Below are 104,127 nucleotides of genomic sequence, written 5' to 3' on the forward strand. Positions count from 1 at the left end.
ATACAAACGAGTCGCGAGGCTTGAATAATCGTACCTCCTTTTCCCAAATTGTCCATTTTGCTTTACAAGCTGAGGGACAATTGGAGAGAATTTACTGTATATGGAAATATGGAAATATCTCAGAAGTATGGGTGATACGAAAAATGTTTTAACACGTTGAACGCCACGTCACCCATATCTGGGTGACGGCTATGTTTTCGCAGTCTTATACTAACAAATTATATGTATATTTAAATTTGTTTTTAAAATATAATGTTTTATTAGTTACGATGGAATTAAGTTAAAACATTGTAAACATAATTGGGGTGACTCTAGACACTCAGGACAATACGTTATAATGTTTTGTAAATCCTTTTTTGCTTCGTGGCGCCGGAAAAAGCTCTACCGATTCATGCTGGGCGTTTAACGTGTTGAAACGAATGTTATAGGGTATCCATGATCAGATTTGATGCAAATTTATATATGCTATTCAACAAAACTATTTGTTTTTACTTTTTTAAGTTTTATCGTGTATAGTGTTCCATAATTATGTTAACAGCCGAAAATGGGGGGAAAACCAATGAGAAGCGAACGCGCGAACTGCGACATGGTCGAGCCAGCGAGCGGAACCCTGCTTCGCTCCGCGGTGCGACGGAAGGAGGGGGCTACGCACAGGCTCCGTGCCGTGTTCGAAGCAATGAACAAGCCACGGAGTGTGAATTTTCCGAATTTCATTTACTTTGTAGCGTTTTTTTAAACGAAAAACGCTAAGTAGTTTAACCGTGACAGCCGTTTTAATGTACTGGTATGCATGAGAAGAATTCATTATAAATTGGTCGCTAATTTATTGTCAAATTGTTGTTAATTAATTCTTAATTAGTTATCATTTAATTTTCATCAGCTGTAAATGTATTGTTATTGGTGATAAATTGCTGTTAAAACATCGTTATTTAGCTATTGTATTCAATAGTTACATTTTCATTCATTTTCTGTAGAACATGAATTTTATTATTTAGTCTATGTATAAGTAATAAGACTACATACAGTCGGTCAAATTAATATTTGGACACCTTTTGAAACGGAATAATTTGATTAGAACTTGATTAAACGGACTTGAATTTGCTTAGATGACCTAACAAAATGTAAAAAAACCAGCCGCAAGGCTCGAATAATCGTATCTCCTCTTCCCAAATTGTCCATTCTTGTTTCCAAGCTGAGCGTTAATTAAGAAGAATTTACTGTACTCTCCAAATTCGAGCCAACATCATATTCTGAGAGTAGCTCTTCAATAGCGTATCCAACTGCGATATTCGCCGACAATCACTCTCAAGACAGTGTCCATTTGCGAGAAGTGCTCTCGAGAACAACTCGCGACAGTTTTACTCTCAGATGGACACCCGCCTGTACTGTTTAACGAAAAATTAGAGACGCGAAATTATTTACCAAGACATTGTGAATAATGAATTACAATGATGAAATGTGAGAAAGAAGAATCGAAAAGACCGAAAAATATTTATGGATGATTTTTATTCATTTCATATAGTTGTCATTTGCGTTTAATTGATTACGTTATTAAACGTTCGTATTACATATTATGTTATAGCCTTAACTCCAATTACCAACACTGAGTTAATTGTCGAGAAAACATATTTGATTACAGTGAAACTCGTGCTGAACGCAATCTGAAACAAGATAGAAATATTATGTAGAATATAGTAGTAACAAATAGATTGTGGATCTTAATGCAAAATAAAAATTTTTTGCAACAATTCCATGGTAGTCAAGTGGAAATGTTTATCTTTCTTTAAATTCTAATCTCTACCGGTTTAAATTTCTGCAATTCAAATTTATTACATCTGTGTAACAAAATTTGTGTAATTAACAATGAATGCACAATTGATAGAAAAATTGAGTTTATCTTGATGTATGATGTAAAAGTTGAACATTAAGAAGGAACAGAGAACAAACTGTTGTTCTCCAAGCTTGCAGTTGTGAGCTGCAGAGGGTTCTGTTATATTTATTCATTTCGTTATGTTAGTTAAGTATGTTAACATTATACTTACACCTACGGGGAAAGGAATAACAAATGAGGCAATGTATTGTATCCATGAAATTATTTCACGAGTTACTACCTCCAACCTCTTCGTGTTAGACAAAATAGGTTTGACAGTTGACCAAATTATTTTGCCGATAGGATTGTCAAGCACTGTATCAATTAAATCTTGAGAGTTTTTAATGCCTGATATCCCCAAAACTTCTGCGGCTATCTTAATCACGCGATTAATTATCACGGTCACTACCAATGGTGGACCTAAGATCCATGGAAAACAACAGTTAACATTAGGACAAATTAATTGTTCTCACAATAAGTCATGAAGTCTAGACAGTTGTTACAGTTTCCTGCATTAATAACATAAAAATTGCTCGTTCAGAAAAATAATATAAATTGCTTCAGAAGAGATTAACATTTTTGTTTTAGAAAGCTATACATACCCGAGTCGTGTTCTTTAGCTACGTCCTTTCCGGAATCTTTCTCGTGAGAGTCATTGCTTGCTAAAAGAACAGAAATTATAAGCGCCACTTTTCAAGGTCACTTTTCGTTCGCACGACTCTCTAGGTCATTTTTTGTTTGCGTAACTTTTAATATAGTTAAATCCAATTAAGTTTTATGATTGTTTTTAATTTTCCATTAAAATTTTTAGTGCGTTCTTATGGAGGAATAAACACACATACTTTCTTAGATAATTGCAACTTGATTTATATTTAATGAATCTATAAAGTCCAATCACTACAATCTTATCAAACGTCGACGGAAATTTTTAATATACTGACTGACATGCAGTAATAAACTGAAAAATATCGGATGAATTGATTCAATGCTTCCAGTAGTTCTAGCGTTAATCCTAACTAACAGATTGCAGGTTTCTATGCAGATTCACATCAGAACAAGGATGCATGATTTGAATAACTCGGAAAAGTCCTATTCAAGCTTTAAATGCATAAAAATATCCACAGCCCAGTGACTATGCTACAAACCAGGTTTATTGGGCTATTACCTGATGTGTCCTCCTTCGCAGGCTTGGTTGAACTCTCCTAAAATGATCAAAATGAATCACCAACTTTCAGAAGCTCTACCATTCAGCGAATCAAAACTATCGCGGTTCACTTTGGAAAAGTCTGCGGTTTCTCGTAATTTCCTGTCGAATTGTTACTTACTGGTATATTGTCTGGTCTGGCCAGAGCCACTGCGCAATAACCCAACAGCAAAAGTATTACGAACTTCATTTTGACGCTTGCAATGTAAACAATGGCCACCCACTAAGCAACGTTCACTTCTCGAGACCTCGCGTTTCTGTATTTTGCAAGCTCGTTTCGGTTTATATAGGTGAACGAACGATGACAGCGATATTCCGTTTATAATAAATGTTATGATAAGTTCGCTTACTAGTATGCAATTACACATGTTCACCACCGCCTCTCCTTGACTCTGACTATAATTTGAATACGTCACGGATATGTGTCATGTTACGCAAATGTTAACGAGCTTCGACACTGGTCCGGGGGTGAAGCGACTGATTATTCGTTGATAAGGGTGATTTCATTTTCTATTCCGTCACACTTCCTTCATTTCTAATCGTCCGAGGACCATTATCGTCGAAAGTTATTCGACAAAAGTCGTAGATGACAGGCTTTTCTAATAGTCCTATTTGAATTTGTGGCCGCACATTTTTTAGTGCGGCGGGCTTGGTCGGTTTAATAACGTATTGATTAATAGTGCAAGCAAGAAACTTTCTTGAGCCTTTGTTTATGATATAGACGAATTAATTGCAAATATGAGAAATATTTGAACTAAGATCATATCAATAAAATCTCTATTCGTTTTAAAGCTTGGAGAAACCATATTTTAAAACTTTGACGGAGGTTTTAAAGTCAGATAATTTATTGACATACCTGAAAAAGTATACAAAACATGTTCTACAATTACTAGCTTCCATTACCACAAAGCCATGCGGAATTCACACGTGGAACGCAAAAAGTTTCAAGTTCACGCGCTATTGGCGGTCATCCGGAATTGTTGTTCAGTAATCGGTTGACTGCATTTAGCGTCGATACTGGTATCTGGAAAACGTAACAACGGTGGTAATTATTACTACAGTGATAACTTTGAATGGTACTATATTAAAATTCCTCTCTTCGAGTCTGATAATTCGCCACACATTTTCATTCTTATTTTAAAATTAAAATAGTTCCTTGTTTGACTGCAACCTTTGTACATCCGCAGCTTATCCAATAATGGTTTTAACATGGTACAAAATTTTCCGAAATTCTGTCAAACTTGTAAAACGTTCGTTCTTTTTAGAACGGTTAAGCTACAGTACTTCGCAGTTTATAGAGGCTTTGTAAGTTCAAAATTATACTTGAACGCTATCTTGAAGACGCAATCAATAATGAATAATATTTTGTTCTAATCAATGGTTTTGAGAAGTTTTTTGGTCTCTTTAGATTCTTTGGGTTTTATGCAATGATAATTACACATCTGTTTTACTATTGTCACAGAGAATCCATACGTGATCAGTCTAAGGTTATGTTAGTTTATCTTGTAATCGAATTAATTCATTCTAGTTCCCCTAATTGAACCACAAGAATCTGCGTCTGAACAAAGATTCGCGGTCACCCTATAATCAAATGGGAAATTTACATTAAAAACATCATCGTAGAATCCATTATCTTCATTCTGGTCTTTCTCTTTCTGCCTCCCGCCCGAGGAGTGCGTGCTGATTACAGAACCTTGAGCCTGTCTACGGGAAATGTTTGCAGAATGTGCACCAGTGGGTTCTTGAGCCGCCTCTACCGGAACACTAGTGTAGATAACTTGTTTTCTAGGTCCCCATAGCCTTTTTCTGTGGAGTCGTTTCGGATGTAGAACTGTCACTTCCTTGGTTAGAACTGGAAAAGGAGCATTCAATTAGAAACTGCAAATTTTCTTTTTGCTAGTAATTGGTTGTCTTACTAGTTGGAATAACGTCGTTGAATTGGCCTGGTAGGGGAGGTATTTTAGGAACTGGTTCGATGGTTACGATTTTGTTGACTGTCTTCACCCTTTCTAGCTGAGATACGACAGGTGCTGGCGGTGCTGGTGGTGCTGGTGGTGCTGGTGGTGCTGGTGGTGCTGGTGCAGCTGCATCTGCTTGTGCAGTTGCAGATGCACTGACGGGTGCTGTGTTTGTTGTATTTGAGTTTCGTACCTGGCAATCATATTCGTAGATTATTGATCGTTGACCTGTTGTTAATCTTTATATATTGAATCTAATTTAGAATTTACAATCAGATAGTAGAATTATTATACAGTAAATTCTCTCCAATTGTCCCTCAGTTTGTAAATACAAATCGACAATTTGGGAAGAGGAAATACGATTTATCAAGCCTCATGGCTCGTTTTCGTAATCGCCGATTGTCAACAACTATGAAAACGAATCGTGAGACTCGAATAATCGTATCTCCTTTTCCCAAATTGTCCATTTTTGTTTACAAGTTGAGAGACAATTAGATGGAATTTACTGTAATTGTAAATACTTTTTTTGTCAAATATGTATATCTAAACTACACTGAAAGCATAATTTATGATCAATTTATGCTATTAATAACATTACAAGTATTTTTTTCTCAAGATACATGATTCAATCTAGACACAGGTCAAACTTAAAAAGGCGAGTTTTCCAGGATTGACGCTCACTTTTTGATGAGATTTGGTGTAGTTATAGAGCTTGTAAAGTTGAGTCCAATGATACTCGGTTTTGAAGGCAGACGGCTTATAGTTTTTGAGATCATGAATGTTAAAGTTGCTAATAAAAAAAGGCCAAAAAGACGCGCTGGATTATGGCGTGAAGCATCGCGCAGCAAGAAGTGTGGGTGCCTCGCGCCATAATCGAGCGCGTCTTTGTTTTTTTATTAACAACTTTAAGAATAATTATCTCAAAAATTATAAACCGTCTGCCCCCAAAAACCGGGTATCATTGGATTCAGATTTACAAGCTCTATCACTGTACCAAATCTCATAAAAAAGTGAGCGTCAACCCTGGGGGGACTTCACCTTTGTTAGACTACTCGTCGCTATTTATAGGGGTGATTAGTGTCCTTACAAAATAATTGCATTTCTTCTAATGCATTTTTTATTTGCTTGTACTAAGCTTGTACTATACGTAGGTTTTAAAAAAATGTGCATGGTGAAAATGCTGACGTGACTCGAAAGTGCCCTGGTGTTGGCATTGTTTCTATAAACTACTTATCGTGTTGCATATTTCTAGCATATTTTACAGTGCAATATATTGATTAGAATGTACAATGTGAGATGAACATACACAATTGAAGAGAGAGATTTAGACGTACACAAAATGAAACTTCACAAATAGATGAGCAATAAAAAAAAACAACATAATTTCGTGTTACCAAAATATATTTCTTTTTCCAAACCTTGTCAATTTCGATTTCCGAACATTTATTCCTTTTTTAAATTACAATAAAATACAAGCGACGCGTGTTAATTATTTCGCTTAACTGTAATAAATAAATCGCAGTGTAAGTTCCATAGCATCATTCACATTCCTTTTTATTTAGGATATATTTATTCTGTCTAGAACGTTCGTTCGCGTGTTTACTTAAATACAAATAAACTGCGAATCTAATGCAAAATAAAAATTGTCCGATTTGAGAAACAGAAATTAAATAAAAATCAACTCTTTTTTCGATAATCTCAGTGAGTCAAACAAAAGAATAAAAATAATAAATAAATACATAAAACCCGCAGTCTGTAATAAATAGATCGCAGTGTGATATAATTTTGATATTCAGCCTCCTAAATCATTTTTAACAATCGTCCAGCTTGACGTCACGAACTCGTCATTTTCTTACCACCTTGACAGCCGGTAGATCCTTCTCCGATGACGTATCTGTCTTTCCAGTCAACTCAGGAGGCTGTCAAAAAAAGTTTAACCTTGAATTTCACGCCGCATGCTTCCGGTTACATTCATTTCTTACGGTATATTCGATCGAGGCGACCCATGCGGAAGACCAAGGCGAAGCGGAGATTCTAATTTGTTTACTGCCGTACTGGATTTTTTGCTATTGTTTGCGGAATAAGGCTGTTTTTGAAGTCATGCGGCAACTTCACAACTAGCACGCTTTACATGACCAATCGCAAAACATGCATTCAAGTGGGACATGCAAACTGTTTTGATTCACATGCGAGAGATATTTTTGTTTAAACTTATCAACGTAAAATGGCTACTACAAATATCCATCGGACACCGGAGTTATCATCACGTAACCATAGTTATAATGGGAAAAATTACTTATCCTCCGTCTGAAGTGTTTCAATATGCGAAACTAATTACGCCAATTTTTAATGGTATATGGAACATGAACGCAGATAAACTACTAAAATGTTTCTAATTATACATGCTTTAAAGATTAAACGAATTATGATTTTACAGTGACACAATTTGTTTACAAAATGATTATCATACATTATCTATATCAAGAATATATATTTATTGAAGTAAACGCACGTGAGTTTGTTAAAAACTTTTTGTTGCTTGTGCTGCTACAAATTCTTTCAACTTAAACCCAACATAATCTTCTCAAGTAATTTGTATTCTAAGTTGTTTAATTTATTCTAAGTCCAATTTCATACAACTGCAGTTACCTAATTTCTCGATTCAAACGAAAGATTTGAAAACGTTATTCAGTATACAATTATAATAACTCTACCTGAAAGAAGCAAAGCTAAATTGTTGTCACTGCATACCGGCACTATCGAAACTGTTTTTTCTGTGGGAAATGTTTTCACTATTTTTCAATTGTTCTGTTTCAGATAATCAAGCTATGTGGTGCACCCTGTATAAAGTGGTTATCAACATGCAGGTGGTTAGGTGTTCACACGCAGAATTCTATTAAGTGTCGACCTGTTGCTGTGATGTAACCTTCTTTCGCGAGATAATTTGAATATTCGTTCGACCACGGTTCGGGTAACTGTTCGCGGGGCCAGTAGATCCTACGTTCGTCGTCGCTTCTGTCTTTACGGATAGGGAACCCGGCGATGCACCTGCGTAGAGACCACCCCTAAGTGGTGGTTCTGCTCCATTTCCGCCCACCGAGCCACCCAATCCGGCTGCAGCCATCGGTCCTCCATCGCTGAATCTCGCTCTTGCGTACAAACCACCCCCTAGACAATTTGTTTCGTATTAAAATCGTTGCCATTCAATCCTTAGCGTTCTGGAATTCGCTAAAGATTCTGCTCCCACTTCTTCAGTTGAATTCCGTCCTCAACTAACTTCATTACACTGTATTTAAATAATTAAAAGTAAATAGTTTGCATTGAATTGCAATATGGCTGCAGTCTTGCAAGACCCGGTTTGAATAGAAAGCTGTAAAAATTATATAAACTTCCAAAATCATTTACTGTTTAGTATTGTATTATATATTCTCGTAGAAAGCATTTGTACATTTCAGTGTGTTAGAATTTTAGTGGGAGATTTTTTTTAGTGGGGAATTTTAATGGAAGTGAATCAAAAATGTTTCGTCTTTAGTTATAGTATTTATTCCTGTCTATGAGCGTGCGCGGGCGCGGCTAGCGTAGTGTGGAGATGTACAGAGTTTTTGGAACTGACCGGACCGACTGGGGTGACTGACTCGACTTGGGTGACTGAACTAACTGCCTTTGCGGAGGTGCCTTTTTTGCCTTGTTTATAGTGTTTGCGAGGACAGTCATAAAAGATGAAATTCTCTTGGAAGGGGAAGAAAGGAAAGACCTGTGCGAGTCGAGGTGTGCGAAGGTTCGGATAATTGTTTTATTGGGAGTGTTTTTAAGGGAGTTTTTGAGGATTAGCGAAGGACGCGAGTTCTGATGCACATTTGGTGTTTATTAGGGCTGTCGTAAAGGAAAAGTTTATGAGAGAGGATTAGGAAGGCAAATGTTTGATTGCTAGCGGCCGCGCTCAGGTAGCGCGGGAGCAGTGGCGAGCGATGCGACGCCACAGAATCATAGTTGCGTAAGTGACATTTTCCTCATTATGAGAAACAAGGAGTGTGTATTGTTTATTATTGTTGTTTACTGACCAAATTTATAGTTAAAAAAATTTATAATAACTTTATAATTTATTTCACTTGTCTCTTTAACATTTTGGCATATACAGATTATATTAGGTCTACTGGAAAGTTCTGTCTGATAATGTCATTGCAAATTTCGATAGGTATGCACATGTTTATTTGAGACATATATTTTTGAAAAATATTGCTCACAAATTGCCATCACGCTAGCAAGAGGTCATAAGTAACGACGGAAATTATATTGTATAATAAATATTACTAAATTTATGAAAAATCTATTTCTTAAACGGATAGAACTTTTCGGTAGACCTAATATATTACTGACTTCCCACTGACATTCCATTGACGTCCCACTGACGTCTGCATTGTGTAAATATAAAGAATAAGAAAATTGGAACTGTCAGTACTAAAAATAGTGAAAATTCTTTCTTGATTCTTGTAATGTGTAAAATAGACGTGGAAAATTGTGAAAAATATACGAATGCTTTCTTTGTTCTTCTATGCAAGTTTGTCGCGAGAGAAAATATGCTAAGTTGTCTTCATCCTTGTCCTAACTGTCTATGTAATTGTTTTGGTTACTGAATGCAAGGTTAGGAAATAGTACTAACTGGCAGTTGGATTATTGCCATCCAAGGATCCGCCCAATCCAGCAGCCGCATTAGCACCCCATGGTGTTCCTGCGCTGGCATGAAGTCCACCCCCTGTTTGCGATCCACTCAGGAGTCCACCTAATCCTGCTTGGGCGTGGAAACCGGCGAAATTCACCCTGATCCCGCCATCGGTGAATTGAATCAATGGTGGCTGAGGTAGCAGTCGAAATTCAATGAATCAGTGAGAGTGAATTAAATGATCTACCAATTTGGTGCATTTTGATTTAGTTCGCAAACATTGCATTACATCTGGAAGTGTTCATGAGAAAAATAGCTCGTCTAAGTAATAAGCTGAACAGGAATTTTTTAAAATTGCATAATTTTTGAAAATTTTAAGAGTGAAGACAGTTCATCTAAACGAGGATTTAAACAAAAGATTTTGACAAGATTAGGGCTAAATAAGAGCTACACAAAAACGAGTTAGTGGGGAGTCGCACATAAAGTTTTATGCCACCGATATATTTTTATATTGCAGCAGTATTTTTATGTTGAAGATAAAACTAGAAAACAATTACAGTAAATTCTCCCCAATTATCCTTCAGCTTGTAAAAAAAAATGAACAATTTGGTAAGAGGAGATACGATTATTCGAGCCACGCGGCTCATTTTCATAGTTACCGATTGTCAACAATTCTAAAAACGAGGTGCAAGGCTCGAATAATCGTATCTTCTCTTCCCAAATTGTCCATATCTTTTACGAATTGAAGAAAAATTTGGGAGAATTTACTGTATTGGACAAAAGTCCCATTTACATGACTTGTTTTATAAAAATCGAAACGAAACAAAGTAATAGTGATCTTAATCTTATAGTCACAGCTTCCTGCAATAAAATCACAAAGACCTGTCTTTCAAAAGCAAATATAAATCACCGTAAAATCACTAAACAAGAATAGTAACTTCGCAGATTTGTGATTTTTCAAGAGAAACATAAAAAAAAATATTAAGTTCAAGAACAAAGCAATGATTGACACAAACACTCGGTTGTTAGTACAGGAGAAAAGCAAGCGAAGACGCAAAATGGCGGCACCCTCGGCGAAAGATTGAAAGAACCGTTTGATAATTCTGCTAAACAATTAAACACGTAATTTATATTTGTCTTATTTTAAAGAACGATCACTATGGCGATGAATACAGTGCGTAAAGTTAATTGTTGGCTAGGTGATAAACATAACGATCAGAATCGACGAGCCAGACGCTTCCGCAATCCTTTCTCCAGCCGCGTTTCCAGATTATCTAACGCTGCTCGTTCTAACTTTTCCTTTCGGCTGTTTCCTCGCGAACCAGTTTATGTGTTCGCTCTGTTTGTCGCTGTATTGATACGGCCGTGAGAATATTCAACAGTTGTATAATTAATATCTATGATGCGAAACGATTAGGCATTCGACGCTGCTCGAGAAAACTCGCGTTTCATCTAGACTAGAATGATGATCACGACTCATGACTTTTCGAAATTTAGATCACGATATTTCGAGTTTCTGAATCTAGATTTTCAAATATTTATCATTTTCTAATCTGTTATTATCAAGAAGATCTTACTATTCTAATTTCGACGATTAATGAGAAGATTTGTGCTTGCACGTTGCAAATATTTGCAATTTAGACAATTTAGACAGATTCTCTATTTTTTATTTTAAGTTGATGGTCTTTTCATCAGGCTCCGTAAACAATCATATTGTATATTTATTTATTGTGTGGCACGTCCGAAGAAACATTCTAAATACAGCAATTTCGCGAATCGATTATTCTCTTCCGCGTCATTGTAGCCCGAAGCGGCGCGCGAAATTTGCAAACTGCTGCTTCATGATTCGACACAAATGAAGAACGATGAACCTTTGCACTGTAAATTATGTCCTTTTCATTTTTGTCACTTGTCTCTTAAAGATATTTCTACCAAAGAGTGACGATTTATTTAGACAACCTTCAATATGTTTAGACAGCCTTCATTTCTTTTATTTACTTTGGCAATGTCTAAATGATATGTACATATATACCATTTACCCGATCTATAGATTGGGCACTGAAATTGTATACAATACCTATTTAATTTCAAAATGTCTCTCATTATTAACCTCACTACTCTCCCCGATTACTTTAGACATCTTTGGTTCATAATTGACACTTTGCCTACCGGAAACCTATTAATATTCTCCTCGATGACTGTGCAACGCGAAGAAAAATCTGACCAATTTTCCTTTTAATAATAATTTCAAAAGAACATGTTCGCAGATCGATTTAATTCTAGATGTTTCCTCGACTAACGATTGAAATATAGAAATTGATTAAGAAATTTCGCTGTCAATTTTAGACATTGGAAGAAGCCATTAAGCAACTGTTAGCAAATATATCGCCAATGGCATTAACATTGTCTATGATAGACAAGAAAAATATCAATTCCATAAGAAAATCCAAAGAGTAGGATCGCAAGATTCAAAGATTTAAGCTCTCAGCAGTATTAGCAAAAAGAAAAAGAATAAAATTCACTTAATTGACTACTAAATTAAAACAGTTCTATATATATAGGTCACAAGTTGGGAGTTGAATCATGTACTGTACTCACCGAAGTGGAGGGCTGTTGGTTGCCGACACCGTTGTTTTGCGGCATCCCGCTGGCGAGAGCTGCCAAACAAAGGCCAAAAACCGTGACTACCTTCCCGCGCAGCATCTTTCTGTCAACTGAGCAGCGCTACCGACTACGGACCGAAGCTATCTCTGGCGTTTTAGTAAAAAGGCCTCGAAGGCATCTTGTACTCACCGATCGGGAAGGGAGAAGGTCTGACTAACCAGGGGGGCTAACACACGGCAGAGTAACACTATACAGCTTACGTTTGCTCAACGCTCGCTAACTATCGACGCCCGTACACTGAGCGCGAAATTATCTATTTGCCGGATTATACTGTAATCGCCTGCAGAAGAACGTTGTACTGTGATTACGGAGTTCAAGGACAAGCTGTGCCGTACGCTGACAAATTATACCGTGAAACATCCGTTTCCCTTATCAGCTTTCCAGGCAAACTGTCCTGCCGGATGCAACAGCTGTAGGTCGAGTGCGGTTGCATCGATTGGATGAACTCTGTTATAGATGCACGAGGCTTCTCAATGAACCGCACGTGGTCGTGAAAAAATTTATACTGCCAACAACCGCAGACAGTTCTACACAAAAGTTCAGGCCTAAACAGTTTTAATCACGGTAAGAGACACAATCGAAGTCTTATGCACCAGTTTCTTTTGTGCATATTGTCACCGAAAGTTAATTAAGCTTTAAATGTTTTATTTGAGAGAAATTGTCGGCGTTTGAAAAGGAAATGCTTTAACGATGAATCCTGGACACATTTGTCAACGTAGTCGTGTAAGAATCAAATTGACCGTCAACTGTAAATAACAAAAGTTTGGATGTAAAGAATTTTAATTCTTACAAAGCACCGTGCCATTAGTTATGCACTAGTTAGTTTCTACCGTGCACATTGTCACCGAAAATCAATTGAACTATGAATGTTCGATTTTCAAAAAATTATCAATGTTTTTACTGTTTTCACTGTTGCAATTTGTTATAAAATGATCGAGCTTAGGCTCATTTTCAAGTCTGAAGCCTTTACTTTCACAAATCATCGTTCATTTTCAGCTGAGATTTACCTGCACGGTATAGCAGGTGCGAATAAGGAGACACGTTTTCCTTGAAGATGCTACGAATTAAAGTTTCTAGAAACAGGAGGAAATTTTTTTCCTGATCGAATCTAGAATTGATTTGGAGATTGAAGTGATATATGGTTTTTCTTTTGGTCGCAGATTTTTGCGATCGACTGTACACACGTCAAGTAATACATAATCATCTTGACAAGAAGTGTTTATCTTCGTATCATTTTTCCATTCTCTCTGTATGAATTTTCCATATCGAACTTGTGTTGCTCCCTGAATTCAGTGCATATGCACATTTTTCAGAATTTGTTGCAGATACGAATTTATAGAATTTAATGCATAGCATAGTATTTAGTATGTCTGAAGAAATTCTGAACGAAATTATTCTATAACAATTTATATTTTCCTGGACACCCATAAGCTAATAATAAAATTTCAATTAGTGCAGTTCTTCGAGTGAATGTACTTTATTTTAAACGATTTACAAAGACAATCAAATTTGTGGTGACCGTGAACAATGCAAAATATACGTAATACAAATTCCAGTCACACTGAAGCTTATTGAGAAGTTAGTGGTTTGGGTTGTTTCAGGAAAGGCAAACAGTCAAATGGTATGTAAGAAAATTCAGGAGGTTCGTTACAAACGCGATTTTATTGCGGAAGAAACGCGAATTCCGCAGAAACTGTTCGCTCCTTGTTCTCATTCAGATGCTGGTCACATCGTACCCATAAAAATTCCGACGTGAATAAAATTTTGTTCTCGATAAAACAGACGCTCGAGAGAGAATTCTTTGACCTGACGAAATGAATCACTTGATTGCTTTTGATTCTTTGAAACGTGTTATTCAACACGGGGATCGGCAACATGATGACGCGATGTCCACTTTTTACCAGCAGTCATATAATTATAATTACTAACTTACAGAGAACTATAAAAGAAACAGGATAAAAACTTCAACGAAACGTCACTCTTCTTCTTCTTCTTCTTATATTAATCACGTTCTAGACAGCAAACAGATTTCAAACAATGTTTAAGCAACCTTTTATTTTATTCAGAATTTCGTAAAATGCAAATTATCTATTTCGCAAAACATAGTTCGAATGAAAATCCATCATAATACGAGATCTGCTCACCATTATTTTATCTAAAATAATTAATAGTACCTCAACAATCGGAGAAAAATGCTCACGTTATTTCTTAGTAAATTCTACAATCAAATAACTCACCTCTTTCGAGATTATCATTCAATCAACTAACTGTTGTAGTCTTCTTGAAAAATTTGTAAGTTACTGTAATTATATTGTATATGTTTGATTTTCTTCACATTTTGTTTAAATACAACACTTTTACAAAATATATAAATTTAATAAAGAATATCAAAGTATATATTCTTCTTAACTAATTAGCTATTTCTCACGAGTATATACGTCACGAAAAAATTGTGTCATGACGGGCATACTTGTTAAAAACAGTTAACTATTGGGTTGGCAACTAAGTAATTGCCGATTTGTTCAACGAAATAAAAAATTCTTTTTTACTTGGAATGAAGTTTAATCTGTAATGTATTTTCCATTTTGTTCGATGACCTTTTGCCATCTCTCTGACAACTTGAAAATTCCACGCTCGTAGAAAATCGGATCCTTTTCGGCCAAAAACTGAGTTAAGTGAGATTTTACAACGTCATCATCATTAAAAGTTTTACCACGAAGGGAGTTGTCCAGGGATCGAAATAAGTGGTAATCCGATGGCGCGAGATCGGGGCTATATGGTGGGTGTAACATCAATTCCCAAGCAATATCCATCAATTTTTGCCGAGTGGACAAAGACGTGTGCGGCCTAGCATTGTCCTGGTGGAAAATGACACCTTTACGATTGATCAATTCTGGTCGCTTTTCCTTGACCGCTGCATTCAATTTGTCCACTTGCTAACATTCACGGATAATAAAAAATAACATAATAATAATAATAATAATAATTTTATAATATAACATTTGCAGATATCATAAAAATGGGAGTGAGAGACATCTATAACTGAAATTGCCAATTAGTTGCCAACCCAATAGTTAAAATTACCAAGCATCTCCATGCAGTAAAGAGTATCAAGAACTTTATTCTCCTTCAGTAGCCAAAGCTGACATGGTTGCGATTAAGCCATAACTTGCAAACAAGAGAACACATCAAACAGACATGTGACTCAGCGTCCGCAAACAATGTACAATAGACACAACGTGCATAATGGTGGCTTGGCACGATAACGTCTGTATCGCGAAGCCTAAATCTTTTCGAGTTCCCATAAATCAATCGTAACAAAATAATAGCAAAAAACGTGTCGCAGGAAACGATTAGCTTTTTTCCTTCCAAGTGACGTGGTGAAATGGAAAAAACCATAGAAGATTAAACACGCGCAATATTCCGGGATCAAAGGTGAATTAACTATCCTTCGACACTTAAGAATTGAGGCTAACAATCTCCTTTCAGTTCGTTTCAGTCGAAATAACAGGTGTCCGGTTGCTTTGACGTAGCAAATGCCCCGAAATGGTACCGTTAATCCGAGGATTCCTTTTCCCGGCTCGATAACATAGCAACCGCATCATTACCATAGAGATCGTCGAACTCCCTAGTAGTTTCATAAACAGCTAATCAAACGGTGGCCGACTTTTTGACGAAGAAGTCGATTCGTACGCGTGTTCATGTTTTTCTCGGAGCCACCGTTCACGAACATGATTCATTCAACCTTGCGCGCTATATTTTACACGCAAGACATTACGATAACCTGGACAATTTGCCGCTTAATTACCTTCTCGGTGGAAATCGGTGTACTCGTGACGCTGAAACGAACAGAAAAATAAGTGACGCGACGTTTTACTGGAGAACATAGCATTATATTCGCGATAAGAGGCATGCGCTACTTTGTCGTTTGATTGATTCTGAGACGAAAAAGAGAAGCTAGGCGTTCTGGATCATTTATCAATTAATTGTGTCGAGAATGTAGCAGATCTGTAACATCTGTAGTCATGGCGCTGATGACTAAAAATATATAGTCAGTCTTTATATTTTTTAATAAGCCTTTTTGAAAATTATACATTTCAAACTCTACTGCATTTGTTTAATTTACTAATCAGTTACAAGACGACGCTGATTTGGTGACAAACATTGGTAATGTTTCTATAGGGTGATCAAAAATGATTGTACAAGCAGGAAATGACGGGTTCGTGAGATCATTTGAAGTAACTTCTTTCTTAGCGGCTTCGTTTATGAGTTATTAACGAAAAACAGTGACCTATGAGAGACGAGATTAACTAGCACAAGGCGGCTGAACCAATGAGCAGAACTAGGCTCCCACCGCTCGTTAGCTGGGCCGGTTCGCGTCAACTGATCTCGCCTCTCATTAGTCACTGTTTTTCGTTACTAACTCATAAATGAAGCCACGGATTGCATTTTCGCTAAGGAAAAGGTTATTTCAAATAACCTCAGGAATCCCTTATTTCTCGCTTGTAGAATAATTTTGGGACGCCCTGTATACTATTTAGATCTCAAGAGATCTTGAAAGCAACGTAATAAATATTTGGTTCGTTTTAATTTTGAGAAATTTACCTGTAGCCATTCGCGATCTAATTACGAGAACTGTACAATAAATTGCATGTACAATAAACAAACTGAAAACTAAAAGAGACAGATATAAATTGAAAGAGATACGCTAGGCAGATAATTCATTCTTTCATTCATAATTCTAATTTTGACTGCCTTAATCATTTTTGTTTTAAATGCACAAAACTCACGGTCTGTTTACAACATACAGAATCCGCTTTAATAAACTTTTTATTTCATTCAAGGTTTAATCCTGAAAAGAGTAACATAATAATGGAAAAATGGATAAGTGTCAAATAATGTTCACACGTTGTTCAACTGTTATCGATGGGTGTTTAATAACTAAATTAACTAAAAATGAAGGTGTATTTGTTTTCCACTGATGTAGATACGAATGTTAAAAATAGGATGTTTACTGAAACGGATGTGCGGTCGAACGGGCATATTGATTACATGTTCACGAATCGCGTTATCTGCGATGACGTAGTTGCGCGCATGGATTCGGAGATCGTTGTTGAAACGAGTTCTTACGGGTTACAATGAGTCAGAATAATGCTATCTTAGTCCCCATCGGCGAGCTTAGTCTGTTTATTACCACAACACAACGATTTCCCCAGTATAACCACATTTAGTTGAAGTTGCAGGCTTTGGACGTTTACTTCCTCCAGGAACAATGACCACTTTTATCGATTGTGTAATGTGATTCACTCTGGAGGATCGATTAATTTGTATTGATTGTCACTTGAATTCTGTATACAGGATGGTCCAGTAATCGTGGTTCATAAATGTGTGTTTAAAATTTTCCATGTCACATGAACGTCCCAATTTGTCTGGTCGAAGCTTATCTTTTCTATTCACGGCGCTCGTAAATTAAGGATACAATTGCCACCTTGGCTACTTTGTCTTTAACCTTGCAATGACACAGTTGATTCTTTGAACTTCGAAATATCGCAGTGTAATATTCGTAATTATTTTACGAAATGCAAGTTAAAATTAGTGTGTGGAAAATTTTGTGCTACGTCAGAGAAAAAGCTTTCAGGTTATAGTGCATGTACTTCATATGTATGCTAATAACAAAACGTCTGACTATGATTTACTATTTCTACTTCATAGAAGCGCAAGTTTTGGATCAAATAGTTTTTGTATCTATTTTCTATCTATTTTCTGTATCTACTGACTCCAATTTTAAACTAAAGATACAAAATCTTTCCATTTAAAGATTCAAACATTACAAATTTATAAAATGTATATAGTACAGTACACGTGCTGTTGAATAAAAGACGGCATTTGTGCTTGATCAAGGCACATATATTCTACTTGTTTCCAATACGAATGAAAAGATATAAATTCTCTTTTTCCTAATTCCTTGAACGAGGACTATGAAAAAAAATCTAAAATTTCAATGTTAGATTTTTCTTCTTCTTGAGAAGATACTGTAGAACGAAAATTTACAAACGTAAAGGCCTATTACAAAATTACAAGGCCTATCTTTTCTACTTCCAGCCGTCGTGACAGCAAAACAGAATTATTCTTATTCAACTTTTTGTTTCCTAGATCTATTAGCATGTCTGCTTATCGCTCACAGTCTCTGATTCTAATCAATAACGTAAACGTTCCGACGAACCGTCCAAGTCTATTTTCTCGGAAAGAAAACAATTACAAATATGATTGCACACCTTTGCCTACTCATTAAAAAAATTCCTCTATTCTAATTCTACCACGACTGCTGGAACATCCTGCACAAAATTCTTAATACTGCTTTCAAATCATATACAATCATCTACAATCTCCTACAAGACGCAATTATTTAAATCAATCTTTTACACTATCTCTCCGTTTCACGACTGAAAAGATATTCTGTTACTTTTCGGTGCAATTTTATTTTGTATCGGACCGTCTTCTTCATTCTGTAGTCCGTTCGTTGCAGTATTCGATGCAATTTTGTTGTATCCGTTGTTCTCGTAGTTAAAGGTGATTTGCTTCTTGTCCTTGGGTGCAATTTTGTTTTGTATAGTTGTGATAGTATTGGTGGGCCTTGATCCATGGTAAGTCCCAAATCCGGCAGTGATTCCGTGCCAAGTGTATGCTGTATCTTCTTCTATATTTTCGTGGACCTCGTAAGTGTGCTGACCATTGTTTGTCCCGCTGCCGTGGCCTCCGTGGATGCCTGAAAATAGTTACTTGTTATTTCCATCTAGAAGATACCCGCAAGGCTTCATAAATATTCTCATGAACCCCGGACAATGACAAAGAAATTAAAAATTCTAAGACAAAGACTTCATAAAACTTTGTTCGACTTGACATCCTTCGATAAACCGCTGTACTATGGATCGTGGTGGTAGATCGTGTGCATTCTTTGTATGTAAATTAAGCTGACTCAATGCGTGGAAAACTACAACAATTCATTCTTGCGTCAACGATGAAATTGTTAAAAGTTATTTCTGATCTCCTTTGACACGTTCCAGATATAAATTGTTCAACGTTCGATTAATTTTTCAATATGACAATGTTTGTGCATATACTTGCGATACTTGTCTGCATAGAATTTGTTGCAAATCTGTTGCACAATTTTTCTGGGATCAGTCATCACGATCTTCTACACGATGTTGTAGCGCTGCTTATAGTACTGATAACTATCCGAGGAGAAAGCGTATTTAAATTCTGCGCTTGCAAATTGCAACATACGCAGAGACTAATCTCAGTGGAAGAATCCGTAATAGATAAAATATCTAGCTGATATAATTTTTACTAAATAGTGAAATGTCAAACAAATGATAGATAAGTAACATAAAATTGTAGATAAGTAATAAATATTATGAAATTTTACAGCTTGCCTTTTGCGGTTTGAAAATTTCTATTGTACAAATCCTCGGTCCAATTATTACAAATGAAACTCAATTATTAAAAGTCGTTTATTCTTTCATACGGTTCCTCTGTTTTGGATTTTTCGCGCGTGACAGAGTATATAGGCAGACAGATGGGATATTTACCATGATTTCCATTACCACCATGCCCACCAAGACCCATGTGCCCTCCATGACCACCGTGACCACCATAACTACCGAATAAACCATGATTACCAACCAGAAGGTTCGACAGCGCGTTCAATCCGAACGGATCTTTATCGTGAAACTTGATGGTCCTTTTAATCTGCTGTTGTTGAAGACGTTGTTGTTGTATCTGCTCCCTCTGCTGTCTCTGTCGTTCCCTCTGCGCTGCCAATCTGTCCCTCCTTTCCTGCCTTATTCGTTGATATTCTTCAGCATTCTGAGCTCTTTGTCCTGATGTCGATTTCACGAGATTTCCGACAGCTTCAAGAGTCGATATTGGAATCTAGACGAGTAATTTAACAAAATTAGGATCGACTTCGCTAACTTCATCAAATGAACATCAAATGAACAAATCATTAATACCTGTAAGACATTGTCAATCGTCTTTGAGTTCTCTGGACTGAACGACTGCGCCGCTACTGCGGTTTGCCTAATCGCTGTGATCGGGATCTAAGCAATCAAACACAATTTGAATTACAATACTGGTAATCGAGGCTACTAGTACATTAATTTTTGCGAGAAGTAGAGCACTGAGAGAGCATAAGGAATGTGGGAATATTAAAATGTTTATCATTTATCAGACGAATAAAATATTAACGAACTTCGGTGAATAGATCTTCAACAAAAAGAATGAACACAGATGGTAAAATAATTTATGACCCGATTGAAAAATGTTTATAAAACCTCCCACTTTTCAACAAACTTGGAGTGCTTGAAATTAAATAAAAGTTCGCTGTTCATAATAAAAATTTCAGTGTTTTGGCTCTATTACAATCCGATTGTTTAACATTCAATATAATCACTGCTATGATTTATGGAATACTCACATTGAAAATATTATCAATAACTTGTCCACCGTCCGAGTCACTCTGCCGTTTTACCCTCATGGTGATCTGCAACAGAACGTGTCTATATTAACACTATGTCGTCCGGTGGCACCACGCTGGTGCCATTCAAAAAACTATCTGTTGTATGCCGGTGGTACCACTTTGGTGCCATTTTAAAAAACTGAAATAACATTTGAACTATTTTTCTTGGGTGTTAAAAGGCGGCAAACTAACTATAGCATTGTGCTTATTTAACTAAGAATTAAGTACGAAAATTCTTGGATGACGTATCTTAATTTTAGGAATTTATGTTATCGCCATCTTCGAAAATTTTTTTAAATTCTAAAATTTCCAAGCTATTATGCCGGCGCCAAATAAAAGAATCATATCTAAGATCTGCGGGCGGCATAGTGTTAATATTTAAATCGCGTTTGTAAGTCGGTCAAATGATCGCGTTTACTGAGACGTGTGAGACCATCTTCGCATAGAACGAGGACGCGATAAATTCGACCCACGCAGTTCAGGAAACCTGGTACATATTATGAATTCGGTGATTCAAGCCGAGACATTCGTTTACGACGATGTGTACGATCGTTCCCGAACAAGTTTACTTACTGCTTTCACTTTTCTACATACATATAAAGAGCGTCGAACAATTTTCTGCGTGCCCCATTAGCCAAAAGGTCAGCGCGCCTTATTACTTCGCGTCATTGCTTCTTTTAAACTGTTTACGTTGTTGTCCCGCGACAATGTTAATATGTTTTGTTGTAATAAGGAACGTTAATAAGTACGTTCTTTTATGATCGACAAATTATTTTTAATTTATTTATGTACAAGAACATCATTTTTTAAACTTTATGTCGTCAGTCACCGGTGACTGATATTGCGCTTAACGTATTAAGGAGTCATACTTAGTTAACAATATAAAAAATTGTGATATGTATGAATTTTGCTATAAGTTGTACAATACATCAACTTTGACACAGGGTAATCGTACAGAAAAATATTTCATTAATCTTACTAGAAACGATTTGTAGAAGTCACATTCTATTCGGATTTTGTCTTGCTGCTTAAACTCTAAGACCTCATAAAATTTCCACTAGTTCTATTAATTAAATATTCCATAGATCAAAACTATTTCAATTAAATTTTGGACCATCATAGCACATCAACGAGCTGTTTTACCCAAATTATGGTGTCTAAAATAGATTATTCCTAATACATGAAACAAAATTTCAACAGCGTTACTTTTAATAAGTTGATAAAATTGTTTGACTCAACTCAAGCTTCATTCTGTAAGAGACGCAGAAATTTGTTTCCATAAATGAGCACAATTTTCAGTCATAAACCATAATAAATTAAGATTAAAAGTTCTTACCCCCTCACAGGCAACAAAGCAAACAGCGCCAACGATGAGAAACGTTCTCCCGAACATGTTCGTTCCTCTTTGACGATCCAAGCACGTTGTAACGAACGATCTTCGTGATCGACAGACTGCACGACGGATCGACGATCCGTGGATCTATAAGGGTGGTTGCAAGATCCCACGCCGAGCATCGACCAATCAGATCTCCGCGGATCTCCTTTTGACCACTGGTCCTTTCTATTTCACGTAATCTTCGTACGCACGAACTTGCTGCCCCTACTTTGTCTTTTCTCACTGACACGTGTTCGTGTCACTCTTTACACCTAGACCGCGTGGGTGGACACAGTGTCGTGCTACGCACAGGTGGGTGTGGAAAAAATGCGATCGCGTAGAACGGTGCATCCGATCGATCTTTATCGGTGCATCCACAGGTGGTCGTTCGAACGAATCAAACTTCTTTACTGTCCATTAAAAATTTAAATAGCACTTTAGCTTCGAAAGAACCTGAATTACATTAAACACTAAACAATCCGACTTAGCAATTGTAATACTTTTTTTTTTATTTCTTCTAACACAAGAGAGTAATTACATTCTGCTGAAAAACTAGATTGAGTTGTTAACAATTTTTAAGAGAGAATGATGCAAAGAGCTCATTGCAAATTTTATTCGATATAACTGCTAGTTTGACTCTGTGCAAACAATTTTTTTTTATAATGCATAGAATCTATTCTAATAATATTGATGAGAATACAATGCTATACGGACGTTATTGCACTCTATTAATTTCTATGCTGTAACAGTAAGATCTTAACAAAGATGCACCAAATTAGCTTACTTAATCTACATTTCCATCAGAAATGCACAAAATTTGCATTCTAGCTCTAAACCATCATTTAGTCTCATTGTCTCCAAATTAGCCTACAAAATTCTAAATTCGCATGAACATTCGACGCACGTCGCTACTGCACTTTCTTCGATGCATCAACAACCAACCCTATTGCAAAATTACAGTAATTTACATCATTAAATCCCGACTCACAAAGCAAGCTAAACCGGTCCCCATCGTTCCAACGAAATAAAGAAAGAAATTGCGCGCTATAATTGAGTCCAATCTGAAAGCAAATGAGCTCGGCTCGATGCAGCTCGCCAGGTGCATTCCCAGGCATACATCAAAGCCTGGAAAGTGGCGATCGGTGACACGATTCAGATCACGGCACTCACCAGACAAGGCACTGGCTCGACGAAAGTTCAAAATTAGTTCACTAGATCCGGCACGTTGTCCTGCGTCCTCCGAGGATCCACGGGACTCGCGAGGATTGCAGCCAGTGATCCACATATAAAGACCCGGGACCGGAGATCCCACGCCGACGGTCGACCAATTGAAAACGGCAACAAGGTGCTTTCTACTTACCGCAATCGGTCTTCTCCGATTCGCGTCTGATCCAGTCGGTCCTCTTTCTCGCTGATTATTCTCGCCCGCAGGTCTTGCCAGCATGTGGGTCGACTTCGGGGCTAAGTTACATAAATATCGGACGATGATCTTCAATGGTGATGTAACCCGGGCGAACCTCTGGCTTTTCTGTGTTTTGCAACGACCTATTTGGGTGGCCTTCGACTGCCGGCTGCCGGTTGTCGGGCGAGTCGGTGCCTCGTGTGTCGATCGCAGTAACTTTAATTCGAATTGTACATTATCAGATATCTAGAAATAATGGAATCGATGGAAGAGATTCAGTCTTTAGCCACGTGATGGAGAAAGTGTCCACAGAATTATCAGGAGCCTCAGTATGCGTTAGGGTTGTCACGCAGGTAGGAGCCAACTTGCTTGCCCAAGTCCTTTTGGAATTGCTGGACGTTGATCTCCGATTGCTGGAAAAGAGACGATCTTTGGAGTCGTTGAAATGCTTTAAGTGGTTGGTCGATTCGCGAAGAATTGATCTGAGGATATAGAGGATTCGACTAACTAAAATCCTATGGCTCTTGTCAAGGTACGACTCTAGCAAGGATCGTTAATTAATCGTCTTAATTTTTTTGGTACGGTTTAGATAGGTCTTCGGAAAAAATAGAATTATTACAGTGTTCTGGAGCTTTGCTCGAACATGGCTGACATAGATCCAAGAAGGTGAGGGTCATTCTAAAATTCTAGCCCATAGATGGAATCCCCTAAGCATTCCTAATCTCGTAACGAAGTAAGTAGATATTAAGAAAAGGACAATGGAGGTAGCATCCTGAAAATTTAATTAAAAGCCTGCAATGTTTCCTAGATCTTTCAAAATTCTAGTCTAGAAGGTCTGAATCTCACAGCTTGACACTTTACCGACCGATAGCCGATTAATCGGCGTTTTGTCTCCAACGCTTACCGCCCGGTATCCGATTAATCGGCTTTTTGTTCCCAACGCTCACCGACCGGTAGACAATTAAAAAAAAGTAAGTGGAACAAATGTTGTCTGTAAATTTTGCAATGTTCCGCTACACAAAGGTGACTGTTTCGAACGGTATTATACTTAAAAAAAATATTAAACGATTTCTTATTTGAAAAATATCGTTATATAGATTATGGTATATTATATAAATATTAAACTGAAAACGATTGTAATAGATAAAATAAATATTGTTTAGCACTAATGTCATGAAAATAAAAGCATTATTAAATTTGATTATTTTATAATGACAGAAAGCGTACCATTTTACCAGAGCATAAGAAAAGTGCATGTACTCCCGCGCGACAGTCTAAGTCGAAACAGAGCCGGTGTCAGGAGAGATCGGTCGGTAAAGTGTTGAAAAGAATAATTGTCTTACGTTTATCGCGTCGCTCCACTCGATATTGAACAGTTTTACCAAACCCAGGACGTTTCTCCTGATTAAGCTCTGTAGACTACTTCTGGTCAGCACGAAGTTCTCTTCCGTGGTGGTTGTAGGTGCTACGGTTGTCGTTTCCGTCGCATTTGTGGAACTGGCGTTCTTCGGAGACGTGGAAGCTGCAGTAGCTGTCAAAGAAGCTCTGGGTACAGATCCTTGAGTGACCGAGTCTGGCGCTATGCTCTTGTTGATCATGTCGCTGATCTGCTGAATGGCTGACTTTGTGTCGTTGAACGTCTAGGGCAATTAGAACAGTGATGAATTATTAATATATCTAAACTTCATTTAACCCCCTGTGCCGAATAATTGATAGACGCTTGTGAGACGAATCCATCGAAGACAATTATTTACAAGATTACTAGTGTGTTGAAGATTTTGTTAACAATCTCGTACAGCACGATGAACATTAACACGATGCAAAATACACAATGCAACGTGACATTTATAGTGTGTCTAACTGGTTTCACTGTTTATTTATTTCCTAGTTATTAGTGCGTATTACGTTATTGCAGCGCAAGGGGTCAATATTAATACGTCGAGCGTCGCGTCGGTTTAATGTGGATAACACTAATCTTTAACCAGTTTTGAAAATTCATTTTCATTGTAATATATTCGAACGAACTGAATTTGACTAGGATGTTTCGTACTTGAAAGGGATCTAATGTCATCTACTATGATAAATTTTAGCTTTCTATTTTCGATTTAATTTTGAATTTTCATGATCGATTGTCGGCGCCGAACGTATTAAGTCAGAATTTTGATTGTAGAACGGACACAATAACAGGTAAAGAAGATACTATTTTTTGGAACTAACTACACAACTTTATGATACTCACTAGAGACTAAACGTTTCTTTAAAATTAGTTTGCTTACTTCGAAGGTGACTCTAGCGAGTGTCCAAAAGAATCCCGGCTTCTGCTTGCGAATCGCTCTAGCAACTCTCTTCGTCTCCTCAGACATTATCTTCCCGTCCAATGAATTATCAATATCTTTCTCACTAGAATCCTCCGACAGCAATCGATCAAGGATTTTCATATTCTCTGCTATCTCCTTCTCCCTCGAACTAAATTTGGAGTCCTCAATGTCCTTCTTCTCCTCATTTTTCGGTGTGAAAATTTGATAATCGTAGTATCCTTCTCTAGACTGATACCTTGCTTCAGGTGTTTTCGCAAGATATCTTGAAGTTTCGATCCGAAATTGGCTTGGATCATCTTGGGATACGTAATGAGCTGCGTATGATGGTGGCCTTTGAATACTTGGTGCACTATATTGATCAGGAAATACTTCTACCGACTGCAATCTAGGATCTATAGGCCGATGAATCGCATAATTTGACCATAGAGTTTGTTGAGGGTCGCTTCGAAGGGGGCTAACGAAGAATAGGAGGAATAATCCGGTTGGCAATGAAGAGATCAATGGTGTCTTCATCTGCAAAGAAATCTGTTTGATTAATCACAGAAACTGGATAGGTAAACAATATATGTTTTAGCTTCGCCAAAAGAAGCACCTGATAGATAGAATCCTTGACATAAAAATGAAACGAAATTATCGAGTTGTATTTATGTTCTATGTTTTAATGTATTTTAAAAATTCGTGTGTGTCTCAAATGTATGAAGATTTGCAGTTTATACATCACTAAACGTATCAATATTACTACGCAAGGTCTGATCTTAGAGCAATCTTAAAAAACACTGTCCTAGTTCCAGTCAAGTTATGAATTCTTTCCTTCTTCTTTCGTTTCAATTTTGTCAACAAAAAAAGTAGACATCGATGACGCACAGTAATTGCACAAATGATTATCACAGAACAGTCGCACAACAATTTAAAACAAGTACTTGCTTTAGAAACCCCAGTTCAGACGTGTCCAAACGGTGCATTCGACACATTCAGAACAAGATAACACCGTGCAAGGAGTTCGAATAACAGTGAGAACCAGAAAAACAAGGAAACGGGTGCTGTCGGGGAGCAGTTTACCACCCGCTCGATAAGGAAGCAGTCAAGCACATGTCTCTTCTTTTCATATTCCCATCACGTCAACAACCGGCGTGTGCAACCACCGATGGTCCGCCAGGAAAATGAGAAAAACGCGACTAACGAGACGATTTGTATTCCTCGGTCGACCTTATTCGATTTAAATGGTACTGATCGTTTAGCCAATGGCCATTCTGCATATGGAACGCGGAAAACCCTGTACACGTCGTCACACCCACGGAATCATGCTCCGTGAATCACGCATGCATCGCGGAACCGCGCGAACACTATAACAAACCCGCTGGCACTGAATTTCAGAAACACCATTTGCCCGTGGAACCTCGTTGCGCTTTCTCTCGTTGCTCTTTCCCTACACTTGTGGAAATATCGATCTGCAAAAGTTAGACTACTACTTTGTTGGTAGTTGCGTTGGAATTGCGGTATAAAGTGGTTCAAACCGCACCAAACTTTGCGAGAGACAGAGCGTGACTGTCAGAGCACCGTAGAATTTCGGTTTTCCAGGTGACACTGGCTGGACAGTTCGCCTTGTGCTCCATTTTCACCTGCATACGACCTCGGGATTATGCGTGATTGGAATTTGATAGCGGTTTGTTTCGACTGTGGCGAAATCGGCGATCGGCGACGATTTTAGGGCCTGGCGCGACGATTGCTGAATAAAAATCGGGTCTACTCGGGTCGGAATTTTTATTCCTGTATTTCTCGCTGATAGCAACCTGACTGATGTACAGTCGTCGATAAGGGCGCAGGAACAATGTATTTAACATTGTAAATGTCCAAAACCTTTTACTGTAAGAATTCTTTAATTCATTGTAATAAGTCGTTATTCTAGCAAAGTTGTAACTAAAGTTCTGAAAAAGCTAACTAAAGGATTGGAAAGCACCTTTCTTTAATTGTATTCAGTCACAAGTAACAAATATGTGAATATGTTCACACAAAATTGTTTTATTAATTCACTTTATTCTGTTCGTGCGTCTTGTGAACTTCTTCTGTAAATTGATGTGTAAATTATTTCTACATATTACATTATTATCATTGAACCAGAAGACATCTATAGCAGTTCAAGATCACTGCTCGCTTAATGATTTACGAATAAACTGTTGCATTCTATTTGCTACATTTCTTAAAATTTTCATTTTCTGTTAAAAAGATTGAATCTTCATCAATAAAGATTATATTCTCTTAGGAATAGGCTCATCAAATCTAGCTGCGATTAGGCTTTCAAAGTCTGAATTCATTTTGAAACTATCACTGAATAATCTAGTCTAATATAGTCTAGTCTAATCTAGTCTAGTCTAGTCTAGTCTAGTCTAGTCTAGTCTAGTCTAATCTAGTCTAGTCTAGTCTAATCTAGTCTAGTCTAGTCTAGTCTCTGATTATGCTAGTCTGATCTCTATCCTCATGTAATAAAGTGAGCGTAACATTCTGGTCAACCTGTAGCCTCGAGGCAATCCGCTTTTTCAGAGTCTCATAGTTAGCCACACTTCTACGACGAAATTGTATAACATCTAACAGAATCAAGCTAGAGCGATGGAAACTTACTTAAATCAAAACCGACAAATTGCAGAATAAATGAAAAATAAGAAGAAAAAATGACGAATATGTTTTGACCTTGAAAACATTTCTCGAAGTTGACCCTCCTTAAGTTAAAGCTCCTTAACACAGATCAACTTCAATAAATATTCTCAAGATCAAAACTGTTTTTCTCACTCTGTCTTCTTATTTTTCCTTTATTCTAGAATGTTTCAGCTTTAATTTAAAAAATACTTTCATTGTTCTACCTATACTCTCGTCCAATCAAGCTGGTTCATCTTTTACTCAATTCTCTGATGAGAGGTAACTTAGCGTTCGGCGTATCCTTTGTAATCAGCAGTCCTCTAATGGGTCAATAATGACCAGTTATAGCCAAATTTGGGTTAACGGTTGGAAGGTTAATTCTACCAAAAGATTCACGACTTCGTTGCAAAATAAACGACCGTAGCTCATTTATAGTTCGACACATTGACCGAGTCAATTGCTACTTCATATGTTCACAGCTTACCGATCTGTCAATTAGGAGCTCAGAAATGAGTTGCACAACCGACGATCATCGCGTAACGCTGCCAAGCGAAGTGAAATCAGAACTGCCCCGAGAACTGATACGCACGGCAATTGCCAGCGTCGATCTTATGAAACGTCCCTGCTACAGAATTACGCGACCATCGGAGCAGATCGTCGATGCACTTTCCAAGTGCAACGAACGCTGCCCTTCCGCGTGCATTGTCGGTGCAATCGAGAGATTATTGCGCCCTCGAGCTCCGGCTACGAATTCGAAAGCAGGATCAGACGGTTTCAACGAACGCAGATGCAAGATTAGATTGCACGGACAATAGAGATACAGTAGAGGCAATAATCTGTTGTTTGCACGGTGGTTCTGATTAGAAACTTTCTACGGAAGTGTCGCGTGTGTTTCCATTAACCGATCACGCGAGAGGAACAATTCGCTGAGGCTTACGTTGCGGCTGCAGCATGACGATTATGCGGTCTATTCTTGATTTCATTGACCCGGCGAATCGACTCTTCCAGGAATTGATTTCTTCCGGATGGAAAAGCGATTAGTTAGGCTCTGAGCTGCGTTTCATTGATTGCCACTGGGCTGTTAATTGCTTGGGTTTTAGCCTGGAAATTTGCAGTCTTTTCTTATCACTAGAATTTAATTTTTATTCTTTCGATTTTATCTCCAGTGTAAGAATTAAAATTGCAACCCTTGTCCCAATGTTATTAATTACTAGAGCGCGGATCTTTATGGAAAAAAACAAAAATTGTCTGCGTCAATTCCGAAACGTAGGAGCCAAGTGCAACAATTTTTCTCTATTAAAAAGTAATTTTAACAAGTAGGAATTACTGCATCAACATCCTCAGTTTCATTTAATCTGTTCACTAGTTTATGTTTCATCTATCCATTTTTTTTGCTATGATTGCATAAAATCCGCTGTGTAATAATTACTTTAGCCTTAAAAATATCAAATCATTACTGGAGCACACTTCTCCAAAAATATATTTCTTTCTAAAGAAGAATCGATTTTCTCTACAAGAATATTTTGTCGACTTTTAAGACTTCCAGGTGGAAATTCTATCCATCAACAAAGTTTGATGTCACCAATTTGTCATTTTCTTAGCGCGGCAACTAATCTTTCGCAAAACAATGACTGAGCTCTCTTGAACAGAATTACAAAATTCTTCTCCTAAATTTTAAGCTTGAATGTACAGTGCTCCGAAGGTCGATGCGGCGCACACAGACGAGTGTTAATTACATGGACCATTTTTCGGTAACGGCACTTTAACGGCACTTGCTTTCGCGGTGGTTTTTCGGCGGTAATTATGAAACCTCGTTACTGAAACTCGGCCAATCGACAGACCGGTCGCAAACGTGTTACCCGGAGTTGAGCAGAGTCGGTACTTAACCACGTTCCCGTGAAAAGCAACACCACGTGGACGACTATACAGCCATCTTTCACTTTCACTCTTGGCCGCGACCACGTGCTTCCTCGAACGTAAACGCCACTTTATGCTACCACATATTGATCATGATCTGCTTCCGTGAACCGGCTTTTTTGATAAAACTTCACAAAATTGTGACGCGTTTAGCATATCTCTCCAGCGAACAATTCCAATTAATTTTGTAGACATTTATAAAACGAAAAAGAAAATTACTGTAATCATGAAGATGAAATGAAGATTAAATATCAATAATTTATAATAGTATAGTATTATATAGTATATATTATATATAGTATTATATATAGTATTATATAGTATATATTATATATAGTATTATATATAGTATTATATAGTATATATATTTAGAATAGTATAATATAGTAACAGTAGTAATTTATAATAGTAGCAGAATTTTAATCGCGTTCAAAAAAATGTTTAGTGTATTAAAAAAATATACTGCAAAAAATTGTCCATTGTTATATCTCAAATTAATGCTTCAAGTAATTCTCAAGTTTCAGAGTGCTAAAATTTTTCAAGAAATAGGATAATTTTTTCAAAGCTTGTAAATACATTTGTTGCAACGATATCACGCTCTATTTCCTCACAAACCTTTCCATCAATTTCATAAAGAGGCGAGCGCAATGCATGCAATGTTAGAAAGACGAAGATGCTTGTGGGTCGAACAGAGATTTCTCTATTGCGAAGAAGCCAAATATTTGACGTGACGATTGTCGCGCTTCTATAATAATTGCTTTTTAGGAACGATCATCTTCGTTACGCAACTTCAGTCGGAATTGCGTACGAAGTAGTAAAAAAAATGTCGCACAGTTTTCAGGCATTTGATTCACTTGAAATTCCATGACGTCCATTTAAAATCGTTTACGTTCGCGATAGACGTTCACGTATGGATATTGCGCAACGCCAGGCGTCCACCTGTTGTGGGTCAGTGATTCTCATCGCGTCTAAAGTCAGTCGAAATTAGAATAATGTGTTATTCGATCCGTTAATAGTGTTCGAGTTTTACCGTTCCACAGTGTTCGAATTTTACCGATTAGTACTCCTCGATATTGATTAGAGTATTGAACTAGTTTTCAAATTTCTACAAAACAGAATCAAAATAGCAACGAAGTTTTTTCTACTCGTTCACTTAGAACATTTTAGATCATTTAGTATATAATAAGAATCTATCATAACTAAAAAATTTTAATTAAAATGGAACTACGAAAGCGTAACAAAAATAAACTCTAATAAATAAACTCTATACAGAGACGAGTAAAAACAAATAATCTAAAATACCAAAGCTGGACTTGATTAATCGATTACCTTAAGTATTTCATTGAACATGAACGATTTCTCATTCTCAAGCAGACAGTCAGTAAACAGCCTAATTTACAATTAAAAATTTGAATAAATTTGAATTAACCGAGTTGCGCGTAATATGAACTTCTGACAACCCTGGAAAGATAACCATATGACAAGGTACGTAAAAGATAACCATACGCTTCAGAGGCGCATGCTTTTCTAAGGCGTCAATTTTATACTAACAATGGATATTTATTTAAGTTAATCTAGTCATTTTAAAGGTTTGGCATTATTGTAAAAATAAAATGCATTTATATTATATTTTTTTATATTTCAAGTAATTTTAAACTTAAATCACTAGACCTCTATGAAAAATTAACAAAAATCAACAGTCTTCGCAGGCGCCTCTGCGACGTAGGTTATCTTTCTCGGGTTAATGGGAATCGTGTGTGTGTATAAATAGAATCGATAAATCGACTACCCGTGTAGGAAAAAGGTGAAATGCGATCAAGTATCAAGGACGTTTCGATCGAACTCGATGCATTTGCAATTACAATTGTACCGGACGCTACGTCGTGCATGAAAAGCAATCGACTGGGAAGAAATGAAACAGTTTTTAAAAATGTGTACGATACTATTGATACTTGGGAATCTCGATGAAAATTTTGAAAAATTAATTGTTCACTAGATTGCAAATACTTTCAGCAATTTGAATTTTAAAAACTTCCAAAATTAATTAAATTATTGCAAAAGTAATTTTTTGAAAACCTCGTTTTCTGAAATTCTGGCTGAAATTGTTTCTCGATGTATAGCATTAATGAGAAACTTTTTAATTAGTTTCAGCATATGAGAGTTTTAGCTTTCATTAGCTTAAACATTTTCCTTACGTTTCACAAATTTGAAATTTCTATAAAAACACAAAATCCTAATTCTACGATATACATATATATATGTATATCGCTGCAAAGATATTGAAAATATATTAAAGAAATGGTACAATGTTAATAGTTTCAACTTCTACGAAAAGAGTTCCACTTCATTCATTTGATTCATTTGATGGTTGCTTCAAACGACTGTAGAAAGGAAATTAAGCCTGCCTGGATCCACCTTTCGGGTGTATCGACCTCAACGGAATGACATACAAGAAATTCTTTCTCTCGACAAGAAAAAGCCATAGGTTCATCTCTGTTTTCGTCACCATTACAGTTGGTATGCCACGAACCCATACGTATAACACGATACTATACTCTCTGACCGTTAACAGCACGACTCGGTTTACAATGTACTCACTTTACTGTGTACTTACTTTTGCTTGTCTTCGCAAACACTCGTTGCGCAGTCCTCGTTGACTTCTAGCACGAAACCTTATGCAATTCTTCCCTATTACTCTGTGCCGGGAAATTGAATCTCGTCCGGAGAGCTACTGGAATTGCCAGGCAATCTCCGGCAAATTATCTGCGTCATATAACGATTTGCCAGATTCTTGAACCTCCAAAAAATTCAGAAACCTGAACTGCAATCAAATCGAATGATTTCTTATCACGCACTAGTATCTTAAACGTCAATCTTGTCAATTTTATAATGAATGAAGGTTGCTGTAATCCACAATACAGTTCCTACAATTCTGAGACCTTATCTGCGATAGAATTGAACAATTCCGTATGATCGTACATTAGACAATTAGTCGACTATATTTGGTAACGTACTACTGCTGTTGTTTAAAATTAAAACATCCAGGATTTTTGTTTCTTTTGAAATGGTAAGATAATGTCTTAAACCGAGAAGCATTAATGACTTTTTCAGTTTTCAATCAATTCTGAACTCGACGATATGAATTATTTATGCTGGATTATTTACCAGAGTTTTTAAGAAGAAGGCAATTGGATTTTGTTGTAACTCATGGACCTCGAAACACGAACTGTCGGCGAACAGGTAAACGCAGTCTCGCGAAGGTGCAGAGGAAAAAAAGGGAACTTGAAGGATGCAATTTGCGGTGTCACTCATACGGTAATGAAGCCGTGCGTTTTTCTAGCAATCAATAAACAGCACGGAATCTATTCATAGATCATTTTGCACCAGTTACTACTTTCAGAAAAGCCTGAGACCTGATTGTCAAATCCAAGTTTCGGCTGCCGATTGTATAATGAGACACGCTAAGCTGTTACACAAGCGACCCGTAACAGATTATGAAACGGTGACCGGTGGTCCTTCGGCTTCTATAAGACTTTTGGATTTCGGTTGGCGATCCTTGAGCTACATCCAGTCGGACGAATGAAAAATTAATTGGAATTTTAACTGATTCTGGCGAGTCTACACTTTAGATTCAATTACGAGAAAGTGAGCAAATTGTGATTATAGGACCGTCAAGCTTATCAGTTCAAAAATGAGTAATTGGTTATTATTCAATGATAAGCGATTGGTTGTGGCTATTAATGAGTCATCGAATATCGGCGAGCTTGTGTGCACTGTAATTAGGTATCATCGGCTCTTGTCTGATGCATTATAATACTGACATCTATTTTTTTCACCGTCAAGAGACATGGCTATTGCGATAACCTGGGGATTCTTTGCTTCACGATCTACTTTGTGTATTCAAGTATCGCGAATTTTTCTATCAATGGGCCAACGATTATCTAACTTAAAAATGTTCAATGGTAGAGTTTCGATTTGCAAATCACTCGATATCCTCGAAATTCGAGTAAGACGTCGAAGACCACTTTCTTCATATTCTACTTTAGGGATCAAATGCAAACATCGACGTCTTCTATTGGCCAAACTATCTAGCAACTTTCTAGCAACTTTATAAATGCTCAGCATTGAACAGCTGACTTAAAAATCACTCGTAACTTGTATTCGACAGCTTCAAAGTCTAAGTAAAATGTCAAAGATCGCACTCTTCAGATTCCACTTCCCGCATAAAATGCATACCCGGACGTCACTGATTGGACAAATAATTCAGCAACCACCTAACGACCGCAAGACATTTCCACGTTGAAAATTTTATTAAAAAATCACTAGTATCTTGCATTCAACGTCTTCAAAGTCTAACTAGAACGTTGAATTCCACTCTCTTCAGGTTCTACTTCAGGCATAAATTAGATAAAACCCACCAATTAGATAAATGATGCAACGATCTAGTGACAACTTCAGAAAAATTCAACGTTAATTGGATTCAAAAGTCACTCGTACCTCGTGTTGAACCGCTCCAAAGTCGCGACAATGATGACCGAGGATTGCTTTCCTCAGGTTCTACCTTGCGGACCAGCCTCTGCACCGCATCAGACGACACACGCGTGCGGAACAAACCAGCAAGAACAAGTGCATCTTGCCGGGCGGCGAAACCGACACTAACGAGATGAGTTTCTCCGCCTCCCGATGCCTCGAATCAGCCTCGAAGGTCGTCCGTTTTTTTTTTTTTACGAAAGACCTTACGCATGGCGAAGACCAAATAAATTTACGAAATATTGGTTTCCCGACACAGCTGCCCCCAAGGATCTCGTTTATGGCCTCTGAATCACCGTCCGCTGGAAAATCCATAGGACGACGTCGATCCCTTTCTTGGCTTTATGACAGATTTACGTGGAAAATTGGGCAATCGTTATGGAACACAAAAGTAGAACAAGGTGCTATCTTGGTGTTTGCTGCGTGTCAACTCCTTCATCCGTTAGTTCGTTTTTTTAGTGAAACTTGTTGCACAGATATTTTTTTGCAGACATTTTATGATGATAGATGGATCTTATGCATTCGCGACATAAATAAATAAAAAGGATATGGAATAATAGAAAGCAGGAATCTTGACTGTTGTAATCAATATGAAAAAAAATCGTTGCATAACAATTATTATTGCGATTCAATGCTTTCAGTTATAAGTGATAGTTATTAAATAATATTTCGTTTTTTGGTGAAACTTGTTGCACAGATATTTTTTTGCAGACATTTTATGATGATAGATGGATCTTATGCATTCGCGACATAAATAAATAAAAGGGATATGGAATAATAGAAAGCAGGAATCTTGACTGTTGTAATCAATATAAAAAAAAATCGTTGCATAGCAATTATTATTGCGATTCAATGCTTTCAGTTATAAGTGATAGTTATTAAATAATATTTCGTTTTTTGGTGAAACTTGTTGCACAGATGTCTATTTTTGCAGACATTTTATGATGATAGATGGATCTTATGCATTCGGGACATAAATAAATAAAAGGGATATGGAATAATAGAAAGCAGGAATCTTGACTGTCGTAATCAATATGAAAAAAAATCGTTGCATAGCAATTATTATTGCGATTCAATGCTCTCAGTTATAAGTAATAGTTATACGCAGGGGCCATAACTATTCAAGCCAATATGAAGAAAATCATCGCGTAACAATTATAATTTTGATACAAATAGTTTTAGTTATAAGTGATCGAAATTCTCTTTCCGTTATCCATAGTCATTACTGATAACGAAAATTTGTTTGAATTAGTAATAGTTGTTATCGTTGAAAAAAACATTATCATTAATTTTATTAATGAGAAAAACTATTTTGTTTAGTGATAACAGTTACAGATGACGGAAATCCTATTTCAATCGCTCATAATATTTTTGGCCAACTGTAATAGATATTTGCAACCAAATACTGAAACAGTGTTTTCTTACATTTCGTAATTAGTAGCTCCATATGAATAATGAGTAATAGACACGATATTATTACTGATTGGTTACTAAATTTAGAAACATTCCATTCTACGTTGAAGTCAAGTTTTTTTTTCCTTTTAAAGTCATAATTACGAACAGGTAATTAGTATTGAAATGTGCAAGGCAATGATAATAATTTATAAATAATTTATTAGAGAAATCAGAAATGGAATAGGATATTACCTACTAAGATACTAATTTCGTTGATTGATATTAATAATAGATTTGCGGAGCACAAAAAACAGCTGTTTTATATTAGTTTATAAAAGTAACAATAAGACATATGTTCTCTGATTTTTAACGAGTGTTACTGTAACATTTGCCGTAAGTAGCATATAAACTGAATAAATAACTCATAAACGTATCTTTACGATATGAATAATCATAAATTAAAAAATAAGTGACCCGTCATTTTGACGGGTTCCGTATATCTAGTGTTAACGGGAACTTCATACTAAACGTAACAGAATTACTTAAATATTTCCATTGAAATTAAAAACTAAAAATGTAAAATATGTAAATGTTAACCAACAGTCTGCATAAAATAAAGTGTAAAAATAACTGTGTTTAAACAGGACAAAATGAACGTAATTAGAGAGGCAGTTCACCACAATCGTACAAGTCATAAGAAATGCATTGCCTGATAAATGGCAAACCGCAGACACGTTTGTGAAGTAGGAAACAGTACCCCAGGCGATTCTGAATCCTTCGAAAGCTCCTGGTGAATCATTATCATCTCGATCTTCAACAGGATAAGATAAAGATGATGCAACGAACACACGTGGATAAAACAGTTGTGAAATTCGATCATTTATGCGATGTTTTTCAGAAAATAAGCTGCCTCGTCTCTATTACAACCATAAAAACCAATAACAAAGATGCAGAACACTTTGCCCTGTGGTGAGAAGAAACGGACGACCTGTCAGAAAACTGGCACACGCTTAGATTCATAATTGCTGCAATTCATCTGATGCATCGATGCCATACGTCATATAGAACTAGGTCAGACGCATTGTTGTCCTCTCATCAATGGTGTCGCGACGTCCGACACAACATCCGACGATTGCATAATCCTCGCATTTGCATTTCTATCACTACCGAGAGGTGCAAAGTTCATCGGATTTTTGCGCCTAGATTCTGAAGAAGATTGAGATGCGTTAATATAGTCGTTATTTTTTTGTGTTCTTGTCGAAACATCGATAACGCCTGATTGAGCAACCGTGCGGACCTGCGACCTCTCTCCTATGACATTGCAAATCGCGGACTTTCTAAATCGTTTAGGGTAAAAAAATAATCGACCGAGATAGGAAAATGATTGATGCCGATAGTCGGGCGAATCGATGGGAGTTGGTTGAAATATCGATCGAAATGACTGGTTTTTAATTGCTGTCTCTACTTTTTGCTCGCTGCAACAACATAGTTGGAACCAGTCGAACAAGAAATTATTGTCAGATTATGGAAATACATGTAAATTTTTTATTCTATTCGTAATAAACAGGTTAATCTATTAATATCTTATTTTTGTATTTCAACTACACAATTTTTACATAAGTTGATAAACTCTGCAGTATATTTATTGTTCTTACAGTACAAGTTTATGAAATACAAGAAAATTTTGTCTATTTTCAGATTTTCGTAAAATAATTGACGAAAGTAAGAATTCGCATAAAATTCCACAGTTTGCGATGGATTCATGTGCACTGACTTTACGAATTGTCTTCTAAAGGCTGTCGAATCTCGAGAGATCTCTGCGGCTTTTCAAATGTTCATTGTAAGCTAGTTGAGTTATTTATCTGTCCTATTTATCTTTTAAATGTCTCCGAAACTGCGACTGCAATGGAACCTGAAATTCGCGTTACGACACACGTGGTGACAGATCTATGCACGTGGACTTTATGCAAGAATGATTGCGTAATCGTGATGTTTCCTCGAGGTATAAATAATACAGAAACTATGTTGCAGGAAGTTCACATCGATGCTTGATCGAGTTCCTCTCCCTTTCCGCGTTTTTCCTTTTAATCGAATGATCAAATATTCCTTTCACCGGACACGGAAGTCTGCTGGAGGTTGATTAAGAGTGATTTCCTCAAGACTTACTATTACACGTGCAAATTAATAATCATAGCCGAGCGTTTTGTGAAAACCATCCCATCAATTTTCTACCATGAAAGTCGTGAAGAACGTTGTAAAGCTACTAATCATCTAGAATACTACAAAACGATCATGTGTAAATTAGACGCATCTACAATTTATAATGCAGCTAGCATAGCTAACGTGAAACCTAAAGTAGAATTCATAGCCAATTAAAATATCATTAACGACACTAGAAATATTTTTCTAGGCCAAATTAGGTTGATATTTCTTAATTAACTGAAAGAACAAAATATACACACGTATTCTGCAGATGTGTGTGTATACAGCTAAATCAGATGCGAAGCAAAATTCATAGACAGTCAATATCATTAAAGGCACCAAAAGTATTGTATTTTTTTTCAAATAATTCACGGTTGGTCAGTTTAGGCGCGGGTCAAAATTAGACTGTTTTTCCTTAATTAACTTAGAGATAAAAAGATCAATGGAAACATGGATAAAGGATCATTCTCGACAGGATTAAAAAAAATTCCGTTCACTTTATTCTACAGTCCAGGTTTTGAAAGTTCGTCCAGAAAAACGCTGTCGCTAATCGCAGGAGCGACAAAAAATTACTACATACAGCACCGTATGGTAATTGCGAGACGTGGCCGACAATTACGGAACATTGAGCAAACCGGACCTGTGATATAATTAGCTGCCAAAGACGCTGTCAAAGACGCTGTCAAAGATGCTGTGTCGAAATGCGTCGTTGCTCAATCGGTCTATGCCACAATATTATGATTCCGCGATCATCGTAAACGCGTCTAATCGATGCATGAAAACTCCGTAACTCATAAACCAGGAAAATCCATCTAGAAAGTACTCACCTTGCGAACAGGATTGTTCGCTAACGAGACAAATTGCATCGTTCGGTTTTTACGAGACTGTAAAAACCACAAGGTGTGTGCGATAATCACTTCAAAAAAATATTAACGCATTTGACGGACATCAGTGGCAGTTTCCATACGGTAGCGAGCACCTGTAAGTTCTTCCTGGATTTATCCGGGACGCTTATCTAGTGTCTTATTAAGAAGTACGTGCTATTATACAAAATATTGCAGGGGATCGCTGCGGGCACGCGACCGCTGAACTATAGCTCTGGCAAGCGCGTAATTTTATGGCAGCGCTGTCGAGGAACGGAGCAATAGTACAGACGGTTTAAGTGAATGGAGAAGCCCATGAAAAGATGCCTGACTGTCATTGCCGTTTAATTGACTTCCAGCCTCGTTAGCCCTAGCATAATTACGGATTGAGATAGTTTAAGAAAGAATCGTGGCTAGGCGAACCGTCATTGCAGTACTGAAAGTCTCTTAAGTCCTTTGACATTGTTACATCAAAAGTCGAAGTCTTTTTGGTGATCTCACATCACTTTACCACGCGTTGAAGTCTCCAAAATGCAATTCTACTGTGCACCGACTGTACTCGAATTTCGGTGCGCTACTTAATTATACAATTAAATTTTCTGGAGTCTAAAATGTTACTCTATCATACATTGAAGTTTCCTGAACACTGTAGTAAAATTTCATCACACACTGAACTCTAATGAACGCAACAGCGTCATAGTTTTTCACATTGTTATCTGTTCTCGAACTAAATTCTTTCTATAAAAAGAAACACTCCTCGCCAACAAATTTCTTAATAAATATCGCTACCTTGAATCTATCCTTCTACAATGCTCTCTATTAGTTAACACATGTCTAAAGCTTCTATGTCCATGGATCTTTGGAATGTCCTCTACGATCTTGATTGATCTCAGTCCGATCGGAGTCCACTTGGTAATCCCTGAATGATTCGTTGAGCTATTTTCCATGCTGGATCGTTGAGCAGCTTCTCTTAATGAGCATTGTCAGAAGGTAGACCCTTGATTGCGAATGCTCCACGGAAGATTGGCTTGAAGACCTCTAGAACTGTCTGTGTTCGGCGGGCTGAGTTCTGAAAATCGTCAAGAAATATCGGTCTTCGATGCTGAATCGGTTTTACGCTATACCGACCCGGCAAATTACCCATAAAAATGCGATACGCAACGTTGCAAATTTAATGAACCGTTCAGAGTACGTGCTAACTAACACGGACGCCTTATCAAGCAAAAGTTGCTGATTAACGTTTTTTACTTTCCTAAAAGATCATACATGGAGTGTAAAGGAAATATTGAACAAATTTGTATTGGCACACTGTTTCCTTTACCGTTGACGTTGCCGTGTATTCTATTGGGTTGGCAATTAAGTAATTGCCGATTTGTTCAATGAAATAAAAGATTTTTTTTTACTTCGAATGAAGTTTAATCTGTAATGTATTTTTCATTTTGTTCGATGACTTTTTGCCATCTCTCTGACAACTTGAAAATTTCACGCTCGTAGAAAGTCTGATCCTTTTCGGCCAAAAACTGAGTTAAGTGAGATTTTACAGCGTCATCATCATTAAAAGTTTTACCACGAAGGGAGTTGTCCAGGGATCGAAATAAGTGGTAATCCGATGACGCGAAATCAGGGCTATATGGTGGGTGTAACATCAATTCCAAAGCAATATCCATCAATTTTTGCCGAGTGGACAAAGACGTGTGCGGCCTAGCATTGTCCTGGTGGAAAATGACACCTTTGCGATTGACCAATTCTGGTCGCTTTTCCATGACCGTTGTATTCAATTTGTCCAGTTATTAACATTCACGGATAATAAAAAATAACATAATAATAATAATAATAATAATAATAATTTTATAATATAACATTTACGGATATCATAAAAATAGGAGTGAGAGACATCTATAACTGAAATCGGCAATTACTTAGTTGCCAACCCAATATATTAGCTAACATTGTTTTAGATAGCAGAACATCTCTGTAACTGTAGGTACCCTAAAAATTTAGATTCGCAAAGAATAATTCTTCTGGTAAGACTACTTAAACTAAGAACAATTTTGAAAGATCTCATTGACAAAATATTTCTGTCGCTGCAATTATTTTATATTTTTATTATATTGAGTGCTGCAATTATTTGAGTGGGTTAGAATCATGGTGACGTAAGTCACATTTTCGAAAATTTTGACTAATGTCTTAAAATGCAATCTATGCACGCGAAAATGTTAACAGGATAAGTGAAATCAATGATAATAGTGCTATAAATTAACTTAGTACTAAATTAGCTCTAAATAAACTCGTTGTTTCTCACAATGAGGAAAATGCGACTTATGTCGCTATGATTCTAGCCTACGCATTGAATGCACCAAAGGTTTCTTCAAACGCGCCAAAATTTCAGTTATCCATTATTAGAAAAATAATTGGTAGTCGTTCCGATCGATAAATATTAATGCGCCACTTCCAAATGACACAGTGCACCTGCTGGGACGGTGTCAGTTGATTAGCATGCGTAGAAACGCTCGAAGATTTTGCAACGGTATCGAGTGAAGGGTAACACGTTTCCACCGATAAATTGATCGATTGTGGAAACGCAAAAAAACTCGCTAACTAATTCTCAAGTAATGTGTCACGGAAACCTCTTTACCTCGTTGTGATGATCCATCGTACTTTGAGTAAGAAATCTAACGCGGATGATTTCTAAGATCGTAGCGAAACCGATCGAAGTCTCCGAGTAGCATGATCGATTTCACTTCGACGTTTTCGACTTACAAGTATCAAGCTGCTCAGGACCTTGCTGAAATTCGTGACTAGGGTGAAGCCGCTGCCGAACGCTGACGATGGCACGTCCAAGGACACTCGCTTCCTGTCGAACTCGGGGATATTCTCCGTGGTGCTAGTGATCTTTTCCTGAACACACAGAAAAACGATGATAGATCGCCTTTCACAACGGCTTATCGCGGTGTTCGCGGAGACCGATCTCGATTTTTCACCTCGAGCGCAGACCCGTTCTAGATAGAGCCGACCGAGATCCCGGCAGTATAGCCTACGCATTGACGCAACTACATTTTTACGCGTCTACGACCTCGTCGCATTTGATAACTCAGTTAATACTGTGTGTCCCACAAATTCTAGGAACACTTATTTCGAGCTACATGCAAAATCTCGACTGATGAGAATTATTGGATTTAACGATTTGACTGACACCCCTAATATTATAAGGATCTGCAAAATGTAATGATGTCGTAAAAGTAATTCATCCCATAGAACTTAACGTTTTTAATTTGAATTTGATTAAGTAAAATACCTCAATTTTATGATATTCTTCAGGTTGTTGGGGTGGCAGTCAAAGTGTTAAAGCGATACGTGATTTGATAATGACTAGAGGATTATGCTTCATATTACGAAGCTCGAAATAGTATATTGACATGATATCGTTTTTTCATTGTTTAAAATCAAATCAAATTGTTTAAATCAGCTGTAAGGGCAGGTGTTAGATGAAAAGGTGTTTCTTCATTTAATAATTTGAATAACTTGGGAACAGTATAGCGATATAGATGTGCTAATGACTAGAGGATCTTTATGCAGAATGAAACTGGCCTAAGTGATTTGTAAGAAATGTCAATGGAAAATGTGTTTCCTCTTTTAATAATTTTAGTAAGTTGAAAATTGTGTATCGACATTTTTCAATTCTTTATATTTTTCCATTGTTTGATGTTACACTTACGATTTTTTTGTAAATGCATGAAATCTTTAGACTGGTTGTAAATCATGTTACATCATCTAAATAGATCTAGATAAAACGGGGGTTCCTTTTAGAAAATAAAGCTACTGTGTAATGTATTTCTTTAAGGCTCATAATTTTCACTAATGAGGTTTTGCAAGTTGTTTAAAATAGCATCGATTCAGGTGGACAGAATTCGTAGGACACACTGTACATTCGCTTATAAATCAGTGTCTTGCAGTCTTGCTTATCCACTGCAGGCAATAACTATGTGAAATGTATGAGAACGTTCACTGAACTCAGAATTTTATAATTGTTAAATTATTCAATTCTGATACAGCGTATCGTTTTTTTAATTAATATCTATCGATGATTATTTCACAGTACTTTTTTCAGAAGAACAGTCGTTAGGATTAGATAACGATGTTTTGTGAGCTTTTTTGCTGTCGGCAACAGTTACGGACCGACAAAGTATTTCGAAATTAACATCGTCTAATTACCCAACGTATCAACTACCTTGATCATAGGAATGTACATAAAAAGAAGTAACAAGAATTATTTTTTAAATCCTGCATGTAACATTGTATCGCGTATGCATGATCGGGTATGCTAGAATGAATTAATCGTTAGATTATGTATCTTCATGCAAAACTACATTTTTTCTGGCATAATTCATATAGACTGAGGTGATACGAAAATTTATGTCTCGCATCATCGGATTCTAATGTCTAAAAATTGAATTGCTAATCGTACCGTGCATTGATTAGATTGCTCACAATCACGTTTTACACAAAACCATAAAAATCTGCAATTTATTAATTATTTACGAGTGTTATGACATTTTACAAAGACACAAAATTTCCATCATTTCTTCGATTTTTGATTCGATTTTTAAACTCGCATAAATCGCACTAAATTGATCAGATATACGTCGTTTAAAAAATTGCGTTGTTTTAAAAAATCAATCATCAAGCGAGTGAACTAAATATGTCTCCACTATCTTTTCAAATGCAAGGAATTAAACAAAAATCGTCAAGCTCATATCATAGACACTGACCATACCAATTAAGAAGCTCCCAAACACTGAATCGGAAAAGCCCCATAGATAACACAGTATCGGACAGGATTCAAGAAGGACAGAAAGGATCGAAGCGGCGCCCGCAAGGAGTACACGGCTGGTACATAGAAAAACATGATCATGCGTTTATTTGACAAACAACATCATCACCATCGTGGCCATCCATAATCATCCTTATCGTCGTCGTTAATACTTAGAGCGTGTATATAGATACTGTATTTACATCGATGACACAGCGTCGAAGTCTCCTAGCGAGAATAGAATCGTAAACTCGTTCGTCGACTATTTCCTAATCCTATTTACAGTTTTGCGCATCGTTGGATCGTCGATTGCCAGCCCTGAAGAGACGAGATTGAGGAAGAGATAAACAGAGGAGGAGGTGGGGTGTACGTGGAAGATGGCAATCGACGCTATTGCGGTAAGCAACAGACAATCATCGACTTAGGCTTGTCACAGAGGGTGGGAGAGGGTAGTGTCCTGGCAATTTATCGGCCGAGCTAGAAAGAAAAATCCATGTCGTTTGAAAATCCAAAGTTTTCAGTCGCCGCTGGGAAGCTGACTAATGTGCGTTTGGTGCGTTTGCTTTTGATGCGTTTGCGTTTTGATGTGATTGCATTTTGATGCGTTTGCGATTGATGAGATTGAGCGATCCTCTGTCAAGCGGTGCTGCTCGATGGCCCTTTTGGACGTATCCGAAGTCCAAGGTCCAACGGTCGCGCCCCATTAAGCCGTATAATACGCCGCTTCCGGTGCTTGGTATTCGTACTGTTTACGTACACAACACTGACTTTAATGGGTGACTCTTGTTCGGTTAGAAACGACATTTGGACGAGGATCAATCGACCCTCGCCGAAGGTTCTCGGTCATGCTGTTCTATGCAGATTAGTCGTGAAACAAAGAACCTATATCCTGGGTTATCGACGAATCGAGAGACACGGCCGAGATGCTTTAGTTCTATGAGTTAGGGATGCGCTTGCATTCGATTCACGATAAAAGTTACAAGAAAATAGAAGTGCTGAAATTATTCATTCTCAGGCTGCTATGGTCCTGTTAAGAAAATGATACAAGGATAAATGAGCCGTTTATTTTGAAAGTGGCATAAGTCACTTTACCGTAATGAAAAGTGGTGATTTTTTAATGTTTATACGAAATTATTTATACTGAGAAAGATATCAGTATCCTGAGATAACAAATACAAGTAAATCTTCTCGAAAGTTAGCATCCATATTTTTAAACGTGTTAAAACGCAAACCCTTAAATATATCGACTAAAAAACAAAGTGACTTATGCCACTTTCAAAATAAACAGCTCAAATAATGAACTCATTTTAAAACTCGAGTCTTCTACTTTAGGAGTCCATCGTTAATTCTTTTCTACGATACAGCAGCTGGAAAATTCAGAACATGTTTTACATATAAAATGATAAGTATTGAAATGTCTGCAGACACTACGAAAAGTTCATTTCGTTAATAAGACTACCATGGATTTCAAGATTGAAGCTTCCTCTTTACAACGACTTTAAAAAAGATTGATATGCGTTTTTTTAAATAGTTTTATCAAGTTTTGAGTAGAAGGTGTATCGACAACTTCGGATACACTATGAATATGTTTGACGGCCAAACTTGTTCTTCACATCTGTTTCAACAGCTAAAAAGTATCAACGATTACGTTCGTTGGAGTCGTTATGAAATAAATGTTTCAATCTTTGAATCTATGGCAGATTCAGTTACGAAAAAGATTTCCCAAATATTTTAAAAACATTTGAATTTGCGCTATGTTTCCAACAAAACATGCATTTAGGCATTTACCTGCGAAGGTACAAGATACCTTGATAATGAGTCCAGATTTATCGTTGTTCGATTGTTTCGAACGAAGTTACGACAGCTTGAATTATAACAATTTTTTGAAAATCAAAAAAGATCACTTTATCGTACAGTTACCACTATACCATCTATACCATCTATTTTCTATGAAGTCAGAATTAAAAAATGACCAATCCTCTGACAAAAGAGTCTAAATCATGCCTAAACATATACAACAAAATTTAGTTGTATTTTTAAATAATTCCAAAGAAGCACTGATTGATATTCGACTGATTCTTGCACTTCTATGCATAGTTTCGATTGTTTATCGTGTCTCGAACATAAACGTCCTTTGAGGTGTATCAACGGCGCAACGAAATGACATTAATTACGGATGCATTGGGCAACGCGAGCGCCGTGTTAAAGGAGGCCATGCTGCCGGTTTCTCGGTTTTATCTTCAACACAAACGGAATGCGGTTACTGCATGCAATCCGTTGCATGCACAAGACAGTTCGCATTGGGCCGATTCGAGAAACGTTCAGAGAAACTACAATATCATTTTGCTCGATCAAGACGTGCTACAAACCGCGTTCAATAGTCGCTCATTGAAATTCATTCGAGCCTTTCAGACACCGTGAGGATGGAAAGCGGAAGGGTAGAACAGAGACGAACGAGTTAATAAATTAAAACAAAAAGTAATGGAAGATTGATCGTAGAAAAACTAACTCCGGAATGATTTATCTGTGTCCACAACCATTATCACATGCTGGAATGTTTGTTTTCGGGCGATGCCTGTGATGAATGGCATGCGAGGATGCACACGAGAGTAATTAATCTGTATGAACACTTTGAGTGCCGCGAATTACTTCTCCGAACTCAAATATTAATTTCTGCAGAGATGTTAATGTCATTAAAAGACTTACTTTGATTTTATGCCATTTCATCTGTAGCTCGATCGACAGTCAAAGTGTTAATCTTGACGTTGAACAGGCTGAATCATTAACACTAGCAGCACCAAATTAATTTGTAAACGCGATAATAGGGCTTTCATTGCAATATTATTATTATACCGTGGATCTTGAGGCATTTATAGCACATATGAATTTCTAAAATGGAGGAAATTAATAAAAATTAAGAATGATTTCATTTTATCTTTACCAATATTTTTCCTTTCACTTTTAATTTTCGTCAGATTCTGTATAAACATCAGAATTTGTATCAAGATCTCCGGTATAATTATTACAATATTGAGCGTCTTTAAAAAAAGTCGATAAAGTAAGAAATAATTTCAATGATCGCAAAGTAAGGATTATGTCAATCGATTAGACTCTTCTAGTATTAATGGCCTGTAAACAATGTCTCGGAGAGCCACCCTTAGTATATCTAGGGAAAATCCCAACCAGAAGAAGAACATTCACGGAAAATTAGGTCTCAAGCAATGGCGTCGATCAGGTCGACGGCGAAACACGAGCAGAGAGAAGAGAAACAATTGAAACAAACTTAATGTGATCCTACCCCTCCGCCTATATTCGCAAACGCTCCAAGATTTATTCCAGCGTTGGCGTCTTTCACGTCTGTGTCAACGGTATGTCCTCCACCGGAACTTTGGCTCAGAGAGGACAAACTGCTGAGTTTCGAGCTGAGGATGCTTCCTAGAAGACCTGCTGAATTATCTCCTCCGTGGCTGACATCTGTAACTCGTAAATTCCACGGAGATGATGCTTTATCCAATTTAAGTCCACTTAAGAACAAAATCTTGACATATTAAGGTTCATTTAGCTAGAGATCCATTAGGATGGAAAAGTCTCCCGATGGAAAACTCCCGATCTATTAAAGTTTTTGAATTACAAGTATCCAAGGAACGCGATATTTGCTGATTAGGCGACCTGTTCTGTTCTAGAGGCTTAGGCAAAGTCTTTATACTCCAGCTATTATTTCCAGATTTGAGAAGTTTGATGAAGACAATAAATATTGAAATTGAATATGAACTTCCTTGAAAATTGAAGCAGAGCTGAGCTTTTCTACTATACTATAATTATATCCTAGGATTCATCAAATGTTTAGTCACATTTTAGCTATGATAGCCAGTCAACCTTTTCAATTTCCAACTTTTTCAAAAGAGAGAAAGCTAGAGCCTCGAGGAACTTGTGATCCCAAAATTTCCCCGCTACAGTTATTTAAATTTGTCAATTGTTCATCAACTGTACCTGTACCAGCAGACAACAGTCCCCCGGTTTTCCCAGCGGTTCCAGCTGCGACACCACTGGCAATCGCACCTAAAGGCGCCAGTTTTGAGGCAAAAGCTCCTGCCAATCCGGTTTTAGCGCTCGTGAGGAACGTGGACGCGCTGTTAACCACCGGGCCGATACTTCCACTCGCAGCCTGGATTTTTGAGGCTATCAATTCACTGAGAAACTTGCTGGTAGCAGATTGATGAGGGTCGATGCCAAAGGCAGCGTTCTTCGCTTTGTTCGATTCATCTAAGACCGCCAGCGCTTTGGTCTTCGAGTCGATGAATGTATCTAGCTTCTGAAAACCAGAACCTCGAGGTGAGGAATGATTCTGTGCGAATTAGGTGATACGGTTAGTGTGTATCTTACGCCGAAGACGAAATTCAGGATCCCGTTCGAGATACCCAGTTTCACGGCTCCGATTTTCCTCTTGTCCCTGTCGGTTCTTTCTTCGTCTGCCGCCTGGTCGCCTTCAGTTTCCACGACGTACACCTGGCAGGTGGTTTAATTAAAATAAGATACACACGGATTTTATTCCGGCGGCGGGAAGATTGTACTCGGGATATTGAGTAACCGGAGAAAGGAGAGAAAGGGTGAGATAGAGAAACAGTATGTCGGGTCGCGGCGACTTCCGCGATTATTCTGAATCGTTCAGTCGATATTGCCGGCGTTAGAAATACGTGGAAGTGGTCGCCATTGAACTAGGAGAAAATGAGTAATGGTAATTGGCGTACGAAGAAGCCTGCGCTCGAGTCGGAGACGTTTCTGCTTGGCTATCGAGATGTTTTGCAAATAATTGAGGAAGAGAGGAAAGAGACGGAACTGGAAATGATAATTAAGAAAAATAGAGATGCAGGAAGATAGTCAGATGGAGTAAGACCTTGAATTGGAGTCAGGATTATAGGTAAATGAATAGAGAAAATGGAAGAAAGAGAGACTAAATGGAAGTAGAGAGAGAGAGAGAGAGAGAGAGAGAGTAGATGAGAATAGATGAATGGAGTGATAGATACTCTTTACTATAGAATTGACTAAATTAGAGAAATAATAAAAGGTAAAGACAAATAGACAGAGATAAAGGAAGGAACAGATATAGATAAGTTAGATGAAACTAGAGCTGCAGTTGAAAATAAACACGAGATAGGAAAACATGTAGGGGAAACGAATGAAAAAGATAATAGAATAGAAAATGGATAAACCACGTAGGAAAATAGAGAGACATTGAAATTCAAAGAACAAGATAATTAGGAAACTGAAGAGCTAGAAGAATACTGAAACAAAGAGGTAAAAAAGTAGAGCATTATAGAAACAGAGTACTAAAGATATGGAGAACTGGATAGGTGATACTCTATCTCGTACTCTATCTTTGTAGCGGAGATAGAGTACGAGAAAGATAGAGAACTGACAAAATAGAGAGGTAGGGATCTAGAGAAATAAAGTACCAAACAGATACGGAATTTAAAAAATAGGGAAATAGAGAAATAAAATTCTCGAGTACCGGAGAGTTAAAGAACTAGAGCATCAGAGAACTATAAAACCATAGAACCACACATCTAAAGGACTTCAAAACTCGAATTGAAGAAAACTAGAGAACTTGGGTCCCAGAGAAATAGAGAAATCGAGCCCTGAAAAATTAAAATCCTATCGAAATAAAGAACTATAGAACTGTAGAACCATAGAACCATAGATTTTAGAACTTGGGACCTGGAAAACTAGAGCTTTTAAGAACTCGAGCTTTAGTGAACTAGAGATCCAGCGGGATCAAGGAACGATGATGATCGGAAACCAAATAGGTAGAGTGTCAAATACAAGAAAATCTAGAGAATTGAGAAAACGCAGGCACTGATGGAGCAAGAAAGAAAGTCCAAAGTTCTACAAGTGACCACGTGCAGAATTTCAGTTACGCGCTTGTATCCGGCTTCATTCGCGCCCACGAAGTTGCAAACTTCAACCACTTTCTCTCTCCGGTCGTTCATCGCAGTCCCTATCCTCTCTTACCGTTCGATATCGACTCGTCTTTCTTCGTCGTTGACGCTAATTTAAAACCATGATCAAACAGAAGCAACATTGTCGATTGATTTAGACGCGTTCTGACCGCTTTCCTCTTCGTCGTCGTACCGGCAATATAATAAAACTTTGCTATGACGCTTTCACTTTCGCTATTCCCGACACGTTCTGTTTATGAGTTCCATTTCGACTCCGTCGGCGCTCGCCGTTTTCTTTACACGTAACGATTACCACGCAACGTAACCGGCGATTTTAACGAAGTTTTGTTTTTGTTTCTGCCATACTGCACCGTTAACGTTCGCAAACTTCGCAGGCATTCACTATTCACACTCTATACCGGAAGCTTTGATATACTGACTGCGCTGTCCTGTAAATAATATCTCTGTGAATGACAATACCGAATTTTTCGGATAACATTTGCTACTCAACGATCCATAGACATATCTCTGTCGCCTGTTATACTCGGTGTTATATTGAACGTTATCCAACCACAAGCCATAGAGTTAATTATACCTACAAACAAAAGAAATCTTGTCTCTCCTGTCAAGTAGGTTAGACATTTATAAGCTGTGCCTTGCCTCTTACACAACTGTCACTTCACACGCAGTTCCTACACGGACTATCGTATTCCATAAAGTTTATTTATTACAGATTTCACAATTGTCCACCTACTGTTAGTAACAAAGCCACGGAAGTCAACGGACCCGAATCTGAAACAATCTTGGATGTTCATCGAACACAAACAACTTTAGAAACAAAACGACAAGAAACATGGATGACACATAGTGGACAATTTCGCAAGCATTAATCTCTCGGCATTAGAACAAAACATGTCACAAATGTCAGCAACCCTTCAACCAAGGACGTAATAAAGACATCAGGGCAAAAGAACGAAAGCTTTGGCTCTGTCGAAAAGGACCAATTGATCGCTAAGCTAAGAAATGCGGATCAGATGGTTTTACAAACGCGGGACATCCGAAGAATTGATCGCCGGCGAAATTACGTCACAGAAGCTTCTAAACTCGATTACACTTTCGATTTCGCCGGCCGCTTTCTACGGAACCCCAAGGTTATCGGAGTCCAGATATCCGCGATTAATCGAGGTGGTTTCGTGATCGATCCTTACCTCGTTTAGGGGGCTGAGGTCCTCGTTCTCCGCTTCCCTCTTGACGACGGGACTGGCTACAGCGATCGCGGCCACCAACGCGAGGCCGAACAGCACGCAACTGATCCTCATTTTGTCTCCTCCTCTTCCGCTTTCTGCGATTCAGTTTGTTTGCTCTGGGGAAATCAACGCGTCGTTGAGCAAGCGGTACCATCCCCCTCCCCCCGGTGTAAATACAAAGCCGGTGTACGCGAGAAACGCCGAACCGAAGCCGAGCCGAAATGTCAAGTGAAAGGATGGCCGATGGGGATTAATGAAAATTCGTGTTTGAACAACGTGTGCGCCTTTGTGTCGGGACCCGGCGACCACGGCGACACCGCCAATCCACGATTATGTTACCCTTCCAATACGGCAAAAGTAAAAGTCAGTGTTTGATTCGGAATCGTCCGAACGACCTGGCGAAACGAATCCGGTAATCGGTAAAACAGCTGACTTTAACAAGCATCGGGCTGAGGAAGGTTCGTGAAACCTGTAGAATCACGTGGCGATTCTTTTTTAGTCCTAGGTTGAATATAAACAGTGTAGTATAAACTAGCTTTGAGTTACGAGTTAGACTTAGGAGCTTCAAATTGATAGTGAGACGAGAAATGATGGAGACTAATTTAGAGATTAGCCTTTGGACAGTGTTTGGGTTAATTTAAAGCAGAGTTGACTGTTTTGTTAACCCATATGAGGTATTCACGTTAAGAATTCACCCATTTTCTGTTTTATATAGTGGAAATAGTTTGTTTCTTTGTGATTTTGTCGTATATTGATACATTTGGTTGCAATATGAGGCTGTGAGTATGAGAAGATTGGTTCAATCGGAGTGTTAAAGGTAAATGGGTGAAAACAATAGAACGATGTTTTTAATTTAATATAATATCCTATAATATACTATCAATATTGTTTATGTGGACAGAGTATGTATATTCGTAGATCTACGAATACAACGATGATTCAGTCAAAATCGAAATCCTTTTGTTCCTTATTATTCGAACACTAAGTGGACTATTGCGACATGTGCAGCTGAAACATGTTTACGACTTAACAATCACAACATTTGTGCGAAATCGAAGCAATTTATTTCATGAAGCAACAACTGCAAAGTTAAGGTTTCCGATATTGATTAGCCTGGCAATCTGTCTGCAGCTCATCATAGACGTCTAATTTTTCTGTCAGTTTTATTTCCATACACTTCTTAACCTTCGACCCGAGCGTAAAGAGAATCAAATAATTAAAGAAAAGAGAGCAATGCAATAATTAATCCAATGATACAGTCTTCGATATAACACGAATCTGGTTAACGTTAAAATAGACATTACTCAAGGCAATGCAACAGCTATCAATCACGTATGACGTACGGGACAGTGAACGTGTTAAATAGATCGAATCGGCTGCTTCACTTTTATGGTATATTTCGTAATAACGTCAGGGAATCAACAAGTATGTATATTACACGGAATAATGAACGAGTTTAATCAATCAAATGACCTACTTCAGTTTCAAAGTTCGTTTTGCAGGTTACGAGTTAAGAACTTAAAATGTGCGGATCTGTCTTTGACGTCTAGTGTCGATGGAAAGGACTGGTGTCAGATAATTGTCAGAGTGGGAGTCTGTCAAAGAACCTAATGCGCACGACGTCTAACATATTCAATTTGTAAAAGTTCACTTCGTAGGTGCACTCGAGGATGAAGAACGCGAAATAAACAATGCATGATGCCGTCGTTGTACAAGAGCGTCAGAATTCAGTGAATTGTCAGACTGTCAAACTGTCAAAGACGGTTGAGGGACACGGGACCGAGAACGCGTTATATTGTTCAAACTTCACTTCGCAGGTCCACTAGAGTAAAAGTTATTAAACCGCGCTCCGCCGATCGCGTTTTATCGTACAAGATCGTCAGAAGTCAGCGAATTGTCAAATGACGGGCTGTCAAAGAGCCTAATGCACACGACATCGACCGCGTAAAATTATTCAAAGTTCACTTCGCAGGTTCACTTCGGAATAAAGATCTCGAAACACGCGAGTCTTTGCCGAGCGTAGGATGTTTCACCGATTGCGTTTGGCGGTGCGAAAGCGTCAGGGAACGGTGTACCGTCGAACTGTCAGTGTGTCAGAGATCAGCCACGTGGTGCCGGCAAGAAAAAAGGAAGCCAGAGGTGTCAGTCCGATGGTGTGCGAGCGATCAACTTACGGGCGAGAGCGTGAGCGGCGAGTGCGTGAGAGATGTGTGCCTGACGGAGCGCGAGCCTCGTTTGAGGACCACGGTGAAGGAGATCCCGATGTATTTAGCGAGCCGAAGGGGAACGAAGGCGAGCATGTGTGCCCCTTCGAGAATCGAGAATCGAGCTTCGAGAATCGCGGCGGCCGGCCTCGCCTGTCCCGGGTGGGGCACGGGTTCGATTTCCTCCGCGAATCCCGCGCAGCCTCGTTCCCTCGGCTCTCGAAATCGCTAGATCGGACCCGAAGTCCTCGTGGCAGGGATCCAAGCGAACAGATTCGCGGTATTATGCAATGGGGACACTCCAGGGGAAGATCGCGGAGATGCGACCACCTTGGGAGAGGCGTTTCAAAACATTCGTATCCTCTACCAGGAGCAAATCATCACGCCCATCGTAGGCGCTGGTGGGGCAGACGGTGAAACGAAAGTGACACTGATAGTGGATACATTGAAGCATTTGGAGTGGCGAAGGTGCTCGCCGGTTGACTGGTTCACTGCCTCTGGAATATTCTAATTATGTTGTATTTGTCGTGGAAATGGTTTCGTTGCGTGGGAGTTGAGAGATGGAGATTTAGGGTTCATCTTTCGGGATTTAGGGCCATATCCATAGTCGAGTTTTATTTATAAGTATTTTGCCTTCGTGAAGACAACGCTACTTGTATACGATTAATCAAGGCGGCGACTTAAGACCATGGTTATGACCGTCCCATACGACTCGACTATGAATACAGCCCTTAGAGCGGCCGTCAGAGGGATATCTATATCGTGATTTACTTTGTGTTTGCCTTTATTTGTTTTCGGCTTATCTTAAATTCTTCCTCATATTCGGAGTAAAAAAATGTGTGCTGGAAATATGAAGTATAATAGCTATTTTGTTATTGTACGTCATAGAATAGTTTAGATGTTAATACAAGGGTTGAAGTCTTTGTTTTGCTGAGTTTGGCGATATTTGCGAATTTTTTGCTCAAAGACTGTACGATTTTATTCAATAAATATTACCAGATTTGAAATGGTTCACTTTGGAGAGTATCTCGTAATTTTTTTGTTTCGAAATACTTATTAAGTAGAAAGTTATGGCTGATCTTTCGAAACATATTGTCGGATAAGGTGTTTTGCTGGTACTATTTCATCTAAAACGAAAAATTATATGTTTTATGTAGTATACTATATCCTTTCTCTTTCTTGAATTAACTATTTCTTGAAATATTACTTGAAGACAAAATGGCGGACGTTTAAAAATGAGGCGACGATTATTAACCGAGTCGCTCATTCAGTCAATCAAAGCAAATAATATTTGAAGAAGAAAAAAGTTTTCCATTCGAGAACAAGGTAGAAATACTATGTATAATGCGTAAAGCTTATCCATTTCTTTTTAATTTGATACGAACTAGAATTTAGCAGCAATGATTACCGCCGTTTTTATAAAGATTTCCACGAAGTCATTCACAACTTTATACTATCTCACTATTGTTAAATAAAAAAATTAAACTTCTTTGTGAGGTCATACAGTTTTTAAGAAAATAATTCTCAAAGATCTCTTTCTACGGTCTCTCAACTAAGTCACACAAAATTCCGTTTCTCCTTCAAATTCATACTTAAATGTCTACTTCATTGTAGCGTTCCTTCATCTTTCTTTTCCGTATTTCATCGTAGAATCATCCTGTGACGTAAGCATACACGTTTCTTCTAGTCACAAGAATGCAACTGGACATAATTAATTGCAATCATTATAGAAAGTTACCATTTAGAAGCTGCAGCACCTAGTCAATGCAAGTACCATTTTGGAATTAAAAAAAAGCACATCCTTGACATGTCACAGCGAAATCCAGGAAGAAAATCCTTTTAGTCTTATATAAGGTAGTGTAAGTACGATTCTCTCTTTCATTCAAAAGATGAATAACTTTTCTCTATCACTTAATAATTTTATTTCTTCTACTATTTTAAAATTGCAACTATTCAATTTCGTCATAAATGACGTAAACCAGCAACCTATTGATTATAAAATGTATCAAGCCAAAAATGTCCAACATCAAAGTCAAGAAAGTAATGAGCATCAAATCTGGGCATCTTATAAAACTTGATTCAATCGGATTTAATTAAATTTCTTTAACAGCTTGACTGCCAGGTCAACAACCTCAAAATTTCATAAAATTAAAGTATTTGATTTAGTCAAATTAAAACTAAGAAGTTACGTTGTATGACCTCGATTGGTTTTTCAACGTTCTTACCTATCGCAGATCCGAATAAAATTAGGAAAATACGATAGATTAGCATGAAAATTAAATTTGAAATTTGAGTAAATAATTGCATCAGAAGATGTCATATTTTTTGACCAACGAAGTACCTTTACTTTCTGCAGTATTGCGAATTATCCCACAACGAATTCCCAAAGTAAAATCTCTAAACGTACGAAAGACGAATTGAAAACCGATTAATAAAGAAGAAAGTATTACAACTTCTGAACGGAAGAAAGTGACTGAACCACCCCGTGCGGTTTCGAGGAATTTATAAATACCGATCACCTTTGATCTCCGTCCATCGATATCCGGCAGACTACGCGTCCTATTCTCACGGGAGAGCTCTGAAACTAATAAGGAAAGTCCGAGAGCCAGTGATTATATAATTGCTTATTCGTAAGCATCGCCCACCTTGTGCACTTGCGAAAACGGCAGAGGCCGTTCGAATGCGTGCAGTGTCGCCGAGGGTTTGGTTTTCGGCTATCAGCCGGCCATTACGATCGCTACTATCGTTGCAAAACCATAAGCTGGGTGACCGTCGAGTTGCAGCCAGCCACTTTCTCACAGCGTTATCTCATATGAGGCCGAACCATCGTAACGTCACGCCGATTACGCAACGGCCAGTTTCTCCAAATTGGACCACGCCGCTGTTTCTCGCTTTACATATCGGACCTGTGGTGGTTCGTTAACAGAGACACGACAAAACCTCGCCGTCGAGCGTGTTGCCGCGATTTAATTACCCTAATTAAAGCAACGACGAGCATCGCAACGAGCCACGACATTGCTCCGAAGAGACTTGAGACGCCGTGCCGTGCCTGCAATTAACCGCGATTATTCTTAACGATTCGCATTAACACTGAGCTCGGCCCGTGAAACAGTGCAATTTTCGGATTTCCTGTCTTGTAATTGCCGATCAGAAAGGCGATCCTTGTCGGAAGCTATTCGTAATGGACCAGTATGGAGGAACAAATATTTGCTTTCGCGTCGAAGATGCTGGGGAAAGTAACCTAATTGGTAAGCTAATCAAATTTCATGCAAATATTTGTCTTTGTTTTCAGAGGCATGGATCGGTCGCTTTTGCTTCGCAAGCCATAGTTAATTTGCCAGCGAGAGGCGAAATTTTTAAGGAACAGCAGACTTAAGGAACAGAAGAACATATTAGGAAGATGATGAATTGTTCTATAGGCTGCAGAAAATTAATTACATGGGATCCAGTTGATAAAAATGTAATTGAACACGTTAAAAACGTTTTGCTAAAATTCGAAAAGAATTAATTTCTACTGAAAGGATCAAGATACCATCGTGAAAACGTGGTCGTAAACGAATATAATACTTTCTTTAACTGAAGATCGCTGCAAGAGAGTACTTTACTGTCAGAATAATCGCGTCGAGAAATGCGATTTGCCATAGATTTGCGATAGCTCTTAGATTCCAGTGTTAAACCTTAATTACATGGTAAGAACCAACTCTTTCTTGGCTATTGAAATGTTTCGTTTCCGTCCGAAGTCGCTCAACTATTTTTACGCCGCGCACGATTACAGTCTGAAACAGGATTCGCCGGTAATTATCGCTGCTCGCTTGTACCGACCCGCCAAGTTAATCGGGACGAACCGTACTTTCACCTTGACCATAATCTTGAAAGTAGTATTTTTCAGATCACCTTGGATTCACAAAAATTTGAGACAGAGTCGCGATGTATGCATATATGTACATAGCCAATGACAGATGTTGATATTATGGGAAATTTTGTCGATTAGAAACTCGCTGAAATCGTAAATCAAGAAATGGAACCTAAGCAAATTACTATGACTTAGAATCAATTTCATTATGAAATTCAGAACACCTACTTTGATGCATCCAGTGCAATTTGTATTTTACACACAAATTTCAGTGATGAATTTATAGTTTCTAGTTGGAATATTGTTTGGGAACATTGAGGAACAATTGATATTGAAATAGTCCATATTGCCTTTGTTTTGGCATATGCATAAAAATCAATAATGCAATATTGTGCATAATACAGAAAGAAAACGAAACAGATGTGCTTCAGTCAGAAAGAAAATGAAATAATTCAATATATTATCACTGCACCTAAACTAATGCATGCTATGCATATCTTTTATTTCGATAATCTTTAATAAGCGGATCTTAAGGCAAAATAAAGTATTGTAATAAGTTGGTGACAATGTAACAATATCCTTAAATCCTTCTAATCTCATTACGGTTTTGTATTTAACTTAAACATTTTGATGATTATTTGACAGTGATTATTTATGAACCAATCAAGATTAGACCCCTTTCTGAACAATTTAGATATCTAGTATAGGAAAATTAGCTTACTATTATTCTATTGAAATTAGTATTACTACCAATTTGTTTATGCACCAACGAAGGGTAGTATATCTTCTGAATACGTTTTTATAGTTACAGATTGTTATAAAAACGATCCGCAAAGCTCGAATAATCGTATTTCCTCTTCCCAAATTGTTCATTTTTGTGCACAGTCTGAGCGTCAATTAGGGAGAATTTACTGTACTTTGCCCTTCGGTCGATTAAAGATTTGAAATAGTGATTCCATCTTGATCATAGGCATTGGTGTCAATCATTGCTTCAGTATCGTTATTGCGTTAAAATCGTATGCCGCAATAATTTTAACACGTCATCGCGACCGATTATGCGTTTTTCAATTGCGCCGGTTGGAAAGTTAATTGCCGATTGCGATGGTCTAGATCGCAGGTGGTCGCAGGATGCTACGTGCACACGTTGTCTTATTCGCATCATGCTTGTTGTCCCTATTGTCATCACGTTGCGCAATGGTCACGATTCGCTTCCCAGGTTCGCGATTTACATGCGTCGCGAGCCGAGGAAACCCTTAGGGAGGAATTACGAAACCCTCGATCACGTGGATCGCCTAATTCCTCTTTGTTTCATTTTCTCACGGCGAGAAACCGATCTACACCGGTGGTTTCAATGATTTCGAAGATTACCGAGGAGAACACTGAAAATTATGCAAAGTACACCGGGTACTTTTCGAAGCTTGCACAATTGTGCAACGTACATCAATTGATGTACGTTGTTTTTAGTGATAGTTATTATTAATACGCGTCACGTATCGAGGAAGAGGTCGATGTTATGGGAACACGTTACGAAAGTGTCTGCTCTTCATGGACGAGAACGATGTTTGTTTTTTACGTGAACAGCCTCGGTTTAGAATAAATATCGCGCGTTTGCGCAACGAGAGAATCATGGGGCTATTTTTTTAATTTGGTTTTTACAAGGCTCGGCTGCGGAACGATCTACATAGATCTGGACGAGATTATAATAAGATTGTAAATGAATGTTACAATCGTAATGATTGTAATTGTCGTCGGATTAGCAATTTAATGAGTGATGTTATGTGAAATGTAATTGCAGATTGTGTCTTTTCGTGCTGTCGTGGGGAAATGTTTAATTGCTTGTAGGGGGCGGAATTGTTTCGTGATGAATGACTACTTTATATGACAATCTGGTTATTATGAACGCTGATTGTTCATGATTGTTGATATATAATTTATGCTTAATGTTGCACGTGGTAGAAAATGTTAATCGAGATCTAATTTAAGACTTAAAATTATCTAGACATACAATTTCATACATAATTGATCTTGAGGAAATTGCTTTTAACATTTATATAAATGGATGGTGTAATCATTAGTTCATATTTGGAAATTAATGTGTTACTGATTCATGAACTGTACCAAATTTAGTTACGATATGCAAGCTGCAACCAGATTCCAATAGATTAGGAATTGCATTTGTATTATTAATGTTAATGTCATTGTTTTAGTTTTCCGCTTTTTGTTTCACTCAACAATTAACTGTGATTCTGCAGAACATACATACATGCTTGCTGATACGACTGTCAATATACTACCGTGGAGAAGAAATGAGTGTCACAAAAACTTTATTCTAGGATTATAATATTGCAAGGACAATATCGGAATCGATTGATCAATATTCATTAATTACTACATGCAAAGAAAGAAAAAAGTAAAAAAGAAATTGTGTCAACAACACGCGGTGTTCCCAGGCGGTCACCCATCCAAGTACTAACCGCGCCCACCGCTGCTTGACTTCGGTGATCGGACGAGAACCGGTAATTTACAACGGGGTATGGTCGTTGACGGAATAAGTATAATGCAAACTGGAATTAGAGGTGCACATCCTTAATTATATAATCTATATTAAGTGACAGTTTAAACATTAATACGTAGATAAACGTTTGCATAATTTGTTTCGCATAAAAAAAAGACATAAAATGTAATGCAACGTTTTATTTATCTGACAGACAATTATAATATGAATAGGTTGCATACGTATGAAAATATGCAGGCAAGTGATGAGACAGGTTGTACGCAACTTCTGATATCTCTCATGGTCTAAAAAAATAATGTACATACGCATAAAGTGAAAGAGTTAAATATAACTTTGTTTTGTTAAATTAATATACGTTAATTATGCACGTTAATCGTCAACCTCGATTACAATTTTTGCAAATAAAACAGCATTTGCAATAAAAATTTAAGCTCAAGAGCTGATCTGCTAGCATCAGTAGAAATGGTCCACAGTGATCAGACATACTAACCGACCCTATTTAACGATATTCCTACAAAATTAACGCTTCAATTGAAATGTTTAAAACATAGGCATACTTTTCGCAATCATCAGACATTTCAAAACTTACGGTTTCTTAATTTTAAGGCCTAGAAACAATCCAACCGTCCCTATTCCACCGTTTCGCCAGCAATGTAGAATATACCCGATCCAATCTTCCCATTAACGGGCAGCATGTCAATTCGCCTACGTTCGTCGCCGAATTAAGCAACGACTATCAGATAATCAGTATCACGAAAGTGCGAATACTGTTTAGAAAGGAGGTAGTGTGTCGCCACTGGCCAACCACAGTCTCATTAACTAGAAATACGGGACAATGCATCGGTTAGGGACGAAACTCAACGAGCTCTGCCAATCATTCACGAACGCAAATTGTCGTTGAAGAACCAAGAAAACCACGGTCGTTGCTAGGTCTAGCTATAGTTGGTAGCCGGCTCTGTAAGTAGTACAGCTATTATGTGGTCGGACGGTCGTTCTTCTCTGATCGTCGTGTGGTGCCACACCACGACCGGATGCGTAAACGTGCAAGGTATTTTCGCTGCGGATCGACGCCGGGTAACTTTCGAACTCTGAGGAAAGAGAGCGAGCGACAGTGGAAAAGTTGTAGAGCGACGGAGAGAGACAGAGGTGAAAAGCAAGACTAAAAAACGAAGTAAAAAAAGGGATGGGATAAAAACGGGGATGACTGGAAAATACAGGAAAGAGGCAGTCAGAATGAAAGAGAAAGGGAGCAGGAATTTGGGAAAGTGGGAAAGGTGGATGATACGAATTAGATAGAGAGAAATTAAGTACATTAGCCAGATTATGAGGTAAAATGGGAACAGTGGCCAATAGAGCCCAGCCCAAGAGAAATAAAGTAGATAAATCGGATTAAATGTAGGAAATAGGGGAAATTTCCTCTAGAATTAGAGGAACGATAAGAACCAAAGTAGGAGAAATAAATTAGATCAGCCCGAGTAGAAAACGCAGCGAAATGGAGGTACAATAAGAATAAGAAACATTGAACATAAGCCAGAACGAAGTAAGTGAGCTAGACTATAAATGGGAATAGAGAAGATGTACAATAAAAACCAGACAGAGGGAAATAAAGTAGATAAACTGGGCTGAAAATAGAGTAAAATGGAGGAACGATAAGAATCAGACAATAGAAAGCAAACTACATAAGAGAGATTAGAAAACAGAGCGACAGAGACGAAATAGGAATAAGTAATATTAAATGCTAGAAGAAAAGATAGATTGAATAATGGGAACATAGAGTGACAAATATAGAGGTTGTCAAAAGGAGGACAATAGGAACGAGGCAGTAGAAGATAAAGCAAATGAGTGAGATTAAAAGACGGAGTGAAAAAGTGGAAGACGATGGAAGGCTGAGAAATAAGAAGAGAAACAGACGGATTGAAAGAAAAGAAATTAACAAGTAAAAAGTGTAACAAGTAGAGATAACAGACAGAGTGGAATTAAGACGGTAAGAACCAGACAGAGAAAGATGACAGAAAATCAAAATGAAGACAAGCAATAAAAACATAAGAACAAAAAAAATCTGAGAAATAGGATGACAGTTGAGAAGAGAAAGACTAATCGGCGAGATCATAAAACGAAATCAAAGACTAGAGAAATGAGGTCGAGAAAATAGAAAGAGAGGAGAAAGAGAGAAGCCAACGAGTGGGCACACCGGAAAAGTGGGGAGAGTAGGAGGCAGAAAAATAAAAGAGAGAGAGAGAGCAATAAGGATAGAGCCTGAATGAGGGTGTGAAAAAGAGGAAGATCGAGAAAAGGATGCAAAAAAGAGAAAAATAAATGGGCAGAGAGTAACATAGAGAAAGTGAGTGAAAATTAAGAAAGTTGAATTAAAGATCGAACTGAAGATTAAACTGAAGATTGAACGAAAAATTGAAGAAAAATTGACACCTTAAATAGCATAAGCAATAAAAAGGTGGAATATTGATAAGGAAATAGCTGAAAAAAAAGAAGAATACGAATAGAAAAGAGACTGACTACCAAAGAGAGTAGAAAAATAGTGAATATAACGACATTGAAAAGTTGATTGACAGTAAACACGGGAAAATAAACAATTGATTGGACAGTGAAGCAGAAAATGAAGAAATTAAGAAACTAAAGAGAGAAAGAGAGCGGGAAAAGGAAAGGAAGAGTGAGAGCTGGGGAAAGAAAGGCAGTCAGTGCTAGGAAGCTGAAAAGAGCCAGCCGTCTGTCACAGCCAAGAATTCGAAAGAGGAAATATATCTACCGACCGACAGGATTTCAGCCGGTCCGTTATCGCCTTCCAAAAAATCGAGTTCATCGGAGAAGCCGGAAGTCTCGGGCTTATGTAAAACCATGTGGGAATATCGTATTGGCCGGCAGGAAAGCCGATAGCCTTCCGTTCGAGGAACAGGATGCCCGTTCTCGCGGGTTTTGTGAATAACCTGATCGTTTTTCAGCCAGTCCGAAGAAAAGTGGCAGTTGGCCAGCCCGAAACCGAGCGCGCAGGGGCCTGCAACAGGGCCCGCGAGGGGACCTGCGTTACGCAACCGCTCGGAAAAAGAAAGTGGATGCTCCGGTTCCTCCGATACCGATCGGGCCAGTCCGAAACGAGCAATTCGATACGGTTTTACGATTGTAACAACCGTTCAAAAACGATACTTAATTTATACGTTGCCCAATTCAGCCGATTCGAACCTTGCATACCGTCAGATTTTATAATCAGAAGCCAACGGAATACCGTCGGCGAGCATTCGCGAGAAAGTCAGTGGCTTTCTACCAACAGAAAATTCGAAGTTTCTAGTTTCTGGAAACATGCAAAACAAACGTGTCGAGTCGTTAAAGGCAAACAAAATTCATTGATGTAACCGCCTGTGCACGACAGAGATCGAGATATGTTTATCAGGTGTTCGCAAGATTGTTGACCGATTACTTACCCCGTGTCGACGTCCTCGAGCGGCCTTAATTAATCGGAATTAATCGCGAACGCCGTAGCGGGTTCACTGTGCCGAGAACTTTCGATCCGCGTGGCCGATCGGCTTCTGCATCAGTCGATCGCCGATAGACACCGTGTCAACAGGTTCCCGTGATAAGAAACGGAGTTCACTCTCACTCGGACGTTGCAAAACAGTCCCGCAAACAGGCACAAGGAAAAACAGAAATGTATCAATAAAATCGCGCGATCACAGAGCCGAACCGGCGTCGATCATATCGACGAGGATGAAAACGATCCACAGGTTAGGTTCTTCCACCTGTCGTCGAAGAACTGTCTCCTCTGGGCGTGTTTTCTCTTATAGCTTTAGGAAGCGGTTCTCAATGGTTCCTAACGGTGACCGCCGGTTTGTTTCGTCATGACTGTTTCGATGACTCACTGGGATTTCGAGGAGCTTCGCGAGGATCGAGCGATCGGTTCTCGATCGACGCCTCGAGACCGACGGAATAGAGCCGAAGAGGCAAGCGCGCTGCCGAACGAGGAGGAAAGCCGTCACGGGGAAATTGGCCGAACGAAACGCATGCTCTGCCGGTGGCAAAGAAGGTGGGCGAAATTTATGGCGTAATTCCAACGCCGCGTGACTCCAAGGCACTCCAACACTTTTCTGTGCTGTTTCCTGCAAGGATTGACAGCACTGTTAATCAGGAAATCCAGTTACCATAATTAACGAGATCTATAATATCGTTCGCTACCGATACTGCTCGACAGTTGGATCTATCCGTCGACCAGCGGTTATGAAATATTTGACTAAAAACGCGTGTCTTACGCACTGCACCAGAGATGATGTCACCGTTGAGTGCTCAGACCGACTATGCAACTTTCGAGACCGCGATAGAGAAAGTCACCTAACTCGAAATTAGAGTGCGAGTCTTTAGGCGGATTAAACATCTTCTAACTCGATTGTCAGAAACAGGAACGAGATGAAAATGTATTTCTTCTAGTAATAAATGTACTACGTTGTAAATATTGAAATCACATGATAATTTCCGTTCACAGCGTCATCGTCGAGCACAGCAGAAATATTGTTTACGTTTTCCACCGCATATTAAAGCTTCCCAAAATGTCGCCATCTTCAACATCTCAGCGAACAAGTCTACCTCAAGATAATCATCAAAGAATATAATGTACAAACTGACTTATATACACGTAACTTGCATACCACAAACAACGTATGAATTACATTTTATGGAAAAATTGTTAAATACAAGAGTTGCACGGTCTCGAAGGAGGCAAATGTTAACGTAACATTTATACGTAACGATTTTCTATTTAAAAAAAAACATAATTTAAAAGGTATCCGAGGTATGCAAGTTACGTGACCTAACGCGTTGTATATAAATTGTCGGTGGAGATATCCGCATAAAGGTACATATATATGTATAATTGGCGATGAAAGTGTGCACATGTAAGAGCAAATCTCCATTGATGTTTATATATTTAATTGATGATGAAAGTGCACAAGGCGCCTTTTCACGTGCAAGAGAAACACGAGAGAGGCAGAAATTGTGGTATTATCGGAAGTATTCGGCATGTAATAATGCCGTGCAAAAAACGCCCAAGATATAATTATTCAGTACGTTTCTCGCAGATTATATCTTCCTGCGTTACTGCCCCGATATGACATTTCGCGCTTTGGCCACGTAACTGTTCCATTAATTGTGTGTCGGTTTTGTAACGCGCTTTCACGCAGTTTAGATGAACACGTTGATGCATTGTTCTAGTTCGGCGTGCCTGCTTTTTTGTCGGCGACGGCTATTGTTGATAATTTGTTATCACGATGTGTCGCGAAGAATAACTTCCCCGAGATTCGTTGGTCGATCGGGTTCACGGAGACAGTCACTTTCGCTTTCACGATCGCATGGTCACGACAAAGACCGCGGCGAGCTTCACCCTAGAAAGGCCAACGAGTTTCTTCCTCGCCGATTGAGCCGAACGCGTTTACGTAACATTGTCGGGCCTACGTGTTACACGTATCCATTTACCAACTTGGTAGCGGTGTCTTATAACAGAACGCGTGGCATGTCTTTTCCTATTCGAAGCGATGGCTATGACCGACGAATAGTTTAATCATCGATGGCAGAGGAAGTTTTGTTTACTGATAGAATAGAATTTAACTGGTAGAAGAATTTACGACGATGTAGCTGATGTGGATGACATCCATGGAGAAATTTCTTAAACTATCGGCTAGCTTTGCATTAATTAATTCCTCAAATCTTCTCAAGGATTCATCCAAGGATTTTGTAAAGAATCCTAGAAATCCAAAACGAATTCTTTAACCCCTTGACTACGGCAGACTTTGAGACGCGTCGGCCGTACCATACGGCAGAAATTGAGTTACGATGTACGCCGAGCACGGCGAACTTTTGGATAGGGATGCATTTTTGTGAAAACATATTTCAATATTTAAAAAACTAAATTTCGCTACATTAAAACAATATTATTTATTTCTCTGAATCGAATTACTATAAATGTTACAAATTTAATATTAATGTAAAACTTGTTTCTCGTCTAACTGAGATAAGATCTATCGAAATAAATATCGATAAAATTTTCTGGGCGTCTATAGGCACCCTCCGTGTCAGAAAACAAAACTGCATCGAGCGCCTATAGGCGCTCCGAGTGTCACAAACGCAAAATTCCTAAGCGCCTATGGGCGCCCACAGTAGCCTAAGGGTTAAGGGTCGTCAGTATTGTATAATAAAATTCATCAAAAGTACTTAAGCTTCGATGAATAAATTCTCTCTAAATAAATTCTCCAAATAAATTATCCATAGAATTCTAGAAGGAATTTCTCAAAATATTCCAAGGATTCTTCGATCAATAAAGGTGATCTTTCTCTATAAAACCCCAAAAGAAGTAACTCTAAACCAGGGGTGTCAAACTCAAAAGCTAACTTGGGCCAAATAAACAATGCTTAACTTTAGGTGGGTCGCAAAAAAAATCAATGTTCATAGAAACAAATATTTTTATTTCGACTAGTACATTGTAATAAACATATATAAAGTTAAATTATTGTTTACGTCCTGATACGGACCGCGAGTTTGACACCCCTGCTCTAAACGACTCTGAAGGAACTACAGGAATCCTTGGAAGAGTCTTCTTCAAAACCTCAGAAGTCCTTGAAAAGTATATAGTGAGTTCCAGAAATCCTCGGTAAGTAGGTGTAATCCTAGAAGAGACGTAGGAAATGTCTTTAAAACATTCCAAATTGTTTTGGATCTGTTTCCCAGAATGTCCTTGAAAGGATGCTTCAACGAATCTAATCTTGATCTCCAATCTACAAAAAACAATGATGAAATTGGATTGCTCCACTCGACTCACATCGTGCGTAGACCCTTTTACGCATGCGCAAGGCCGATCAGTAGATTATAATCTTTTAACTAGACCGTCTTACTAATCCACTTGGTAACTATGCATTTTGTAACATACTCTTTTAATTGCACCATAACAAACATCACTATTTACGGTTTATACAATACATTATCAACTAAATATACAAACTATACAACGTAATATTGAAACAATTTCGCCATTAATTATTTGCAATATCGAGATTTATGAATTATATATAAATTTCTTGGAACGATTATTATTTTCTATGCATGATGAGTACATTCTTTTATAACTTATTTTATGACTATAATTTCTTTGTGACATAAGAAATTTCAAGCTGTGTTTTACGGTTATTATTTCGCCAGCAATATAAAACATTAAATCTCCAGCAATTATTTCTATTAATTTTGTATTTCGATCATCAATCTCCGTTAATGAAAAATTCATGAAAATTTGAGTGATTCTTAACATTATTTGCTCACGTTGATTGTTGGCTCGAGCCCATCGCTAAACATATGCATGTCAGTTCGTAGACCGAATAAATATATCTTCTTTACTTTCTCCCCGGTTAGCTCGGCCACGGAACTTCCGACACTCTCGCTATCTTCGTGGATCGTGGTGACCATATGTTTATAAACACGTGTATCGCGACCCGTGGTCGAGTTACGTCCGCAAGGTGCTTTATCTTTGCAACAGGACAATGATTACGACATAGGCACGAGCTTTTTCCGGCAGGAGAAAGTGCGTCGATTTTAATGATCCTCTCGTGGAAAGATTCGATCGGGTCGAAAAAAGAGGGTTTGGTAATTTTCCGTTGCCTCGGACAAAACGAAATATGTTGCCGCTATGAAAGTATGGCATTCCGGCTTGACGCGTTATGTCACGCCAGTGGTGATCAAAAGCCACCTGAAAATCCAATCTCGGATGCTAATTACCTCGTAATGTACGGATACAATATCTTTATTAGAATATTTGATCCTTTCAGCGAAAAAATTTCTGCATCTATTTCCATGCCAGAAGCATCAACATTTTTAATTGATTGTCATTGCAGTCGAGGAGTTACCTCATTTTACCAAAGATCATTTCAAGTTTCCCCATTTTAGCAAGAATCATTTGAAATTACATCATTTTGCCAAGAATCGGAGAACAGTGAGAAAGGAAATGGATCAAATATATTAAGCCGTCGGCAGAAATGCCGGTCGGCTAATTGGCGCAATTAAGTTGCAGACATGGAGTTCGAAACGCCGATTCCGTTCCCGCACTGGCGTTGTGAAAAAATCACGCCGCGTTGATTGCCGAAGTGGAATGAGTCAATTTTACGCGATCGAGATTGCGTACAGATTGCGATGCATGCTTCCTCGTCGGAGATACAACCGAGCGCAGTCGTCCGTGTTTCGCAAAATTGTGACTAACACCTTGATCGACCATATGGAGACCACACAGAAACTTGACAAAATCAGAGCAACATAAGAAAACTAAGCCTCAAAAGATTCATGATAATAACTGCTTGTAATTTATTTGATAGCTACAGTGATTACCTATTTGTCGTTCATAGCTTGCTATAAAAAAAAGAGAAAATTGATATTCATTGTGTATGTTAATTTATTAACAAATTAACTGTGTTCAAAATCTTCACGATTCTTCTAGTAATTACACTTTCAAGTTTTTTCCTTGTGTTTAACAGATCGTAAGTGAATTTTATCTACTTAATCTGTCAGTCTAAAAATTAGCTTTCAAGCTTAAAAAAATAATGTTATCTAATTATGATTGGATATGAATGAAGAAATGGTTATGTCAGTCAACATGTTAATACGGGAACTACCAAAATACCGGTCAAAATGATTGGCTTCCGATTTTTCTTTTCAGCCACTGTAAATAATTTTTTTAGCGATATTTTAATAGTGAGCATTAATTATTAATTAATATGAGCACATATTGTAGTAATTGTCATTATAAAATTGCCATTGTTATGAAACGGTTTAATTATATTCAGAGATCGGTTGTTTCAGCGTTAATGATGGTAGATCGAGATTCCAATTTTCTATTCGTAGATCATCCATCTGACAGCTCGGCGTTAATCAGTGAATTAATCACTGGTCTACACATGCGATAAACGTTTCGAGTTGGTGAAACAGTTTTTAGCCACCTTGGTATAGTCCTGGATCGATTGGATGCAGGTGAGTGAAGGTGATCCATTAAAACCAGAGGTTCTCATGCTTCTCAATATGTATTTATTAACAGAATTGCATAGACCTAGTATCCTGTTCACTGTGTAATTTGATAGTAAAATCACAATCTACGGTAAACGCACACTTGAAATGTCTGGAATAGAAATAGCGATGTTTAGGAGTTTGCATAAAGCATGCCAGTAAAAGTGTAGGTTCTGCTAGTGGCTACAAGCATTGCGCGCTTCGGTATACCTTTCATTGACAGAATGCGACCGGAGCAAAGAAATAGTCAGGAAAAGCGAAATGCCTCCGGGTTTCGCATGATATGCGTTACCATAATTTCTGAGCAGAACACAGGCTCCGAGATACAATCGCGAGTTACGTGAAAACCATTACGTTACCTACGAAAATTTCTCTCCACTTTTCTTGTGGTGATTATTTATTTTGATCAAATGTTCTCCTGAAATATATTAGTGGAGTACATTCAATTATTAAACTTTCTAATAACAGACCGGAAGGACTTGTGTAAATATTCGAGAACGACGTATAAAATATTCGCATACGCAATTTCGAGCGATCAATTTCATTAAATTGTTGTGTAAACGGTGAGAGGATTGTTTAATTATCGTTTAATTATACCGAGGAAATATGCGTTGGGGAAACGTGTCCGTGTTTTCTGTCACGGTTAATTTAATCGTCGAATTTTTCTGTTTCTGTCTGTAGGCTTCACATTTTTAATACAGCTATTTGAGAGTCATTGGCGATGATTCGCGACACCGATCGCAAACGGAATTAATTAACTAAGTTTTCTTGACGTGTGCTGAAGTTAAATCTTGATTTAAAGAATAAATTCAAGAAACATTAAACATTCAAACATGTCGAACTGTCCATAATGCAATACAAATACATAGTAGCGTGTTTGACAGAGTCTACAGAATTTTTCGCGTAAGAATCATTTGCATAGCCAACATAGTGTTTCAGCAAGTCAAATTCTTAAACCTGAAAATTTCACTTTTCCTTCAAAATTCCTCGATTCGCGTTAGAAAAATGAAAAAATTTTTACACAGTGGTATCTATCATTATTTCTGCTGAAAAATATACTGTTCAATTTGGAAAAGTCTGCAGAATCCTCTTGCCTAGGAATCATTCGCATAATTATTACGATTTTCGCGGAAAAGATTCCAAAATTTGGCATTCCTTTCAAAATTAAATATGTAGCTTAATTCGCCTTCGAGAAATTAAGAATTTGTTGAACGATGCGGTCGATCGATAATTCTCGTTTATCGATGGATCGAGTCGCGTGACTATGCAAGGTTCGAAAGCGATCATTGCCGTGGGAGTGAGAGGGAGTCGGCGTCCTTCGAATCGCTCTGTTGCGCAACGCGCGAACTTGTGAAATTTCCGGATGAAAGGGTACACAGTCCAAGACCTTAAACTTTGCAGCTGTCGCTCCCGCTTCAACTTCTTGGAAAAAGAATCATCGATCGCGGAAATCCCCGCGGACGTGAGAAGTTGATCGCCTGCCGGATAATAGTTACCGATCTTTTGTGGACTTAACGATTAGCAACTGCAGAACGTGTTAATGCAACTCAACCGGTTGCAATCTTAATGCATCGGCGTTGTCTAAATAACAAATACGGCTATCGAGTCCTCGGCTTTTATGGACTGGCTGTGTAAACATCTGGCGGCAGATGTTCAGCAAATGAAGAAGAATATGTCACTTTCTAGTTACTTTTGTCACAAAAGTGTATCGATTATGTTATTAGTTTGTAGTCAATTGTTTTTAAAGATCGTTTTATCACTAAAACTGAAAATTAGATGAACATGAGCAGCTTGTTAATTAAAGACAACGTTAGTCTGAATTATAGTAGAAACGCGTATGTAGTTTCGTTACATAGCTTTCTTGTAGTCTGATTAAATTAGAATATTTAAGCAGTCGATTAAGTATATCTAACCAGCAATATGGCTGGAAGCTAAGATTTCAGTTGAAATTGCTCAGAAAAGTACAAAACGGATGATGGTTATTAAAATCTAGGTTAATAGATCTCTATTGATGCTTTCGTACACTAGAAAGTCTAATGATAGACTTTCGGCTGTAAAATTGATATAAAATAGTAAGTTATCAGTTTGAAAGTTTGCCGTCATTAAAGACTAGCAGTGGTAAACGTAGACAGAAGAACAAACAGGAGTAAGTACTTATAACTAACAATTAACAAGAGTCAACAGCTGACACATCGGTGTAAACATAAACTTAACTAAAAATCGTTAACCCTCTGAACTAAACAAGAGCAAACTAGTGAAAAACAACGAACGATTAATAACAGCAACAGGTGAAGTGAAAAATCTAAGACTATCGTTTGGTTTCTGTGTACAAACAGAGTGCCGTAATTAATTTCACAATTCCAATTCTCTCTTATTAAATTATCTCGTAAAACTTTTCGCGCGAATAAAAACGACGAAGAATTACTTTGAAATTCTACAAACTCTTCTGAAGATTTCAGTTCGAATAAAAAAAATTCATGAAAAATTCATTTGAAACTCTGAAATATTAAAATTATTAATTAAAATCGAACGCCAGCTATACACACGAGTTTGAAATTACCATGTCTCGAGTGCATCAAATGAGACAGTGAGAGTATTAGTTTCTCACACGTAATTGCCCGATTAGAGTCACGAACGTCTAATTAGCGGCCGCGCGATCCGCTGTCGAACAACAACTAAAAAAAAACAACGATTAACGCGACGATTATTAATGTCTCCTTCGCGTTTCTTCATACATTAAACAGGATGCGACACGTGTTTTGAATACAACTCGGATCCGCGTCATTCGAATCGCGTTGAAACGGTATCTCGAAAGTTGTCTCGAGCAGCCGGACGAGTCATCCTGCGGAAACTGATCGATCGATCGTCATAAAGAGCTCAGCGTTTATTAGGGAAAGTAGTCGATGCGAAATTGTTACAGAGTATGTCATCTTGTGTAACACCGTCTCGATCTATAATTTCGTCGATTTCTATCGCATTCACGAATTATCCCGAACCGAATTCGATTCATTTTTAGTCGCCGCTTGATAAATCGTTATCACCTACCATTGCATGTTTCAAGGTAGTGTTACCGTGATTAAGGAATGAGTAGACTCTGGAAAAACAACAATCTCTGTCCTCGATCGTTATCATTATCAGTCATTAAGCATTTAATCGATGTAATTATGAGGTTTCGAAACGATTCAGTTTTTGTTTGGTATTCTAGTCCGAGTCGAGACCCGACAGGGTCAAAGGATCCACTGCGATCTTCTGTGATCCGTTGAAATGATGTTGCGTAGGCCACGAGACATTATGGTCTATTTATCCCTGCGCCATTGCGTCGAGGTGTCGCGTTTGTGCGGTGATTGGCTAATTAACGACCGAAACCACCAAACTGAAACCGTTGGTTGGTCGGCGGCGGCTGAAACAAAAATTTATTGATTTTTCATCGAGACAATATTAACAATCATTGAACATCAATGTCTATGCCATTAACATGAAACGTTCAAATCAAGAAATATTATATTAAATATTAAGAAATATTAATTATTAAGCTTGTCTGCTCTAGATTTTATTGTGAATAATTTTTAATATGTAACATTCTTCTCTCTGGGAATTTTTATAGAACAGTGTATAACAATGAAAAAACTGCTTAGAAATCATCAATCTATTATTCAGAATGATTAAAGAGGTTCTAGAATTGGAACTAATTATATTTGGGTTCTGCAAAATTTTAAAAAGAGCGTGATAATTTTTCCACATTTTTCATTGGTACGAAATTTTTTAATTTATGTACAGAAGATGTAGAATTATGTAGAGCATTTTTTGAAATATGGTACATTGATTAAGTATTAATACGGACAGAAATGTCTCTAGCAGAGAAATTGTTAACGATGCATTGCTTAACTTATTGTTTGAGCAATCTTTCCAACAAATAACTGTCATCTATTTGTACAAAAATGATATATAAAGCCTTTACAATTTATGTCTGGTGACCTATAATCACTGCGCTATTCATTACAAAGATGATTGATTGTTACAGGCGTAAAAAAAAAGGAATAATTCACTGATCAAACAAGTTTATCGTGGACTTAGCTACGTCCTTAGGGACAATCTGTGTTATTCTAATCATTACAAATTCTCTAATGATCCACTGACACGATGCACTAGATGGAAAAATGTATTATGCATATTTCATTGGAGAATATACATAGATTGAGGCATTATAAACAGCCCATGTAAACAACTCGATTGCTACTGGTGATAGAAAAAATGTGTCAGATCAATTTTAAAGAAGACACGCTTTCTATGCAACATTCGGCACGCATTCCTTCCGAGGGCCATCAAGGTAAACCAGAAATCTCCGACGTAAAGAAAAACAACGATTCCATGGACGATGACTGAATAAAACCGGTAGAAAATAAATTTATTTCCTCGCGTAGAAACTGCAGAGTAATTGCTCTTTGTTGCGAAACTCTGCTGTTGACATCAAAATCGTGTCCCTGATGACTTATTAAATGTACTAATTGGTCATTTATATGTATAATTACAGGGATATTTAATATATGTTTCGTCGACTTCGTTACAATTACGCCTACTTTTACAAACAGACAATTAAGTACAAATCAAAAGCAATTTTATTTTTAAATATTTTATCTTGCACATCGTTACGAAGAATTACGCAACTACGTATTTTATGTTTCGATCTGGGTTGAACGTAATTAAGACGATCGTCTCAAGAAGCGATGATCGATTTAAGCGCATTCATCTAGACGCGGCAGTTAAACGTTCGTGAAATCCGAACCGATGAAAAATGGTTGTCGTAACGTGCGGAGAATCGCTTTTCACGGATTTCTGTGCGAGTTCGCGGCACATAATTTTCGAAAGGCGAGACAGAATCGGGACGAGGCAATATCGGTTGCTCGGTCGAAAGGATACAGATGTTAGCAGGTGACTAGAAATTTCGCAAATCCCGTCCAAGGGTCAAACAGCGTCTAAACGCGGTAAAAAGACCGGCTTTCTTTCGCGAATGGAAAGTGAATGGCCTTCGAAACCGGCGTCTGATTGCCGAGCAACATTATCGCCGGAAAAAACGTGGAAAATATCGTTTAACCAGTTATCTGGCACGTTTTAGAGCGATTCGTTTGTCGCGCTACTCATTGGCCGGTCGGTTCTACGATTAAAACTACAATCTCTGTCACATGCAACACCATTCTGGACATTACATCGAGTTTTCGTAAGATAGCAGGTAGCAACGTTATGCTAAATATAGAAGCAATGAAGTTGAGGTTTTGAGGAAACAGGTGAATGAATGCAGCATAAGGCAGAAGAAATGAAATCGTTAGAAACGTGATTATGTTAACGATGTTACTTCACCGTGCATTGAAGTCGCTAAGCATCGCTTCCTCAGCATGCATTGAAGTCACCGAGACTTATGGTCGCGAATTAATTGTCTGAAGCTACTGACAATGCGTAGAGTGTTAAAATGAATCTGTGGTAGTTATAAAAGGTTGTAGTTCTCACTTCGAGGAATAGGAGATATTTGATTAGCATAGATTTCGAAATAAATTCATTATTATTTCGCAAATGTGAAAATCATCTTTTACATCTTTCAACAAGATTGCTTTCAATATTTCTGTTCATAAAACATTTGTCTCTTCTCCGAAAGAGTACTATAATCCTGAAGAAACGTTCTCTACACTGCGCATCTTTTAAACGTCCAGAACAATTGTTCCTTTATTTGTATATTTACGAATTGCATGAAGATCTAGGGTCTAGTTATTATTGCGATGGTATTGTGAATATCCATGGTGTTCCATCGATTTCCCAGTCTTCTTATGGCAGCCGCAAGCCTTTTCCGCGATAATTTGGCACGCTCTGTGCATCCGTTTAAAGAAATGAAATCGGAGAAAAGACCACAGAATTGATTCTTCAGTTCCTCGATCATGTAAATCGTCCATTGGCGGGGGCTGCCAGTAATTCGCGGGTACCACCGTGACTTTCACGGTCCGATAACGTTATTGCCAAGTGTACGGGCAAAGAACCGGCTGGGCACTGCGTTGGCGTATGTGCGTGTGTGGGTGGCGCCGCTCGAATGGAAGAATGCGATCTTCCGCAGTTATTCATAGGTCAAACGGTGAAATGTACTTTCACCTTCCAATAACGGAGACAGTTCCGCTCTGTGGGAAATCCGATGGGAGCTCGTGCGATTCGTTAACGAGGAAGATTCCCGCGGAAGCGACTCATGGACTTACTAACGATTTGAAATTCTAACGTGATAAGCTGCGCTATTATGCAATTAAATTCATGAGAAACAGCAAATACAGTATTCAGTATTATACTACTGCAGTACTGTATGTACTGTACTGATGAATCAGAGGTAATTTTTAATCCTGTTAGCACGTATTTAGGATCAGTTGCTTTGATTTCAAATAAAGTTTTCATTCTTGTCTCAGAAGCATTAACACATTAAAATGCTATAATTCCGTATCTTACAACCTAAAAATTGGAAATAAATATAGAATATACAGTTCAGTAAGTAGATTATGTTAAATACTTTTTCCGGATTTTTCGCATGCGATTTAAAAAGGATTTTTCTTGTAAGTAGCCTTTTCGTCAAGGCAAATATCTAGCCGTGCTCTAAAGTTAGATAAAAGTTAGTCTTGCAATTCCACATTTCTCGGTTTAAAAATCTTACAAAATTCTTTCAATTTTGGCAAAGTGTCTGATTTTTTTCAGAATTTTCCCAAGCGATTAAATAGCAAATTTTCCCTTAAAATCCCCTTCGAGTCAGAAACTTGTACACCAGCCAGTTTCTCAACCTTTGACAAGTTACACTTCTACGTCTTTCACCGTTTAACCCCTTAACGCGCAGAAACGTATTAACACGGGCGTGCAAAACCGGCCAAAATGTGCAGACCCGTATATATACGGTCGGCGTCGCAACTTATGTCGCTAAAATGTTCAGATTCGAATATATCCGGGCAGTAAAAATAACTTAATAAAAACCAAGGAAAACATTCAATTTATTGATATTCATCGTGTAATTCTGTATTGTAAGCTGTAAAGTTTGTTTATTTGGGATTATAAAATATGGCCTTTTAGGGTGACACTTATAAGCATCTCTGACCTGGTAATTGTTTCTATCTATCTATATCCATTATTGCGTATTTAATTAGCGTTGGCACTTTTGTGAGTTTTGTTATGACTAATTTATTTATTACTCTCCAGTTATCTCCGATCTCTTTCTATTTTTTGCTTATTCAGGAATAAAATATGCACTTTTAGGATGGCACTTATGAACATTTAGTGTATTATTCGTGAGCAAGTCGTGAAGTAAAGTAGACGTTATCAAAGTGAATTTCTTCAAAGACAATTGTTTTTTATTTTTTACAAATATTATTAGTGTCAACATATAAAAACGTTTTTGTTTTATGGTGTATTTTTATAGAGAGTAAATTGGATTTTTAGTGTATAAAAGGTATGTTTTCTAATGTTGAAATAAGGAATGTTGGGCTATGTGCTGCATCTTGTTTTGAAATTTACCATACAAAAGAAAATTTTGAATAGTTTTAGTTTATTATATATTTTTCAGCTAATAAATATTATTATTATATTATTACAAATTTAGGTAAAATTAAATATTTTTCAGTTTTTTTTTCGTCTCCTCCTTCCCCTTCAAAATAGTAACTGGTAATTGAAAAACAGTACGATGGGTACAAAATTCGATCTGCAATGCGATTCAATATTCACTATAATTATTTATCCACTATTTTTATTGAATTTTTAGTAATTTTTGCATCTTTTTTACATATTTATTGAAATTAAGGTCCAAATATGTATTTTCTTAGATAAAAAAAATTGATTTTTTTTGGTCGGTTTTTTTTTTTTAAATTGTGCATTAAGGGGTCAAATTATGCGAGATTTATCTCAAAATTTTGCACGTTACTCTATAGAGAAAATCGATCAAACACTTCGATACCCCAATTTTTCGTCGCAACTACATCTCTGTTCGGGATCTAAAATAAACCCCTAATCCAACCATTTCTATACGAACAACGGCAAACAATGATCTGTATCAACCAGTTACCGACTCGCATATACTTTCGCCTGTTTTTTCCGAAGCAGGTATAATAATCGTGCCGATTAATTCAGGTTACCGGAGATAGTTTCACGGAGTGACGTCAATGCGCGGGACAGGATGCTTTTTCACTCGAACGTTTACGAGTGGCATGAATTTAACAGGAACCGTCGATGAAGCGATGAAATGCAGACCGTAGGCGGAGAGAGTAGATCAACGACCCGATCTTCTCCTTTTCTGGGCGGGTAGCGATCGTTGCGTCACGCGCGAAATCGCATCTCGCTCGCAAGTTGAACGACAGCGGGGCCCGACATTATCTCAGCCCCTCTTCCCCCTTCGATCACGTAATCTGCGATCTCATAACATGTCACGCACTGGTCGTATGTACTGATGAACACGCGCCGCCACTTACGCCTCGTGTCGCGGAATATTTTCGTACCGGCGCGTTTCTGCGAACATTTCCGATTTCTTCCATGGCGAACGAGAGGGAGATCAAGAGTTGCAAGGGATCGAGAGTGAGCGCATTTTGGAAAGTACTTCCTCTGAGACGGTCTATCGATCTTATGAATAGCTAGTTTTATTGTTATCTGCGGGGTGGATACATCGAAACGTAATTTAATGCCAATTATTTGCATTAGAAATAAAAGATTTTGGAATGTTCTGAAACTGAGAGGATTTATCGATCATCGTTCGTAGATCGATTCATGGAAAGGTTATGTAATTCTGTTGGGTTCACAGGGGTGCAAAGTGTCACAATATGCTTTATTTTTTTGGTGGAGGTGTAGACTTGCGAATATAATTTAATGCCAATTGTTTGCGGGGAAGTATTTGACACATTCCAGATCGTTTACATTCATCGTGTCGTATGTGCGAAAACTATGTTTATTTGTGATCTATTTAACATGTAGACGTGGAAATTTACGCAGACGTAGTTGGCAATGAATTTTTAAAAAATTTTTCCTTGGTTAATGCAAAATATCATACAATTCGGAACAGGAGACACTGATTCCTAGACGCGTGGACGTATTAGTTACAATTTAATTTCTGTTCGGCTTTTGCATGCACTTTCACGTTGTCCATAATACACAAAGGTTTTTTTTGCGACACTTTAAGAAGAAAGCGGTCGTAACGCACCTTGCCGCATTGACGGCAATAAAAAGGGAAACCGGCGGTTTTACATAATTTATTACGCAGATGTCTCGGTTTTATTTATCGGGCAATTTTTGCCCTTAATTTTTGATTACGCAACGTCGTCTTTGAACGCCTCCGCGGTCGTCCCCTTTTAATGGATCGCAGCCTTTATGCTTTCCGATGTTTACGCAACCGAGCATAATACTGTTCCGTTTGTCCAATTAACGAACGTTTTTTCTCGATGTACCAATTTTTAGATAGCGAGATAATTAACAGTGGACGGATATGGGTACGTGACGCACAAGGGTAACTGAGAAAACACTTAACAGTCCGGAAACGATCGCGAGAGATCGTTATGATGACGTCAAACGCGACCGAAAATCGGATGGACACAAGGGTGACAATTGAAATAAGAGGTTGTCTTACGTCGCTCTTCGTCTTTAAAAGTTAATAATCAGTCAGAATGACAACCGACCGATCCAGGTCGAGTGGAAAGTGCGCTGACGTGTTCTGCATCCTTGGATTATCACGCGACTCGTAATAAGTGATTAATTATTTGCTGATTTCGCGTCAACCGTTGCGCGACAAGCCTCGTATAATCGTTCCCGTGATCCGTTGTTACTATTAATAGTGATTCCCGATTTTCTTTGGCTTATGTTCCTCTTTCGACGATGTTTAAAGGAAACAATAAGACTAATTTTCTTTTTTTCCTCGCATGAACGTCTACATATTTTAGAGTTTCAGATTTACTCTTCACTTTCCTGATGTTCTACTTTTTTCAAAGTTTCAGATTTATTGTATCATTTCTTGGCCATCTTACAACGAAGAGAACAATGGTTATATGAAAATGGTCAATAACAATTTTATTCCTTCTCGCAATATCTTTTCAGTGATTTGCAATTATTATCGTTTCTGTGTGACCCTTAGGGTAATAATAGAGGTTAAATAGTGGATATTTCTTCTAATAAAACAAATACGACCGAATAAGTGCATAACACGTTAGTTAATTGATTTAGGATAGCACTGTTACAAGCAACATTTTTAGTTATCTGATTTCGAGGTAATACTGTTACACAGTTATAAACTTAGGAGTCAGAAATGTTGATCATAATAGTACAATTTCTATTCCTTGAGACTTATAAACAACTAAATGTATTCTCGCTATATCTATAATCACTTTTGTTTCATAGATCTAGTATAAATTATGAATCGTTAATTTTAAGCAGGTCCAATTAATAATGTTCGTTTACATCATTCAAAATCTCACTGCTCGGGACATTCCGCGAGTAAAATTATTTTGGTTCGCTCTAGGGGGTGCCATAAACCGTGGTGGCGCGCCCTGATAAGTGCTTGGTGGGCCGTAAGAAGGGGGTGGTGCGGGGGATGGCGAATCCGAGGAACCGGCCGACGACGCGCTCAAGATACCCATTATCGCGTTAATCAGGGAGGCGACTATCTTTAGTATCGCGGTTAATATGTCATTAACCGAGGAACCGAGCAGGGCGATGGGATTTTCCCCCTTGTATGGCGTCATGGGCATCATGGGCTGGAAGATTCAGAAGTAGAATGTAATAGGGGACACTTATGTATATTTACTTTTCAATGTCTGTCGTTCGAGTAATTATGAGCAGCTCCGCTGCGCATCAAAATATACAAGTTTTAAGTCACCAATTAAGAATTGAATCTAATCAGCTAGGTGCGGAGAAATGACAGAACACGAATTGAAAGGAAAGACTGGTGCTTTTAGATTGGTTAGCATTTCATCTACCGGAAATTTTCTAATAGTCCTTCGAAAGTGGAAGATCAACCATTTCTTAAAACATTGTTCAGTAGCGACAGCAACTTTATTTATAATTCAAAGCTTGAATTGATATTCTGTAAGACTTTCTCAAAAATCATTATTTCAAAGATCGATAGTTGGGAAATTCTTAAAAGATTTGCTCAAAATCGACAACAATTTCGTCCATAATTCAAGAAATGGTTAGGATCAATGTTTTGTAACATTGATGTTATGAAAATTATCATCGTCGATCTACGTGAAGCTGATTCGTTGAAAATCCTATTAAGAGACTTCCGATAAATAAAGTGTTGATTGAAAGAAAAGATTGACAGAAAAGAAATTCACGACGAGAAACTTTACTCACGCGATTAGGCTGACCACCATAACCGTAAGAATCGCCGCCATAGCTCGTAGGAGCTCCATAAGAATCTCCTCTTGGTCCGCTGGAGCTGGCGCTAGTTCCAGAGATCGATCCAGCAACGATCGCCTTAATCAGACTGGTAATGTCGGACCCACCTCCAGAATTCTGAAAACAATCCAAAACAAGCCGACCATTAGCACCGATTCATCAACCGCTCGAAAGACTCGCGCATAAACCGTTCAACTCTAAAATCGGGCACATCGACCTCTCTCCAACCGCAAGCAAAATCGTTAATCTAAGACAATGGTATTCACGACACTCGTTTAGTTTGGAAACGGTAAATTTATTAGCCATGAACAACGGCTCGTTAACAGAAAATTAATGCGTACTTTGCTAAGACTAGAGACGACTCCTGCGACCAATTTCTGCAGCATCGACGTCATGCCGGGCCCCGACTGAAAATGGGAAAAATCATTGGCACAAGGAGCTACAGCATAATTAATCCATAATCTTCAGAATGATAATTAGTACCTCGCTCAAGGGTCCGCTCAAGTTCATTATCAAATTGCCGGAGCTGGATGCACCCTGATTGGGAGGCTGAAATCCGAATTACTTCTATCCTAAACTTCGTCTGAGAAGGTTCATTCTACTCACGTTGCTGCTCTGTCTGCTCAAGGGGACGAGTAAAGGACCAGAAAGAGGCCCGATCAAAGGCGCAAGCACTTGCAGAAGAGGCGTCAAGATAGCTACCGAGTCTCCCATTCCCTCTGGCCCCTGAAACAAGCTTCCTTACTCGATTACCAGTTCCCTTACCTGTCGTTTTCATCGCCGAAGCAGCTGGGCAACTCACTCCGCTAATCTGCAATAAAATGGGCACCAAGATTCCGGCGACGTCAAAGCCGGGATTTACTCCGTCTCCCTAAAAAGAATCGAACAGAAGTACAAAATCCAGTACACGGGAGGACTTGGCAGAAGGACGATTGAAGATTACGTTCGACAGATCTTCTAGTAGCGGAACAGCGGCTTCGAGGACGTCGGAGATGTTCGTGTCGCTTTCTGGCTGCAAGAAGGATCAGCTGTAGTTGCTCCTAGTCGAGACCTTGGGAAACTAGGTCTAGAAGCTAGTCTAGAAGCTAGGTCTTCATAGAGGTTTCGCAGCTTTTCCAGATGAAAACATTCATTGTAGAGGAGGTCTAGGTCTCTTACGTCGCTGAGATCCTCCAAAATGGGGGCCGCGAGCTCGAGGAGGTTGATGATGGCCTGCACAGAGCCGCCCTCCCCATCGTCCTCGTCGCTGTAATCGCTTTCATCGGAGCTGCTCTCGGAGCTTCCGCCGTTATCTTCGTCGCTTTCGACTTCGTCTTTCGGTTTGCTGCCTTCGTCTTGATCGCTCTTGTCCTCCTCGCTCTTATCCTCCTCGCTCTTATCCTCGCCGCTGTTGCCCGAGTCGCCGTCGTCATCATCGTCCTAGAAATCGCAATTGTCCGCGCCGAGGGATCAGAACGCTCGTGATGAGAGCGTTAATTACCAGGGAAAAGCAGCCGAGATTACGTTAATACGGAGGAAAGCGAACGTACCTCGAGCTCTTGCGCCAGAGACGTCTGATTACGTCTTCCTTGTCGCGACTCGGACTGAAAACCAACGAATCGAATTCAATGAGCGTTCCATTCCGTCCGCGTTCCGCCCCGAAGGGGCGTGCGAGCCGCTCGAGCGGACACGGTGAAAACCGCTCGCGGAATACGCTCGAGCCAGGTCTGCGTGCGACCAAAATCGTGCTCCCTTTTCACGGCAATTTGACACGGTTTGATAAGCGCCGAGGAAATTGTCGTGCGCTGCTCTCCAAGCGCGCGTTTTCGCGCGCAGTTGCGCAACCGATTCGGACGGCAATGTGGAAGATGTTGCGCAACGGGCGCGTTCACCCTAAAAGCCGAGCCTTGGGAGTAAGTAGCTTGTCCCGGTAATCGGTCGCTTCCGATGATGCTATTCGAACATTGTCTCTTTGGTCAAGCGGAAACCGCTGTTGAAAGAGAGTCTCGGAGACATCGGCAATTTTGTTGCTTACTTGTTTTTTATTTATTTTATTTACTTTGTATTTTATTTTACTTGTATTTGATATGAATGTTTTGAAAAAAAGATTGTCTATGCACTGATTGTTTTATGAGCAATGCAGTAATTAAATGGACAAAGCACACTATGATATTTTATGAAAATAACGAACTACGAATTAAAATCCATGAATCTACATGTGCGCGTTTCGCTTTAACAAGTCCTTTTATGCAAGGTTCACTATTGCGTTAGCGCTAAAAAGAACCAAGTCTCCAAATTTCACTCTCATTTCTTGTAGCGTTCATAACACACATTTCAATCTTAACTTGAACATGCTTTGCAACTTCTTTTATGATCAACATAACGTAAGCATCATTACATTACGTAATAGTATGTATGTGTAGTAACACTAAAGAATTACAACTAAATCTGAACTATTTTAGTTCATTTCTGCTGTATGCACCCATGTTATAGCTTAATTTTTATTGACCGAAAAGTACACTAAAGTCATCGGAAGCAATAAATTATACTTTTCATGATCGTTACTTTGAAAAAAAAAACGCGTACGGTCCTGTAAAAGAACTTTCTCACCAGTCGAACAAAAGAGATCCACCAAGATCGCAGATCTTTTCTCATACGATGATACGTAATGTCCATTCTCGCGCATCTTCCATTCGACAAGAGCAGCATACATCATACAATTTCTTTAAACGCAGCCGTTTTACAGTCTGCCTTTCACCGCTGAAATTATATCTGATACCACAGCTCCCGTTCTTTTCCCTGACCCGAACTACTTTGACACGCGCGCGTTCCTTTCTCTGCAATCTACTCCTCCCTAATCGCATTACTTTTACTTCATTCCCTCTGTCAAACACGCCGGCCACTGGACTTGAGTTAGCTACCTTTAGGCTAGGTATAAGTTAGGACTGCATATGAACTAAGTCGTAGGCTATGAGGTAGTCGTAATGAATAAATCATGTCAAACTTAAACAAAGATTGGGTTGGGTACATTAGGTCTAGGATAGGTGGTGTTAGAATTGGACTATGAGACAGTTTAATCTAAGTGCAGGACAAACCTCATTAGACCTTGACTAAGTTTCAATTAAACACATTTCATCTGGTCTAGGTTCGAGACAAATCATATTAGAGTTAATATAAATTTGAGTTGGACAACCTAGGTCTGAGATACTCTTAAAGTAAACACTGTTAGGCTTGTTCTAAATCGGAGTTAAGTCGTGCTAAGTCTAGTCCAAGTTCGATAAGAGTAAATATAAGTCAAGTGTCGATATAAACATTAAGTTATACAACAAATAGGTCTACCCGTGTCAGAATTAACCTTCGACTGATTAGTCTTGTTTAGCATCCTATGAATCTTTTTAATCGAGCGATCACACAATTGAGTTTATAATAAACAAAATTTTGAGAGAGTGTTTCACGGACCATGAAATTCAGTAAAAATCACCTGATCAATGAAAGGTTAAACCTATTGGCTTAATTGTAAGTTAAATCAAATTATGTCTTATTCAGGTCTCAATTAGATCTACACTAAGTCTAGAATACAACCTGCTCAACTCAATCAAACTTACCGCTTTCGGAGGGTAAGTTTGCGGATGCTGGGGGTATGTTTGCGGCTTCTGGGGGTAAGTCTGCGGGCTCTGGGGGTAAGACTGCGGGCTCTGGGGGTAACCTTGCTGTCTCTGAGGAAACGACTGCGGTGGTCTCGGCGGTGGCGTTGGTTCCTGTTTCTGCGGAGCCCTCTGTGGCAACGGGAACGATAGTGGTGGCTTCAAAGGTGGCGGCGATAGATCGACAGACAAACTATTATTTGCGTTAGGAGTATTCCTAAGTGCAGTAAACACTTTCAAAAGCTGCGCGATCATGGAAGGCTTCTTGGGCCTCTCCTTGTCTCTGTCTTTCTCCTTGTCCCTCTCCTTGTCCTTGTCCTTCTCCCTCTCCTTTTCTTTCTTCTTCTTCTTCCTTTCGCTCTTTTTCGTGGCGTTCACCTTTTCGGTCACCTGGCTACCATCATCAAACACAACGTTTATCTGGCCCGACTCATTCGTCACCGTGAAGTTATTGTCAAAATACGGAGGAAATGCATCAGGAGGATCCCTGGTCGGTGGAATAAACTGCTTCTCGTTGTCGGATTTCGAGGTGGTAGGCTCTATCTTCGCTTCTCTTGTAAACGTGATCACAGCCTCGAAAGGAACATTCAGAATTCGCTTCGGAGGACTCGTGGAATTCTTCCTGGTAGCTAACTCTAGGCTCTTCACTGGCAGCGGGATCTCCTCGCCGAAGCTGACGGGTTTGATCGTGGTGTACCTCAGATCCACGGGCAGAATACCCAGGTTGCTAGTCACGTTTCTCTCAATCCCGTCGAAGAAGTATCGGGTTGCGAACGAATCGCTGGGGAACCTGATGTTGTCGGTGGTGGTTACAGGTAGGTAAGTCCTCGGCGGGGGTGGCACAGTCTCCGCGTTGAAGATGTCGATGTTCTTCGGGCTGAACACCCCAAAATCCGGGAATGTGGGCACGAATAACTGCTGTTCGTTGATCTTCAACGCGTTCGCCATGTCGAAGGTGCTCTTGATCAGTGACTCTTTGATTTCCGGCCTGGCTACGTTAATATTAGCCTTGATCTCGAAGGGACTATGCACAGTAGTATCACCGATCCCCAAGGTAGCAAACGTGGTTGGTCGAATACCAAGGAAGTTCTTGGCAGTCAATGGCCCAGTGGTGAATGCCTGCAGGCTAGGAGTAGAGATGACGCTCTCTTTCCTCGGCGCAGGAATCCTGCTCTTCTCAGGATACTTATTGGTGTCCTGTATCCTGAATTCCGCAGGACCCTTATTGCGATCATAATTCTTTACGTTCTCGGCGTACCTGGAGGTCTCGAAATTCTTAGCATATGCCTTCATGGCCCCAGCTGGTTTTCCAGGATCTAGGTTCTTGAACCCCGAAGTCTTGAAGCTCTGCATTTGCTTGTAGTTGCTAGGATTCCTGGTAGGATCCAGCGGGTTTTCCGTAGTATCCTTAACAGTCGCCAGCGTGATGTTGATTCTGGACGCCATCAGACCCATCACATACTTCGCCCAGGCTACCAGATCGTCCTTCGTGGCGATCTTCAGCGGCAGCTGGATCTCCAGGATCTTCGGCACGCTGGAGAACCCGTTCCTCGGATCACCAGTCAACTCTGGCGATCTTTTCACCGGTGGCGCTGGCATCGAGATCACTAGGTGCGTGATTATCAAAGCAAGCACCGTGTGAGACCCTCTGGGCACGAAGATCATCTTGGGACAAAGGACTAATTATCCTCTCAGTGGCACTTCTGGCAATTACAAGGCGAGACCCGGCTCGCTGACGTCATTTCCGCCGGAATCCCTTGAGCATCGATCACCAAAGTCGAGGCCTTTGGCTTAGAAGTCGCGTCGCGCGTTCCCCATGTCGATGGGAAAAGAGAAAATGGGAAACTGAACGATGCGTCGAAAAAATGGCAGCTTTATAGCGACCCCTTTCCTTCCTGATCATGGAAGCGTGCACCTTTCCCGGGCACATCGCGGTCTGGATATTGGCATTCCTAATCACAGTGCTCTCACTTCCGCCGTTGCGATCGATGCTCAATGATCAATGCTCGATGGTCGATGTTCCAGGGCTGCAATTACTTAGCGAGGCACCGACGCAGGCGAAACGCACCTGACGACAACCCCGAAGCTTTCGCAAACCACCTGGAATCTGGACAACGTGTAGAAAACGGACCTGCGTAATCGCACCTGCTTTACTAATTGAAACTTCGGGCTTCGAGGATCTACGGCTCAGCGGAACGTCGATGATTTGTTGATGTGCTTGGGTGGTTGCCCGGAAAGAGAGGCGATTGGATTTTGTAAGATTCCATCATTTATGGGTTGTCAACATATTCTTGGATTGAGATTCGATTTATTTCAGGTATTTACCGATCAAATGTATCAGGTAAGTTATAAATAAGATACAGAAGAACATCGATTATTCGAACCAGTTGCAACAGTATGAATGTTCGAATAATACAATACTTATTCGATGACGGTGCTAAATTAACTTCTGACTGATTTATCGAATAAATTGTGTTGTCAATGGATCGTCTTAGATTGATCATCATCGCTTTTCAATTCTTATATTACTGAATGAGTTACTTTGGTTTTATGGAATTTTCGAAGTTACTAGCTTGACAGTGAAAGTGTTGAAATTATTATACATTTACAAAGTTTAATGAAAGTTATAGTAGCTACATAGATATTTATTTCTCTCCGTAGACAACAGCATTTTTAAATTCTTTTACCCCTTCGTAACCCTGGACGAGATATCCCGCGATCCGATAAAAGCCGATTAACGTTTTTGACGAGTTGTATCGCGGCCCAGTACTGCTGATTACAGCTTTTAACGACGTGATTGACGTCAAAAGCGTTAATTGGCAAGTATCAATTCACGAGATATCTTGTCATCAGCGTTAATAGCTTAGTAGTATCGGGTGGAGAGATATCTCCAGGGTTACGAAGAGGTTAAATGTCTTTGCTGTGTAAGATGACATCTAACATAAATTTCTTTCTTTCATAAATTTCTTTGGCAAACACAGAAATTCCACTAGTGGTCTAACAACCACGAGTCAATGAGAGACAAACCTGCTTGAAGCGATCTCCAGACCCAGTGCTAATTCCTTTGATCAGAGATTGCGCATGATCGATTTAATAAACACCAGCGAACCAGCATAGTAACTTTCATCGACGTGGGAGCGCGTTAAACTTGTCCTTGCTTTGTTCCTTGCTGGAAACAGCTAATGATCGTAACGGGAGATCGTTCACCGACTGCCGAGCTCATTGTTACCCGTCGGGAATGTCAAGATCGCGATCATGGTCGCGGCCAACAAGGGCCTGCTCGCTGAGATCTTGACTCGTCCCAGGACTTTAGATCTTGCAATCTCGATTCATTTCAATCCTCAACACAAACAAACCACTCCTATCATTCATAACTAAAATTTCTGGTTTATGTTTCTAGACTTTTTTATGTTGCAACAAGATTCACAGACTATTCACCATCATCAATTCTTGGTCTTTTCTAATTTCGCTATTCAATCCGTAATTTTTTTGAAGAAAAAATTTCTTTCCGTCAAGTATTGTATGTTGAATTAACCCTTTGAACTTGAATAATTTTCTCAGATTATCTACTAACAAACGTATTTATTCTCGAAGTAATAAAAAACGTTTCGGATAAATTGCAAAATGATTTGACGTTATTACTACGTTATTACTAGACTGCAGATTTCATACATTTATGACAAAAATGAGTAACTGCAATTCGAGACAGTAGAATGATTAAAGGAGTTAACCCTTTGTACTCGAAGCCATTTTAACTGTAAATCTAAATTAACTTTTCTGACTTATAGTATCTCCATTTTTAATGACAAAGTGTATTTCATGCATATGAAATTGAATCTTGTGATTCATACAACAGTTAGACTTTTAACAATCTTTTTATATCTAAGGTTTGATAATAGAAATATTATCTTGGAACGTGATGCAATAATTTTAGTGGTGCCTCAGAGTCACTACTCGAGTGCAAAGGGTTAAGAAGTATCCATTGAAATTATTAGTGAAAAAATAAAAGTCTTAAATGGCTCCTGTTTCTTGTAGCAAATGCAGATATTTTTATTTGGCATAAAGATTCGTAGTCGAATAATTATTGCATTTAAGTAAAAATTTGTCTTAGTATAAATTTAGTCAAACAAAATTCTGTAATCTTGATAACATAACAATTGGCAGCAAGCTTGTTGTTTCGTCGTAAAGGGCATTCGAGTGCAAAGTATTAATTATCAATTTCGTAAAAGCTGAATATACATATATGAGGAAACAAATTCAAAATGCGGAAAGGAAGTTTTGTCGCATGAGGTTTCCTTTTCTAGGATAAACTGAAATTGAAAATATGTAGAATCGTGCTAATGCATAGAAAAAGCACGCTCATGACTTACACTTTCTACTTCTTGTAAGTACTAATGCATACACGTGAGACATACTTTCAATATCGAGTATGTCGGAAACGAAGACTCGTGTGCAAAAATTCATTCCACGTTTTTGACATATTTGTCCGTTTCCTTTCTAATTTTACCATTACCTTGTACGTTACAACAGTAAATAACGAAATTAACCCAGTTGCTTCACGTTATTCTTACAATTTGTGCAGTTTCGTCATGCTTAAGCACAAAACTATGATATACATTACAAATTAAAACATGTTAAATACTTTGCAGTAAATATCAGGAAATAGAAAAGTTATGTCATCCGACACTTGGAAATAAAAAGAATGCTCTAATGACTGCAATAAATAGGCCGCGAATAGTATATGCGTCTGTATTATATGCAAAAGGAATAAGATTACCACATTTCAATTTTCTTAAATCTTCTTACTATTAGAAATATTTCCTTCATTCGGACTTCCGTAAAAATATCTAAGGGAATAGAAATTTACATTAAGCAATAAAGCAAAAAAACAAGAAAAATTTGGTTTTTAGTGGAATAAATCTTCTCATTGCTACAAGAGAAAATTTTCCTTTAGTCTTATTCCTATCAAATAATTTATGAAAACAGCGATTTACACATGAAGCGATCTGCAATCTGGTAACGAACACGGCAGTATTTTTATTCTATTTTGACTAAAATACACAGAACACACACCTTTTAATCTTCGTCTGATCTTCCAAAAAGTGCTTCACAGAACTGAAAATTTGCATCTTTTATGCAACTGCACTCAGTAAACCTAATTTCAAGAAAAAGCAACGCGAGGATAATTGCTCAAACATCTCGAGTGGCCGCGTGCCACTTAATTAGCCCATGATTCGAGATAGGAAACGGGTCGGAGGTTCGATTACGGTGTCTTGGGGATCATCCTCGGGCGAACAGGTTTTGCAAACGATCGAGCGAGCGGTCTGTTACAACCAATGCCGTTAGATTAGCTTACTGACCAGCCTCAAACGGTATTATAGTATAACGGCAATCATGCCAGATGCCAGCCAGGTACCCCTTATGGTGTAGATCCTTTCAAGGTCGCGTTACCCGATAGAATTTCAATTTACCGGATCGTTGACTCGCGATTTAACGACAATGTCGGCTCCGAGGACGATAAAAACTATTGGTCCATTCTTGTTCAATGATGTTACGTCATAGGTATTGCCAACACCGTTACGATGAATGAGCTAATTGAGTTTTGTAAGCTGATTGAACAATAGCTGAGCCTGGTAACACGTGAGCTGCTGATTCGACAATAAAACGGCACTTTGGACAGCACTTAGAAAACTCATGCGATTTTTTATGTTCATATGTGTTTCTCTGGTTCGTTAAAGATCTTCGATTGAATCGAATGGATTAGATAATAAATCAGTTGTTTTATATCAATAATTTCAGTAAACATATTGCTATGAACATGTAACAAAGAGCAGTATGGTAATTACCAGACTTTTGCGCGGTAATTGCAAACATAGTGAACGATGGTTTGAAGATGTTTGTAGTTTTATAGGATTTGTATGGTTTTGAGAAAATTATGGAATAGGAGACGTAGTAGAATTTATTGTTTTCAGAGAAGACTGATGGGGAGAAGTAAATTTGTGTGTGTGTGTGTCATTTTCTAAAGATACGCGAAAGTTTGCATAACAAGTTGTAAGTTCAGTCTGCACATCTTTTATTTATCATTCGAAAGTGGCTTATTAACATATCGCCAATTTTATTTTCGTTTCTACAAATAAGTTACGTTGAAACCATTTATGTGTACTTAGAAATTCGAAAAGGTTGCATTCGTTTGCATAATTTCGTGCCCTCGCGAGATCAGTGAACGAAATGTATGAAAGGTCATCGCGTTTCACATATGTAGGTCCATTGCTTAACACTGCGAAGAGTCTCCATCGCAAGGATAACGGGTCGTTTTTATGAATCCTCGTTCGCGATCGAGAATTTATGACAATTCCGCTCTTTTTTGTCGCGGGACCTTACGACCGGCAATCCTTGCGCTGTTCCCTCGTTGGCATTCGAATCGCGCAACGCCCCTTTTTTTCTCGACGCTGGATTTTTCTTCATGAATTAAATATCCTGCGGATCAAGCCCCTCGGCAATTTATTGCTTATTTTATTATTGCTGGTTTAATGCAATGTTATTCCTGGCATATTGTGTTTGTTACTCGATAGCTGGCAGTAAACATTACAAGCACACGCATTGTCTAATGACGTGGCATCGTCAAAGTTTATTTAAAAATCTTATCTCAAGGGTAGAAATAAAAACAATATTCAAAATATTAATAGTTGATAATTACTTCGAGAACATTGTTCACCAAGTTTTAGTTTCCTTTTCTTCTTTTAAGTCTAATTGTAAACGTCCTTATATTTTGCTAGCACAAACAACAGTTTACCAATGTAGTTAACATGCCACTTTTAATCGTACAATGTTTACAATTGAACATATCCGAAATTGATATTCTTTACTCAATTTTTAATGGATGCAGGATGCAGTATGGCATGAACAATATTCTAATGGCCCTAACAGTGTCAATATCTTATTGGCAGGACGAATTAAAAAAATGTTCACAGTGAGGAGGACATTGATAAACATCGTTTAAATTTAATTTTAAATTGTTTGCAATATATGTTATTACATTGCCGCCTAGATTAATTGTCTATGAGTTACATGTGTCATCCATCCCTTTATTGCCAATACTTCCGCTTTCTTTTTCTCGATTATTTACTATCTTATGCTATGTACTTTCTCTTATACTCTCTCTCTCTCTCTCTCTCTCTCTCTCTCTTTCTCTCCCTTTCCTGCCTTTCCCCCTTTTCATTATATCTTCGCATTTTCAATATTATAATATTATATTTTACAATATTATACTATATATTTATTATTATAATTACAATAGCCATCTACATCATTTCTTCCATAATTTTTTTTCTTCCTACCTAATACAAACTTAGAATATTTTTTGTGACAGTTCTAGCTATCGAAACCTATTTAGAATACAATTTTATTTTAGAATAACAATTACTTTAAACATGTTCCCCACATAAATTTTCCCCGATATTACTTACCCACTTATATCACCAAAAGCTAGACAAATTGCACGAACAGGAATAGAACAAATGAGTGGTTTCTGTGGATAACTCAATTCATCGATTCGACGATGCAAAAAGAATCCGAATCACGGTCCATCGATCCCAGCATTTTTGCGCGCAAAAGAAGAGTTCCATCCGGATCCCGCGGTTTCGATCTCAAGTTTCGCATGGTCCCAGTTCGTAAACCCAAGGAGGACCTTTCACTTTTTCGTCTCCCACGTTATGAAACCTCGCGAAATCTCGCGTGATTAATTGCATCGCCAGGTTTTGGGCAAGTGATCGTGAATCATCTAAGCAAAAACAATTATTTCAAAAGGATCAGGGGTTCGGAGCTCGATAGACACGGTCGTATGATTTTATAGTTAACGACGAAATAATGGTTTCCTTCCTATTTCGGTTTGCACACGGGGAAACCCAGTAACGACATGCAAGGAACAGAATTAGCTCTTCGCTTTCGCGATTATAATGTGAATCTATTAGCAACCGACAAGTACTAATATTTTTCAGAATGGAGACGCTTCGTCGGGCACAAGGTGGATTGCGGGAGTGACCGAAACGCGTGACAGTGCTGGACTTTCTATTGCAACGATGACCAGCCTATATCAGACCGTTTGAAGGTGCATCGCGATGCAGTAGACGTCTGCACTGCACAACTTACGTTGAAAATTAATTTAGGGATTGTTGAAGTGTCCCAGGGAGTATGGATCAAGTTGGAACATTGATTCATTTAAATTTAATTCCGTAATTTGTAAGTAGAAGGATTTACAAGTAGACTAATTTGTAAGTAACAAATTGCTTCCTATTGCTTCCTATTAATTGTTGAGATTGATTTTATAAAATTCAATTCAGTCAATTGTGAATGAAATTAGAAGTATGGAACATACATTGTAAATGATAAAATGTTTTTCATTAGAATTTATTTGTGATTCAGTAAAATTTCAATCAGAGACATTGTAAATTATGCAGGAAGTATGGAAAACAAATTGTAAATGTTAGAATGTTTTCTACCAAAAATAATAATTGACTTTGACTCAGTGAAATCTAATTTAGTACATTGTGAGCAACTAAACTGTCAGAACTAAACTATAAACGTTAAAATGCATTCCGTTAAACCTTCTGATAACTTTGATTCAATAGTTGAGTAAGCAGAAGAAGTGTGAAAAATAAATTAAACGCAAGAAAAAGCTTCCCATTTAATGATTGATCCTTTCATAAGAGATCTGTCTGACATAACATTGCCACAGAAGAAGAACAACAACAAAATACACTAATTGAAACTGTGTAATGTAGTCTGAAAGATTGTATTGGGTTGGCAACTAAGTAATTGCCGATTTCAGTTATAGATGTCTCTCACTCCCATTTTTATGATATCCGTAAATGTTATATTATAAAATTATTATTATTATTATTATTATTATGTTATTTTCTATTATCCCTGAGTGTTAGCAACAGGACAAATTGAATGCAGCGGTCATGGAAAAGAGACCAGAATTGATCAATCGTAAAGGTGTCATTTTCCAGCAGGACAATGCTAGGCCGCACACGTCTTTGTCCACTCGACAAAAATTGATGGATATTGGTTGGGAATTGATGTTACACCCACCATATAGCCCTGATCTCGCGCCATCGGATTACCACTTATTTCGATCCCTGGACAACTCTCTTCGTGGTAAAACTTTTAATGATGATGACGCTGTCAAATCTCATTTAACTCAGTTTTTGGCCGAAAAGGAACAAACTTTCTACGAGCGTGGAATTTTCAAGTTGTCAGAGAGATGGCAAAAGGTCATCGAACAAAATGGAAAATACATTACAGATTAAACTTCATTCCAAGTAAAAAAAATTTTTAGTTGCCAACCCAATACTTTTTCACAATTCAGCTGTCAGCTTTGGTTTCAGTGTTTTCCATGTGATAATTGAGGTAATGAGCACCGATTAATGTGACAAACGGACCTTTCCATGAACAGAAAATGATGATGGCCGATCTAAAAATGAAATGAACGTAAAACTATGGACATAAGTATGTTAACTTATGAACCCTTTTATAAAAAATCAAGAACAAAGGTGGGAATACAATGGTTCGAACACAATGGATACTTCGCAGAGATTACAAGTGATTGCGCAAGAATCGAACCGGTTTTTAGGAACTCTGGATCGCAAGTTACTTGCAGCAACGTTTCTTTCGTTCACTTTCGATCGTACAGCTGACAATCAATAAATGGTAAAATTTAACGACTACCCTTTCAACGTGAAAGGAAAATTGTGAATGCCGACAAAATCGAATCGTCCGGGTAAACTTGTCCAATGAGAAACGTGCAACAAGATTTACAACATCCGACCTAAAAAAACCGGACCCTGTAGAATTCGTCTAAATTTACCGCCATCACATTTTTATGCAAATGTCGATTTTTATTAATCACCTTTGAAAAGGCATTAATTAGTTAGCAAATGTATTTTACATCACACTCTCTTTTTTTACTAATACTAATTTATTTAATATACTAATACTAAATATAAAAACTAATAATATAAATTAAATATAATACTAATACTAAATATAAATTTACTAATACTAATTTACTCGTACTAGTTTCGTCAAATGATACCTAAATTACATTTCAACTACAGACTTAAAGTTTATTACAATAAGTATTCCATTTTGTCCTACATATTTTAATAAAGTCAAATTTAAATGAACATTTTGTGATAAAAATTAATTGTTAGAGATGACATAAAATTGTGTCACTCACGGACAACTAACGTGGTAATAGGTATGTCAAATGTCTATTTCTAACAGGGAACAGTTCCAAAAATATTCTGTAAATATAATTAATAGTATAATCTCTACCCAACACCATACACGCTTAATATTTCTAAAAATCCAAAGAAACAAATTCTTCTGTAAATCATTTTACAGTCGAATGTCCAAAGGCATGTTTCATCAAGTAATTTCCTTAAAAATCATAAAAAGCATCTGTAAAAATCCAATGAAAAATGTTCTCAACAAAGCTCCTTTGCAAATCATTTTTTAGTCGGACGTCCGATTGCATTTTCCAGCCGGCAACTTGAAAGTTGAATAATTGTATAAAATAACGTACTCAAGGCTCACGGTAGATCCGGTATTAAAGTTGCGGCAATGCAGCCTAGTTATGACTCTAAACTATAAACGAAACTCTGGTAAAAGAAACAATCTCGTAGCGCAAAAAAGTGAACGCGTCGCCGGCAGTCAGGCTTTCGTTCGCGATCAGATTGATAAGGCACAGTTGTTGAACAGGTCGTCGATCGCGGGGTCGTTTGCTCCGCGGAGCATTAGTCGTGGCCGGTAAAAATTCCGGTAAAATGTCCGCACGACATGTCGGTTGCATAATTCTTGTATAATTAGCGTCGCGACAAGTTGCGAAATTTTTCAGTGACCCGATCGATCGAGGTGTCACCGGGATCCGGCATCGCTTGACAAGGAAATCTCGGGACCAACCGATCTCTGACCTCCCTGTAAATGATTGAAAATTAATTAAGAAACAGCAAAAACCGGACGGAAGTGTCTCCGTCTGGCGAACGTGCACGGAAGCAACCATAATCGAGGTCTCCAGTGACCGGTTCCCCGGTTGTCGGTAAAATCGCGATCGATCGGCGACGATCGAAACGTGTCGCTGCGAATGGCGATCGCTTTCGCATAATTTTCTGAAGATCGATGAACGCAGCCATGTAATAATATCACTTCACAGCGATATTGAATCTTTACATCTATAGTAAAATGTTTTTTAACAGATTGTTAAATTGTTCAGCAAAAATAAATTAGCATTTAATTTTTCCAGTATACCACAGTTCTTAGGGATCTCGCTCATTAATTTCAAGATATCTAATTTTTTAAAATGTATAACCGGTCTCGGACTTTTATAATGGCACTTAATGACAGAGCTGTTTCATCTGAATATTCAGCAAGGATCAATGATTATGACTCGCATCATCAGATGAGTTATTTTTAATAGTTCGCACTAGAACTATTGCATTTCATCACGGTCTCGATCTTATGTAAGGTGTGTCAATCAAAAGTCGGATGTGTAAATTAGAATAAAAGTATTAATTAAGCACTCAAGCCGGTCTGTTGTCGAACGATTGACGGAATTTCCTCCGGTGTCTGTGCAATTACATGTGTCGCTGTATGTTTAACATCCTTCCGAGCTGCGTAAAAAAGTTGTCAAAAAGAGAATGACAATTTCTTGCAGGATATTCTAGATCATTGAACTGGTTGCATCAGTGATTTCTTCAGGATGATGTAACTTGCTACTTAGAAGATGGAATATAATTCGTAGGTGTACGATATGTTTCCTAAAACGATTATTCTCCTGAGCTAGATGAATGAAATGTATATTTTCTTCTCGCTAAGATTACCGTTGATTATATTGCGATTTGAGATTAGGTTGAACGACGAACGAGAATTATTCGACTGCTGACAAGAAATTAATTGTTTTGCACGTTAATTCTATTGGGTTGGCAACTAAGTAATTGCCGATTTCAGTTATAGATATCTCTCACTCCCATTTTTATGATATTCGTAAATGTTATATTAAAAAATTATTATTATTATTATTATTATTATTATTATTATTATTATATTTTTTATTATCCGTAAATGTTAGCAACTGGACAAATTGAATGCAGCGGTCAAGGAAAAGAGACCAGAATTGGTTAATCGTAAAGGTGTCATTTTCCACCAGGACAATGCTAGGCCGCACACGTCTTTGTCCACTCGACAAAAATTGATGGATATTGGTTGGGAATTGATGTTACACCCACCATATAGCCCTGATCTCGCGCCATCGGATTACCACTTATTTCGATCCCTGGACAACTCCCTTCGTGGTAAAACTTTTAATGATGATGACGCTGTCAAATCTCATTTAACTCAGTTTTTGGCCGAAAAGGAACATACTTTCTACGAGCGTGGAATTTTCAAGTTGTCAGAGAGAAGGCAAGAGGTCATCGAACAAAATGGAAAATACATTACAGATTAAACTTTATTCCAAGTAAAAAAAATTTTTATTTCATTGAACAAATCGGCAATTACTTAGTTGCCAACCCAATAGATCCTGCAATTTTTCTGCTTCGATTCTGTTTAGACATTTGCATAAGACAGATTGTTTCATAGAATTTTGTGCAGATTTGCTTCTTAATCCTCTGAACAAAATTATTAATATAAAAAGTGACTTCGTACAGGATGCTTGACTATTTGCGTCAAATATTTTGTTAAACTGTCAAAAAGATATTCGTAAAAAATAGTAGTTAAATAGTCGATCACTTTGACTTTTCAATTTTAATGTAAAACAATTTCCCGTGTCGACATTTTAATTTATCAGATTCAGAATTGAAACCGTATTTTATAAATGAATTCTAACGTAACGAGGATACAACAGAAAGTGAAAAAGCACAGCACGAAAGAAATCATTGACACCCTGAAATGAACTATACTATCAGTTCTTAAATTGTGAATTTTATTCAACAAATCTTTACTGTAATGTAATTATGTACGTTACATTCTATACAATTGTATGTTGCATTTCCACTGGTGACAGTGCTACTGTTTTAATTACTGTTAATTCTTATAAATTCTATGCAATTGTAAAAAATCTCAGCAACTGCCAGTTTTTATGTTGCTAATTTTATTCAATAGATGCGGCTGTAATGCAATTGTTAAATTCTAAAGAATTTCATGGTTCACAGACTTTCCAAGAACTTTTCGTGTTTACAACGAAACTACGAAAATAATACATCAAGTCGTTAAAGAAAGAAAACAATCGCTCATACATATTCATTTTACAGAAGATCAGTTTTCCACACACACAAAAGAACAAAGACGTACGTATTGAACATCGAGAGACCAATGCAGCGCCGAGTTCAGCAGCCCGTGTTCATGCAAATCGCGGTGCTGCAAGGTTATCTACAATCGCGGTGCAGCCAGTTCAGGATATCGATGCACAATTCCGCGCGTTTTTCGCTTGACTTGCGAAACCAAAAATCGCGCACGTAAATCAGTGACAGAAATATCGTCACCAAGCCGCGTTGCCTTGCCATGGAACATTTGCAGGCAGTAAACGTGTCAGTATTGGATCAGACTGGACTCTAGCACGAATAAAATCACTTTTTCTTTTTCTATAGAGCATGCCCTCGAGTATGCGAGTTCCGCAACAAAGATGCACTCGATGCTTAAAAACAATGAAACCGTTTATGCATCGGCTGGCCTTGTTTCTGATTTACAATCAGCCAGAAAACACGGTGCGTTCTAAATACGCAGAAAAACTATTTGATTAATACGGTTACTTATTCGAAGACCTTGTAAAGATAATAACGAAGATTTTTCAGCAGAGAAAAAGCTGTTATCGTTGGTTCGTTTTGAAACCTTAGATCGAGATGCAAGGTTCGCATTTTATAAAGATCTTGGAGATAATTATGGTTTGGAACTTGTTCACTCATAAGAACACAATGTAGAATAGGTTCTTACGTGAAATATAGTTGTTGTACAAGGCGAACAAGCCGCATATTCATTAACTCTGATCTCTGGGTTATGTTCTTTTCTTGTAGCATCCTTGGTACTAATAATCAATTCTTAACTATGTGTAATCGATAAACAAATTAGAAAACAATTGTGGGAAACTTATTCTTAAACACTGATTGAACCTTCGAATTACATTGCATATTTTATAACCTCTTATCTAAATCTGGACTTACAAGAATCTAAGAAATTAATGCATTATGTTCTCTAAGCAATTTTCTTAATTTCTGCACTAACAAATACACAGATAGATTCACAATAACGCGATACCCACATCGTATTCAAATTAATTCAATAAAACGAGACATGCCTTTGAAAATAACAATGTATGAACATATTTCTTGTTCAAGAAACCAGATTCATTTCTCAGATAAGAAGTTGAAGAAGAAAACCGATCCATTCAATTACACTTACGTCACACTGCACTATCTTACAGCACTGTCACAATTAATTATGTAATGAATTCCGAGATAAGACACAATAAACGACAAAGAAAAGCAGTAAATCCAGGATCTTTTCATTAAACACCGAACTACCGGTACGCGTGAGCAGACATGTAAATCAGCTGTCATCTTGCGAGCGCTCGTTCTGTTGAAGTAATCGCCGCCTCCAGACCACGTATTTGCTTGTCCTAGACAAATGATCTAATCTGTATAGCTAGCATCGACTTGGAAGACGAAACGGAATTCTGAATTTCACGCGCAAGAACTCCTCACGGAAATCTTTGTTTCGAACTGGTCCACGTAATCGGTAACTTTCTTCTCGCTCCGATTCCCCCATCGGTTTTTCGTCACCTTTTTCCTTCTCGTACGATTTTTACGAAAATTTCGACGTAACAGGATTACCCGGAAATTGTTAGGTAGGTGGTTCACTTAATGCTGTTACGAAAATGAAGCGTGAATCATCACGGCGAGTATTTTCGGACCGGTTATGATGATTGGTGACACTTTCTCCGATAGGTCCGGCGTCCATGTGAAATGATCGATGCTGGCATTAGGATAGCGCCAATATTATTTCTCACAGCTAATGCTGGAGAAAAATATTTGTTTTAATTCTTCGGCATTGTTTAGTCTTAAAAGTTTCATTTAACGGTCGCTCACGAAAATATTGCAACGCTTTTCAAAACGGATTAACATTTTGTAAATTGCACCGAGCATCTTGAACTTTTTTTGGACGATAGGATTAGGCAGTGGCGGAAAAATTGTTTTCAGAAACTACGATTGGTTGGGATGATAAAACAATTAAGAAAAGATGTTTCTTCAACATTTTTATCTAAGCTGTAACGAAAATTGCGTTTCGTAGACATTGGTAATTTATATGCATAGCAGAAATTTCATCAACTACTTTGTTCCACTTTTTGATATTACTAAATATGGCAAATTCCATATAATATTAACTTTGGTTGCATAAATATTTAGTCGCCATTAGTAGTGATAATATTATCTGTAAGACAATTTTGTGTAAATTTTGTTGTAAATTTAACAGAGTTCGCTTGTGGAATGTGTTCATTCTAAAAAATTTTTCTTTAGGGACCAATCGTCAGATTTTAATTATTTGGGTCCACCAAATGGATCCAATCAATTGATCCATCTGGATCAATTGTATAGTACTTTACCCTTGTTTTCTTAACACGTTTCGTTTAATTTTATACAGTTCTTCTAATGCATTTTATTTTCTTGCACGTTGTGTGGAAACGGAACCGACAAAGAATTGACCGACAAAAAGCTTAAAAACTTTCTTTCCAACGAATGTCAACACCAAATCAGTGACCAAAAGATCTTGGTGTTTTAGTTCTTCGTTAATCCGAAATCAGAAATTAGATACAGTAAATTCTCCCTAAGTGATCCTCAGCTTGGAAATAAAAATGGATAATTTGGAAAGAAGAGATACGATTATTCGAACCTTGCGGCTCATTTTTACAATTGTTGACAATCGGTAACTATAAAAACAAGCCGCAAGGCTCGAATAATTATATCTACTCTTCCTAAATTGTCCATTTTTTTTTGTGTACAAGCTGAAGTTCAATTGGAGAGAATTTATTGTAGCTGCATAATTTTCGAGAGACGCTTGATACTATGCTAACTGAAAGATTCTTAATCTCGTTTCTGTCGCTATCGGTCATTGTTTTTTTTTAGAAAGCGGAGTTGCATAAATTTTCACGTAACAAAATAAAAACATTTGTATCACTGACTTACGTGTCGATGCCGTAATGTGCATGACTTTTTGTTCACTTATTTCTTAATGAAATGATGCGAAACACATTCTTCCCCATTAGTACTAGTTTGCAAATGTTTATGGATGATTAAACGTTTTTATAGAGATCGTTATAAAAATTACCTTTTTCCTAAAGTTTATGCGAGCTATAAAGTCTGCTGTCCCACAACGGCGTGTTCTTAATTAATGAAATCACCGTATAAATACATTCAAAGCAAGAACTTCTGCTTTTTCTGTCCCCTTAAAATGGCAGTGAATAATCCAATATGACGACGTGCATTATGAAAACGCAACTTGTGGCTAGGAATAGACGTTAAATACATAAAAACTAATCGAATATTCTTTGAAGTGACAGCAACAAAATGCGCACGATACACCGCTGTGCGTACAAATTGCAACATTAAGGAGATATTTATGACGAAACAGACATTCGAAATCATAAATATTTATTAATCGACTGCTTTCTGAAGAGCTCTCCTCGTAGGTAATCATTGTTATAGATATTCGCCCAATCTCCACGTGACAAAAGATTATTTATTTTCCATGAATGATTCATGTTGTTGCAACTTGCGTGCCCGATGGATCGTAATTCGAAATATCGATTGCATCATTACCAATATCGTTGATAAAACGAAATCATGCGATTTCATTACGTGGCTACCACATAATAAGTTTAGAAATTTGTGTTGAAAAAATCGCAGGATAATATTTTCCTAGTACTCGGCCATAAGCGATAACGTGTTTGATATTCGAATGATGCAATAAATATTCCCAGCAGAGCAAATAGGAACTTTATCCGGACAAAGCGGAATTGCCATTCGAATCACTATGTTCCTGGTTCCCTGAAGTGTACTCATTGCCAGTCAGATTCGAATAGCCAAGAGCAAGCTTTCAACGCAGCGACAGAGAGAAGTGTCGATTCATTTTCCGTATTGAACGGGATCGACGGCGAAACTGTAACATGAAACGCGCGGAGCTTTATGAATTGTAAATAATTTCTTTACATAACCCAGACATTCTGAAGTAGCTTGATTATTATAACGTTTGACGGCGCCTCCCGATGATCAATATTTATCGGCGTTCCAATGTATATGTCACGAAAACATGCGAAATCTATTTCGGGACACGTTGCTGCGTTTGCGCTTTTCTAAGAAATTATAATAACTGTATATTTGCGGTAATTTATTGAACCCGTTCTCCGAGTGTTTCTCTATCTTAAACACTTGCAGTGTCGATAAACTGGACGATTAAGATTTGTCGCTATTAACGCGAGCGTGTAGTACGTTTTTTTTATCATTTCAAGAAATAGCAAAATTGAAAAAGACGTTTAAAAAATTCTAGTCATTGTCAAATAGACTGGTTCTTCTATCATCTAAACAAAAGTTCAAGTCGTTTAATCCAGTTTTAACAAAGTTATGCCGTTTTGAAACTGCCACGAATACAGTAAATTCTCCTCAATTGACGCTCAGATTGTGGACAAAAATGGACAATTTGCGAAGAGAAGATACAATTATTCGAGCCTTGCGGCTCGTTTCTATAGTTGTCGGCTAACTATAAAAACGTGCCACAAGTCTCAAATAATCATATCCCTTCTTCCCAAATTGTCCAGTTTTGCATATGTTTGTCAATTATGGAGAATTTACTCTATTTTTATGAGTCACTGTAGTTCACACCAATATGATTAACGTAATGAAATAAAGTGCAAGTACTATTGGTTACTCATAAGTTAGAATTAAATGGTTAAGAAATTAGTTCTTACGTTAATTCATGAGTAAATAAGTTCAATTTTTTTACATTCTTGTTGACAAACTGCAACATTGCTATGGACTTATAGATAAGAGGTTTAAAAATATTCGTTAGAGATAGTCTAATGATTAAGAAAAACGAGAATATACATTCTCTGTGACGTGCATTCAACTTTATCAGTTATTGCAAAAAATAGTCGACCTAATATTCAAGCAATACACTGTTCAGAACTATGCTGTTCTTGTTTCCAAGAGCTACTTATAAACAACTGAAGAAAAACTTTGCAGGCAATTATACAGTTCAACAGTTAACACTTTTAGTGCTACGCTAGTCGTTCAATGTCACACATGGAAACGAATATTTGTTATAGTCTGTCGAGTAATCCAACGTTTGTTAGGATCTACGAGGTATAAGAGAGTCACAAAAGCAACTGCTGTAATAGATCTTGCTGTTCGTGTTCTTGGAAACTGATGTAATAGTTATGACAAGTAGTCTTTGACTGACAATACATGCCGCGCCAACAAGAAATTACAACGGATCTTCAGGGAACGCTATCAACGTCCGGTTGCTTCAAATCTAATTGGTCGGGGCTATCAAGTTCAAATCGCATGAACCAACTAATGAGACTCCGCCGTTTGAGGAGTCATTCTGCCAACTTAATGAAGTGACAGAGGACGTTGGATTAGCTACTTGCAGGCAAGTTTCGACATCGAAAAAATTCTGACGTGTCATCGGCGATGAATCCTAGACAATAACAGACCCAAAGAGAGGGAAGGAGGGAGAGAGAGAAAGAGAAAAGAAAGAAAAATAGAGGAAGGAAGAGAGATTTGAGCCGTTTATTTTGAAAGTGGCATAAGTCACTTTACCGTAATGAAAAGTGGTGATTTTTTAATGTTTATACGAAATTATTTATACTAAGAAAAATATCAGTATCCTGAGATAACAAATACAAGTAAATCTTCTCGAAAGTTAGCATCCATATTTTTAAACGTGTTGAAACGCAAACCCTTAAATATATCGACTTAAAAACAAAGTGACTTATGCCACTTTCAAAATAAACGGCACATTTAGCAAGAAACAAGAGCTGGATTAGCGTCACCGTTGAAGCGACCTATCGCACAGAAATACGAACAAAAAAATGACTCAATCTAGTTTTGTAAGCGCACGCACAACGAACCTTGGCCTGTTCGTAGACCCCTGGAATAGAAACGGAGAACTCCCTCGATTTCGCATTCATGTTCCTCCCTCGAACCCATCTACGCCGTTGGATTTCGCCGAGTCCCTTATCTGATGATACGTCCCCATATTATTTACAAACGTCTTTTACTCGTCCTGCGTACCTTTAGTCACGAGGAAAACGCACGACCCTGACGGAGCTCATTAGAAACTCGAACACAGGGAAACAATCGTATACCGCTTTCGAGGTATCTTCAAATCGAAACGGGATTCCGTGTATTTCCGTGACGAGCATAACTTTTAGCAGCAACACGAGACATGCGTTTCTTCAGCCGTAAATGGAGCGGTGCTTTCCTCAAGGATGAGCCGAAAATAAAGCTGATCTGATGCAATTAATACAATCTTTTTAGGTAAAAATATATGAACGTATGTTGAAGCTCAACGATATGAATTACTCTTTATGGTTTAAGAAGTTCGATATGTTAGCAGTTCTGTGTTTCTTTTGTTCACAGATCCATCTTCATATTGTTGCTAACCTAGTAGCAGAGCCGCGATCAAGTTTGAAAATAATTTATTAAGAACATTTCTATTTCTTTGGAGAGAAATATTTGAGTAGACAAAGGTGCTTCTCTTTAGTTAGAAACACTTATTAGTGAGCAAATAGAAATGGTACATGCAGTTTGTATAAGATGCACAATTGTTTTAATAGCATTGTTAGCAGTAGGTATAATATACCCGGACAAATATCAAATTTTAGTGGCTGTCAGTAACTTCAGTGCTTACGCAGCAATCACTGCACAAAATATTTTCTAGTCAAACTATAATATCCATTGTTCTCACCAAT

General features: G+C 38.0%; 6 protein-coding genes and 1 non-coding gene across 19 annotated transcripts; all 7 read right to left on the bottom strand.

Annotated features, from left to right (window-relative positions):
- Positions 1 to 1,489: 1,489 nt before the first annotated feature.
- On the bottom strand, positions 1,490 to 3,742 carry LOC117226623 (uncharacterized). The gene is made up of 5 exons (XM_033481195.2): positions 3,196 to 3,742; positions 3,036 to 3,072; positions 2,473 to 2,532; positions 2,043 to 2,290; positions 1,490 to 1,661 (listed from the first exon to the last, which is right to left on the bottom strand). The coding sequence occupies exons 1-5, from the start codon at positions 3,262 to 3,264 to the stop codon at positions 1,572 to 1,574; spliced, it is 504 nt and encodes a 167-aa protein (XP_033337086.2). The 5' UTR covers positions 3,265 to 3,742; the 3' UTR covers positions 1,490 to 1,571.
- A 155-nt stretch (positions 3,743 to 3,897) lies between these two features.
- Positions 3,898 to 12,840, bottom strand: LOC117226613 (uncharacterized). 3 transcript variants are annotated; one of them, XM_033481169.2, is made up of 9 exons: positions 12,707 to 12,840; positions 12,486 to 12,636; positions 12,291 to 12,406; positions 9,693 to 9,885; positions 7,941 to 8,200; positions 6,889 to 6,951; positions 4,991 to 5,225; positions 4,679 to 4,926; positions 3,898 to 4,098 (listed from the first exon to the last, which is right to left on the bottom strand). In XM_033481169.2, the coding sequence occupies exons 3-9, from the start codon at positions 12,393 to 12,395 to the stop codon at positions 4,042 to 4,044; spliced, it is 1,161 nt and encodes a 386-aa protein (XP_033337060.2). In that variant the 5' UTR covers positions 12,396 to 12,406; positions 12,486 to 12,636; positions 12,707 to 12,840; the 3' UTR covers positions 3,898 to 4,041. The 3 variants fall into 3 exon arrangements, with proteins under 3 accessions (XP_033337060.2, XP_033337069.2, XP_033337078.2); XM_033481178.2 differs by having other exon boundaries at positions 12,291 to 12,349; positions 12,486 to 12,781; XM_033481187.2 differs by lacking the exons at positions 6,889 to 6,951; positions 12,486 to 12,636; positions 12,707 to 12,840 and having other exon boundaries at positions 12,291 to 12,479.
- A 4,425-nt stretch (positions 12,841 to 17,265) lies between these two features.
- On the bottom strand, positions 17,266 to 23,511 carry LOC117226603 (uncharacterized). The gene is made up of 6 exons (XM_076519550.1): positions 23,420 to 23,511; positions 22,211 to 22,702; positions 20,833 to 20,898; positions 20,369 to 20,455; positions 19,946 to 20,288; positions 17,266 to 19,122 (listed from the first exon to the last, which is right to left on the bottom strand). The coding sequence occupies exons 2-6, from the start codon at positions 22,265 to 22,267 to the stop codon at positions 18,794 to 18,796; spliced, it is 882 nt and encodes a 293-aa protein (XP_076375665.1). The 5' UTR covers positions 22,268 to 22,702; positions 23,420 to 23,511; the 3' UTR covers positions 17,266 to 18,793.
- Positions 22,734 to 35,155, bottom strand: LOC117226567 (uncharacterized). Of its 9 annotated transcripts, none has more exons than XR_013032869.1 (6): positions 35,015 to 35,155; positions 33,132 to 33,338; positions 25,928 to 26,482; positions 24,995 to 25,291; positions 24,271 to 24,423; positions 22,734 to 24,064 (listed from the first exon to the last, which is right to left on the bottom strand). XR_013032869.1 is itself a non-coding variant. In XM_033481086.2 (5 exons), exons 3-5 carry the CDS (start codon positions 26,480 to 26,482, stop codon positions 23,978 to 23,980), a joined length of 939 nt encoding a protein of 312 aa, XP_033336977.2. In that variant the 5' UTR covers positions 33,132 to 33,338; positions 33,683 to 33,789; the 3' UTR covers positions 22,734 to 23,977. The 9 variants fall into 9 exon arrangements, 1 of the variants encoding a protein (XP_033336977.2); XR_013032868.1 differs by lacking the exon at positions 35,015 to 35,155 and adding an exon at positions 33,683 to 33,790; XR_013032871.1 differs by lacking the exons at positions 33,132 to 33,338; positions 35,015 to 35,155 and adding exons at positions 29,538 to 29,701; positions 30,337 to 30,612.
- Positions 35,156 to 39,121: 3,966 nt separating this feature from the next.
- On the bottom strand, positions 39,122 to 63,970 carry LOC117226857 (uncharacterized). 2 transcript variants are annotated; one of them, XM_033481626.2, is made up of 7 exons: positions 63,507 to 63,970; positions 51,462 to 51,616; positions 48,701 to 48,823; positions 48,308 to 48,629; positions 47,616 to 47,791; positions 42,268 to 42,405; positions 39,122 to 40,576 (listed from the first exon to the last, which is right to left on the bottom strand). In XM_033481626.2, the coding sequence occupies exons 2-7, from the start codon at positions 51,570 to 51,572 to the stop codon at positions 40,478 to 40,480; spliced, it is 969 nt and encodes a 322-aa protein (XP_033337517.1). In that variant the 5' UTR covers positions 51,573 to 51,616; positions 63,507 to 63,970; the 3' UTR covers positions 39,122 to 40,477. The 2 variants fall into 2 exon arrangements, with proteins under 2 accessions (XP_033337517.1, XP_033337507.1); XM_033481616.2 differs by lacking the exon at positions 63,507 to 63,970 and adding an exon at positions 53,675 to 53,786.
- LOC117227149 (5S ribosomal RNA) lies at positions 59,983 to 60,102 on the bottom strand. The gene has a single exon (XR_004491994.2). It is a non-coding gene; the product is annotated as a 5S ribosomal RNA (ribosomal RNA).
- A 5,133-nt stretch (positions 63,971 to 69,103) lies between the features above and the next one.
- LOC117226995 (uncharacterized) lies at positions 69,104 to 89,666 on the bottom strand. Of its 2 annotated transcripts, none has more exons than XM_033481841.2 (10): positions 84,069 to 89,663; positions 82,014 to 82,067; positions 81,643 to 81,903; positions 81,428 to 81,496; positions 81,287 to 81,355; positions 81,091 to 81,210; positions 80,968 to 81,033; positions 80,826 to 80,891; positions 80,440 to 80,601; positions 69,104 to 72,505 (listed from the first exon to the last, which is right to left on the bottom strand). In XM_033481841.2, the coding sequence occupies exons 1-10, from the start codon at positions 85,770 to 85,772 to the stop codon at positions 72,458 to 72,460; spliced, it is 2,619 nt and encodes an 872-aa protein (XP_033337732.2). In that variant the 5' UTR covers positions 85,773 to 89,663; the 3' UTR covers positions 69,104 to 72,457. The 2 variants fall into 2 exon arrangements, with proteins under 2 accessions (XP_033337732.2, XP_033337724.2); XM_033481833.2 differs by lacking the exon at positions 69,104 to 72,505 and adding an exon at positions 77,896 to 79,841 and having other exon boundaries at positions 84,069 to 89,666.
- Between the last annotated feature and the right edge of the window lie 14,461 nt (positions 89,667 to 104,127).

Source organism: Megalopta genalis, chromosome 3 (assembly GCF_051020955.1).
Source record: "Megalopta genalis isolate 19385.01 chromosome 3, iyMegGena1_principal, whole genome shotgun sequence".
NCBI classification, from domain to species: domain Eukaryota; kingdom Metazoa; phylum Arthropoda; class Insecta; order Hymenoptera; family Halictidae; genus Megalopta; species Megalopta genalis.

What these genes read in the sequence shown, in the direction of transcription:
- LOC117226603 (XM_076519550.1), bottom strand. Translation starts at nt 22,267, where the DNA reads ATGTTCGGGAGAACGTTTCTCATCGTTGGCGCTGTTTGCTTTGTTGCC. An exon ending in CGATTGACAATGTCTTACAG is followed by an intron (nt 20,289 to 20,368) that starts GTATTAATGATT and finishes TTACTCGTCTAG; the next exon opens with ATTCCAATATCGACTCTTGA. An exon ending in TGGTGGTAATGGAAATCATG is followed by an intron (nt 19,123 to 19,945) that starts GTAAATATCCCA and finishes AACTATTTTCAG; the next exon opens with GCATCCACGGAGGCCACGGC.
- LOC117226995 (XM_033481833.2), bottom strand. Translation starts at nt 85,772, where the DNA reads ATGATCTTCGTGCCCAGAGGGTCTCACACGGTGCTTGCTTTGATAATC. An exon ending in CTCTGGCGCAAGAGCTCGAG is followed by an intron (nt 81,904 to 82,013) that starts GTACGTTCGCTT and finishes TGCGATTTCTAG; the next exon opens with GACGATGATGACGACGGCGA. An exon ending in TGAGCAGACAGAGCAGCAAC is followed by an intron (nt 81,034 to 81,090) that starts GTGAGTAGAATG and finishes TTCGGATTTCAG; the next exon opens with CCTCCCAATCAGGGTGCATC.
- LOC117226613 (XM_033481169.2), bottom strand. Translation starts at nt 12,395, where the DNA reads ATGCTGCGCGGGAAGGTAGTCACGGTTTTTGGCCTTTGTTTGGCAGCT. An exon ending in CAACGACGTTATTCCAACTA is followed by an intron (nt 4,927 to 4,990) that starts GTAAGACAACCA and finishes CTCCTTTTCCAG; the next exon opens with TTCTAACCAAGGAAGTGACA. An exon ending in TCTACGATGATGTTTTTAAT is followed by an intron (nt 4,099 to 4,678) that starts GTAAATTTCCCA and finishes TACGTTTTCCAG; the next exon opens with ATACCAGTATCGACGCTAAA.
- LOC117226857 (XM_033481626.2), bottom strand. Translation starts at nt 51,572, where the DNA reads ATGAGGATCAGTTGCGTGCTGTTCGGCCTCGCGTTGGTGGCCGCGATC. An exon ending in ACTGTTGTCTGCTGGTACAG is followed by an intron (nt 47,792 to 48,307) that starts GTACAGTTGATG and finishes TACGAGTTACAG; the next exon opens with ATGTCAGCCACGGAGGAGAT. An exon ending in TCCTGAGCAGCTTGATACTT is followed by an intron (nt 40,577 to 42,267) that starts GTAAGTCGAAAA and finishes GACGATTTTCAG; the next exon opens with AACTCAGCCCGCCGAACACA.
- LOC117226623 (XM_033481195.2), bottom strand. Translation starts at nt 3,264, where the DNA reads ATGAAGTTCGTAATACTTTTGCTGTTGGGTTATTGCGCAGTGGCTCTG. An exon ending in CCAGACCAGACAATATACCA is followed by an intron (nt 3,073 to 3,195) that starts GTAAGTAACAAT and finishes TGATCATTTTAG; the next exon opens with GAGAGTTCAACCAAGCCTGC. An exon ending in TTATTCCTTTCCCCGTAGGT is followed by an intron (nt 1,662 to 2,042) that starts GTAAGTATAATG and finishes ATCTTGTTTCAG; the next exon opens with ATTGCGTTCAGCACGAGTTT.
- LOC117226567 (XM_033481086.2), bottom strand. Translation starts at nt 26,482, where the DNA reads ATGAAGACACCATTGATCTCTTCATTGCCAACCGGATTATTCCTCCTA. An exon ending in TCGCTAGAGTCACCTTCGAA is followed by an intron (nt 25,292 to 25,927) that starts GTAAGCAAACTA and finishes TAATTGCCCTAG; the next exon opens with ACGTTCAACGACACAAAGTC. An exon ending in AGTGGAGCGACGCGATAAAC is followed by an intron (nt 24,065 to 24,994) that starts GTAAGACAATTA and finishes TCTCTTTTCCAG; the next exon opens with CAATCGGAGATCAACGTCCA.